The sequence below is a fragment of the Zootoca vivipara genome, chromosome 6 (genome assembly GCF_963506605.1).
Source record: "Zootoca vivipara chromosome 6, rZooViv1.1, whole genome shotgun sequence".
Lineage (NCBI taxonomy): Eukaryota > Metazoa > Chordata > Lepidosauria > Squamata > Lacertidae > Zootoca > Zootoca vivipara.
Window position 1 is genome coordinate 21,977,029 of NC_083281.1, and position 101,807 is coordinate 22,078,835.

General features: G+C 47.7%; 3 protein-coding genes across 3 annotated transcripts; 2 read left to right on the plus strand and 1 right to left on the minus strand.

Moving 5' to 3' along the window:
* Positions 1-18,155: 18,155 nt before the first annotated feature.
* LOC118086208 (cornifelin homolog) lies at positions 18,156-32,016 on the plus strand. The gene is made up of 4 exons (XM_035117593.2): positions 18,156-18,283; positions 28,048-28,179; positions 30,052-30,188; positions 31,602-32,016. The coding sequence occupies exons 2-4, from the start codon at positions 28,056-28,058 to the stop codon at positions 31,689-31,691; spliced, it is 351 nt and encodes a 116-aa protein (XP_034973484.1). The 5' UTR covers positions 18,156-18,283; positions 28,048-28,055; the 3' UTR covers positions 31,692-32,016.
* Positions 32,017-33,912: 1,896 nt separating this feature from the next.
* RABAC1 (Rab acceptor 1) lies at positions 33,913-44,380 on the plus strand. The gene is made up of 6 exons (XM_035117592.2): positions 33,913-33,996; positions 37,393-37,503; positions 38,220-38,432; positions 39,144-39,241; positions 40,722-40,823; positions 43,180-44,380. Exons 2-6 carry the CDS (start codon positions 37,424-37,426, stop codon positions 43,266-43,268), a joined length of 582 nt encoding a protein of 193 aa, XP_034973483.2. The 5' UTR covers positions 33,913-33,996; positions 37,393-37,423; the 3' UTR covers positions 43,269-44,380.
* Positions 44,381-48,256: 3,876 nt separating this feature from the next.
* On the minus strand, positions 48,257-82,438 carry ATP1A3 (ATPase Na+/K+ transporting subunit alpha 3). The gene is made up of 23 exons (XM_035117568.2): positions 82,232-82,438; positions 75,158-75,286; positions 74,840-74,899; positions 73,780-73,983; positions 73,520-73,633; positions 72,570-72,704; positions 71,539-71,656; positions 69,683-69,951; positions 69,193-69,391; positions 68,518-68,627; positions 67,393-67,527; positions 64,607-64,799; positions 63,911-64,086; positions 63,196-63,332; positions 61,983-62,133; positions 60,796-60,964; positions 59,535-59,689; positions 58,099-58,222; positions 55,385-55,530; positions 54,166-54,296; positions 52,380-52,481; positions 50,947-51,038; positions 48,257-49,912 (listed from the first exon to the last, which is right to left on the minus strand). The coding sequence occupies exons 1-23, from the start codon at positions 82,235-82,237 to the stop codon at positions 49,884-49,886; spliced, it is 3,084 nt and encodes a 1,027-aa protein (XP_034973459.1). The 5' UTR covers positions 82,238-82,438; the 3' UTR covers positions 48,257-49,883.
* Positions 82,439-101,807: the final 19,369 nt, after the last annotated feature.

Below are 101,807 nucleotides of genomic sequence, written 5' to 3' on the forward strand. Positions count from 1 at the left end.
ATGAAACAGAATGGGGATCCTGAGACAGTTGATTAGGCTGTCTGAACTGGGACTGCAGGGCTTCCTACAAGTTAAACAAAACTAACATTCCCACTAAGGCATGCACAAACCAGGCCCAGGCACGAAGTGCAGACTTCTGGTAGCCCTTGAAACACCACCACAGACTCTGTCCTGGTTTACACAACCTTCAAAATTGGGCAGGAATGAGCTAAAGGAGCTATGTGATGACAGAGTCGACTGTGCTGCTTTAGCCTACAAATGGGGGTTCACTTTTCTATTGCTCCCCGACATTTAAAAATTCAGCACAGCAGGGAGAGGCCTGGGCTAAAATCTTGCTCCTGAATGTGTGCCCCCTCCAAAAAAAATACTGTAGTAATAATCATCTGCAGAGAGGTTGTTGTTTTATGTGGGGGCAGCGTTCAGACATTGCCTCCTACTTGACTCCACCTCCCATCATCCCTGACCCTTGGCCATGCTGGTTGGGGCTGATGGGAGTTGGAGTCCAATGACATATGGAAAGTCACAGGCCCCCACCACCTCTGCTTTAGGTAAAGTCCTTTTCACAGCTAGGTGCTTGCAACTGCCTGACCTTGGGGCGGCCATATCCTACTTCACAGAGGGCAGTCCTCTGTTTGCAAATGGGCTGTTTGGTCCACAGATAAAGAGCGATGAGAACTGAGAGCAAGTGGCCCAACACCTGGCCTCCCCTGTTCACAGCCTTTCCCACTAGGCTTAGCTAGTTTCCAATTTAAATAATAGTAAATATTTCCAAATTTGCATATGGGCAAATAAATTACCATATGCACATTTTATGCAGTTCCAATACATATTTTTTGAGTGATGCATGTCCTCTTTTGGGCAATGCCTAAGTGGGCACCCAGCCCTGCTTTTACTACTGCACCAATCCACCACTGGGTTTTTTTCAAAACGAAGTGGGATAGGTCAAGAAATTGCTCACGTCTGAGGAGGAAGATGTGTCTAGCACTACAATACCCTGAAGAAACTCATTCGCCACTGTCTCAATCCCCAGCAAACTGCATCAACACCACACGTTTAAACCACATGGTTTCATCCAAAGAATTATGGGAACTGTAGTTCACTCTCCACAGAGCTACAATTCCCAGCACCCTCAACAAATTACAGCTGCCAGGATTATTTGGGGGAAGCCATGTATGGGGTATATACAAGCCCAGCCCTTCTGCCCTGGTCACTGTGAAGTATGTGGGGCGGGGGGGGGGGCTTTCTGACAACCACCATCTATTGAAGTTTGGTTGGTTGGAGTTCAGAGAGAAGTGCGGAATGAGCTCCCCACAGAGATCAGGTGAGCTCTGAGGGTGGGCTCCTTATGCATTGAGTTAAACCCCTTTTGATTCTCCCTGGATCGCTGGATCGTTCTTCCTCTCTTTTCCATTTCAGCCCCTGCAGTTGTTTGTTGATTTATAATATTTCTCGTCCGCCTTTCACCATGAACGCCCAGGGCCGGTTACAACAACATCATATAGGCCTACGATGATCAAAACGGATTTTAAAAAATTACAGTGACCGAACAACCAAGCCGTTCCAAAACGAACTACAATAAAGGTTCATAATTCTTGAAATTGTGGATGTGTTAACTGATTGACAATTTTTTTTTCTAATGGTTTGCTGTCTGTTGGGAGTCGCTCTGAGATTTGCGAATGTCTAAACGAAAAGCGGGATGTAAGTTTAAAATGAAAAAAAATTCTGGCTATCACTCCATCCTCCCCTCTCCTCCGGGGCCTGCTCTGTTCGGTCCTCCCCTTCCTCCTCTATTTTTAGCCAGCATCTCTTTATTTTTTATTTATTTCGGCTCCCCTCTCTCCTCTTCCTTTCTAAACACTTCCTCCCCTCCTTTCGGGGAGCGCTCCACTCCCCCGAGCGTTATGACTTCATCCCGGCGCGGGCTGCCGGCAAGGAGAAATAAATCTTCATAAAGGCTGGGTTGTGATTAATCCGTGGGCCAAGGCTCGAGAGCGGGACCTTTCCCATTAGTGGATAATGGGAAGATGGAAAGCTCCTGTCGCCAGCACTAGCTGCCCGTCATTTGTTCCACTTTGCAGTCCATTTGGCGGGGAGAGTACAAGGCACTCCATCAAAAATATTTTCAGAGTTAATTTCCGTCCCTTAATCTGCTTGATTCTTATTTTGTATCGAATGGCAGAATCGATTTTCGTGGCGACTAAATTAAATAAGGGCTCTTTTCATGCATGGGGGAGCCCGGGAGCTAAGGGGAGAAAGGGGGGGGTGAGTGAGGAAGAATTAGAAAAGAGGAGAAAGGGGAAAAGGGAGGGGTAGGGGAAAAAAAATAAAAGATGTGCAGGCACACGGAAGGATAAATAGATAGGACTTGGGGGAGAGTGGGGGGAGATTGGTTTTAAACCCACAACCCCACCTTCCCCCCGCCCCTGAAGCATCCACAAAGGTGGGCCCAGGCAATGCATTCACACAAACACCCTAGCTCTTGCCTGGTGTTGGTGCCAGGATCGACACCCTCCGTGCCCCCCTCCCCTACCTCCATCAGTCCCCAGTCTCCTCCTCACTGCAGTTCTTGCTAGTTGGGCCCCCTGTGGGAGAGGGGCAGCCCCTTGGCAGATTCCTGAGCATGGCGACCTCTGACCCCAGCTCTGCTCTCATCCGTAAGATTTCCGGAAGCTCACCGCTGCCTTCTCCTCCGGACTCCAATATTGATATTTTCCATTTAACTATGGGGGTGGTTGGCAGGGAGAGAGGGCTGCCTCACCTATTGCTCTGGAGGGAATTAAAGCACCCCCTATAAGCCACAAAGTCATTAAGGCGACACCCGGGGCCTCCAGAAGCTATAAGGCCACCTTCTTACCTTTACAGATCCTGATCCTTCACTTTCGAGAGCAGTCCGAATGACAGATCCAATATGCCTCAAGGAGCAACGGCAATCCAATAATGTCTACTTGGGAGTAAAGCACACAGAGTTCGCAAAAGGATGGAGGCCTCAGCCTAATGCACGCCACCGCCTTTTCTCCTTTGCACCAAACTAGTCTGCTATTGAAAGATGCTGAGCAGACTCAACAATCATAACAACAGTCATATTATGTAGCAATAATACTGACAGGCAGCCCTTCTCCTTAGTTAATAAACGGGGCTTCTGGTTGAGGAATTTATACAAGTTATACCATGGTGGGGAGAGTGGGCTAGACTTTGCTCCGTAATGCACTGAGCATGAGGGTTAAAAAGGGTCGTGATAATGTTTTTAGACCCACCTGTGATTTTTCTGTGATTTTAAGTTGCTTTCGACTGTCTTTGCGTTGTACAGTAATTGAAATCCGCCCTGACTACAACCTGAAGGTGAAGGGCTGGTAATCAACAACAAACAACAACAACAACAACAATTAATCCTTCCCTAAACTCTGAGGATAGATAACACCCTGGGATGTACATGGCGGCAAAGAGAGGCCTAGGCCACATTCAGAAGGAGGAGGAACGACAAGGGAGGGCGCAGGTGATCAGTTCATACACAAACACACAACGGCTCCCCTCCACGCAAGCATCAGGTTCAAGCGGTATTTGCTGGTCCCCCTCCGTCAGAGCCTTCCATGTTCATTTCATCCACCATTCTTCTTCTTCCCTTGTCAGATAGACTCAGACACCCCCCCTCCCAATTCTATGGACCCATGGGGAGAGTTGCCGGGGGCGGGGGCTGTTGCTCTCTTTCTCTCTGGATCACATATAACCCTTTTGCCCAGCAAGAGGAGGAGAGTTCATTTATTCATGCTGTAGCCCAGCCATTCATTTATCTCTTTTTGCATCTCTGACAGCTTGACATGCCTTTGGCTCCCACCAAGAGCCCCCCCCCCGCCCTATTTCCCCATCCATCCTGCAAGCCTCTTTATCTGCCGTCCCGTCCAACAAGCCAGGGCATCTAACAGGGTGTGTGTGTGTGTGTGTGTGTGTGTGTGTGTGTGTGTGTGTTTAGAGCGCCACAGCCTCCACCGTGGGTAGGAAAACTAAGGCCCCGGGTCCGGATCCGGATCCGGCCCAATGGCCTTCTAAATCCGGCCCGCGGACGGTCAGGAATCAGCATGTTTTTACATGAGTAGAATATGTCCTTTTATTTAAAATGCATCTCTGGGTTATTTGTGGGGCATAGGAATTTGTTCATTATTTTTTACTTCAAAATATAGTCTGCCCCCCCCCACAAGGTCTGAGGGACAGTGGACCGGCCCCCTGCTGAAAAAGTTTGCTGACCCCTGGTCTACACTCTTCCTCAGTGTCTTCTTTGGGAACTATTTCTTTCCCATTGGAAAGTTTGATAAGGTGCACAAACACCATCTCCCATTAGATTTCTACCAGGGTGGGCTGCCTAAGTCTGTTGTAGCAAAAGCGACATAAAATCCCAAGGCGCCTTAAAAGGCCAGCAAGCACATTGCGACAGAAGTTTTTGCAATGTATGCTATCACTGTCGGAAATGCATCTGTCTCTCTCTTTCACACACATGAGGAAAAAGAACGTTTTGATTCATTCCTTTCCTCTCTAGACCGCTTTACATTTTTAAGAAAAAAATGTCAGAGCGGTTGACAAGGCAGGCAATTGTCATAAAAAGCAATTCAGAAGAAAACACTATTGAAGAAAGACAAAACATGAAGTATACATTCAAAGCAACATAATTAATAATAATAAATAATAATAATAATAATAATAATAATAATAATAATAATAATTTATTTGTACCCCACCCATCTGGCTGGGTTTCCCTGGCACTCTGGGCGGCTTCCAACAGAAAAATAAAATAAAATAATCTATTAAGCATTAAAAGCCTCCCTAAATTAACAGGAAACTGAAATATATTAAAGATTTCAAAACAAGACATTGCCAAGGTCAACGATGGAATGCACGTTAAACGCAGCAAAGTTAACTACGGCAAAATCCCAAAACATTTCAAAATATAACGTTGCTGAAGGAAGTCACATATAAAATGCACATTTAAAACAGCGTCATTAACAACAGAATATAATATTATCGTAAGCACAGATCATACCTGCTGCTGTTGCTGCCTGTTTTGCCAATGGCGGCTCAGGCTCAATGGCCTAAGAGACAGTCAAGGTTGGTCTGTGGCCTCTTCAGCAGCCTCAGCTTTTGTAGCTGGAGTCAAGTCAGGGCCCAGTCCTCCCAATGCAGGGAGCCGGTCTTCCAGGACTCACAGCCAAGAGGGTCCCGCACAAACCAACACTTTAAATTCGTAGCCTACCCATGCTCTGAGTGAGAGACAGCCTTCTTCCTAACGCTCATTCTCTTTCTCTCCAGCAGGGGGCACTGGCAATAAGATGGATAACAAAAAAGAAAGGAAAGGAAGTGATGTATGTTGCATGACTTAACACAAGGAGAAATTGACCAGGGGGGGGGGGACTTCCACTTGTTGCCTTCCTTGTTCTGCTGCGGAAAATGCAAATCACAAACCCAGTTGTACTCTTTCAGAGGAAGGAGCAAGATTGCTTACTCCTACTGCCTCCCTCCCCAAATCAATGAACTTGCAAGGGGGGTGGAGGTGGCACTGGGTCTCAACCTTCATCTTGCAATTCAGGATATCCAACAATATATTCCAGTTTCCAGAGTAGGCCATGTACACATGAGATATGAAAAAAATTTACTGTATTATTATTATTATTAGGCTTATTAGCCCCCCCAAAAAAAGTAAACTGAAAGCGACTTACAATATAAATAGGGTTGCCATACACCCGAAATTTCCCAGACATAAGCTGGCAATCGGCCATCAGAAGCTGTGTCCGGGTGGAAATTGCTGGGAATTTTCCTCAATTTTTTCCCAAGGTTTTGAAAAAAAAAAAGACTAAAAAAATCTCAACAACTTTGCCAAAAAATGTTCAACAACAATGTTTCTGTCCTGATTTTCTCTTTTTGAAATATGGCAACCCTAATATAATAAAAAATGTTAAGATTTCAAACAAACAAACAAAAATACATATCCATATATGTAAAGGGTAGCTCAACCTGGCCCACCCACTAAAGGAAACCACAAGATCTAAAACTCTTCAAGGTGAAGGCCAAAAGCCTGGTTGAAAATAAATGTTAAAAGAAACAAATAATGTTATAAGTTTTCAAAACTACCAAGCTTAAGACTAGTTGCTTAGCTTTTAAACTGGCAGTCCACCTTAATGCCCACAAATATAAGTATTTGGAAGTATGTAAGATTACATTTTTTAAATGATGATTTGAAATTTGAAGTTCAGCATATTATGTTGGAACACTTATTAGGATTTTCTTTTCTTTAATTTGATTTATTTTGTTTTGTTTTCGTTCTTATCTTCTGAAAAGCAAGCTGTATAAAGTGAGATTGTATCAGGCTGAATTTATTTACAGCATTTGGAGTGTTTTGTATACATTATTTAGATTTTGCAGTGGGTGCAGCTGCTGCTGCTGCAGTCACTTCATTCCATTTTCATTCCATCCTCGGCCTTTCTGTTATCTCCCTCCCCACCCCCAGTTAATCAGTAACTTGTGGTCATTTTGGGTTTTTTAAAATTAAAACCAATAATAAATAATAAAAGATGATGATGATTATATTTCATTTTATAATGTACTAGCTGGCCCAGCCACGCGTTGCTGTGGCTCATCCCTGTGTTTCCCCCCCACACCCTGTCCCGATCCATGCCGTATCCCGTCTCCCCACCCCACCCCCGGCTCATCCCTGTGATTTACCCTACCCTGTCCTGACCCATGACCTATTCTGCCTCCTCCCCACCCCCCGGTTCATCCTTGTGATTCCCCCCACCCTGTCCCGACCCATGACCTATTCCGTCCCCTCCTCCCCCCAACACCCACCCATGCGAGTCCCCACCTCCATTCGGCCTAGTTCGGCCTAGTCTGTAAAGGCGAGCCAAGTTACTGTGGAGAGGGAAGGTTTTCTAGCTGCAGTACCAGTGTAGCCGCCGATAGAGGGCGAAGGTTTTCTAGCTGCAAAAGGATATGGCGTCTGTTCCCTTGTTGTCCAGTGGAGGGCGCTATGTTGTTGTTTTTTGAGAAAATTCCGTTTTTACCTGCCAAAGGTTTGGCATGTGTGGAATCTAAGGTTATGTTGGCACTCGCGTATTGGTACTGGATGCTGTGTCCAAATTTGAACACAAGCGGTCAAGCGGTTTCCAAGAAAAGTGGAAAGTCCCAAACATGGACCCTTTACATTTTTATATAGAGAGAGAGATAAAACAATTTATATGCATTATACAATTGTAACAATTGTAACACGAGACGAAAATTAAAAGATGAAAAACAAAACCATAAAATAGGCACAGAGAATGTGTAGTTTCACATGAGTTAAAATAACAGTGTTCAGTTTGAAATATATAGTGCCTATGTTTCTTGAGTCTTCTGGAAGCAATAACAGGCCTTTTCTTTCAAGTTTAATTTTGTTGGTCGTGGTGGATGCAGTATGTTTGGTGGGGGATGAAAGGGGGGAAAGTTTCAGTAAAGAAGTCAGCATTTTTACCCAAAGATTCTCTGAATAAGTTACGTTTTCACAAGTAACTCCAACAACACCATTTGGTCTCTTCACAGTCGGCTCCCATCATTGATCAAGAAAACAGAAGGTGCGCAAGTCATTTTTCAATTGAATGTACGTTCTGATACGGCTCTTTTATTCAATATACAAATCCAAAAGAAGCAAACACTCGCATCTTTCTTTTCTTTTCTTTTCTTTCTTTCTTTCTTTCCGTCATTTGGGTAAACACCCCATTCAGCCATCATAACATCTGAGGCGTTTGTAACACGAGGTACCACTGTATAAGAAGACCCCCAATTTTTGATATAATTTAAAAAAAAAAAAAAAACCCTCGTCTTATACACGGAAAAGTAGGGTATGTTATTTATTCATTTTCCGGACTATAGCCATGCTTTTTAGATTAGTCACTGAAACATAAACAAATGGTGAGGACTGATAACCTTCAATGCCTAGGCCTGGTCAGAAAGCCCCACCCCTACCTGCCCAGCCACACCTGAGGGCGAGGGTTCCCCATCCTTGCTCTACCAGCGTTTCTCAAACTTGGCTCACCAGCTGTTGTTGGGCAAAAGGTCCCTGCATTGCAGGGGCTTAGACGATATGACTCTCAGGGTCCCTTCCAACTCTGCAATTCTATGTTTCTATGACTACAACTCCTACCGTCCTTGACCACTGGTCTTGTTAGGTAGGGATGATGGAAGTTGTGGTCCAACAACAGCTGGGGACCCGAGTTTCAGAAACACTGGTGGTCTGAATTTCAGAGAGGAGTCTTTTCCACACTTCCTGGAGGGTTGTATTGGGCATCGTGGTCCAATGCTAAGCTAGGGTTGCCAGACATTCCTAGGGACAGTCCCCGGATTTGCAAATCTGTCCCTGGAAACGTTGCAGCAGCAGCCTCAGCAGCCCGAAGCCAGCCTGTTATCGCAGTTGGCTCTGGCTGGCTTCAAGAGCTGCTCGGTGCTGTGGCACCCACCATTTTTCCTGCGCCACAGCAGTGAGCAGTGAGCAGCTCCTGAGGCCAGCCAGAGCCAACTGCGATAACAGGCTGGCCCCTCCTGGGCAACGGCCGCCCACCCATGACTCCCGAGCCTCCCTTGATCTGTCAAAACAAAGGGGGAAGGGGAAGGAGATCGGGGAAGGCTCGGGAGTCATGAGTGGGCAGCACGCCATTGCCCAGTTTTTTTTTTAAAAAAAACACAACTCTGCACATTTATGTTTTACAGGGTGCTAAAGAAGGGCTTTGCACCTTTATACAATATGCCTGTGTGCTTGGGCCCAGGGTCTTTTGCCTCACCATCCCCACTACTGACTCCCTGTTGCTACTCAGCTTCACACACATAAAAAGGGCCCCCAGATTCATTGAAAAAAATCTGGTAACCATATAGCTACAGTTCCACCCCTGACATGCCACAATCCACAGTCTGATGCGAGAAGAGGTGCTTCCATCCTAAGAATAAGTTTTGCTCATTTTAAAACAGGATCTGAAACAAGTAGGTTTACGGAAATGACATGTGTCCCCCCCCCAAACATCTTTAAAGTTGTTAGAATGTTACAAATATGCCTGAATATATCCTTTTGACTTGACAGCTCAGGGAAGATACCTAGCTTTATAAATTCATAGAAAATCCATACTTTAACCGACTCTCCTCATTCCAACGCCATTTCAATCCTTAAAGAAAGGTGAATTTGGGCTCCACCTCCCTCCATGAACCAAGAAGCAGGAAGTCACGTAAGCAGCAGGAACAGGGCATCCCGCCATAATTCCCCCCAAGCATGAGAGCACATACATGGCCCCCCCCCACCCAGGGAGTGACCAAGGGGGCAACACTGGACATCCGCAGAGGCAATTTAGCAAGTCAGGTGTTCTGAAAGCCCATCTCCAGACAAGTCCTGAGGGCAAGGATATGTCAAGAGTTTTATTGTTCTTTTGGTGATGGGTACCTAAGAGGTGTTGGGAAAGGTGTCTGATAAAGTGACCTAATGTTGAACTTGTGTAACGCTTATATAGGTAAAGGTACAGGGACCGGCACTTATCTCACTTTAATAGCCGAGGAAGTCGGCATACAGCTTCCAGGTCATGTGGCCAGCATAACAAAGCCGCTTCTGGCAAACCAGAGCAGCACATGGAAACGATGTTTACCTTCCCTCCGGAGCAGTACTTATTTATCTACTTGCAGTTCAGGCTTTTGAACTGCTAGGTTGGCAGGAGCAGGGACCGAACAATGGGAGCTCACCCCGTCGCGGGGATTCGAACTGCCGACCTTCTGTGGGTTTAACCCACAGCGCCACCCACGTCCCCCAACCCTTGTATACCTGTGAGGGACAGGGAATACCGAGAAGTCCCTCCCATCTTAAGGTCCAGCCCATCCCCAAGCGCAGGGGAGAGCTCTGCCTCCAGCGGAGAATCAGGAAGCTGTGCCCGAGGCTCAGGCAAGGTTGCGGAGCCACTGACCCAGGTGGGACAGGAAAGGGGGGGGCAGGGGGAAGGCCAATTCCCCTGACGCCGGAATTGCGCAGAAAACATCGGGGGAAGAGGATGGGTCTCCCAAAGCTTTGCTGGAGAAAAACGCGCCAATCTCCATTCGGAGGTTCTGACGCCTGACCGTAAGCATGTATATAGATCGCTCCGAGCACTGTAAATAATCAGCACTTAATAAAAACCTAAAAGGAATATGCTGCGAGGAGTCGTTACTCTAGAGTAGCCACATCACCGCCTCTGACAGCAACCTCCGAATCTTTCTGGCTACTTTGGAGTTGCCGCGATGAGCGCGCAAGAGGCTGAGCGTTGGAGGCTGGAGGCCGAAGCAGTGAAACAGGAGCTACGGAACCTGACAGCGCAGGCACAGCAGCAATTGCATGTCGCTCAGGAGGAAGCGCGCGGAACGCGGGAGGAGCTGAACAAGCTGGTGGAGCAGGTGAGGACGAAAGATGAGACTGAGAAGCAGCTAAGGGTGATGGTGTTGGAGCTACAGAAAAAGCTGGATGAGGAAAGAGCCACAAAAGGCGGGGGGGGGCGCCCCAACAACAGCTAGTCCAAGTGAGAAGGGGACAGACCCTAGTCACCAAGTTTAGCGGCGATCCTAGAGAGTACCTGGGATTTGAGACGGAGATAAACTATGCGCTGGAATTGCATGAGGCGGAATTCCCAGATGATGCGCACAGAGTCTCCTTTATCATAGAACATTTGACTGGGGCCGCCCGCGAATGGGTCAGACCGCTAATTGCGCAAAAAAATGATTGCATGAAGAACGTAAAACTATTTCTAGAAGCTTTAAAAATAATGTACGCTAGTGACAGTGAAATGGAAGCCACAAAAGAAGAACTTCATAACGTAACACAAGGGAAATTGACAGTCAGAGAGTACTGGGCAAGATTCACCATGCTGGTGCACAAACTGGGGTGGGATCTGCACAGTGATCCAGTGAAATCAGCTTTCTATCTGGGTTTGCACCCAGACGTTAAGGATGAGCTGGCGAGAGGTCCGAAACCGCGGACTATGGATGAGTTGAGCAAAGCAGCGTTAGCGGTGGGGGTGAGACAGGAATCCAGATGGAATGACAAACAAGCAACGCGCGCAGTAAAACCTTGGTTCCCACGCTCCCAGGACAGACCACATCACCAGACCCCACCCCAGGGCCCACCCCAAGCCCCGCCCAGACCAAGCCCAGAGCCGGACCGATGGAGATCGGAGGAGCGCGCGCGCGGGGGCTTTTCAAACCCCGGCGCCACAGAAACGCAAGGAGGGGAGGGGAAGAAACTGCTTTTTGTGCCACTCCCCCAGTCACCTCGTCAAGAATTGTCCGCATCGCAGGGAATGGCAGGGAAGGGCGGGAACTGTTATGCCCGCCCCCACAGACTCAACGCAACAGCAGGGAAACGAGACAGCCTGGCTGCAGGAGACAGGGGGCAGCAGCCAGGCGCAATCGACGGAAGCTAGCCCCCTCCCACCCTCCCTTCCACGGAGGAGCAACGCCAGCCCACACACCCCAGAGCAGGAGTGGTTCTAGAAGTGACTCTAACACTCCCAAATGGATATCCCCTGACGGTTTTAGTGCTAATCGACTCGGGGGCGTCGGCCAATTTCTTCTCGAGAGACTTTGCAGAAGTGCACCAAATCCAACTTCTGCAGCTGGATTTTCCCCTGCACGTCTCCACCATTGATGGCAGGGAGTTGCTGGGAGGGGCCATCACCCATCAGACCCCCCCCATGAGAATGACGGTGGGACAGCACTCAGAGACACTGGCGTTCAACGTAACCACCATCTCAGACCCCCCCATCGTCTTGGGCATGAGCTGGCTGGCGCGCCATGACCCCTCCATCAGTTGGCACCAGAAGTGCATCACGTTTGGATTGGACTTTTGTCTGGAACATTGCATGCAGCGCCAACCAGGGGAGGGGCCACCGATAGCCACGGTGGCCACCATGCACGTTAAAGGGGGAGAGGCGATTCCCAAACAGTATTGGGACCTACAGGAGGTCTTCAGCGAAGCAGAGTCCGACCACCTGCCCCCGCACAGGTCCTTTGATTGTCAGATCAACCTGATACCGGGGGCAACGCTACCCCCAGCCAAGCTGTACTCTATGTCAGATCAGGAATTAGAGGATCTGAGGGCGTTCATCGACAAGAACCTCAAGAGGGGGTTCATCAGAGAAAGCAAGGCAGCAGGGGGCAGCCCGGTCTTCTGGGTGGACAAAAAAGACACGCAACAGCGCCGTCTGGTGGTGGATTTCAGACGGCTCAACAGCATGACGGAACCGGTGGCTTTCCCAATGCCCAGAGTGGACGATCTGCTGACAGCGGCACGCAGGGGCAAGATCTTCACCAAGCTCGACCTGAGGGGGGCGTCCAACTTGATCAGGATCCAGGAAGGCGATGAGTGGAAGACCACGATGTTCACACCGCTGGGCTCTTTCGAATATCTGGTGATGCCCTTCGGTTTGCAAGGGGGCTCCGCATGCTTCCAGGCCTTCATGCACCACGTCCTAGGCTCACTCCTCTTCAAAAACTGCTTGGTCTTCCTAGACGACATCCTTATATACTCCAAGGACCCAGAGCAGCATGTGAAGGATGTCAGGGAAGTGTTGCAGTGCCTGAAGCAACACCACCTGTATGTGAAGCTGGAGAAGTGCAAGTTTCACACCAAGGAGGTGGACTTCCTGGGATACAAGCTGTCAGACAAGGGGCTAGCGATGGACAAGGACAAGGTGCAGGCCATCCTGGACTGGCACAGCCCCAGGACGCGCAAAGATGCCCAACGCCTATTAGGCTTCGCCAACTTCTACAGGAAGTTCATCAAGAACTTCTCTCGCGTTACGGCTCCCATCACTGACTGCCTGAGAGGCAAGCAAAAGTTCAGGTGGACACCGGAGGCGCAAGCAGCGTTCAAAGGCCTCAAGAGGGTGTTCGCCTCAGACCAGAACTTGTTCCACGTGGTACAGCACGCGCCCCTACGCGTAGAGACAGACGCTTCAGACAGAGTTGTGGGCGTGATCCTGCTGCAACTGGACGCCAACAGGGAGTGGAGACCCTGTGCCTTTTTCTCCAGGAAGCTGACCCAGCCAGAGCGCAACTACACAGTGTTTGATAAGGAACTCTTAGCGATCCATGCTGCGTTTAAACACTGGAGACACTTCCTGGTGGGCGCCAAGCACCCCATTCAGGTGTGCACGGACCACAAGAACCTGGAGTTCTGGAGAACGGCCAGGGTGCTCAACCAGCGGCAGATATGGTGGGCAGAGTTCTTCTCGCACTTCAACTTCTCCATCCACTACATACCGGGGGAGCAGAATGTCAGGGCGGATGCCCTCTCCCGCAAGCCGGAGTACATGGAGGAGGAGTTGCCACCAGCACCCCGACACGTGTTTCCCCCGTCGGCATGGTCCTGCGGAGCAGCAGTGGTGAGCGAGGCAGAACTCACAGCACTGACGGCAGCAGATGAGTTCGCCACCCGCATCTTCAGAGATCTGCGAGGGGGGAGGGAGCAAGCAAAAGACTTTGCAGAACGCAGGGGGCTGCTTTTTTACAGGGGAGCACTGTACCTGCCCACCACCCAGCTCAGAGGTAAGGTCCTCAAGCAGATGCACGACAACCCAACGGCGGGTCATTTTGGAAGGGACAAGACCACTCACTTAGTCATGAGACACTTCTGGTGGCCAGGGGTGCGGGAGGATGTTCGGGACTATGTAAGGGGCTGCAACACCTGCCAGCGAGCAAAGGTGGTCAGAGCAGCACCAGCAGGATTGCTGGAGCCATTAGCCATACCGCACAGGCCGTGGGAAGTAGTGTCCATGGACTTCATCACAGACCTGCCTTCTTCCAGGGGCAAGACCGCAGTGTTGGTGGTGGTGGACCTCATGTCCAAAATGTGCCATTTTATACTGTGTGCCAGGGCGGTCTCGGCAGAAGAGACGGCCAAACTGTTCGTTGACCACGTATTCAGACTGCATGGATTACCCTTAAGGGTTATTTCGGATCGAGGCCGCCAATTTGTTTCCAGGTTCTGGAGGAGGCTCATGAACCTCCTGCAGGTGGAGGTCAGCTTGTCGACGGCTCGGCACCCACAGACCAACGGACAGGCGGAGAGGGTCAATGCCATTTTGCAGCAGTACCTGTGATGCTACGTCAGCCAGAGGCAAACGGACTGGGTGGATCGCCTGCCACTGGCAGAATTTGCCTACAACAATGCAGTGCACGTCTCCACAGGGGTGTCGCCCTTTAAGGCCAACTATGGGCGCGACCTCAGATCTTTCCCAGAGAGGGAGGGGGAGGAGGAGGAGGAGGGCCCACAGGCAGAGGATTGGGCGGAGGAACTGGAGACGGTGCACCAGCAGCTCAGGGAGCACTTGGAGAGGGCCAAGGAAGCATACAAGAAGGGGGCAGATCGCCACAGACGACCTGGGGAGGTCATCAGGGTGGGGGACAAGGTTTGGTTGTCCTCAGAGGGCCTTCCCACCAGAGGGAGGTGCAAAAAGTTAGCGCCCAGAAGGTTGGGTCCCTTCACAGTCACACAACAGGTCAACCCGGTAGCATTCAGGCTGGAACTGCCGGAAGACATGAGAGTGCACCCAGTATTTCATAGATCGCTGCTATCGCCATACAGGGAAAGCACCAGGTGCAGAGACAGCGATCAGCCCCCCCCCCGAGGGAGGGGGGAGAGGGTAGACACCCAGCAACTCAACGTGGCCACTGAGATTCTGGATTCAAGGAGAGGTGTGAGAGGGCTGGAGTATCTCATGGCGTGGGAAGACACTCCGCCATCCCACAATGAGTGGATACCAGCCACGGAAGTACCAGAGGAATTCTTAGTGGAAGAATTCCATGCCCTATTCCCCCACAGGCCAAAGCCCTGGCACATGGAAAGGGAGGGAGAGGGGGAGGGGCCGGAGGAAGGAGTCGCAGAAAGCAGCTCTCCATGGAGGTGGGAAGCGGAATTTGAGGATCCTGAAGAGGAGGTGTGGGTTTCTCCAAGGTCGTCCACGTCAGAGGAAGGAGAGGACTGGCAGCACATTTTTACTCCTACCAGCTCTGACGCCACGGACTTTTTGGGCTTCCCGTCTTCTCAGGGGGAAGGGGAACGGTCGCTAGATTGGGGGGAGATTTTTACGCCCACGGACTCGGACAGCACGGACTTTTTAGGTTTTCAGTCGTCCCCGGCACCTTTGGAACCCCTGGGGAGGGAAGGAAGGGGGCCTGGGAGGGGGGTGGATGTGAGGGACAGGGAATACCGAGAAGTCCCTCCCATCTTAAGGTCCAGCCCATCCCCAAGCGCAGGGGAGAGCTCTGCCTCCAGCAGAGAATCAGGAAGCTGTGCCCGAGGCTCAGGCAAGGTTGCGGAGCCACTGACCCAGGTGGGACAGGAAAGGGGGGGCAGGGGGGAAGGCCAATTCCCCCGACGCCGGAATTGCGCAGAAAACGTCGGGGGAAGAGGATGGGTCTCCCAAAGCTTCTTTGCTGGAGAAAAACGCGCCAATCTCCATTCGGAGGTTCTGACGCCTGACCGTAAGCATGTATATAGATCGCTCCGAGCACTGTAAATAATCAGCACTTAATAAAAACCTAAAAGGAATATGCTGCGAGGAGCCGCCTCTGACAATACCCCTCCCCATTTGTGACATGCTAGTGATGATGTATCACTGATGCTGCTCGAAGTGTATTCTGGGGGAAAGAGGGAAGTTTTATTTTATTTTTTTAAATGATATTTATTCATTTTACACATTAAAAGAAATAACACAAAATACAAATTCAGCATACAAAAAAAGAAAAAGAAAAAGATCCCCCTACCCCCCCAAATAAGAAAAAAAGAAAAATATAACAACAATAAAAAGAAAAGGAAAAAAAATCAATCTAATAATCTTATATCATTCTCATAACTTTGAGACTTCCCTGGTTCCCCCCTCTTTGATTCCCTAATTTACTTCCTCGTAGAGCAGTTTTCACCTTATACCAGATAATTTTTAATTACTTAACATTTCCTCATTCCTTATCACCATTAAATTACATCTATAAACTCAACATTTCCTTAACATTTCCTCATTCCTTATCACCATTAAATTATATCTATAAACTCAATTTTTAAATTGAGTTTATAGTTCATATTCTAATATATCTCCCCAACTTAGAGTTTTTACCAACAATGAAACTGCATTTTAATACTTCATTCTCCCCCCCCCCCTTCCCCTGGACCCAGATTCCCTAGATACCTCAGCAAATTCCATATTTCATACCAGTGTCAGACATTTCCAATCAGACCAGCCTAAATTTACATGATTAAACATTTTATCCCACTCCCACCCTTTCCAAAAACTTCCAGCAATATTTTTTAAAACCACTCTGCTGTCTCCACACTTTCCTTGCTGTTTCCCAACACCCCCCTTCTTCCTTCCCCTCAACCCAGAGCCTTCCCTGCACACCCTCTCTCACTGGGTGTGCAGAGACCCCCCCTGGTTCTCCGTTGGAGAGTTCTTTTTTTAGTCCAAAACTTGTCCCACATCTCCCACTTGTGGGGCTTTTTGACGGTCTTCTTCCCTCTCTTCTTTGCAATTTTGAAGTTCTTCTAAATTATCATTAATGTCTGTCATTTTTATTTCTTCCTCCGTGTTGTCTGCGCAGGTCAGTTCTCTTCCAGAATCCTTGTCCATATCTCCCTTCGTGTCCTCAAGTCTGTTGTTAATTTGTCGCACTTGTTCATTGTTCTTGACCAGCTGTCCCTTGATGTATAAAAGTTCCAAATAGATCTTTTGGTACTGTAAGTCCTGTACTGATGTTGAGACTGCCATCGTCCTTGCTCTCAAATCCCATGGGAAAGCAGCAGATAATAAAACCGGATGTGACAGGTGTCAAATTCCCAGATGGAGTCCATTTTAAGTCCAGTCCTGGCTATTTCGTAAATCCAAATATCAATAACATAGTCTTTTCTTAATAATAGCAAAATATCGATCCATTCACTGCTCTCTCCAGGGACCTAGTTCCAGTCTCCTGGAGGGTTTTAAGAGTCTGATTCTTGGTAAATTAATTACTTCCTCTCTCTTCCCCTGCTGGGGATCAGGTTACTGCTTCACATAACAATCAAAGTGGGAGACCGACTTCCGTTTTTATAGTCACCCACCGTGTCCAAAAATTTTTTTAAAAAATATTGCCAATCAAGCTTTTTTACTCACGCTGAGTTTTGTTTTTTCCTGATCGTTGCTTTTTACGGAAGGAATCCACCGCTCTCTGTGTGAAGACTCGGGACGTCGCTTCTGGAGGTAATGCTGGTGCCCAAAATGGCTCCCGCGACTGCGACTCCGCTGACTCTCGGGGACTCTGCTGAGCTCCCCGGGCAGCGGAGGAGTCGGGTCAGGAGCTCTGCAGGGCAAATTTAGCCCCCGGGAAGCTCAACCCAGGGTTCTATGGGGATCCGCGTGCCCCCGCGGTATTCCCCCCTTCCGCCAATGCCAGAAGCCCCGCAGCTCGGGGCTTCTGCGTCCTCACAACAGCGCGATAGACCGGAAGTCTCGGAAAGAGGGAAGTTTTAAAAGAGGATGTCACCCCATGCTCGGGGTTCTTACTCCTGTGGGGGCCTGTTGCGCAACAATAAAGATCATGGTCTACTGACCGCTGTTTTGCTCCAAATTACTTGGCTGGAACTTCCTTCTTTTACTGACCACATAGACCCGTGGGGGACTTGCACCCTGATTGCCTGGGCTGTTGAGTAGTCTCTCACCCCGGAATTTCCCCCCTTAACACTAGCTAGTTGACTCAACTCAGAAAGAAGGGGTGGGAATGGAAGAGATCAGGAACTCCCTGGTTATTTTAATTTTTTAAAATTGGGCTAGCAGGCCCAGTTTGATGAACTAAAGGTGGAAGGGCTTTAACATCCAGGATGGTTTGCAACCTGGTGCTTTTCAGGTTGGTCTCCTGTTACGCTACATTGAGGGGGGGGGAGAGAGATTCCAGCTTTCTCACTTTCTTCCTGTGATTGAAAATGATAGCCAAACCCTTTCCAGATTGAAGTATGTAACAGTTATTTCCCAAAGCACACCCACTTACTTTATCCGACCTCCCGGCTGTCCCAATTTCCAGGTTCCCTCCTCCACCTTAAATAACTTGCTCCAAGGCAGGCTGCTGTTTTCTCCCTTATCTGCTCCTTCCCCACAGCAAATTGCTACTCCCCCCTCCCCGCCCTTCCAACCTAGTACATAAGGTATATATATAAGAGGCGCCAACAGAACCCCACCCAACTTGTTTCTTTACCCAAAGTCATCTGGTCAGCACAGAACCTGAAGTTCCAGGTGGGGAAAACCAGGTGAGCAAGGAAAGTTTTCACAGAAATATTAGCAAACTTTCCATTCAGTGACAAGCTGGTGTTTGGGGGGGGCAGCGCGGGGGGGGGGGGGAATTGCAACCTAAATGACAAATGCATGGCTTTTTTTGGGGGGGGGGTCCTGCATTAAACTGTTCTGTGCTGCCCTTCAGACTTCTTATATGTGCTTCCAAGCACATGGGAAATGCATACATTCCCTTTCTACTTTAAGAGGAAACTGCTGGGATAGCTCAGTCGGTAGCGCATGGGACTCTTAATCTCAGGGTTGTGGGTTCGAGCCCCAAGTTGGGAAAAAATATTCCTGCATTGCAGGGGGCTGGGCTAGAGGACCCTTGTGGGTACCTTCCAAATGCTACAATTCTGTGATTCCACATTGACATGTCCTGTGTGGCTTGCCAGGTAACCCTTGTATGTTGCAGGGGTGGGTTTAGGGCACATACTTGGTGGATGCAGACTGCTGGCTAAGTGTGATAGTGCGCATCACTGCCACACTGCATGAAGGTCATAGACCCCTGGAACATATTGCAGGAGAAGAGTCCTAGCAGTGAGCAAGCTATCTCCTAAGGAAGCTGAGTTGCCATGGGAAAGTTCAGAAGAAGGCGATTCTGGAGATTGATTCTGGATGCAATTTAGGAACCACAACCCCATTTGCTTGCCTGTTGTCTGCTGTTGCTAGGCGATCACAACCCAACAGGTCTCTCCTGTTGTTTTCTGCAAAATGTCTGAGCCAAGCGAATATTGGGGAGATGTGTGCATTTCTATATGGGTGGAAGGACAATGTTCCTGTTTGGTCGAGCATTGCTCAGTTGTTTGGGGTGCCTGAGGAAGGGAATATAAAGAGACTATTGAGAGGTGCTTGGTGTAGTGTGAACATGTAGATCAGCCTTCAGCTGGGCCGCCTGGGAGTGATGGGAGCTGTAGTTCAAGATACTCGGAAAAACTGGGTGGGAACAGATTCAGGTATCATAAAGTGGATTAATAGTGGTGAGATCAGGACAGCCTGGTAAGAGGGCAGTGGGACTGCATTTAGAATAGCCATGCCTCTTACATGAAGGAGTCCTCTGTTTGAAGAACTGTCCAGCCCAAATCACATCTTAATTTTGTTGCTCATCAACAGCTGACACCCAGGCAAAGAACTGGCTAGTCTTCCCCATTATGGTGAGATCATAGAATTATAGTGTTGGGAGGGATCCTGAGGGTCATTTAGTCCATCTCCCTGCAGTGCAGGAATCTTTGTTCCTGGCTTGCTTGAAGAAACCACAGATATAAGAACAAACTTATTTCCTTGGAGGAAGCTGTTCTTGCAAGCCGCAAAAGATTGCTTGGGAAAGGGTTTAGAGAGAAAAAGAACAGAAACAAATAGCAGGCTGAGAGATAAGCAATAGTAGGAAAAATGCTCCTCTGACAAGGCAAATTCACACCTGCGTTGTTAATCCAAAGAGCAGCTCTAGTAAAGGTGGAAGACCTAGGAATATTTTGTGGGTTTCCTGGAGTCTCATGGCTATCTCAGGCTATTTAGGCAGAGATCAGTCACCTGCAGAAGTGACTTCAGGTTATCTTCTTCGTGGGAACATGTAATGTGGGTTGTCTGGGAAGCACCGTTAGACCTCCCATGATGACACCCTTTTGGGACACTTTGCGCCAGCACACGCTTCTTTTTGCCTAGTGAAGGCCACTTCGCAAATCAGTCTCCTTCCTGGCAGCATTTAGAACCCAGAGCTCTCTTAAAACATCTGTCAGGTACCTTGAATCCACCTCTGTAAAGAAGAAAGATGGCGGGGACGACGACAGAGATGCACTGTATTGCTTAAATTAGAGGAGCCATTTCTACAGCTACATTTATCCATATATATTAGGATGTGCAAAATTTAAGCAAATCTGCGGCCCGCTTTGTCCTTTGTTTAAAGCAGTGTTTCTCAACCATTTTCCGACTGTGGCCCCCTTTCGACCTTGTTTCCCCTCTGTGAACCTCCGTCCTACCAGTAGAAAGGTAGCCAGTTCAATGTTTTGTTCGTAAATAGAACGTGCTTTATTTATAATTTTTTATAATTTACACAAAATACAATTGCATAAAAATTGTGCTTGATGACCAGAAACAAGCTTTTTATATTATATATACTGTGCTTTTCTGTCTATAAGACACCCCCATGTATAAGACGTCCCCTATTTTGGGGGGCTCAAATTTAAGAAAATGGGGGGATATGGCACAAAGTGGTTGAGCTTTTTTGCGGAGGATTACCCAGGGTTATTGAGCTTTTTTTAAAGGGGGGATTGACGAAAATTGCTCAGCCGCACGTGTCGCTAAATCTTGCCTCCATTTGTCCCATCGCCAGCAGAAGCTGCCAATCACCTGCCCAACCGCTGGAGCATCAGCCAATCAACACCCCCCATTGATGCAACAACCAATAACACGCACAATAGCTGCTGACAGCCTCGGCAGCAACCAATGAAACGTCCACCCTATGCACTACCCATGTATAAGATGACCCCCACTGGTGATTTTTAAAGAGAAAAACATAGTCTTATACATGGAAAAGTACGGTATACCCGGTACTATTGCTGCGAGGCATAACTAAAGAGCACCTCTGTCCATGATGTTAAGGTGATCCCGTGTTAGACTGAGCAAATAATTCACACGACTGAAACTTGATTCTACTAAATACGAAGCAGGAAATGCCATGAAAAACAAATTTGCTTTTGCTGTGGAAACTTTTAAGATATTCTGTTTTCTTTTCGATTCTTGGTCACTTCTCTGTTTTCTTCACTTCTCACATCCCTCTGTTGCCCCCTAGTCTTGTGCTGTGGACCCTCCATTTACAAGATTTTCTCCTGTTTTCCCCTTGGAATATCCTGGGCGCCCCTGGGGGGGGCATATGACCCCTGGTTGAGAAACACTGGTTTTAAATGATGGATAAACAGCCACTCAGCTGCATTGGGTGCTGTGAGATAGAAAGGATTCTGGACAACATCCCAAGGTGGGTGCAGCGGCTGAACTCCTTGAAAACTGGGTTTGAATCCCAGCTGAGCCATTGAAAAGGTTTGCCACCTCTTTTTCCGGCCCTGGTTCTAAGCAGTTAATGGCTGCCTGGCACACAAACTAAGGAGGAGAAATATTCCAATGCGTACCAGGAAGGAAAAGGTCACTCATTTAATTTCTTTGTGAAGCTAGTAACCCACCCAATGAATCATTGGGTGTGCCTTGGACAACCCCTCAGTTTTCGGTATCTGCAAACGGGGGCGTGTAGCCTTCTTGACATAGTTGCAAACAGTGCCAGGTTTACGTATAAGCTAAACAAGCCCAATAGCTTAGGGCCCCACTCTCTTGGGGGCCCCCCAAAAAAATTAAAGGAAAAAAACCTGGATGTACATTCCCAAAATATAAGATAAAAACAAAAAACAAAAACCTACATATAGCAACAGTGTTTTGTTTTGTGTTGTGTCAGGCTCCTACTGTATGATGTAAGTCATGGGCCCCGCCTGCTAGCCTGCTCCCTAAAATATCACTGGTTTGCTCATTTCTATATACAGTGGTGCCTCGCTTAACGAATGCCCTGCTTAACGAAATTTCCGCTTAACGAAAGGATTTTTCGAGCGGAGATTACCTCGCTAGACGAATGTGTTTTACGAAAAATTCGTCTAGCAAATCGCGGTTTCCCATAGGAATGCATTGAAATTCAATTAATGCGTTCCTATGGGCAAAAAAAAATAAAAAAAATCAATGCATTCCTATGGGATTCGCTAGATGAATTTTTCGCTATAAGAAAAGACCCGTGGAACGAATTAATTTCGTCTAGCGAGGCACCACTGTATAGGGTGCCTACATTCTGCATAGACTGGTTGCATGGCAACATGTGCAAATGGCTTTAGATACCTATTAGGTCCATAAATTACCATATAGCATATATTCGGCACGAAAAATGGTGACAATTTGTTGTTGGCAAAGGACAGCTGGACATATAAAGGGCCCCATTACCTGATTCAGTAGCTTAAGGCCTCATCAAACCTAAATCCAGTCCTGGTTGCAAAGAATAATGGCGGGGTGTGTGTGTGTAAAGCACTATACATGCTAAAACTGTGCAGTAGAAGCTATTTTTTTAAAAAAAATAAAATTTATGTTGTGTAGACTAGCCCCTGAAAGAGAAATACCAGAAGCACGTACAATTCATGTCTGCCTGTACTATGCAGAAGTCAGGAACTGCACTACAGTCCCAAGAAATCTAAACTGCATTGAGAGCTGAAGCACAGATACTTTGAAGTAAGCTGCATTGAAATCAATGGGATTTACTTTCAAGTAAATGTTTTTAGGATTGGACTTTTAAGCTCATTGATTTCAGAGGCAGTTGAGCACAGTTAAGTGCTTAATTCTCATTGATTTCAACAGGACTTTCTCTCCCATAAAATCCGGTGGCACCTTGGAGGCTAACTAGTTTATTGTGGCCTGAGGTTTTTCCTCCTCTAAGGAGATACATCTTCATGAATCCACATCTCTTAAAACGAGGTTACCAGCAGAGCAATAACAATAATATATATAAAAAAAAGTCCAGCCAGAAACACCACTATCCTTTTAACAGAGGTTTGATATGTAGAGATCAGTAACTGTAGCTTTTAATAGCATGGAGTTAAATGTGATAAAACTTCTCTGTCAAAGCATGGCTGCATCCAGACCTAGCTCAAAATTTGGCAACCATGTTTAAAATACAAAAAACATCTGGCAAATATAAACAGATATGCTTTTTGGCAATTCTCGGAAGGAGTCAGTTGTGGGATGAAACTATTACAGGCTTTGTCCTTAACAGTAGACAAAAAAATGTACTCCAGGCATGAGTATATCATTTGTGTCAGGGCAAACTCTAGTGACAGTAAATAATTTAGAAACATTTCCTTGCTTGGGACACCAGCCAACACATTCTTTTAGAAAGGTAACTTGAAGAGATGCCCTAAGGGTTGCTGTATAAACTGCTGGCTTATGTACAGATTTAAAAATGGTGTTCCATGCCACTCCTGTTGGGTATATTACTATTATATCCACAACTCCCACATAATTTTCTTGTTCTGGGCCCAGTCCCAAATGAAGCCGATCCGGCTTTCATGAAAGGGAAGTTCCGTTCTTTTATCAAAACTGCGTGGACAGAAACTCCTGATAATGGTTGGATTGTACACACTATAGTTCCACCCTTAATTTTCCTCCAGCGCCGTTGGTCCCTTTTAATTTTAGATAACCGCATGTTATCTGACAGCGTAACATGTTCCCCAGGGCTAGAACTACCAAGGATATGCGCCGCCTATAGGCAAGATCATTGGAGACATGGGCCACATTCAAACTCCTGCACTGAAAGCACTATGATGCTTCTTTAAACAAACATGGCTTCCCCCCTCTCAAAGATTTCTGGGAGCTGCAATGCGTTAAAGGTGCTGAGAGTTTTGAGGAGACCCCTATTCCTCTCACAGAGCTGTTAGCATTTCACTCCCCCAACAACATCAAACATACCATCTCAGGACTATTTAATTGCTCATCTTCTAACATTGTGTATGCCATTAAATGCCAACAGTATCCTTCAGCTCTCTCTATTGGACAAACAGGCCAAACCCTACGCCAAAGGATAAATGGACATAAATCTGACATCAGGAATCACAAGACAGAGAAACCAGTAGGAGAACACTTCAATCTCCCAGGACATTCTATACAATATCTCAAAGTAGCTGTCTTATTACAAAAGAATTTCAGAAATAGACTGGAAAGAGAAGTTGCTGAACTGCAATTTATCACCAAACTTAAAACCACGGAGAAACCAGGTCTGAATAAAGACATTGGATTCTTATCTCATTATACATGATAAAGCTATCTTTAGCCATCTCACCCCTCACTTTTCCTGTGGGACAAATTGCAGGCGTAAACAGTCGTAAATTCTTCCTGTAAGACCAAATGCAGTCATAAACAGTCCGGTTTCCCACCACCCTTCTGAGTGGTGCCCCCCCACACCTCTCACTATATGTGGGGATCTGGTGACTTCTGTTTCAGTATATCTGAAGAAGTGTGCATGCACACGAAAGCTCATACCAATGACAAACTTAGTTGGTCTCTAAGGTGCTACTGGAAGGAATTTTTTTATTTTGTTTCAATCATATGTCAGTGTTTACTTTCTAGGCTTGGAAAGTCTGAGAACAGAACTCAGTCTTATCTCTTCCGCTGTACTGTACTTTTGTAGTGTTTCTCTCTCTCTCTCTCTCTCTCTCTCTCTCTCTCTCTCTCTCTCTCTCTCTCTCTCTCTCTCTCTCTCTCTCTGAATAACTGAGAGGTCACCATGATTGCTTTGTCCTGTATATATTGCTTAATAAATATTTAGAATGCACACACCAAAGCTCCACTTCACAACTACCCCACTAACCACTACACCAAAAACAACCCAAATTAAATTACAAAAGTGCATTATACTTCCCCATTTTACTTTAATTTTCCCTTGATTTCTATCAACCTCCACCAGCAATAAAAAAAACCCACCAAACAAAAACAGGGTGGGGGGGGGAAATCACACAGATGATCCACAGCAACGCGTGGCTGGGCCAGCTAGTTGCTTAATAAATATTTAGAATGCACACACCAAAGCTTCACTTCGTTTCTGCTATACTCTGCTGAGTGAGCACGCACATAGTCTTCTGATATGTGTTTCTGGTGTGTGCTGGGATTGACGATTTATGGACGTCCCAGGCAGGAAGACGCCCGGAGAGGTTTGTCTCATTCCAGGGGTTGCATGTGCCCCCCAGGTGTGTTCCGACAAGAGCAACAACTATCAGAGTTCCCTATGAGGAGGGATTAATTGTTAATCCAATCTGAAAATTGTAGCTCTGTGAGGGGAACGGGGCTCGCCCAATGGCACCCTTAGCAAACGACAGCTCCCAGAATCCTTTGGGTGAAGCCATGTCTGTTTAGAGTGGCATCATAGTGCTTTAAATGTATGGTTGAATGTGGCCATAGTCTTTTGGTTTATTTGCAAGCAGCCCATATTTATTATTATTTATTGTATTTGTTAGTCACTTTTCTTACAAAGTAACTCAGAGGGCCTATGCGCACCGTACATTTAAAACACTTTTGTATCCCTTTAATCAATCACGACTCCTGGGAGCTGTAGTTTGCTAAGAGTTGTTAGGAGACACACACACACCTTCCACTCACAGAGCTATAATAATTTTCAGAGTGGTCCAGAAGGATTCTTTGGGGGATTAAAAATGTGTTTAAAATATATGGTGTGTACACAGCAGTTCTATGTGAAAATCTGAAGGCATCCTCTGTTGACCCTGACCAATTTCCTCATCCTCAGCCTCTTCCTTTCACAGATTTCAGCAGACTTTTTATATATACTAGCTATACCCAGCCACGCGTTGCTGTGGCTCATCCCTGTGACTCCCCCCACCCCGTCCCGATCCATGACCCGTCCTGAACCCGTCCTGCCCCCATCCCCAACCCAGGTGAGACCCCACCTCCATTCAGCCCAGTCTGTTGTTTTGTTCTTCCCTGCAAACCCTAGTTGAGCTGTTTTGGAGAGGGAAGCTTTTCTAGCTGCAGTACCAGTGGAGTCAGTGCTAGAGGGCGATGCTTTGCAATCTCTCATGTTCCTGATTTTCCGCTTTTCCCCCAAAACCATGTTTTTACCTGTGATAGGTGTGACATCTGTATAATCTAAGTTTATACAAACACTTGCCTAGTCGCATGTGACATTGTGTCCAAATTTCAATGCAATTGGTCAAGCGGTTTCGGAGAAAAGTGGAATATAACAAACATGGAAGGCATATATATATATGTTCGCAGAGCAGATATATCAGATATATTTGCTATGAGGGTGTGAGCTTCTTGTCCTCTCAAGGCGTTTCCTGTATTGTTTGGAAATAGGAGTTCTTCCACTTTGTATTTGGGGCCTTGCCCAAAATGCTCACTCAGATTGTCTGGGAACAAGCTAGATTTCTGCCTAAAATGTTTCCATGCAACCCTCAAGGAGAGCCGAAAAGCTAAGACCATCGCAACGTGGCTTCAAACAAGAGCAAAAATTGGTATCCGGGGCCTGTTTGAGCAGATGCGGTTGTAGGAACACAGCCTGAGGAGGTCATACAAGGATCTCCGCAAGAGATCGGCTATCTGAGCACGAGTCTACCTTGTTGCCATGCCAACAGGTCTCCATCTTCCTCCACCCTAGCAAGATGCCATGAGGCAAAGGGAGTTGTTTTGAGGGCCATTAAAGATAGCAGCAGGATAGAACCGAGCCGCCACAATCTACAGGGGAAGGGTCCCTTTGACCCAAATCCTGCAAAAATGAGCAGGAGCTGTGCAGCAAGACAGGCTGCGTACACAATACCAGCTTAAAACACAGCTAGGTCGGACTTTTTCTCAATTTGGATAGGAGGTGGTTGGGGGGTGGGAATGCATCAAAAGGTAGCATTTCCTGAGGAACGGCATGATTTTACACCACTTCCCGAGTGGTGGGAGTGGGAGCCAACCGGATGCAGAGTAAACAGGAGTGTGTACGCAGCTGCATTGCCTGGTTTGCATGCCATTTGAAAGCCACGGTTAAGTTGAACTATCATTTAAAGGCTAGGAAAAAGAGCAGACATTGTGGCTGCTTCATTCTTCCCCCTCTGGGTACTAAGCGATGGTTTAGCTTAGTATTACATCAGAACCCCAGGTTTGGGATTTATGTCTCACTTTAAACAAAACACAAGTTGTAACCATGGTTTGTTCTTGGCCTACTGCTCATGGTTTGGGGGAAAACAAACCACGAGCCTGGGTTTGCATGTAATCCATACCAAAGCTTAGCTCCCTGCAGCGCAGTTGGTAGCAGGGAGGGAGTGAAACAGCCATTATCCCCCCCTGCCATGGACCAGCAAACTTTACATTCACACTTCAACCACAATTAAGCTTAACTATGGTTTATAATTAAATGCAGATAAAGGGAGGGGGCTGGCAAAGAGCCTCAAAATACAGGCCAGGATTGGTGAGTGCATACCCTCCAACATTTCTCTGAAGAAAATAGGGACGTCCTGTTCCATAATGATAATTTTATTAGTTATACCCTGTCCATCTGACTGGGTTGCCCCAGCCACTCTGGGCAGCTTCCAACAAACATAAAGGGACCCCTGACCATTAGGTCCAGTCGTGACCTGCTCTGGGGTTGCGGCGCTCATCTTCCAGGTCATGTGGCCAGCATGACAAAGCTACTTCTGGCGAACCAGAGCAGCACACAGAAACACCGTTTACCTTCCCGCTGGAGCGGTACCTATTTATCTACTTGCACTTTGATGTGCTTTTGAACTACTAGGTTGGCAGGAGCGGGGATTCAAACCGCCGACCTTCTGATCGGCAGGCCCTAGGCTCTGTGGTTTAACCCACAGTGCCACCCGCGTCCCTATCCAACAAACATAATAAAGCATTAAACATTTGAAAACTTGCCTATACCTTACAAGGCTGCCTTCACATGTCTTCTAAAGGTTGTATAGTTACTTATCTCCTTGGCTCGGGGTCACATAGCTCCATACCCTCTCTAATGAAAATAGGGATGTCCTAAAGAAAAGCGGGACATTTCAGGATCAAATCATAAACCGGGACTGTCCCTGGAAAATAGGGATACCTGGAGCGTCTGTGGGTGGGTTGGTTCCAAGGGCTCACTGTTACCCAAAGCACATTAAATCTCACAGCCGGGGCATGGGTCTGATGTTGGAGAATAACTGGAGCTCCCCTCTCTCTCCTCTCCACTTTCTAGGAGCTGACATGGCCTATCAGACGGAGTTCATCATTGATGCCCAGCCAAAAGCTGCTGACACCAGCTACACTTTGAGCAACCAGGGGGCCTGGAATACAGAATTGTGTGACTGCTGTTCCGATATGGGCATCTGTGAGTAATTGGGGGGGGGGGGTGTCAGCGGCTAGCAGTTCCTTTCTGCCACTCAAGTGGTAGGCTGTACATGAGAAGAGGGAAGGAAGGCTAATGATCTGTCTGTCAGGCAATCAGAAGAACCAGGAAACTCAAGATTTTGCCACCGACCCTCTTGATTCCTGCAGCATCGATCCACAGGGGTGCCCTTTCCCTGCCTGGTTTGCCTGGAAAGAGCAAGATTCTTGAAATCAAAAGTTAGCCAACCTAGAAGGGGCGAGGGATCGGTTGCTGCTAATACGTGTGGCTATTTTTATTGCCGGTACTTGCAGCAAACCGTTACTGTGTGGAGTTATCTTGTACAGGGTCCCAGCCAGGCATGCCCTTTCCCAAGATACTCCATTACCCATTTCTCCCAAGGTCCGTTCCACACCCACTAGTCAATAAGCATTCTGTTCACACTGAGCATGCTCAGTCAACACTGGGTTGTTGTTGTTGTTGTTGTTGTTTTGGTCCCCTCTCGCCCCCGAGGATTTTTCTATATCCGTGAAACTTGGTGTTCCTTCAAAACAGATGGCACCTCCCTCATGTGCAGTCGGTGCCTTTTTTATATTGTTACTTAAAACTGCTTGGTGCGATGCAGAAATTACGAATAGCACAGGCCCTGCCATCAGATTCAGCATCTAAAATGGAATGGCAAGCAGCATTGGAGAGAAAACGAAAATACAGGGGAAGAAGTAATTAGGAAGAATAAGGTGAAACATTAGGAAGACACAGGCCAATGGAAGGGATCTTCTGCCTTAGGCTTATGCAGGAAGCTTAGGCATTATGAGACAGTGATGTGTAGTGGTCAGAGTGACAGGCTGCAACTAGGGTGTGACAGCACAAGATGCAACTGCGACCTGTGCTGTGCGAAGAAAGGGAGACAAGCAAACCAGCCTAGCTAACCCCTCCTCCTCCTCCTTAACCTCACTGCTGCCACCAAGTGGATGTTTTTTGTTTTTATCTCGCTGCCTCCACTAAACAGGATTCAACTGGCCAAACCTACTCCCAATACTGGTTAGAGCGGTATGGCAATTAGACATGTTTTGAATAACAAGCCCCAAACCATTCCACCCGCCAAAAAAACCCAAAACATGCATTTACTGCATTTTTCCTTCCCCATGTATAAGACTCCCCCTATTTTTGAGCCCATAATTAATTAATAAATAATTGCAACATTCTGTGGATAAGACGACCCCCAATTTTAAACTTAAAAAAATGGGGGGGGGATGTAGTCTTATACACAGAAAAATACAGTACTTAAAGTAATGCATGATTCTATGAAAGCGGAGGTGGTCATGCAAATTGGTGGCCTTCACCAAGGGTGAAGGATGTCATATAGAGGAGGGAGAAAGGTTGTTTTCTGCTGCTCCAGAGAAGCGGACATGGAGCAATGGATTCAAACTACAAGAAAGAAGATTCCACCTAAACATTAGGAAGAACTTCCTGACAGTAAGAGCTGTTCGGCAGTGGAATTTGCTACCAAGGAGTGTGGTGGAGTCTCCTTCTTTGGAGGTCTTTAAGCAGAGGCTTGACAGGCATATGTCAAGAATGCTTTGATGGTGTTTCCTGCTCAGCAGGGGGTTGGACTGGATGGCCCTTGTGGTCTCTTCCAACTCTACGATTCTATGATTCTATGATTCTAACTCCTGCAGTTGCGAGTTCCATAGTTTTAAGTGCTCCACCTTTTGCATGACAGCCTCTTTGGACTATAATATCTCCCCTTAACCTTCCTTTCTCCCAGCTAAACATATCCATATCCCCTATAGGACTTGGTTTCCAGAGCCCTCACTGGAAGTCAGTTGCCTTCCTCTGGATACATGCCAAATGCTTCTGTCTCCCTTCCTCCAGGTCTCTGCGGTACCTTCGTTCCGTGCATCCTTGCCTGCCGTGTGTCAGAGCAGGCAGGTGAGTGCTGCTGCCTCCCATACCTGCCTGGCACTATTGTTGCTCTGCGGACCAGTGTGCGCGAGAGATTCCAAATCGGGGTGAGATGTGGAAAGTTAAATAAAGATGGGTGTGGGGAGAGGGGTTGGGGTGGTAGTTAAACTGATGGGCTGGCCAGGGTTGGGGTTGTGGTGGAATTGCTGTTCTGCTCCAAAAGAAAAGCCCGGTCTGTTTTAATGAATACCTTTCTATAGGTTCGAAATTAGGCAAGGGGGAGGAATCTGATTCAGCTCACATTTAAAAGCAAACCCTCCCAATTTGCATTTTCTGACACAATACACGAACCAAGACGCAGCCGTCCTTTGAAATTTGTACTTCTCTGAATGTTGCAATGCAGTTCAAGCAATGTGTACAAAAATGCAAATACTAGGGTAAGGTGTGCATTGAAATGCATATATTACTGCAAAGGCCATACAAAAATGCATTATGTTTGGGGACATTGCTATGCAAAAAATGTGTAAATTAGGCAAAACTGCATATAAACTATATTAAGAGAAATTTGCATCAAAATGCTAATGAGTTTCATAGCAACTTAAAAAAGCAAAAACACTGCAAACTGATGTGGAAATGTGGAGAACCTAAGACTGGGAAATTAAAAAAAAATAGATACACAAAATTTGACAGATTTGCCCATCCCTACTCAAAGTATGTTGGTAGGTAGCAAGCTAGTTATGCACCTTAAACCTACCAAGGAGGAAGACACAACAGGGGTGGGTGGGCTGGGTATAAGTAGTAAATCATCATCATCTACCCATTGCTGGTTTTCTTACCATGATTAGAGTTCATTAGGGCTGCTCAACTTTTCAGCTGACCATTGGAAGTCTGGCTTTTAGCAGCAGCTTGATGCGCAGGCACGACCAAGGGACAATGTATTTCTTTTTTCGTTAAAAGCTTTATTTGCTGACTTCTGCATATTACACTGCTACTATATGCATGAGGACACCCTGGGCCATTTTATTCTAGTCATTTGGCAGTATTTGATGGCAGGGATTAATAGGAAGCCAAGGCCTCTTCTGTGGTGGCCCCCTGCATTTGGAATACCCTCCCCAGAGAGGCCTGCCTGGCACCTAAGTTGTTTTCTCTTATGCCCCAAGTGAAGTGTCCTTTATCTTCCTGATGGATGGTGCTTTTGAATTTACTTTTATCATTGCTTTGGGACTCATTGGGAAAATGAACCTTGCTCATAAGAACTGGAAACACAATTGCATATTCAAAAGTAAAGTGCTCTTGCAATTTTTTCTAAAGTGCTATAATAATCAATGTGTGGGTGGTGTGCCTTTGCTGAACCAGCTCTAAGGCTGATTTGCCTGAGACTGGCCCAAATGAATCCCTAGATGGTTAGGAATTTCAGCCTCTGTCTCAGTTACAAGCCAGTTTTGTCTCTTGGGAGCTACACAACTTCACTTGCCCCCGACCTTCCATTTTAACACAGCCCCTTTGTTTCTGAAACCCAGGGCTCCATTTGTGAGGACTGGGTGGTCATGGCCTGCTGTCCACTCTGCGGCCTCTGTCAACTCGCCCGAGAGCTGAACAACAAGAACTGAAGCAGAAGGGAAGCTGGCAGACATTCTTCACTCCTGCAGGAAGAATAAAGTAGCTGGATCAATGGCAGTGAGGCACGGAGGCCAGCTTCTGCACCTAGAAGTGTATCAGCTGCAGAGCAAAAGACCGATTGTCCTTGCACAAGGAAAGAATAAAAGATATGGCTCTCCTCTGTTCAGCCCCTGTGGTCATATCACCTTGAAAATTGTGCCAAAATAAAATAATCATTGTCCCAAACTGCATGAGCTGGGCTGTATTTGTTTTTGGGAAGAACGGGTTAAGTGATAATCGGTGTGATCCCCTGGCCCAATAGAAGACTTAGGGGTGCCAAGTGGCCAGGGGGTTAAGAAAATACAACCTGGCCTGCTCCTGTCTGTCTAATAAAGGACTCATATACAGAAATCAGCCCATGAAGCTTTTTTATGACATGGGGGGGGGGACTTCCGGGAGAGGCAGAAGTTCCCAGGTTCAATCCTTGACAGCCTGGGTTGAAAGGGTTAGGGCTAAGGTGATGGGAAAGACTTCTCCAGGAGAGCTGCTGCCAGTCAGAGCAGACCTACTGAGCTAAACCAGAAGAACAGATAGTTTGGTCTGATAGAAAGAAGCATCCTTTGATCAGCTTTGAGGATTGAACTCAACCAAGTGCAAGCACTTGTGAAACACAGACAATTGCACATTTCATGCCTGCTTAGGCATGCAGCCACTTTCTTCCCTATCCTCTGTAGCTTCACCTCTGGTGATTGTACGCTCCTCAGGGCAAAGACTACCAACAAGGATGGAGCTAAATAAATAAATGATTATCTCAATTGAGTACAAAGGAACTTAATGCTATAAATTAACAGGCCCAACTGAACCATCCCATATTACCTTCTCAGACAGCGTAATCCTATGTTCGTATACTTGGAAGTAAGTCCATCAGTGTTCAGCTCGGCCGAGGTAATGTGCATAAGAGCAGAACCTCTTTGTTTATCGCCACTCTATTTTCATGTGTCTTACAGCCGCAATGTGGGGTCAGGGTGCCCTAAAAGGTGTTTAAAATATTCTATTAAAAAAACAGATAAACAGATAAGATTTGCAAAGCTGAGGGAAGATTAACTACCCCTCCAACAATTAATACAAATACATGTGTGTGACTACAGCTGCAAGAATGTTATTTGCCCCAAAGTGGAAGGATGAAAAGGTCATGAAGAAAGAAGATTGGATACAGAAACTAATGGGGTATTCAGAAATGGCGAAAATTACTGGAAGAGTAAGAAATCGAGATTTCTTTTTAGAAAGGAATGGAAGTGGTTTATTGAGTATTTACAAACAAACTGTAAACAGATCAAGACATTGGCAAGATTGTTGTAAAAAACCTGCCATTTAAAATTTTTATTATTATTATTATTATTATTATTATTATTGAATTTGTATACCACCCTTCATCCGAAGATAACAGGGTGGTTCAAAACATAAAAATATATGAGATATATTGATGCTCCGTTAACAATATATGAGAACAGATGATTAATTAAAAGAATAAGTTAAGGCAATCTGGAGTATGCAGGAAAGGACGAAAATAAATGTAAGGAACTGCAGAAAGATGGGGAAGCGAGTTGAAATTGAAAATGTTAAAACTTGGTTAAATAATTATTTATTTAATATATATAAATTTAAGCCCAATACAAATAAGGACAAAATGAAATAATTATGCTGCAGAAAGCATGGACATATCAGATATTACAGTATTCTTACAGTATAGATCTGGCTGATATGTGTGTGTGGCATAGCTGTCAAGTTTTCCCTTTTCTCGCGAGGAAGCCTATTCAGCATAAGGGAATTTCCCTTAAAAAAAGGGAGAACTTGACAGCTATGGTGTGTGGCCATATAGGAATCTATCAGAAGGCCTACAGGTTCCCTAGCAAATGAGAAAAAGGTGAGACGTGCGCCAGCCACAAAACAGGCACTAAGCGCGCACACTTAACAGATGCTCTATTGCCGTCTTTGCCACTCCGGTGTCCCACCTAGAGCTTTTGGACTACAACTCCCATCAGCCTCAGCATGCAGCTATGCTAGCTAGGGCTGATGGGAGTTGCAGTTCAAGAATCGGTGGTGGGCGGCAAAGGCAGCTTTGTTACGCCGATGCGGGGAAGGTGGCGCTTCCGCACTCTCCTTCGCCCTCACTCGCTACGGGAGCTGCAGCACGTGAAGACTACATTTCCCAGCATGCTCCCCGTCTCCTGCTAACGTAAACGCGCGTACCTCCCCCTGCCACGCAGCCACGCTCTGCTTCCGGCGAGGAGCTGGACCGGATTCCAAAGGAGGCAGGTGAGTGAACGGGGGGCTCCGCTGTTGCCAGGGGCAACCCTGGATGCAGGGGGAGTCTTGGTCGCAAAGCATCCTCTGGGCCGCTCTCAGGCGGAGGCGCCTGGAAGGGAGCTTTATTTTTTTATTTTTTTGCTAAGCCTGTAGCTCCCCTGTCCCACTTGCAAGTCAGCCAAAAGCTGCTAAAATGTGTGAGACACACCCTATCAGGGCTTTAGCGAGGCAAGGCGTCGTCATCAAGCTGTGCTCAGGGGATTAGTTCCCCACCCTGAGCCGGTAGTAAACCAAATTGGACACCGCTCCTCTCTTCTCTCCTTAAACCTTGCATCTTGGCTAATAAGGAGGCGGACTTCGGTAATATGGCGCCCTGAGCGAGGACAAAATTTGACGTTCCCCCTCCCCAATATTTCTTATTTACCCCTATGTTTACCCGTATAAATATAGGTATTGTTATTAGTAGGCTTCCTCTTGGCTCTGCACCCTGTGCAGCATAGCTGTCAAGTTCTCCCTTTTTTTAAAGGGAAATTCCCTTATGCTGAATAGGCTTCCTCGCGAGAAAAGGGAAAACTTGACAGCTATGCTGTGCAGGAGAACTGCCCAAACTGCCCTAAATCCAGTGCTGACTGCCTTATATTCAGCCAGACCATTGGAGTCCATCTAGCTTAGTATTATTGCCTGTATCGGTGCTGGCAGCTGCTTTCCAGGATTTTCAGGCAGCGGGGGTGGCGGGGGGGGGTCATTCCCAGCCCTGCATGAAGATGCTGGGGATTGAAGCTAGAATCAAATAATTTTAGAGTTGGAAGGAACCCTCATGGTCATATGGCAGAACAGCCTTTACTGTCAGAAAGCTCCTCCTGATGTTTTGTTGTAATCTCCCTTCTTGTAACTTGAATTGGTTCGGGTCCTACCCTCTGGAGCAGGAGAGAACAAGCTTGCTCCATCTTCCATGAGATATTCCATAAGCTAGGTGCTTATATATCAGGTGCCTTGGGCCATCTCTGCTGCTAGATTTTGAAAACAGGTTTCCCACCCCAATACTTTGCATCAGAAACCATTATATAATAATAATAATTATTATTTATATCCCACCCATCTGGCTGGATTTCCCCAGCCAATCTGGGTGGCTCCCAACAGAATATGAAAAACACGATGAAGCATCAAACGTTAAAAACTTCCCAAAACACATTAAACACAGTGTACGCGGGTGGTGCTGTGGTTTAAACCACTATGCCGCTTGGACTTGCCGATCAGAAGGTTGGTGGTTTGAGGTCCCGGAGCAGGGTGAGCTCCCGTTGTTAGGTTCCAGCTCCTGCCAACCTAGCCGTTCGAAAGCACGTCAAAGTGCAAGTAGATAAATAGGTACCACTCCGGAAGGTAAACGGCGTTTCCATGCACTGCTCTGGCTTGGCCAGAAGTGACTTAGTCATGCTGGCCACATAACCCGGAAAAACTGTTTGCAGAAGCAGACAAACGCTGGCTCCCTCAGCCTGTAAAGTGAGATGAGGGCCGCAACCCCAGAGTTGTTCATGACTGGACTTAACTGTCAGAGGTCCTTTACCTTTACCTTAAAAGCATAATTAACAAATTAGTTAATCAATTATGTTGTCAGTAATATATCACCCTCCTATTGTGACTCTCCTCTAATCCAACCAGTCTATTTGGTAATACATACCAGTAACTGTTCTGGATTTGCTTAGCACTTTTTTGTGCCAGCTGGCTCCTCTGTACAGGATATATTTGTTTACAGAGCTGTGGGTGGATTTTATAAGGCACTTGGTGGCTAAGTAAGAATTGCAAATTTGCCTCCCGAAAAGTAAAACTGGTCAGATTCTGCTGCTGTGTGGTTTTTGTTGGGTTACCAGCCGAAAACAAAATACACAAGGGGCAGCTATGATTTGTAAAAATTCTGGTGGCTAATGCTCCTTGTATTGGGGAGCAGGATTTAGAGGGGCTACATGCAAGTGAAATAACCCATTAGGAATGATGTATGCATCCCACAATTCCTCACTATTTCAGTACAGTATATCATCTTTCTCTGGGTTTGGTTCCCCCCCCCTTTATAAATGTTCTTTGTGCACTGTCTAATCAAATTACTGAAATCAGAGGGGCTACTGATTTTAAGATTTCTAGGAGTCACTAGGAAGAACTTCCACACTCTGCATAGATGCTCTTATGCCGCCGCCACCACCCCCCTTAGTGGCTAGTAGAAGCTGAATAAATTAAAGAAATTGAGAAGAAATCCTGCAATATTGTTAACTTCCATTATTTTATCCAGGACTCAGAATTCCTCTTTTCTTGTTTTAGAATTTGGGTTAGCTCTGTAGGAATGCTTGTGGGCGTTTGTTTTTTTGCTTTCGAATACAAGCAACCCTGCCATGTTCAGATGAATGTAGCAAAACAGCAGATGTATTGTTGTCCAGGATGCTGTGCCTCATTTCTATACTTTCGCTGGAGTATATTCCCCACAAAGAAGGCTCTCCAGAACCTTCCCCCCCTCACTTTCAGGAAAGTGCCCTGCTTCTGAGCAAGGCATTGCGGGTGAGATCGTCTCAAGAGGACATCTGCACTGTCAACTCTTTGCCACTCTGGCAGCAAATATTTGTTTAAAGCTAACTTCTGAAGGCTTAATGTTTTTGAGTAACAGTTGCCGGAAGCCACAGGAGCAGTGGGTTCTCAGGTCCTGCTTTTCAGGTTTCACACAGACATCTGGTTGGCCACTGTGAGAACAGGATGCTGGACTAGATGGGCCATTGGCCTGCTCCAGAAGGCTCTTCCTATGCTCATATGTGGTTCTTAAGCAAATCAGATGTGAAATTGCTGATCTTCTTAACAGACACATGTAACATGTCCCTAAGATCAGCCTCCACACTTGAGGACTGGAAAGCAGCCAAAGGAGCATCATAAAATTTTATTTTGCCTGGGTTTATAATGTGTGAAGGAAATCAGCCCTGAGTGCTCCCTGGAAGGACAGATCGTGAAGCTGAGGCTCCAATACTTTGGCCACCTCATGAGAAGAGAAGAATCCTTGGAAAAGACCCTGATGTTGGGAAAGATGGAGGGCACTAGGAGAAGGGGACGTCAGAGGACAAGATGGTTGGACAGTGTTCTCGAAGCTACGAACATGAGTTTGACCAAACTGCGGGAGGCAGTGCAAGACAGGAGTGCCTGGCGTGCTCTGGTCCATGGGGTCACGAAGAGTCGGACACGACTAAACGACTAAACAACAACAACAACAAATAATGTGTGAAGTGCCCTTTAGATTTTACATCCTAAACCAGCAATGGTCTTCTTTCCTAACTTTCTCTGGACAGCACTCTGATCTCAATACGTGTCTCAATACCGCCACCAGCTTCTGAGTGTTACACCTGACTCTCTCCCTCTTCTCCTATCTCTCTGTAGCGCTGCCTTCTCTGTAATTGACCGAAGCACAATGGCAAGCAAAACAGGACCTGAGCATCTCTTCAACCCTGCCACTGAAATGGAGACAGCAGGGACGGTGTTGGGCACCAAGTAAGGAGCTGGGAGGGGGCGGGGAGCCCCTTAAATGGGATTGAGCATTATCGTTTTAAGATTGGGGTGAGGAACTGTGGCCCACAGCCCAAATCATGCCTAGTCGTTTGGACAGGCCCTGCAGCCTTTCCTGGGCATTGCCACTCCTTGGGGGTGGTCCAAACAGGACCATGGCAGCAGCACCTTCTGAAATGGCTGCTTTTGGCACCAGCAGAAGCAGGAGGTAGGCCGAGCAGTGCAAGCATTGGAGAAGTGGTGGTTTCCCAATGAGCTTGTGACTGCTGCTCAGCTGAGCGGGGCGGAGAGATAAGTCTTCCTCATGTTCCCCATCTCCTACTGCCCACTGAATTGGAAACAGCTGAGCAGTGGTAAAGAGGAGCTGTGTTTGTGTCTTCTGCTGTGTGTAAGGGTCATGTGTACATGAGGGTGTGCAGTGGCCTTCCCATTAGGGCTGTTTCAATATCATTGAAACATTGCGAGCTCCAGCTACGCACCCTTTGGACACACCCACTGCCTGCGTCTGGCTCCTTGGAAGGTTGGCTCCAAAGGAATGCAGCCCTTGTCTTGAGAGCAGGTTCTCCCATCCCTGCTCCAGCAAAGAAGGCTGCTGGCTCAGTCCTGGGCCTCTTCTTTTGGAGTTGGGGGCGGGGTGTGTGGCTCTTGTGATTTGCCCCTCTTCTCACTCCCTGTTCTCCTGGCCTCCCCTCCCTCCCCAGGATCAACATCCCAGCTCTCCTGCCCCAAGGACCCGCCAAGGAGTGGTTGGATCAGCGCCGGGCCACCATCCGGCCCTGGGCCAACTTCATCGACCAGCGGCGCTTTGGGAAGCCTCGGAATTTCGGGGAGCTCTGCAAGCGGCTGGTGCGCAACGTGGAATATTTTCAGAGCAACTATGTCTTTGTCTTTCTGGGACTCATCGTCTATTGCCTGTGAGTGGGGTTTTGAGGGTGTAGGAAGGAACCCTGTTAACTTTGAGGACGTCACCGAGCATGCACAGAGCTGCATTTTGTCCCATAGCTGGGATAAGCCACAGAAGCTGGTCTCGGGAAGGCTGCAACCTTTAAACAGTTAGAACAGGGATGGAGACCCTGCGGCCCTCAAGATGTGGCAATATCCCTTCTGACAGAGCAATTTTTTGTTTGTTTGTGATGATACTGAGGTGTCATTGGAATAAAGAATGGAGAGAGCAGCGAAGAAGTTGCATGTTTGCCCTGAAGCAGTAGATTGTATGTTGATGACATACAAATAGAGATAGACAAATAGTCAAAGTTAGCATGTCAGAGAGGAGGATTCAGGTTAGCATTTTCCTTGATTTTTTTTGGGTGGGGAGAGGGGAGAGCATTCAGTCTAGAACGTTTATTTCACTTTTCAAAGGAGCATTTAGACATTCAGTTCTGCCACCTGCGATATGAAACAGTAGCTCTCAGAAGCAGACAAATAACAAGGAGGATCTGCAAGCAGGTTGGCTTTAGCTCTTATGCAGAATTCTGCTGCTTATGTGTCACTGAGGAATATTGTGTAATGTCCCAAAGCCAGGAACCCTTTTATGATTATTATTGTGATTTGGGGAGAAGGTTGGATGATCCATGATCTTTCTTGATGCTTCTAAACCCACTGGCCTTCTCTCTGTGCCCTGGTAGTATCACGTCTCCACTGCTCCTGATTGCGCTTGCTGTCTTCTTTGGAGCCTGTTACATCATCTACCTGAAGACCCAGCAGTCACAACTTGTTGTCTTTGGTACGTAGAGGGAGGCTGGCATTGACAAGCTGTGTGTGATAGGCAAAATTTATACCAGTGCAATAGATTGCATGCGGATTATGTGCCACCACGGTCACTGAAGCCATAACATTGCCCGTTTTTTTCTATGTTTCTCTACAGCCACCCACTAACCTTGTTTTCTGAGTGGCTTATGGCATAAAACAATGACATACAGTCAAAACAGTCCGCGGGCAGGTAGGGTTTCAGCCTGCGTACCAGATGGAGCTGGTAGACAGCTGCCCTTGTAATATAAAAACAAAAACCTGCAGCATAGAAAAGAATAAAAGCAGTGTTTCAGAATGCTAAAAACACAGGTTTCTAAAAAGCCTGGGAAATGAAAGTGTCTTCACCTGGTGCCAAAATAACCATAAGTAAGACATTCCCAATGGGACATGGGTGGCGCTGTGGTCTAAACCACAGAGCCTAGGGCTTTCCGATCTGAAGGTCGGTGGTTCGAATCCCCGCAACGGGGTGACCTCCCATTGCTCGGTCCCAGCTCCTGCCCACCTAGCATTTTGAAAGCATGTCAAACTGCAAGTAGATAAATAGGTACCACTACAGTGGGAAGGTAAACGGCGTTTCCGTGTGCTGCTCTGGTTCGCCAGAAGCGGCTTTGTCATGCTGCCCACATGACCTGGAAGCTGTACACTGGCCCCCTCGGCCAATAATGTGAGTTGAGCGCCGCAACCTCAGAGTCAGTCACGACTGGACCTAATGGTCAGGGGTCCCTTTACCTTTACCATTAAGACATTCCCACAGCTGGAGGGGCACCACTGCAAGGCCCTGTCTCTGGTAGCCACCTGTTTCACTTCATTTAGCGGGCGTACCTGGAGCAGGACCTCTGAAAATGTTACACTCATAGAATTGTAGAGTTGGAAGGGACCACAAGGGTCATCCAGTCCATCACCCACGACCCCGAGATTAAGTCTCTTCTGACTGAACTATCCCGGCATAGGACTCGGGTAGGTACATTGGGGAGAAGGCGATCTTCCAGGGATCTTTACCAGTTGCTGGGAATCTTAAGCGGGAGGAGTGCTGCTGTGCTCATGTCATGAATAGAGAAGAGGCAGTTCTTGGCCATGTGATTCGGACACCCCGGCCCCTTATGTGAACGACACTTCTTGAAGCTCTCTCATGCCTTGAAGCGTCCTTGAAGGTTGCAGCTCCCAGAGTAGCCACCAGGTGGCGGTGCATCAACAATACAGTAATGCAATTATTGGCGAATGCCCTTTCCTTGCTAGGCTCCAACCCTGTAGTTTGTAGCTAGACAGAGTAGACCATAGAATGATTGGCGTCTTGTATTCATTTGCAGTAATCAGGCAAAACTCTGTTGTCGGGCCGGTGGTCGGTGTACACAGGTAACCGGGGCTTCTAGCTTTGTCTCGAAAGGCCTCGGGAGTTAGAGCGTGAGCCCAGTATTCCTGCCCTCTGTATTCTCACCCAACCTCTTTTTCTTTAGGGCGGGAGCTCAGCACAGCCCACCAATACGGCCTGGCTGGGGGTGTCTCCTTTCCATTCTTCTGGCTGGCGGGAGCCGGCTCTGCTGTCTTCTGGGTGCTGGGTAAGTGAACAGCCACATTCCAGCTGTGAGACACAAACCACCTTCCATTTCTGGGTAATAAAATAGAAGGGGTGTGTGTCTTCTCTTGTTTCCTGGAAATCTGGGAGACAGTCCACAGCTTGCACAAACACCAAGTTGTAAAGTGTTCCTGTGGAGTTACTCGGGAGGAGAGCTTTCCCTCCTGCACCGCTCATAACTGCATGTGCCACAATGCATCCTGTGCTCTCTGAAAAATGAATCAGTTCTTCAGGAAGAAAAGCTAAATTCTGTGATGTACATAACTTAGGCAGATGTGGTTGCATTACATAATAGCCTCTTAGTTTGCATAATTTAGTCTGCTTTTGCTAGTCAGGAGTTGCTGTGCATAATAACAATAGTAATAATTTGTTATTTATACCCTGCCCATCTGGCTGGGTTTCCCCAAGCTGCTCTGGGTGGCTCCCAACAGAATTAAAAGCACAATAAAACCTTAAACATTTTAAAATTTCCCTAAACAGGGCTGCCTTCGATAATAATAATAATAATAATAATAATAATAATAATAATAATAATAATAATATATGTATGTATGTATGTATGTATGTATGTATGTATACCCCGCCCATCTGGCTGTGTTTCCCCCAGCACTCTGGGCGGCTCCCAACAAAAGATTAAAAATACATTAAAACAGATGTCCTCTAAAAGTCAGATAATTGTTTATTTCCTTGACATCTGAGGGGAGGGCATTCCACAGGGCGGGCACCACTACCAAGAAGTTCCTCTGCCTAATTCCCTGTAACCTCACGTCTCACAGTGAAGGAACTACCAGAAGGCCCTCAGAGCTGGACCTCAGTGTCTGGGCTGAACGATGGGGGTGGAGACACTCCTTCAGGTATACTGGACCGAGGCCGTTGAGGGCTTTAAAGGTCAGCACCAACACTTTGAATTGTGCTCAGAAACGTACTGGGAGCCAATGTAGGTCTTTCAGGATCGGTGTTATATGGTCTTGGTGGCCACTCCCTGTAATTAGTCTAGCTGCCGCAAGGCACTAATGCAGGACACTAATGCCTTGTTCTAGAAATCTGTTCAGCACTGTTTGACTTCTTAGATGTGATACTGGAAGCTTGTTTTTAAGAGGTGCAACCTGAGAATCTCAGGATGCCGGGTGTGTGCGTTACCTGCACCTACAAGTTGCAGAATACACGAAGCCTTGATTATTGGCTGTCTGCTTGTCAGGCTTCTCAGCTGACACTCATATTTTGCAAGGTCTGTGTTTTGATCATATTCATGGGCTTCTGTTTACTGTTGCCCCTCCCAACCCAGCTCAAATTTAGCCCACAGCCTTGTACAGTTTAGCCGCACTTGCTGCACCATTATTTGTGGCCTTACACGAGTTCAGGGGCCCTGCCATGTGACCCTGATCCCCCCCCTCCTTTTTTGGCATTGTGGAGCAGATCATGGGATGGGGTTGAAAAAGGAGCAGAGCTCTGTGGTTTTCTCTTGAAAGAGGTGTATACCTAATTAATAAGGTGTAAAACTAATTCACCTTATGTTCTCCAGGCAAGAGGACAGTAAAAAGAAACGAAACGGAAGGATCTGCCCCTGTTAACTTTCCCGGTCAGAAAGTGTAGTTCTGCGGGCTGTGGGCTGACCTAAACCATCAAAGCAAATAATAATAATAATAATAATAATAATAATAATAATAATAATAATAATAATAACAACAACAACAACAATAATAATATATGTAAGTTGGTGTACCACATTCTGCCTTAGTCAGTTCTTGCAAAAAACAAAACTATACAGTGGGAAGATAATTCCCATGTTGCAGAAAATCTGCTTCTGTGAACTATTTCCAATTTTCCGACAGCATCTCATGCCATTCCTGTGCCACCCCTTGCCATTTTCAGTGTCATTTGCACAGGAAAAAAGCTCATTTGAGTTAAGCCTACTATGTGAACAATATCTGAAAAGGAAACTGTATTGATGAGAATAGTGCTGGCATAATGGGTGGGTGGCAGCATTACATTGTTCTGTTGCATTTTTGCATTCTATTGGAAGCTGCCCAGAATGGCTGTGGCAACTCAGGCAGATGTGTGGGGTACAAACAAATAATAATAATAATAATAATAATAATAATAATAATAATAATAATACTTCCAGGTGGGGATTCCAGGTCTTCCATCCCACTCTCTTACCTACTTTGTAAGTGTGACTCTCTTACCTACTTTGGCTCCTTTCTCTCCCTCCCCACAAGCCCAAGGTGCCCTTAGCAGCTGCAGAGGAGACAGAGAGCGTGTCAGAGTCCCATCACTGTGGAAAGAGAACTAACCTGACCTTTTTGCTTCCTCCCTGTCTGGTCTGCCGCCCCCTGCAGGTGCCACCTTGGTAGTTATTGGTTCACATGCCGCCTTCCATGAATTGGAATCACCCGAGACCGATGAGCTGCAGATGGAGCCTGTGTGAATGGTCTGGGGGCAGCCACGTGTCCTTCGCCCCCTATATCGCTGTTACCCTGTCCTGTGTAAATACCGCTGCTACTTCATTCCATTGCCATGTGCCGTGTCCTTCCTTCCCCAAGAGACTGGCTTTGAGGCTCTCTCCAGATCTTAGAAACCCTTGATGGTCTCCCTACTTTTTTGGGGGGGGGGCTGTTTCCCACCCCTCACCTCCCTATTCCTCCCCCCCTGCCCTGAATTCCCAATGACCTCGCCCTTGGGTTTTCCCATCCCAGGCACGTGATAAGGCCGTGTCCAGGACTCTCAGCCTTCCTGAGATTATTTAACTCCTGTTACACTTCACCCAGTAGCCGGGCCTTGGAGGCCTTCCAGAGCAGCTTTTAGTTCAGCCTCCTTTTATCTTCTGGCGGTAACATTAAAGAAGCAGAAGTGTTAATTGGAATGTCCTCCAAGTACTTACTGTGCTCTGCCCAAGAGGTCACAGGAACACACAGTGTGTGTTGATACACGACAGCTCCTTCGTTTCACTGGCTTGCTTTGAGGCTGGCTGTCAGTGGCCGTCGGAAATGCGAGCAGAGAGGCCTCTTGTCATTGCTGCTCGGAGTTGACAGTGGATTAACCACCAAAATAAAAATTATAAAAATCAAAACTCCAAAGTCTACAGTCAGGGCAAAAAACAACAACCCCACAATCTAATTCCGTACATGTGGCACCATGAATCATCCAGATTCTCCACATTTTTGAGTGCTTTGGTCTGGCAGATGAGTCAGAATAATTCGTTTGGTTTGATTGTGGCCCTCCCATGGCCAAAGATAATTTAAAATGCATGTGAGCTGCCCTGCCCTTTTTTTGCTCCTTAGCGCTTGATAGCACAGTATGCAACATTATTGCCAAGTTTTACAAGTCTCTCTATGTATTTGTATTTACATCCTATTTTATCCCCCAATGACTAATGGAATAGCAACACCCTTTCTTAATGTTACAGGTTCTGTGCAATTTTAACTCCCACCCCCCAAGCAATTATTCATCCATTTGGAAATTGCAAGGGCTCTTAATACTATGCTGTTTACAAGTGATTCATATTCTGGGAGCACTTAATAAATTCCAGGTTAAGATTGACTGTTAATTCTGTTCATTTCAACCGGGCTTCTCCAGAATTTCACATTGGAGGTGGTCCAGGGGTGTGTGTGTCTCTCTAGGTCACAGAGACGAGGGAGCAAATTTGCTTTCTGTTGCTCCAGAGCAGCCTTGGGCAACCTGGTGTGCCCTCCAGATGTTGATGGACTACAGCTCCCAACTCAGGTGGGAGTTGTAGTCCAGCAACATCTGGAGGGCACCAGGTTACCCAAAGCTGCCCCAGAGCAACGAGTTTAAATTGCAAGGGGATTTCACCTGAGCAGTGGTACATGCTCTCCAGTTTCTATTTCAGTGAGAGACTGAATCTAGTCAGATCAGACTGAATTGGGAGGTGGTGGAGACTATTTCATTAGACATTTTCAAGGCAAGGCTATATGTTGTAGCAGGATATCTCCTTAGTGATATGTTGGACTTAGTGGGTTGGACTCAATGCCTTTTAAGGTCCTTTCTAATTATCTGATTCTCACATCACACTAGAACTTCAGGTCTCTTACTGGAGTCGAGTGGCAGTAAATTCAGGATGGACGAAAACACAATCTGCTTCACGCAGTGCATAGCTACGGAACTCACTACCACAAGATGTGGCGATGGCCATCACTTCCCATGACTTTTAAAGGGGAATAGAATAGTTAACAGAGGAGGGGGAGTCTGCATTCATACATGCTAATGGTAACATCAGTTTTCCAAGTGCCTTCTACACATCAGAAGGAAGCATCCACAGGCTTGCAAAAACCCTAGGTTTGCAGCAGAGTAAAAGCAAATACAGTCGTACCTCGGGTTACGAACACCTCGGGTTACGAACTCCACAAACCTGGAAGCATTTTCGCCGCGCGTGCATTCTGCACATGCTCAAAGCGTGAAAATCGCAGAAATTGCGCTTTGCACATGTGGAAAATGGCGCTTCGGGTTATGACCATTTTGGGTCACGAACTGCGACCCGGAACGGATCGTGTTCGTAACCTGAGGTACCACTGTATTGTATTTCGAGGAGAAATGAAACCCTAAACAGCTTGCGAAGCAAGCATGCTCAGTGCTGACGCTGGGAGGGTGAGATGAAATTGAGCATCCTGGCTGGAACAGAGTGACTTGCTGGCTGGAACCTTGAGCAGGAACACTCAGTGCTGCAACACTTTGTTGCAGGATTCCCTTGCCACCTGCCTGTTAGCCATTGTACTGAAATAGAAACTGACAAGAAGGCACTGAATCCCAGTTGCTACAGCCATGCAACTGGAAGGAAGGACTCTTGCTCTCACACCTTGCATTGTGGGATTCCTAGGATCATCTAGCTGGAAGCAGGAGGGTGAATTGAGTGGACCTTTGGGCTGATGCAGCAGGACGGTTCCTGTTCACTGCATCACACAACATTGCCATGTGTATGCTGTCAGAGGTTGTCACCTCGAAACACGTTGATTGCGAAGTCTTTATTTTGAGATATGGACTGCATGGATGAAAGTTGCTTCCCTGCCCTAAATGCAGGGCAGCCCAAGATACCCTGCTGTTTTTCAAGTCACGTTTGCTGAGATTAAAACTGGCTTTCTTGTTGAAGCCTCAAACAGACATCAGTCTTATAAAGGATTTTCAGAGGTAGCAGACTTAATAAATTAGGACAGCTCGCCTAGGTCTTAACGTAGCTTTCAGGTCACACCTGAAGATGCTAGAATGAAGAAACACGAATGACAGATTCCTCCCCCCCCTTAATATATGTATATCCAGCAGTTCCCTAGACCTCTATATGATGAGACTCCGCTGCATTTAATGACTGTCATTGCATGCCAAGATGATTAAGCAAAAGAGTGCTGCCTCTCACCGCCATGGCTTAGTTTCCCTGGCAGGGAATGCTTAAATCTCCATTATTTATTTATATTTTGTTGCTGTTAAAGACACAGGAGCAGTGGGCAGCTAAAAGATTTGGGAGGCATAAACCAGGGGGCAGTGGCAGGGTGGCATCTAAAAGCCCTCTCCAATGCTCTGCAGAATTTAAAAGAGAGGAAGAAATTATAGCTCAGTTGACAAGAGCACGAGATCCTTAATTTCCGGGTCGTGGGTTTCAACCCCATGTTTGGTGCAGTATTCCTGCACTGCAGGTTGTTGTCCTACATGACCCTCAAGGTCCCTTCTGGCTGTAAAATTCTATGAATTCTGTGAAAACGGGCCACCGCCCAGCCAAGCACCAGGATCTTGCCACCTTTCCTTCGTCAGCAACTTCAGCCCGCTTTGTCACCATGGCAATACCCTGCTCTCTCTCTCTCCATCCTTCTGTTGCCGTGGCGATGACCTCCTCCTCTCTCTCCCCACTCCCCACCCCATGGGAGCCAGATGGAAAAAGCAATCCGATTAAATTAGCTGCGTCAAGAGGCATCTTTCGAGTTAGAGGACAGTGCCAGACAGTGGGGAGGAGGTCAGGACAGAGCTGAAGCCTCAGAAGGGAACTTGGGAAAGAGAGGAAGAGCAGTGGAGGGCATCCCAGGTCAAGGCTCTCTCTTTTTATTATTATCCACCGAACCCCACCCCAACCCACCGCAGTGCCACCAGCAACCAGCCATCCTCGCTCAGCTGTTTGCTGCAGTGCTGGGAAGAGGCTGCTTGTCTCCCTCCTGTGGCCAAACACAGAACAACAAATCCACCCCTAGCTAGAGTCTAAATTCCGTCTCACACCTTTGCAGCTGCTTCTCAGAAGTCACGTAGGCCAGTGTTTCTCAACCAGTGTGCCTCCAGATGTTTTGGGACTACAACTCCCATCATTCCTGACCACTGGTCTTGCTAGCTAGGGATGATGGGAGTTGTAGTCCCAAAACATCTGGAGGCACACTGGTTGAGAAACACTGACGTAGGCAACATTTAATTCAAGCATGATGCCTGGCTGTGTGCCCCTCCCCACCCCACCCCACCCCAATTTGCTAAGCAAGAGTAGCTGTCTCCCCATCAGCAAAGCCACAGCGAATCAGATGCACTTAACAGTGGCACTTGGGTCATTTTGCTCCATATATCGTGCAAGATCTTTAATGCCTAATGTCTTAATAAGCAGCCCTATAAAAGCTTTGGCTGAGACCATCTATAAACCACATTTCCCTTTCCTTTTCTCTTGGGTTTTCTTCTCAGAGTGAATTGGCACATTATGAAGGATCAAGTGTAGAAGAATTCTGGGCTGCATCACTTCAGAGGGAAGGGGGGCAGTTCTTTATGCATGCAAAAAAAAAATGCTATATATAGCCAGCAGAGCGAGGATGGAGTTACTCTAAAACTTTCTCTACGGCAGCAGTTCTGCCACACTGGTTTTGTAGGAGAGGATGGCAAGGGTGGCAGGTAGACAATCAAACATCTAAACCAGGCATCCATCCCCAAACTTCGGCCCTCCAGATGTTTTGGACTACAATTCCCATCATCCCTGACCACTGGTCCTCTTAGCTAGGGATCATGGGAGTTGTAGGCCAAAACATCTGGAGGGCCGAAGTTTGGGGATGCCTGATCTAAACATTTCAGTGTAAGTGCAGTGTCGTATGGTATCAATTTTTTTTTTTGCATTATATGGATAGATACCTTTTTAAAATGAGAGCGGGAGCATCAAGCGATACTGAGGACAACCCTGGTTCTGATCCAGAGTCACCATTCATTGTGGCACAACAAATTTTTATTCTGAAAGTGTGGCCCAGAGGGGAAAAAGTTTGAGAGCCACTGCTCTCCAGTGTGTTCATGTACTTAGTAAGGGGCAATTATACACAACAACCTCCACTCTGAATTGATACAGCCCAGAATTTCAACACCTTGGTCTCACCACTTCATTCTGCGTAATGAGTATTCGGGCTATTTATTGCGCACCATTTCTCCTAACAGAAACACAGAGACACACACACACAGAGATATATGTAATGAGACTGCTATATCTCATATATTAAATATTCCACTTCTGGTTTTTATTTGTTAAATCGGTTTTTTTTCCTCCTTGTTTTTGTTGGTTCACATGACAACACAATCCCAAAATGGGAAGGGGAGATGGGACAGGACAGACTACATCTCCCCCCCCCACGGGTGCTTTGTGTCCCCACTCCCCTCCCCACCCGAAACACAAAGAAAATAAAGGTTTATTGAGGGGGGGCACACAGAGGTGAAGTTGCCTCACCCAGTCAGAAGCCAGAGGGTCCCTCTACTCCCACCTCAGGGTAGATGAGGAAGGGCACATTTTCTCCTGGGGAGGGGGCTATGGCTGAGGTCTCTGCTCTGTACTGGGTTGTGGGCCAAGGAAATGGGGAAAAGGTCCGCCCAAGGGGAGAGGGTGGTGTTCAGCACCAGTGGGAATGACTGCCAGGAGGGTCCCCGCTTCCTCTCGATGGGTTACCTTGGGACAGAAGGGTAACAACCTGGCCCCCGCATACACGCACACACACACGCACACACACACACACACACACACACACACACAGAGGAGGGGGGGGGGAGAGAAAGCTGCTGTCTTGGTCCTATGAGAGCAAATCTGTACATGCAGAGGAGAGGGACTCCGGACTCCTGGGTTTCATTTACACATCTAGCGGGAGTCCGAGTCGAGAGGGGAGGGGTGCGGGAGCCAGGAGAAAAGGGGACGAGAAATCCTGGCGCGTTTTGTTCTTGAAAGGTTTTTGTTGTTGTTCGCCTTTGTGCTGCAACACTCACCACCCGACACACACACCCCCAAAAAACTTGATAGGAGGAGGGAGGCCAAGGAAGCGTAGATGGGCAGTTGAGGGTCACCCATGGCTGACCTCTGTTCCCCTCTCGTGCGTACACACACACACACACGTACACACACACATGTACACACATATCCCCCACAGGAGCGGGGGGGGGGGGAGAAAATGGGAAATGACGAGGGTAGGGGGGCAAAAGGAGTTTCCCTCCCCAAACCTGGGGGGTCAAAAGCTTTACTACTGCTAACCAGATAACAGTAAACCCCTGCCCGCCCGCCCGAAACCCTGTCCCGTTTGGCTCACGTAATCCGAGGCATGTTGTTTTGGGGGTGCTGCTGGTCCCCGGGTTCAATCCCAGCTATGGAAGGGAAAATTTGATGTCGGGGCAATGGTTGGTGGGTGAAAATGGGTTTTGCCGAGGTAAATAAATATTGCCCCTCACACACACACACCCATGCCCCCCTCCCCCTCCCCCCCACCAGGCTGCTCCGAAAAACTAAAGGAAGAATATGGCAGAGAGCAGAGGTTGAGGTGTGTGTGGGGTGGCGGTTTTCCCCTCCTCACCGCACCCCTCCATCCTGGGACATGTGTGCAGGATGAGACAGGATGGCTTTCCCATCTCAGCCACTGGGGTCTGGGGAAATGAAGGCGGGGGACGTGGTTTTGTTGTTTCTGTGTCCGAACTTATGATCCTGGCATCAGGCTCTTTCTCTCTCTCTCTCAATCTCTCTCTCTCTCATAATTAGGCAGGGAGGATAGGCAGAATTTTGGAGGGGAGAGCACTCCCCCTTAAGGGGAGACAACCAGCCACGGACAAGGGAGGAGACTCAGTAGTAGGTTTCTTTCTCCACCCATCCTGCAAAACAAAATAAACAACCAACATGAGCAGGCAGCAGTGGCAGGCAAGGTTCTCCAGTCATCATCCCCCTACCCTGGCTCCACCCACACGTCTCCCACCCATCCGCTCTCCCTCTGTACCCCCACCCAGAAGATGATGATAATCCTTATTACTAGGATAATTAGCTGCATTCAATGGTGGTAAGCTTCTCTTCTCAAGCTCCAAGGCAAGGCACCCTATTTTTGCATATTCCCTGCCCCAAGCCACAGCAACTCCCTGCGCCCTCTGAAAGGCTCTTTCTAATAAAGTCAGGGGAATCTCCAGAACTGGCCAGGAGATGGATCAGTGGAAAATTAAGGCAGGAGATGGATCAGAGCAAAATTTAAGTGTACCCTGGGCCACATAAGAGGTGCAATCCCATCGTTGGTTACAACCTGTATCATTCATCGTTGTTGCTATTCTATCAATAGGTATGGTGTTTACTGAAGAAGACAAGTCCCTGCCCAAATAGTTTACAACAGACTTCCTCAACCTCGGCCCTCCAGATGTTTTAAGACTACAATTCCCATCATCCCTGACCACTGGTCCTGCTAGCTAGGGATCATGGGAGTTGGAGGCCAAAAACATCTGGAGGGCCGAGGTTGAGGAAGCCTGGTTTACAATCTAAAATGTCGACATTGGGGAGATATGGGAATTGGGGGGCATGAAAGAGGACAGCAAGGGAGAAAGTTCAGTTTAGTTTGTAAGCACCTTGAGGGGGGACCTTTATCTTGTTTATATGAAGTTGTGAAGTCTATAAATAAATATATTATTAAAATAAAAATAGGGTGCCTACAACCCTTATTTCAAACTCAACTCAGTTCTACACAAAAGCAGGCCCGTGGAAATGAATGGATCTAAGTTAGTAATGTCCATTCATTTCAGTGGGTCTATTCTGGGTGAGGCTAATAGTGGGCACAGCCCCAGGGATGGGGAGCTTCCTGCTTCAACACCATCTCCCCAATATTCCTCACGCTCCGCAGCAAACTCTCGACTCTCCTGGCCCCACTCACCTCCTGGGTTACGGCGCAGTATAAGTTTACGGATTTCATCGTACACAAAAATGAGGAAGCTGTAAGGGAATGCGCAGAACCACCAGCTGGGCCTGAGGAGAGAAGGAAAGATCAGCACAAGAGGCAAGGAGAGGGTGGTTGTGTGTGTGTGTGTGTGTGTGTGTGTGTGTCCACACAAGGATTCCCAAGACTGAAACAGACATCCTGGGTGTGATCAAGCCTCCTCCAAATGAAAAGTCCTTGTGCCAGAGATGGAAAGACTCCTCCGTCTTGTCTGAAAACCACGTCCGCACCATACATTTAAAGCACTATGATACTGCTTTAAATATGGCATCTCCCCAAAGGATTACAGGAGCTGAGGTTTGCTCCAAGGGTGCTCAGAGAGCTACAATTTCCAGAGTGGTTTAACAATCAATCCTCCTTCATGGGGAACTCTGTGGAATTGTAGCTCTGTGAGGGAAATAGGGGTCTCCTGGCAATCTCTCAGCACCCTTAACGAACTACAGCTCCCAGATTCTTTGGGGGGAAGCCGCGACTGTCTAACACAGTATCATAGTTCAAAAATGTATGGTGTGAACATGGCCTAAGGCAGGGATTGAACCTGGGACCAGGGCCGGCTCGCCCATTGGCTCTAGTGGCGCGGGGCGCCAGGGTGCTGAGGGGCGCCCCAGCAAGTGGAGGAGCTGCGCGGCGGCCTCCCTTTTCCCTCCTCTGAGTCTTGCATGCCTGTCAGCTGCTCCGCTCAGGGGAGAGCAGGGAACAGGGGCACTAGGACCCTGTTCCGCTCTGCAGCGCCAGGGTCATCCCTCACCCCGGCGCTGTGTTTCATTGGTAGAGGTGACGCCACATGGCAGCTCTACCAATGAAACGCAGCGCCCTGTTGGCGCAAGGAAACGGCCAGGAGGCCTCCTGGCACTGCCCAGACCCACCCTGGCCGGGGTCGCGGGAGATGGCCAGGAAGGCCTGCTGGGAGAAGGGAGGAAGGCCGCACGGAGCAGCGGTGCCCCCTCCCCCACTCAATCCGGCATCTCCGGCCCCACGGGAGACAGACAGGGCCATGAGAAGCCACCGGGCGGCCTCCGGCACAGCGCGGCCCCACTGTGAGGTGCGGGGGCCGCTGTGAGGCTCCCCCCGCCGCCCGGCACGCCAGGCCCTAACGCTGTGCCAGGGAGGCTCTCTCCACTGGCTCCATGGCACGCCCATCTGGCCTCCGCTGCCGGCGGGAGGGCTCCGGGATTCCCTGAGGACTTCCGGCACAAGCGCCTCCAGGGAAGGTAAGAGCTTTCCTTTTCCCCTTTTTTTAAAAAGGGGGGTGGGGGGGTGCCCGAGGGATCCTTGCACCAGGGCGCCCGATGAGCTTAAGACGGCCCTGCCTGGGACATTCTACATGCCAAGCAAGATGCTCTACCACTGAGCCACAGGTCTGTACTCACTTCAGGGGGTACATTCTCAGCGCCACATCCATGCCGGGGCAGTAGGACAGGAAGGCGGCCAAGGCAGTCTCCTCAAAGAGGCCAAAAATAAGGATCTTGTTTCTGAAGGGGGAAAGAGAGAGAAAGTGAAAGAGAGGCATACTCTTGTTATAAGTCACCTGTTGCCCCCTGAGATTCCATTGGAACCTCTGTTTTTCGAAAATAACCCATTTCTCTGCTGTGATTGGCAGGTGAGTGCCACCCCCTGGGGGCTGCCCAGTTGGCATTGGCCCACTTCAGGGCCTTTCCAGTGGCAGCCCCACTTTTGTGGAGAGCCTTCCCTCATGAGGCATCTCTTGCTTCTCTCATTATTGTCTTTCAGGAGAAATTTAAAAACAATCCTGCTTACCTAGATGACTAAAAAACACTGTTCCTGGCAACCCTGAGATCCATGTCTTTAGAATGTTTTAAAGTGTTTTTAGAAAGTTTATTTTTAAAAAACCAAAAAACAAAACCCTAGCTAGTAAGGGAGCCTAAGGGTCATCTAGCCAAAAAACCCTGCAATGATTATTGATATGTTTTCTCTCCTGGGCTCTTCCCGGAGGAATTTATTTAAATAAATGAATAAATAAATACAATATTTCAAAACCCAGACATGGCAAACACATCCAGTGTGAAGGGAAAACTTGTATCCTTAAACATGTAGGAGTCATGCACTAATAGCCAATCACAGAATTATAGTTGGAAGGGATCCCGAGGGTCATCTAGTCCAACCCCCTGCAATGCAGGAATCTGTTGTCCAACACAGGATTTGAACCCACAACCTGGGGATCAATAGTCTCACACTCTACCAACTCCATCTTCTCGTAGGGTCCTTTCACACCCTGTGGGCTCCCAGATGTTGTTGGGTCGCCACCAGCCCAGGGATTATGGGTGCAACATCCAGAGGGCCGTAAGATCCCAACTCATGCTGTGGTACCCTCCTGCTCCTACAACGGATGAAGTTGTATGGCCCACAACGGCAGAGGCAACCCTACAGAGGACAGTGCTCACTGTGTCCTGGAACAGATACCTTGGTGGTTGAACTTAATCCGTTCCGGGAGTCCATTCAACTCCCAGAACTGTTCGAAAACCAAGGTGCGGCTTCTGATTGGCTGCTGGAAACTTCCTGCAGCCAATTGGTAGCCACAGAAGCCACGCCATAAATTTGGCTTCCAAAAACACTTCTGGGTTTTTGATGTTCAGGAGCCAAAACGTTTGGCAACTAAGGTGTTCAACATCCAAGGTTTGACTGTAGTAGCTTGACAATGACCAGCACAGAGGTCCTTCAACATGATATTTTTTAAAAAAAATTTTTTTGAAAATATAATGAATATAATGAATAATATGAGATGAACTAATATGATAATTCTGTTTCGACACCAGGAAAAAAGCATTGTAGAAGAGAAACCGGTACACATTGAGTGCATGACAGAGGGAAGAGTCCCAAATCTGCAGCTGAAAAATGAAGGCTTTGCTTATTATGCATCCGTGATTCAAAGGCTGTGACCCCTGGGCAGGAACCCCTGGCATACAAGGATCGAGGAATCCCTAGAGATTCCAACCCCCTTTGGTGGCTATAGGATGCCCCACACATTACGTGGCAGCAAACTGGAACACGCCACAAAGAGTGACTTTGTTAGGAAGGTGCAGTCAAACTTGGCTCTGTGGTGATGACACTGCATGGCAAGTGTATTTTCTAATATGAGTTCATCTCATATTATTCATTACGGTTTCTTTGAGCAAATGGAAAATCAAGCAGCCTCACCTCATGCCCTGCTGGAAGACTGAATTCCTTCTGGTTTTGCAGATGATCAAGTCAGCCCACTGCACCACCACGATGCTGACGAAGAAGGCTGTGTGGCAGGTGAACTCTACCACTTTGCGCTGCTCGTAGGTCTAGGAGCAGAGGGGGTGGAATCAGTAGGGCACCGGGGGGGGGGGGAACCAGAAACCTGCAACCCTGACATTCTCACCCGCCACCCTCTCTGTCTCTCCAAACCAATCCCTGCTCAGCCTTGTTGAAATTTAGGATTAAATCATATATGATGCAGGTGTGCGACAGGTAAAAATGCACCTTGGCTGAAAGTGAGGGTTGCAGGCACTGTGGCAATGATTGCAAAGCCCACATGGGGCACCAGCATTATGCAAAGGCACCACTGCTGAGCTGATTGTCAGCAACTGCAAAGCCCTTTGCTCCTTTTCCTGCGTGGGTTAATTTCAAACCACACAGGCAAAGGAGAACAGTCACCTGACACCACTGTGCCATCGGGTGATTGACGGGTGGGGAGGGAACCTGTGGCCTGGCAGGTGCTGGTAGAGGGCCATGGATTCCCCAGGCCTGCTCTACAGCACTACCATAAATCCTGTTTGACAGAGCACAGTATTTGAAGGTTGCCCTGGCTGAGCCCAGTTTAAAGAATTGTTTAAAGGGCTTGGCATCATTTTCATCTTAAACTGCTCAAGAAACACTGCCGTGTAGGTCTCATTTTCTTCCCATTTCACAGAAATGGAACTGAGTTTGACAAAGAGGAAATGGCCTAGGGCATCCCAGCGGTACTGCACCGACAACAGGCTTTGTGGGGACCTCGGAACATGAAGGCCCTCAATGTGGGCCCCATTTTCAGTGTGTCTGCCCCCCACATTGCCTCGTCATTCCTGCCACCTGCTTGTTTGCCAGTCAGAGCCAAAAATCAGGCCCTGAGTGGCAGCTCCTCCTCCTCACAACCACAGCCACCGACCAGTTATGACTTACATTCTGAGTCACAAAACATATTTTCCTGCACCAGACCAAAGTTGATCATTTCCCCACCCCCACCCCCTGCTCCCTTATATGTATTTGACCCAATTCAACTTCACTTAACACATTGGCACTCTGTTTAATTTCTGGCATCTGCCCACTGCCAGAAACATTCATTTGCTGCAATTCCACAAAATGCCCAGCCTCACTCACAGCTGTGCAAGCAAAATGGGCTCCCTCTTCTTACCCATTGTTGCCCATACGAATCTTCCAGATCGTTGCATGTCCGGTCATCCCAGTTGAGGCGGATGCCAACGAGAACAGATGGAAGGAACCCGTTCTCGGCCAAGATCACAAAGTAGGAGAAGAAACCGCCCAACGCCTGAATCATTCCTGCAAAAAAATAAGTGGAGATTTGGTGACTAGAAGGGCAGAAAGCGGGGAGACCCACAGTGGGTGGAGCCAGAGCCCTGGATAGGCGGAGTCAAGAACCAATGACAGATGGAGCCCACTAATTATGGGGGCGGGCTTTCCCCCTACCCTCCTCCCTGCTGGGTTCTGCAAGAGGCAACACTGAGATTGAAGAGGAGCAAACTGTCAGACAATGCTACCCCTTGGAGTGGTAATAAGTAATAAGGCAGGCAGGTGGGGGCTTCGTGAGGGCAGGCTAAGCTGTTGAGAATTCAGTTCCATCTTAAGGGGACAGGCATGTAGCTGTTGCATGCCACATGCCTGTCTGCACTTCCGTTGTATATTGCTATTGCTTTTGCTGTGCTGTGCTGATGAAGAAGGAGAGGACATGTTTTTCTCTCTCCTGAGATATGCTTAATAAATGCCTGTAAATATGCCAACACGTCTCTCTCTCTCTCTGTGGCCGCTCAAGCTACGTGGATTCTGCAAACAGCGTGCCTAGGCTCTTGAGTCTAGGTCATTATCTCCTGGCTGCACTGGAGGGTCGATGGCTGGTAGGGCACGGGGCTCTGGCAACTACAAGGTGTTTGCCAACATAAGCTGGGGGTGGGGGGCAATGCCCCACTTGCTCTAATATACCAGCCTCTGCTGGTCCATGCCCTTCAAGCACATGGTTCCCATTTCAGCCACCTTAACGCTTCTAATCCTCCTTACTCGGGTCTAAGCCTACACGTTTGCCCTGTGGATAAAGCCACAGGTCATTAGCCCGCATGCGCAGCACAAATGCCTTCCCCCAAGACCCACAGCAGCTACAAAGCTTCCCTGTCTGCTTGGCCAGAGTTTGCTTCTCACTCACCACAGGAGGCCAGATGAGCAGCTATTCGCAGGCCTAACAATTTTGGCAACAGAAGCATGTAATCTGGAATCTGACCCCGAATTAAATATCCACCTTGAGTAGTTAACTGCTGACCAGAGGCATTTATGTAAGTGTGGTAGGGACCTGGGAGACCACTGGGTTCAGATTCCAACTCAGCCATGAAGTTCACTAGGTCCATAACTCCTTCTCACCTGTGCCTATCTCACAGGGTTGTTGCAGGGAGCAAAATGGGCCTATATGCTACCTTGAGCTCCTTGGAGGAAAGGTGAGGCGTACATGTAATAATAAAAGGAAGACGGATAAACCAGATTGACATGTCGCACGGTCCTCTAAATATCATAGGAACATAGGAAGCTACCTTATCTTCAAGTAGGGCTGGGAAAGAACCCTGTCTGAAATCTTGGAGAGCTGCTGCCAGACAGTGCAGACCAGGGGTTCCCAACAAAATTTTCTCGAGGACCCCTCATCGAGCCACTATTGTGACAAGGACCCCCATTAATTCCTAATCCTAAATCTAATTCCTAATTCCTAATCTAATTTTTCCAGTAAGCTTAACACTGATCTTGGAAGGGTTAGGTTCAAGGGACGCCGACGATTTAGGTTCAATGGACACTGACAAGATCAGTTTGAGAGTCACTGACTTACTTGCTTGAACATCAAATGCATTATCTTCCTCTTCATCTGTAGGCCTTTGTCGTTTTAACGAACCACTTTTTAACCAACAGTCCATTTTTAACTACGTGAACTGTAGCTTCCGCGAAAAACAACGCTTTGTTTACAAACACTACTGTTTTGCAAAGAGGCAGCACGCGCCAGGGAGGAGGGAGGGGAATGGAGAAGACAGGGTACCTGTGCAGTAGCGCACAAATGAAGCCGACACACGCAAAGCATCTTGGGGAAGTGAGCATTAGTAGAATGCGCGCGCTGCCTCTTTGCAAAACAGTAGTGTTTGTAAAGCGCCACCTAACGGCATACAGAAGAACTACTGCCTCTATCTAATTCTAGTTTTGCGCTAGACTCTGCTCATGCAGGAAGCGGCCAAAACAAAAAATCTGTTATCATACAAAATATATTTAATATATTTTTTATTCTAATAGCATCTTGCGGACCCCTGGGGGTCCCCGGACCACCTGTTGTGAACCACTGGTGTAGACAATGCTGGCCTAGATGAACCAGTGGCCTGATTCAAGAGAAGGCAGCTTTCTATATAAAGCTGCAACCCTGTGCACAGTTACTTGGGAGCAAGTCCTATTCTCACTACTCTGAGAAATATTTCTGTCTCTGCCACAGAGGACTTGCCTTGGGACGCATGCTTATTTGCAGTCCCTTTTTTTTAAAGTGCAAATATTTTTTTATTGGTTTTCATGTAAATACAATAACAACATATGACTCCCCCCACAACCCAAGAATCTCTGTGGAGAAGATGCTTGAACTGATAATGCATAAATAAACATATTGCTGTATACTGTGCGCTGCATATGGAACTTAATAAGAACGTACCACTGGACAAAGTTACTTGCATTCCTGGGTCCCATTTCTGCCACTGGGACCAGCAGCCAAGCACCAGCATGTTGGCCTCATTTTCCAGCACCTGCCTGATTCATCCCCACTCAACTCCCTTCTCCACCTGGGGATGCTCAGCCCTGCTCAATGGCTGTCCCCCATTTACTCACCAATCTGCCCGTAGGCCATGCTGATCAGCCTCTCATTCACCAGCTTGTCAGTCCTGGGGTTTCGTGGCTGTCGCTTCATGATGTCACTCTCAGCTGCTTCATAAGCCAAGGAGATGGCTGGCACCTGGAGGAAGAATTGAGAGGGTCGGCAGGATTGCAGGGCTGGGGGCTGAAGTTTTTGGGTGTAGGTGAGGGGGTGGGGAGCCTGTGCTAACGGATCACCTCCCATCAGCCCTGGCTAACATGGTCAATGGTTAGGGATGATGAGAACTGTTCGAGCACCTCTAAAACTGGGGATATAGCATTCAGTGACAGAACCGTGGGAAGTTCCAGGATGGTTTTTCTCTGTACTTTTGCTCAGAATGAGTCTGGTGTTCGGAGGCGGCCATTTTGTCAAATTGGGAACACGAAGATTTGAGCCTCTGCCTCCATGCTCAGATTGTAAAAAGTAATATGAGGACAAAGTGCTTTAAAGGAAGGCCTTCCCTAGATACATCAACCAGTTTCAGCATCATGGTTTCTTCACCTCAAATGAACTTGGGGACTGTAGTTCTGCAATGAAATGACAGAATTCTCTGCATAGCTGCCAAGTTTTCCCTTTTCTCGCGAGGAAGCCTATTCAGCATAAGGGAAAATCCCTTTAAAAAAGGGATAACTTGGCAGCTATGATTCTCTGCACTCTGGTAAGAACTACAGCTCCCAAGATTCACTGAAAGATAAAATATTTCCCAGGTTCAAAGATAGTTTCACTTAAGGGGGGAATCCCTGCATGCAGAAATCTAGTTATAAAGGAGACTCTTTCAAGACAAGTGTTTAGAATCTCAACTTCTCGCCATCTAGTTTTCCATGTGCAGGTATTGCTTTCAGGTAGGAGTACTCAGAGATACTACCTTTCCTCACACACAGTGGCACAGCTGAGTAACTTTTATTATGCAGTTCACACTTGGTTTGTGCCAGGCTTTAGTTGGGCTTTTGACACAGAAGTGAACCAGGGCTCCTCCACAGAGCCTGAGTCCAATCAGAAGATGAGTTGCGAAGAAGCAGCAGCAATGGGAATTTAGGAATATCTGAGTTCTAGATAAATGCCCTCCTGATGCTGCAGCACATCTGCAAAGCTAAGCAGGGTCTGGTATGGTTTCAAATTGGATGGGGAACCAGCGTGTTGAGATTCCTGCATTGCAAGGGGTAGTCAACCATTTTATACCTACTGCCCACTAATGCATCTTTCTTGAAGGTAAAAGTTCCTTACTGCCCACCAGTGCTCGATGGAAGGAGGATTCAGCTTGTGCCGTAGAAGCCCCTACTGCCCACCTAGAATCCTGAAACGCCCACTAGTGGATGGTAGGGACCAGGTTGACAACCCCTGGCCTAGAGGACCCTCGGGTTGGATTGAGTTGAAAGAAAAGCGTGTCTGTGTGTGAGGGGAGGAGACTCACCATGTCAGTGCCCAAGTCAATGCAGAGGATGGTGATGGTACCCAGAGGCAGAGGGATGTTGGCCATGATGAACAGCAGGAAGGGGGTGATCTCAGGGATGTTGCTGGTCAAGGTGTAGGCAATGGATTTCTTCAGGTTGTCAAAGATCAGGCGTCCTGGCCGGAGGGAGACACATGGGCGTAAGGGGGAGAGACAGGGGGCACAGCTGGGGGGGCAGGGGGAATGGGATTCCCAAATGTCAGAGCAAGCCAGATTTCCGCACTTCTCTTCCCCTCTCCCTGCTCTCGCCCACAACTCAATTGCTGCTGCTGCCTTCTTCCCTTTAGGAATAACGCTCCCCAAACTTTTCACGTTGCTGACACAGTTTTTAGACATGCGTCATTTCGTGAGATGGTAATTCAGTTTTATTAGCAAGCCGGAGGTTAAACTATGGTAAACCCTTTCCGGCCCCAGGAGGGGCATGGGGAGCGTTTGCGCAACACACCTACACATTGCAGCCGGCACACTGATGTGCTGTGACATGCAGTTAGGAAAGCTCTGCTTTAGAAGGATCTTGAAATGAAGAGGCGAAATAAGGAACAATTCCTCAGCCAATCCACTAAGAACGGTTTAAGAGGGGTTGCCTTTAGGTACCGAGAGGGAAGTAATGCGCACAAAATATTTATTGAATCAATTTAAATAAAAAATTTGCCCTAGTTGCCTCCTGGAGATTTTCAATGAAAAGTTGCACAGGCATTTATTGGGTAACAGATGCAGTCCCTTCTGGATGAGACCTGCAGGTACAGGGCAGTATATAAATGCCAACAACAACAACAACAACAACAACAACAACAACAACAACAACAGGTGTTGTTGGAATTACTGGCTGGCTGAAATTCCAGAGTGTTGCTGCCAATCAGTGTAGACAATACTGAGCTAGATGGACAATCTTCCTATATAGTCCAACACCCCCTGGGGTCCATCACTCCTGGCTGAGGTAATGAAAATCCTGTTTATAGGATCCTGCCAATGCTAGTTCTACTCAGAGAAGACCTGTTGAAATGAATGGGCATGAGTAGCTTACCTCCATGAATTCCAGCAGCTCTACTCTGAGTAAAGCTCGGCTGCTTACAGCCCTGCCATTTTAGAGTCTCCCCCACCCCACCCCAGAAGCAAGATTGAAACTGTGCCTATATAACCAGGTTCTGCTCACACCCTTAGCGCTCGCTGATTATGAATCCACTTCCCCTCTGCACTGCATCCAGCAATCCTCAGAGCTTACCCTCTTCGACTCCAGTGACAATAGAGGCAAAGTTGTCATCTAAGAGGATCATGTCGGCAGCCTGCTTGGAGACGTCGGAACCAGCAATCCCCATTGCCACCCCAATGTCGGCCTTCTTCAGGGCAGGAGAGTCATTCACACCATCGCCTGTTACAGCCACAATTGCACCCTATTGGTGAGGGGGGAGAGAGAAAAAATGCACACTCAGAGCCAGAGGAATGCCCAGAAGGCATCACCTGTGGGAGAGAGAGGTGGGCAATCACCCAGCCTCTCCATCCAGGGATGATTTCTATGGAAATAATGGCAGTGGGAAGTGTTACCTGTGAGCCTGCAGATTGCTGGCTTTTTAAAATTGGTCATATAAGCTTTACCTGCTGATTTTTGCAGAAGAGCAGGCTGGGTGATATTTTGGGGTGAAGGGTGTCATTGGCAACCTTAAGTTCACACAAACTTCCAGGCGTTCCCAAAATGGTACTAATGGGAGCCTGTGTGTGTGTGTGTGTGTGTGTGTGTCTTAAGGCACCTGCAAAATAGCAAATTTCCCTTCAAAAACCCACAGGGCATGAGAGACCATTCGCTCCTCCTGCTCAGTCCGTTTGTGCTAGCTCGGCCTCTCCTACATGCTGACTGTGGTGGCCATTTTGTGTTATGTCACACACACCCCAACGGCAGCCATTTTTTGACCGGCACCCATGGCACCTTCCTCAAAATTCCAAATGTGCCCAGTGGCTCAGAAAGGTTGGCAAGCCCTGTGCTAAAATGCCTTGGATTGTGCTGTTTTATAGAGGCAGGTGGGGAAATCATAGGGCTGAAAGCTTCCCCGTGAGGCAACTCCCTCCACATTACCAAGCCAGCCAAAGAAAAAAAACACTAGGCTAGAACTCTTCTCCCTGAGTTTTCTATGCCCAGGGAGATTAGGTAACGCATGGCTTCCTGCTAAGAATTCTGGGAGCTGTAGTTTACCCAAAACGCTGAGAGTTGTTAGGAGACCTCTAGTCCCCTCCAGAGTCACAATTCCCAGAGTTCCCTGTGAAGAGGGATTGTTAAACCACTCTGGGAACCGTAGCTCTGTGAGGGGGGTAGGGGTCTCCTAACAACTCTTAGCATCTTAACAAACAACACCTCCAAGCCGGATGAGTTGCTTGTGCTCTGTGGGGCCAGTTTGGGACTCCGCCGAATGTCCTTACCTGTCTTTGGCAACCTTCCACAATGATGAGCTTCTGCTGGGGGGACGTACGGGCAAAGACAATTTCCGTGTGGTTCTGCAGAATCTCGTCAATTTGCTCTGTGCCCATGTCTTTCAAGTCGGTGCCATGGATCACACAGGCTTTGGCATCTCTGGGTGGGCAAAAAGACGGCGTCATGGTGGTAAAAGATGCACCTTGTCATCCATACTCAGGTGCAGGGCTGGCCTTACCATGAGAGGAACCAAAGCGGCTGGACAGAAACTTTCTGTTACAGAAATGTGAATATCCTATAGAACCTCAATGAACCAGGCAGGATAGCAAAAGTAAGACGCGACTAGCCAGCCCGGGACCTGTACTATGACTCTCATCATACCCAATCATTTGCCATGCTGGCTTGGGCCAATGGGAGTTTTGGTCCAAAAGGGCTGGGGGAGGCTGGTCTATGATCTCTTGTGAGCTAGCAATTTAGCATTGTTTTGCTATGTTCTCATTCCAAGCAGTTCCAGTGAGATATCTCCACTGCGGGCTTAATCTGGCTGAACAGTCATTCCTTCTCTCCTAGGAACTGTAGTCCTCTGAGGCCCCCCGCCAAACTGCAAGTCCCAGAATCCTCGCACAGGGAGGGGGGCAGGGGGAGAGAGCTGTAACAATTTACTAAGGTACATTTTATTGTAGCTAGACAGAGGTGGATGCTCTAACACCATGTGGCTTCTCATTCTGGTACAGTGGTACCTCTACTTACGAATAACTCTACTTACGAATGTTTCTACTTACGAACAGAGCTCCATCCTCCATCTTGGATGTGGTTTAGATAGGATTTTTTCTACTTACGAATTTTTAGATAGGGTTGCTTCTACTTACGAATTTTTTCTCCCAATGCATTCCTATGGGATTCAACTTACAAATTTTTTCGACTTACAAATGTGCGTTCGGAACGCATTAAATTCATAAGTAGAGGTACCACTGTATCTGCCAAGCTGAGATCTGCTTAACTTCATGGAGCAAACCGTCTCACGATAGGCAGCAAAACTGCCAAAGGCAGGCCACCGCAGCTTTCTTTGTTCCTCCCTCACCCCAGCCAATGCTCTTCCAAGTCTTCCTCCTCCTCTCTGCCTTGGAAGAGTTATTTCTTTCTTGTGCCATCTTCCCAACTCCATTATGTTTGGCTCCAGCCTCTGCCTCCTACACACCCACACACCTTGACCCATCTCACCTGGGGTTGACCTGGCTGACGGGGATGTTCAGCCGGGCAGCAATGTCTTCCACAGTCTCGTTACCTTCAGAGATGATGCCCACACCTTTAGCAATGGCCTTGGCAGTGATGGGGTGGTCACCTGTTACCATGATCACCTGGTGGGGAAAGACTGGTGGTTACCAAAGGAGTCCCAGTGTAGGCAAAGGAGAAGGCTGGCTAGCTAACCAGCAAGACTCACCTGGTCCAATCTGTTCCATCCTAAGAGTTTCGGGGCAGAACAAGGGGCCCCTAGGGAGGCCTGGCTGGGTGGTTGCCAGCATGGTACCAGTTCCTTCCTCTCTCAGTATGTATCTCAATCCTGATGCAAACCCAAGTTGCCACAGCCTCTCTGGCTGCCATTTGGCTTAGCTGCTCTGATGTCACTGAAGGCCTGGCAAGCCTTGGGCTAATCAAGTGACTGCTCAGAAGCAAAGGAAGCCCTCTAATTCTGAAGCCTATGGGCAAATTTGAAATTTGGGGAATGAATGAGCTGCTTAATAGACACAATTGTCCCTCCCCAGAGACAAATGCACCCAAGCAAAGGATCTCAAAAGAGCTGCAGCACTCCAGAGACACACTCCGCAGTGGGCCAAGCATGCCTTCCTGAGGCAGCCAGTCAGTTTACTCAAGGGGCAACTGAATTTTAGCACCTGGCACCTACAACTCATTTTCAAGGCAAGCAACACCACATTACCTTGATGCCAGCGCTTCGGCATTTGCCCACAGCATCGGGCACAGCAGCGCGGGGAGGATCAATCATGGACATGAGCCCAACAAAGCAGAGGTTCTCGGTGGTAAAGTTGACATCATCGCAATCAAAGGCGAATCCTTTGGGGTACTGTTCCTCGGGCATGTAGAAGTGGCAGAAACCTGGAGGGTGAGAAGGAGGCAAAACCCCTTGGAATATGCCCTTTGGATGACCTGTCGCCAGGTGCTAACTTGAGAAATGAAGGTGTTTTGCATGCAGAAAGTTGCTTCTGCAGGTAGGGCTAGCAACCCCCAACTCCCTTCTGAAATCCTGGAGAGCTGCTGCCAATCGGAGTTTGCAATGCTGAGCTGGATAGACCAATAGTCTGACTCGGTATATGACAACTTCCTATGTTCTTATGGTCTGCGATGTTTCTTTTTTAAGGAGCTTGAAACTTCCAAATCCATGGGCACAATTCTTTATGCACTTGAAAGTTACTGGTGCCCAGAAAACCAGGGTTTGGAAGCTCTGGGTTACTGCTGAGCTCAGCAGGCTTCTTTCTGGCGTTGTAGTGGCTTCTTAGTCTTGAATGAAATTTGGCACGCAGCCCACCCTGTCCACCTGCATCTCACGTTCTCCAGCCCGCTTCCCATCTCCCCCCAGGGGGTCCATTCCCTGCACTCTCTCCACAGCCATGCATACCTAGCACCCTCTCGCCAAGACCTCCCAGCTCCAGGTAGGCATTCTGGAAAGCTTCTTTCAACTCCTCGTCCAGGGGCTGTTCTTTGCCTTGGAGGAGGATGGTGGAGCATCGGTCAAGGATGCGCTCAGGTGCGCCCTTCATAACCAGCAGGTAGCGGTTATCGTTGGGGTCTTCTGTCTCGTGAATCGAGAGCTGTGGGACAGAGGAAAACAGAGCAGTAGCATTCCCAGATCCTACCTAAGGTGCTATTTGAAAACAGGGCACCACGTAGAACCAATCCGTATCTTGAACACAAAGTAAGGTACAAAATTCTTGACTGCACCACTTCAAACGTTTTTAAATTGTCTTCCATGTAAAGAAGTTCCCTGCATGTAGTAAGCTAGTTCACCAGCGATAAGGGCTATGGAGAAACTGGATAAGAGGAGACTGAGAGGAGGTACGATAGACATCTTCAATTATCTAAAGGGCTGCCACGTGGGAAATAGAGCAAGCTTGTTTTCTTTTGCTCTGGAGGGTAGGACCCAAACGAATGGCTTCAAGTTACAAGAAAGGAAATTCCGACTAAACATCAGGAAGAACTTTCTCATGGTATAAGCTGTTTTACTGTGGAACGGTCTCCTTCCTTCCTTCCTTCCTTCCTTCCTTCCTTCCTTCCTTCCTTCCTTCCTTCCTTCCTTCCTTCCTTCCTTCCTTCCTTCCTTCCTTCCTGGCTTTTAAGCAGAGGTTGGATGGTCATCTGTCCTGGATGTTTTAGTTAAGATTCTTGCATTGAAGGAAGTTGGACCAGATGATTCTCAGTGTCCCTTCCAACTCTACGATTCTATAATTATGTACTCTATTTCTATGAGTAATGGAGTGATAAGGTTTTGTAATTAAAATAAAAATAAATAATGGGAGAACATTGAATCCTACGTCCGCAGTCCAAAGTGGTTTAGCAATCAATTCCCCCCTCCCAGGGAACTCTAGTAATTGTAGCTCTTTGAGGGGAATAGGAGTCTCCAAGCAACTCTCAGCACCCTTCACAAACTGCAGCTCCCAGGATTCTTCAGGGAAAGTAATGGCTGTTCAAAGTGTTATAACAGAGCTTTAAATATATGGTGCAGCTGTGGCTCTTTTTAATAAATTGTTCAGGCCACCCATACAATGCTCCCGGGGCCCAATGTTGCCCACACGCCTCCAGCTGACCTTTCTTATTTCGGAATATTCTGGTTGTGTAACAATACATCAACCGGTGGCTGGGTGTTTTTTTTTTTAACCCTGTCTGTGCAGCTAGAATCCATTATGAATTTCTGCAGGAGGACTAGGTCAGTGTGAAGCGAGAGAGCTTCCACGTTTGATGATCCCTGGGATAGCTCTGCTGGTAGTGCTGGTTGTGGGTTCGAGCCTCACGTTGGGCAAAAGATTCCTGCATTGCAGGGGGTTGGGCTAGATGACCCTTGGGGTCCCTTCCAACTCTGTGATTCCTTGATGTAAATTTGGGGGAACGGACATTCAACTGCCTGTCTTTTCCGCTGCTCTTTGGCACCCGAGGCACTTGGTGATGAAAGTGCTTTGATTTCCACCATTCGTTTATATTTGGATACCATGACAGTCAATGGCCAAACTCAACTGATCTGGGTAAGCGAGGCTTACATGAAGCCCTGCTGGCATGGCAGCCGACATGACATGGGACATCAGATTATGGTGATGGGCTGTAAGATGCATCACAGGGCGTAGCTAGTTACACTTTTGGCATGGGCAGAGGCAGGCCTCAATTTACCACGGTGCACAACCCCTCCTGGCTCCAGAGGGACTTGTTCACTGAGGCCAATCATTCCGGACTGCTGGCCAGAGGGAATCCTGACTAATCCTCTCCAGCTGTCGTTTAAAGAGGCAGGATTAAGACTGATGGGCCTGAGAATCCTGGAATGGGGAACTGTTTTGGGACCACTGACTCAGTCCTCTCCATGGGAACTGTGGAACACAATTTGGCGGCTAGAACCAGACCCAGGGTGGGATCCCCACTCCCCGTTGCAGAGGAGTGTCAGGTTTCTAGGAGAGTCACCACAGCCTTTTAATATCTTGGAGGGTTGGGGTGGGATGAGGTGAGGTGACGCAGTTCCTGCTCTGCTGAACTGGAAGATACATATGTCAACCAGGGCTAAGTGATCACTCTTGGGAGGCAGGAGAAGAGACATCCTCCCTTCGGCCGAGGAGGAGCCAGAGTTATAATCTCTGGCAAAGTCCCATGCGTTTATGCAGCCCCCTTTTCACAAACTAAGATCTGATCGCTGTTCTCACTGATAGAGCCTGTGTTCGCCGGCTTCAATGTCACATGGCCCCGGCCTTGCCACAAACGAGAATGTTCTAGAATGTTACTGTATTTGACTTAATAGTTTTGGGGTTGTTATGAAAAGCGGAGGCCTGCTTTGCAATGTCATGAGATAATTTTGAGTATGAGCAAAGACAAAAGAAAATGAGCCTGAGCCTGAGGTATAACGAAGGAAAATTCTAGAAGACAGGACTGAGGGAAGATGAAGCTCCAGGGTGTGGATGACTTGCATTTACAGATGAATAGGAAAAGAATATTGGGGAGAAGCTTCTAGCAAATGCCATCAAATCTTGAAGAGGAGCTGTGGAGTTTTATTAATGCTGCAGCTCCCCACTCAAGGAATACCATTGGCTTTTTCAAGCACCCTGGTATAGGGAGATATTCTGTTAATGCGGAATTTCACCTTGCCCTGGACCTCTTAGCGTAGCTGACACAATTTTGAGGGTTGGCAGGGCCACCCTGAGACATCTATACCTGGTATTTGTTGGTGGAGTTGAAAGGGATCTCAGCCACTTTTTTGTTTTTCTCCCTCATCAGCTTGACGGATCCAGACGAGAGCTCAATGCACTTTAGCAGGGCGGACTCAGAAGCATCTCCTGCCACGTCACGCTGTGAAGAAATGGAAGCTCTTTTAAACCAGGGAGGCAGCCATTTCCATCTCTCACAGTGCCCCCCCCCATCTACCACATTCCTTTGCTTGGCAGAAGTCACAGCAATCTTTTGTAAGCTCTTTCCCTCACAGCCACGTTCCATATCTCACAGACTTCAGACTGTCAGCCACGAACGATACTGTTTTCCAGAACAACCAAAGACATTACTGTTCTGAAAAGCTTTCGTAATTGGATGATCTCTGCCATGGGTGTCTGCTTTGTAATGTCTTTAAATTTATCTATCTGCTGTTATTTTCTGTGTTGTTGTCAAATCTCGTACATCACCTTAAGACGTGTGTGGAAGCTGATTCATAATAGTAGAATTATTATTATTATTATTATTATTATTATTATTATTATTACTACTACTATTATTATTATTATTAAAGGTAAAGGTACCCCTGACCATTAGGTCCAGTCGCGGATGACTCTGGGGTTGTGGCGTTCATCTCGCTTTATTGGCCAAGGGAGCCGATGTACAGCTTCCAGGTCATGTGGGCAGCATGACAAAGCCGCTTCTGGCGAACCAGAGCAGCACATGGAAACGGCGTTTACCTTCCTGCTGGAGCTGTACCTATTTATCTACTTGCACTTGATGTGCTTTCGAACCGCTAGGTGGGCAGGAGCTGGGACCAAGCAATGGGAGCTCACCCCGTCGTGGGGATTTGAACCGCCGACCTTCTGATCGGCAAGCCCTAGGCTCTGTGGTTTAGACCACAGTGCCACCCGCATCAATAATATTATTATTATTACTTTACTATTATTATCACTCAGAAAGGAGATGAGAGAAATGAAGACACCCACCGTTAAACCTAACTACGCCAAGGGCATCTTGATCTGAAATGATATTCAGCATAGGCCCCAGTGCCACCCCAATACCTGACTTTTCACCTCCCATCTGAGACCCAACTATGGTGTCCTTCACATTCTCTCACGGTCTTGCTCTCACCTTGAGGATGGGCACATTTTCCTGACCTCCCTTGAAGACAGCTCGGTTGCAAAGCCCTGCAATGTGGGACAAAGCCACCCAGGTAGCAGAACTCTTGTCGAAGGCCGTGCCTACAAAGAAGGGAAAGTCAGATGAAAGGACCGAACAGCGACGTTCTAAGCTGAAGGAGGAAATGGAACTGGACTGTAGAACCAAGGCCGCATCCACTCCATTAAAATACTACAATGCTACTTCAACAGTCATGATTTACCCCAAAGAATTCTGGGAACTGCAGTTTGCTAAGGGTGCTGAGAGTTGCTAGGACCCCCCTAATTCCCCTCACAGAGCTACAGAGTTCTCTGAGAGACTTAACAGTCAATCCCTCTTCATAGGAAACTCTGGGAACTGTAGCTCTGTGAGGCTCTCCTAACAACTCTCAGCACCCAGAACAAAACACAGTTCCCATAATTCTTTGGGGGACTGTTAAAGCAGCGTTCATAGCGCTTTAAACTGATGGTGCAGATGTGCCCTGAGAGGAAATGGAGAATGGGGTGAGGAGAAAAATCTAGAGAGACAGGAGCTCCCTCATTTCACAGTGCCTCACACAAGAAGATGCATCGCACCAACTTCTAATCGCACACCTCACCCCAAGACTAACAAGGGGTACCCTCCCTGCCCTCCTCCCATGGCCCTCACCAGACTGGTCCTCAGTAGTATCAGCCTCGTGGATCTGGTTGTCGAACCACATGTGGGCAACGGTCATACGGTTCTGAGTCAGGGTCCCTGTTTTGTCCGAGCAGATGGTGGAGGTGGAGCCCAGGGTCTCGACGGCCTCCAAGTTCTTCACCAAGCAATTCTTGCGGGCCATGCGTTTGGCTGTCAAGGTCAGACACACCTTAAGGGGAGAAACACGAATCAGAGGTGATTAAACAACTTCGATTTAAACATACTAAGGCAACCTGGTGTGCTATGGTCCATGGGGTCACGAAGAGTCGGACACGACTAAACGACTAAACAACAAGGCAAGCTGAAGGTAGGGACTTTGCCGTTTTGCGAGGACTTAAAATGCCACCCCAGGAAACCCCTTGCCAGATCTCTCTCCCCACAAGATTTCCAGCTGTAGGCCTAGATTGCCTTCTCCATACTGCTTCCTCGAGAACATTTACAGGTACCCCGGGGTACTTACGGTGACCGTAGCCAGAAGCCCCTCAGGGACGTTGGCCACAATGATGCCAATGAGGAAGATGACGGCTTCAAGCCAGCTGTAGCCCAGAATCAGAGATAAGACGAAGAAGGAAACCCCCAAAAAGACAGCCACGCCGGTGATCAGCTGGATGAAGTGCTCGATCTCCCTTGCAATGGGGGTCTTGCCAACCTCCAAGCCCGAGGCGAGTGTGGCAATTCGGCCCATCACGGTGCGATCCCCTGTGGCGATGACGACCCCGCGTGCCGTGCCTGGTGTGATGAGAGACAACTCAATGGACACCAGGGATTCCTACCAGGTTTCTGCCAGTTTAATGGTTGTTACCACCACCACCCATTAGTGATGTATGGAAGTGAGAGCTGGTCCATAAAGAAGGCTGATCACTGAAGAATTGATGCTTTTGAATTATAGTGCTGGAGGAGACTCTTGAGAGTCCCATGGACTGCAAGAAGATCAAACCTATCCATTCTTAAGGAAATCAGCCCTGAGTGCTCATTGGAAGGACAGATCGTGAAGCTGAGGCTCCAGTACTTTGGCCACCTCATGAGAAGAGAAGATTCCCTGGAAAAGACCCTGATGTTGGGAAAGATTGAGGGCACAAGGAGAAGAGGACGACAGAGGACGAGATGGTTGGACAGTGTTCTCAAAGCTACCAATATGAGTTTGACCAAGCTGTGGGAGGCAGTGGAAGACAGGAGTGCTAGCATGCTCTGGTCCATGGGGTCACGAAGAGTCGGACATGACTAAACAACTAAACACCACCACCACCACCACCCCCCAAAAAAGAATCTTGAGAACTGTAGTTATGCAGGAGAGAGAGTTAATTGATTAGAACATAAAAATTATACCCTGCTTGATTGTTAAAAAAACAAACAACCCCACCTCAAAGCAGTTTCCAGAAAGTTGAAACAAGAAAAAATTGCAGCTCTACTTTAAACTGTAAAGGTAAAGGGATCAGGTCCAGTTGTGACCGACTCTGGGGTTGTGGTGCTCATCTCACTTTACTGGCCGAGGGAGCTGGCGTACAGCTTCCAGGTCATGTGGCCAGCATGACTAAGCCGCTTCTGGCGAACCAGAGCAGCGCACGGAAACGCTGTTAACCTTCCCGCTGTAGCGGTACCTATTTATCCACTTGCACTTTGACGTACTTTTGAACTGCTAGGTTGGCAGGAGCAGGGATCGAGGAACGGGAGCTCACGCCGTCACGGAGATTCAAACCGCTGACCTTCTGATCGGCAAGCCCTAGGCTCTGTGGTTTAACTCACAGCGCCACCCACGTCCCAAGCATCTGGGTAGCCTTGTCTAAACAAGCCTGTTTTTAGCAGGCACCAAAAAGAGTACAGTGAAGACGCCTGCTTGATCTCAATGGGCAAGGAGTTGCCAAGGTTAGGTGCTGCCAAGCTAAGCGATCAAATGCAGAAAGGGTCAAATGTGGCACCTATCATAGTGCCCATTTCGTCGATCGAAGCAGCTGATTTGGGTTCATGTGGTGCAAGGAGATCTCGTAGGTAAACTGGTCCCAAGTTGTTAAGGGCTTTATATACTAACACCCTGAACTTGGCCCAGTAGCAGATGGGCAACCAGTTTTCAGATCTCAGAGCACAGGTGTTCTATGCTGACAAGGTCTCATTCCCGCCAGCAACCGTACTGTTAAAAATCCCTATTTCCCCTTGCAGAACTACAGTTCCCAAGGTTCTAGTAAGGGGCCATTTAGCTAACTGAGGTCTATCGATGTGGACAGGCCCTCCATCATAGCAATGCTATGAGGGTTTCTCCCAGGCTCTTCTCCAACTGCTTCCTATATACACTCACACCTGCAGATCAAACTCTGGCTGTACCTTCTACACAGTTGGTAGAGAAGAAAGTGATGTTTCTTGTCTCCAGAGGGTTGTCATGGGTGCAATCAGGAGATCGTGTCTGTGGCTCTGATTCACCAGTCAATGAAGAGTTGTCCACCTGGAGAAAAAACACTGCACATTTAGTTCTTCCCCCCCCCCTAAGAAAGTTCTAAAAATTCAGTTCTAACTTCGATGCGGAAATTCGCATGTTAGATTTTCAAATTCTCAAACGTGGTATGTAATAAATTCAGGGCTCTCAAAGTCTGAACTTTAAGATTAAGTTTAAGTTTTGGCTCTGAAGCACAGCTGCTTCATATACAGTATTATGAAATTCTGGCAAAGGTGAGGCGCAATGCATTGTGAAGTTCTCATGTAAAAAAAAAACAAAAAACCCCAAACAAACCAAAAACCTTCCTTCATGGTTTTAGGGTTGCAATGTGGATTAAGCAATTTAAAAATATTGGCTCAAAAAATGTGCCACTGACTAAAGCAGGTTGCAGGTTTTTTAAATAAATAAAAAATGTTTACAACAAATACATATGCAAACTAAGATGAGCCACAGTTGCTTTAGATCAGGCACCCCCAAACTCGGCCTTCCAGATGTTTTGGGACTACAGTTCCCATCATCCCTGACCACTGGTCCTGTTAGCTAGGGATGATGGGAGTTGCAGTCCCAAAACATCTGGAGGGCCAAGTTTGGGGGTGCCTGCTTTTGATATTCCCCTTAGGGAGGGAGAAAATGGGATGCTTCTTGAAGAGGATGCCTCATACATTATCTAAAATAAAGCATCTTTCTTCAGAACCATTTGGGTTTTCTTTTTCTTCTATGCTCATTGAATTAATTCATTGACTAGGCTGTTAAATGGGCAAGCACAGCTCTCACTGGAAGTGCAAGAACAGGGCAACGTTTGGTTCAGAATGGGAGAAAACCAATGGCAAAAGACACTGTGACGATGGTACCGGATGCCTGTTGAGAAGAAGAGGGCTGGAGACACAGGTGTGGAAGGCATAGGGAGGGGGGCAGATCTCACCTTACAGCCATGAGCCGAGATGATCCTGAGATCCGCCGGGACCCTGTCTCCCCCTTTCACCTCTACCAGATCGCCAACCACCACGTCTTCGGCATTGAGTTGCATCTTCTCGCCTTCCCGGATGACCAGGGCTTGCTACGGGGTGAGAGAGGCAGGCTCAGGTAGGCAGACATTCTGGGTTCTTGGCTACTGGCACACAGATTCCCTAAAACACATCACCTTAGAGCATCGTCTCCAAGAGAGATGGAAGTAATAGGGTTATCACTCATGTTGTTAAGACTCATCACACACGTAGCAGCACTTCCAACCTGTGAAGGACCCCACCTATAACAAACAGTACCAGTCTGCAGTGGGTCATTAATGTGTCATTTTATTCATCCTTGCAGTAACACACTGGGGCAGGGTTTTGTTTTGTTTTAACTTCTCTTCCCATTTTGCAGGCAGGAGAGCTGATGTCCAAAAGGCAGGTGTATCTTGTAGTTCATTGTGAGATATTGCTGTCACTACTTGACATAGACAAAGTGGAATCTGGTGAGCCATGGCTAAGCCTGATGGGATGGGGGGGCGAGCCAGGATGGAACCCTGGAGTGCAGGGCCGTCTCAAGCCGGTCGGGTGCCCTGGCGCCATGGCACGGAGATCGCTCCAGCACCCTCGCCCTGGTGGGTGGGTGCAGCGTGCAGCGCCCTCCTGCCAGCCCGGCACCCTGGCTCCCCGCGCCACCGAGACTACCCCTAGAGCTGGGCCTGCTGGAGTGTAAAGGCTGGAGCCATCATTGCAGCTGGAAGTTCATGCATCAATCCTGGCAAAAAATCTTATGGGCCATGGGCAAAGTTTGGAGTTAAGTTGGAGAGGGGGATTCGCACCCTGCTATTGATTACCTGCTCTTAGCACTCAGTTTTATGGGATGGGCCCATGCAATTCACCCAACTCTTTGTTCCTCCTCTCATACCTGGGGCACCATGTTCTTGAAGGACTCCATGATCTTAGAACTTTTGGCTTCTTGGTAGTAGGAGAAGCAGCCAGTGATGATGACAACAGCAGCCAAGACGATACCCAGGTACAGCTGTACAAAGGGCAGGAGCAGAAACAGGATGTTGGCGTGTCAGAAGCTGCATGGGGTCCCGTCCCCTCTGCCTTGCCTCCATGCTCTTTCCTCCATGCCCCCACTCAGAGAGATGGTCCCCCAGGTGCCATTCCCCCAGAACTTACATTGTCTCCTGCTGGGTCGTCCTCAGTTCCTGCCTGGATGCCGTAGGCCAAGAAGCAGAGGATAGCACCGATCCACAAGAGGATGGAGAAACCCCCAAACAGCTGGCGGCAAAACTTCACCCATTCGGGAGTGGTGGGTGGCGGGGTGAGTGCATTGGGGCCATCTCGGGCCAAGAACTCTTGGGCTTTGCTGTGGGTCAGACCCTGGGAGGGGGAGACAGACAAAATAAACACACTCATGCCCTACTAAGCCATCCCCACTTCCCTTGAGGACATGAGAAAAGTGCTGATGGGTCAGGTGTCTCTGACCTGCCACCTGCTGCATACGCACCATAAATTTAAAGCACATGACTTCCCTCCAGAGAATCCTGGTAACTGTAGTTTGTTAAGAGTACTGGGAATTATAGCTCTGTGGGGTGTAAACTACAGTTACAAGGATTCTTTGGGAGAAGCCATGGGCCTTAAAGGCATCCTTTTTCTTGTCTTTATTCTGCATAGGGCAGGCATAGGCAAACTCAGCCCTCCAGATGTTTTTGGAACTACAATTCCCATCATCCCTAGCTAACAGGACCAGTGGTCAGGGATGATGGGAACTGTAGTCTCAAAACATCTGGAGGGCCGAGTTTACTTATGCCTGGCATAGGGCTTCCCATACTTGTGTGTCAGGTTCTGCTTTAGAGGCTGCAGCACCTCTGAAATTATTAGCTATTGAATAATAGGCAATTGTGATTGGCTATTGTCTGCTGGCGATTGATTGATTGATTGATTGATTGATTGACTGGATGATTGATAAAGCACCCAATACTGCTCTGTTCATCCCGCCCCCTCAATTCTATCTAGAAAATAAAGATCAGCTATCACAATCTTGCAGGGTCGTTCTGTTCCACATAGCTAGCTACTGCCCAGGTCCCTTGCTGGCCACGTCTGCCAGCCAGCTGTTTCCCCCACATAAATACCCCACTAGCCAGGAAGGCCAGGCAGTACTCGCCAACCCAACCCTTTAGGAAGCAATTTTAAGCATCACGCCTTGGGTGAAATCACTCTGCCTGGCTTCATTCACCTGCACACAGTCTGTGTTGTATTTCCGGCACACTTCTTCAATGGACATTTTATGCTCAGTCTGAAAAATGCCAAAGAGACAGAGAGAGAGAGAGAGAGAGAATTAGGTGGTGTCTCCACTGGCTGCCCCAGATCTCCTGCCCCACAAAAGTCCTCCCAGCATCTACTGCTGCGATGTTAGATGCCCCAGCCTCCACCGCAGCACCATCTACTGGTCAAGAGCAGGCAGCACATGTTCTTCATCCGCGCTGCCTCCCCAGCCCCCCCCCCCCCAACGCTGTGCCATTCTGCATACGGCAGGCAAAGGCATAAAACTTACCATCGCCACCTCCTTCTTAAGATCATCCAGATCTCGGACCTTCTGCTGAGCTTTGGTCTTCTTTGGCGAAGGGTTCTCATCGTGCTTGTCTTGCGTGGTTGCCACGCGGTAGCTATCTGAGCGGCCGTACTATTTGAGGGAAGAGAGGAAACAGAGTGAGACGAGGGGTGAAATGCCACGCGCTAGAATATCAGCCCCTAAACCAACACCGTTGTCGGTGCAATTGTTTCACGTAGACCACAGTGCAGAGGCATCTCCCTGCCCCCCAGCTATTTGTGTACGGAAGCAGCTCCCATTAGCACCCAAAGGTTCAAGAGTCCTTATCATCCAAAGAAACGTCTCCTGTGCTCCATCACAACCACTGAGACCAGCCAATAAATTTCTCATGGCTATATGTCAGGATGGGGGACCTGTGACTTTCCAGTTGTTGTTTTGGCTACAATTCCCATCTTCCCTGACCACTGACCATGCCATAGGCTCCCTGCTATCTATGAAGGGTCCATAGAAAGACAAGGTATTCCGCAAGACCTAATTCACACAGAGCATAATTGGTTTATGGAATACAGTAATCTCCACTAGCTTGAACAGAAGGATTAGAGAAATTCACAGAGAACTATCGGGGCCTATTAGCACTGCCAGATAAATGGAACTTCGGTGTTCAGGAGCAGTATAGCTCTGATTCTCAAATACCAGAGCTAAACAACAGGGATAAGCTATCACCTTCATGCTTTGCTCCTGAGCTTTAAGGAACATTTGTTGGATCAAAATGCTGGATTAGCTGGCTCCCACGGTCAGCTGCAGCAACGCAATTCTTCATGGGCTTAAGGAGACACTGGCCTAAAACAATTAATACTATATTTTTATCTTTGTCCTTTGTTTAATCCACTTACTGGTTTTTATTGGGTTGTGGTTTTAGTGTTGTTGTCCCTCTAGAAATTCAACTAACTCGATGAAGCCATTCCTTCTTCATTTAATTTGTGGCTTTCTTTCCCCACCCCCCACACTCAGAAATGACAATGCATTTTGATTGCCATAGCTTTGCCACCAAGAAAAGATGGAAGAAGGGCTCCGGTAAGGGAAGTAGAAGACCAGAAGAGGTGGCATCTTGCTAAGGAGCTGGCTAAGGCCAAAGCTCAGTGGCAGAGCATGTGCTTGGCATGCAGAAGGTCCCATGCTTAGTTCCTGGCACCTCCAGTTAAAGGTTATCTCAGGACGAAGAGCTGGGGAAGCCCTCTGCTTGAGACAATACTAGGCTGGATGAACTGACCCAGAATCATGCTGCTTTGCCTGCTGATAAACTGCAACTGCATCTACAACAGCATTTGATGAACATTGAGCCCTTTGGCCTTCCAGCATCCACACATGCACTGCCGCACATGCCGATCTGCGCAATCAAGAGCTATGCATGCATTCCTGCTCAGGGGTTAGTCTATGTTTCGGAGGGCAAACTGTTGAGTCCTCCACACATGGTCTCAAAGACGGCGTCAGAAATCACACCTGGGTTAGGTGCCTTGGTAACAGCACACAATGTAACCTGCTGCATGCCAGGTTTCAAACCCAGTGTATCAGAGGAGCCTGTTTCCATGCATGCATTTCTGGGGGTGCACATGATCAGAGCATCACGTGCTTGTCTGATGCTGTTGTCATGCAAGGACTACGGCAAGGAGCTGTGAGATGGAAAGATCTCAGCTACTGAACTCACTGGGTAATCTTGGGCAAGACACAGCCTCACAGATCTTCGACTAGCCTACCTTGCAGGATACGGAGGAGCTTAACTGAAATATTATATGCAGAGTGCTTTGAACACTCGAGAAAGATGCACTTTTTCAAAGGTTTAATTCATGGTAAGCCTTAACCACAGAACCTGTGCACCCTGTCATACATGCACCGCAGTGAAAAGAGGTGCAGAAACTCCCACTCTTTTTTTGATGGACAACCCAGTTGTCAAGTTTTTTTTAGGGGGGAGCTTCACCTGATCGCACCACCACTGGCATTGCTGCAGCCACATTACAACAGCGCCTCTGACACACAGCTCTGGCCACTGTGCCAATATACAGCTTCTGGTACGCTACAAAGAGGTGGCAGAACTCAGTTTCGGTGAGTTCTGGCTTAATATAAGCCCTGGTGCACCTCTGGAAAAGGTGCAGTACTGGATGCTTCTGAACATGCACAAAGTGCCTTCTTCACTGGGGAATAAAAACTAATGCACATGGATTTTTGGAGCAACAAGAAGAGCTTGAGGCCTAAGGTCTCTTGCTACAGAAATATCCTATCCTTTCAATATCTTCAGAGAACAGAATTGGTAATTGCCAGGGAGTTCCCCACATGAAGCCACTGCTCTAGGACAGGTACCCCCAAATTGTGTCCCTCCAGACGTTTTGGCCTACAACTTCCATCATCCCTAACTAACAGGACCAGTGTTCAGGGATGATGGGAATTATAGTCCCAAAACATCTGGAGGACCGAGTTTGGGGATATCTGCTCTAGGAGGTTGAGATTTGTGAGATCTCCCATTCTGCCCTTTGCTTCTTGTCAATGCCCTTGATCCATCTGAGATAGAACTCCCCCTGGCCAAGGGAAGGAAAGCGACCTGCAGTTGTGTGCAGACTGTTCCCCCCCCCATACACTCTTTTGACCAAAGTTCTTCCGCCCACTGCCCACCTCCATTTCAACAAACCTGCCAAATCTATTTGACACTGCACCATGGCAGGACAGGATGGTGATGGAGTCTACCCACCACAAGCAACAGTGGGGGTCCTATCATTCCACTTTATATGTCTCTACTATCCGAACACACCTCCACACTGTCTTCCTTCTCCAGGCCCCATCCTAGAAGAAGATTCACTAAGAACTGAACAGGGTGAGTGAAAGGGTGTGTGCTTTCTAAAACAAAGGGAGGGGGATCTATTGGCTTGTGATGCAGTTTCATCTCTAAAGTCTGGCCTGGCTATTATCCACATAAGAGGAGGATGGAGGAAATAAATGTGCATCTAAGGCCCAAGGAGGTAATTCCATGACCTTGACTGACTTTGAGATGCCCTTTGCCGGCAGTGCTGATGAGCAAAAATCTTGGGCCTTGATTTGTGACTGAGAGTGGGATTGGCCTCCTGCGGGTCATCAGATGACCGTTCGGGGTGAGGGAACCTCTACAGACGTCCTCATTCACCCATGTCCCTATCAGAACACCCATTGCAATTAAAGGCATTGGCAGAAAGCCGAGATGTTTGGATGGAGCAGTATACAACCTGAGAGCAGAGTATATGAAACATGCACGTCCTTAGACATGCTAATCAGTATACATGCACATGTAGAATCCCCACCCCCAAAATGGTGATGCTCACATTTGCGGATATTCACACATACTGAGGCCCCAAGCCACCAAGGGCCAAGACAGGCATGCGGTACACTTAGAAGCCCACACAAGTCACTCTCTTGCACGCGCAACCGTGAACAAAATATGCACAGAATCACAGAGAAAGAAAAAGGAAAAGAATGCACTCTGCATGCTATCTGAACCACCAACACCTCCATGCTTTCCCAATGTGCTTTCCTTCCCAGTATGCAGTTGCATATACATGTCCATTTCTGGACTAGTCGTGTGCATGAGAGTGGCACACGCCAATGTCTACCAAATTTCCTACAGTGGAGAATACTGCAGTCTCACACAAGGTTTTTTCTTCCTCTAAGAGACCTGGAAAGCAGTTGGTGGGGTGTGCGGTTAGAATGCAATAATGTATTCCCCAAACAAAGTGCCCTAACTCCTTGATAAGCTCAATGGTTGAGAAAGGAGAGTTTATAAGCTCACACAGTTGCCCCTTGGTTTTTTTTTTTAAAGGGGGTAGGGGGGATGTGGCATACTGCAGTACAGAGAAGAGGAACCCACCCTTCCTCCTATAACGCTAGTTATAAAGAGAGGATGTCCCTGTGGACCAAACCTGCTGATGTATTTCTGGGAGATGACTAAAGGCAATTGGTTACTCTGAGCTGGAGATATGGGGCTGCTGTGGAGGGGGGGGGTATCTCTGAGTACCCGGCACCCGACAAGGTGCCTGCCAGCCTCCCCAGCTCCATCAGGCCTGACCGCCACCCCCATATTCTGCGGCGCTGCGACGGAAGGAAGGGAGAAATCCCTGGCGTGGTGCCAGCGCTGCAGCAAGGCTCACCAGCCGCAGAGCCCTGTGCCAAATGAGGAGGAGGAGGAAGAGGCAGATGAAGAAGGCCAGCAAATGCAAATCCTCTGCCAAAGGGACAAGCCACCTTCCGCACCCTCTGGCTGTCTTTGCACGGCTCAGAAATGAATTCCTGGGGAGGAAACAACTGGGTCAGGGTGACCCAGGCAAGAGGAGGCAGAGGGGGGGAGAGGCTGGCCTGGGGAGGAAGGGGAGAGGAAGAGGGTGTCTTTCCCCCATAAAAATAAGAGGAAATACATTGGTCTTGCTTGGGAATCCCTTTCTCTCTAGGCCCTGAAACTCCCACAGGGAAGAAATGAGGAGTGGGGAAGCAGATTTAGGGAGCCAGCTGCGTTTTCCTTTTCCTTTTCCGAGGCCCATAATATATTAAACAAGGCCCAGAATAAACCCCCTCTCTCTGTCCAGCTTCTCTTTCTCCCAGTATTTCCTACCCACCACCCACCCCCACAAAAAAACCCATCCCTTCCTCTCTTTGCTGCAGAGACGCTGGCAACAAGAGCTTGCCTCTCCTTCTCTGCAGACACCAAATATATAGGAGCCTGTAAAGGGGACTGGAGGGAGCGAGGTGGGGGGGGGACCTAATGTAGGAGGGAGAAGCAATGGAAGCAGAAGGGGAGGCTGAGAAGCCATCAATCCCTCCCCCTCGCTTTCTCTTCAGGAAAAAAAAGCTTAATAATGGTGCGTCCCCAGCTAAAGAACCTAGTTCCCACTCGATGGTCCTATGCATTTCCCCCTCCCCCTCCTGTCTCTCCCCTTCCTGCTCTTTGCAAGGTTACAGCTGCTGCAATGGTGGTGCCCTCTCTCTCCCCGTCTCTTTGATGTGCCCCCTCCCTCTTGCCAGAAAGGAAGGCGGATTAGCTGCTCTCTGCCCATATGCTTTCCCTCCTCCCTCCCCCCCCCCTGCAGCCACACACACATACACAAACAAGAGTGCTTGTCTTTTGGAAATCCGCGCCACCATCATTCCTCTCTGACCCCAGTCTGTATCTTTCTCCTCTTGCATTCTATCCCCACCCCCACCCCACCCCAGCTGAGATAGAGACGTTTAATACTAGATTCCCCCACCCTCCTCCCGCTGGGAACCGTCAGGAATTTATTTGCGGGTAGAGGGGGATTCCTATCCCAATGCCTCCCGTTTATGTCTCCCATTCCTGGTGGTGGTCGAGGCGCAAGGGGTCTAGAAGGCACCCCAGCCCCGTTCCTCCGGCCTCCTCCATTTCCAAGGAAAGGTGGCGTTGCGGGGGGGGGCGGCGGCAGGCGGTGAATATTAACAGGAAAGGTGACCTTCCTAAATTAATTTTTCTGTCACTGGAGCCCTTCCTTCCACGCTCCTAGTGTATTGCTAAAGGACACCAAATGGGCAAAGTATATTTCTAGGTGCGTGAGAAGTTTAAATAATAATAATAACAACGACAGCATATGTTAATGATAGAAGTTCAGAAATAGGGGGACGGGTGGGGGTGAGTTTCTTGTTTGCCCCCCCCTCTGGCGCCACCTACACAAAAGAGGGGGGCTGCTGCTGCTGCCCTCTGATGCCGCAGCCCCCACTAGCACCTCCCCCCCCGTCCAGAGGAGAGAACAGCTCCTGAATATCAATGAGGGGGGGATAACAGCGCCCTCCTCTCCCGAGCATCGCCTTTGGGTGCCTGGCTATCATTTCCTGTGCTCTCCCTTTCTTCGCTCCATCTTTTTCCATTCCTCTAAACCTGCCTCTCCTTTTGCTCATCATCTTTCATCCTCCATTCCTCTCTCTCTCTTTCTCTCCCCCCCCCCCCCACCTCCAGCCCAATGACTCATCCTTTCTCCTTCATCTCTCCATCCGGCGCTGACATCTTGTCACCCATGGGGAGGGAGAGATCTGCCTGCCATTTCCCTGCCAACCCCTTTCCCTCCCTCTGCAAGGTTTTAACAGCCCCTTCCGCCGCCCCCCAAAAGAAACCCAAGTAAAAAAAAACCCAAATTCCAGACACCCCTCTCTAAAAAAAATACACCCAGGAAGGAGAGTCTCGGTTCCTAAGGCTTGAATCTCACATCATCATCACCAAAACATGAATCTCGTTGCGCTGCGCGGACACCACTTTCCAATGGATGATGAGCTTTTTGTTTATCACAGCACAGCTAAAAATATGCCCTGAACTGTCAGGACGAGATCCACACATCCAAGCGGATGCGGAGAAAGAAAGAGGGAGGGACACAGGGGGGAAAAAAGGTCTCGCGGTCCTCGCTCTCTCCAAGGACAAGGACAGAGATGTGCTGCGTGTGTGCATGGAGCCGGCAGAGGGGAAAAGAAGGTGACCGGCAGGGTGGGGGCGGAGGGTGCTTCATACGGGTACCAATTCCTCCGTTGCAGAGGGACACATGCGCTCCCCCCATGCGCAGACACATACAAATACATGCCGGGGCACACCGCACAAACGTATGAGCCACAGCGATCCACGGGATTAAGGAGTCACACGGCACCGTACACGGGGGCTCACAGACATATCTGCGCGGATTTTGCCGCCGGAGCACAGACCTTTCCCTGCTGTGTATGTAAAGCACAAGCGAGCAGGTGGGTGAGAGGTAAATAAGCGAGCGGCAGATACAGGGATGGAGAGAGAGAGAGAGAGAGAGAGAGAGAGAGAGAGAGAGAGAGAGAGAGAGAGAGAGAGAGAGAGAGAGATGTGGATGTACAGCGTCGTGCGCACGCGGTCACACGCGTGCATGCAATGCGGGCACGGAGGCGTCTTTAGAAGCGCAAGTACGCAACACAAGGACACAGCAAGGCTGCCCATCTGTATATACAGGTGCAATGATGCACAGAAACCCAAGAGTGTGCTGATCAGGGGGTATTGTTTCGCTACACACAGAGAGAGATACAAAAAGGGAGGAATGCGCTACTTACCCCCATGTTGGCGGCTTGGGCGTCTCAGTCTGGATGACCCAGACTCTCCTGGGGGTGTCTAGCAGGCAGGCAGGCAGGCGGATGGATGGATGGAATGGGAAAGAGAGAGCGAAAGAGAAAGAGAAAGGGAGAGAGAAAGAGTGAGACAGACAGAGGGAAGAGGAGGGAGCTGCCTGCGCCCCAGCCAGGGATGCTGTGCCCACGGCTGTCAGGCGCGGAAGGACAGAACTCGACGCACTCCTGCCGCTGCTGTCTGAGCAGGGGCAGCACAACAGCCAATCAGCAGCTCCTCTCCCCCTCATGCAACCACCCCGACCCACCAGCAAGCCCCGCCCCTTTTACTGCAGAATTCACCTTGCCCAAGGTGGGGAGAGAAGGGGCAGGGGATCCCCCAAGCCTGGCCTGCCCAATCTGCCCCAAAGCAAACCGGTTGATGGGGACCCTCAAAATCAAAGCACACACACACACACACAAATTATTGGGAACATGCCAAACTCTGTTGGATCGCAGTTTCCGGAGAATCCCACAGCCTCTCACAACCTCTCAGTTCACCACAGGCCTCCATTCCATATGCACACACTTCAAACCCAACCCTGTTGCCCCAAAAGGCAAAGTGTCACCCCACCCTCCAGGACACACCAAAACCACAATGCACTTTCTCAACTGCACAGAAAACGGAGACCCACAAATGTGTCAATGTGCCAGTCCCTCAGAGGCAGCCGGAATCCCCAAACCCTTCTCAAAGCAGGTTGACAAACAAGCACCAGAGGCCTTTCATATCTGAGGGCTACTGTCAACCTAAAATGAGGACACCCCCCCCATGACCGATGCCGCCTTGCTCCACATCACCCCTCAGAAGCACAATTCGCCTCCCCAATCTGTACACGCACCACACCACATCAAAACAATGCACAATGTGCCCCAAAATCCTAAGAACACACAATCGTGACCCCCAACACACTGTCTCTCTCTCTCTCTCCCCCAAACAAACCCTATGGGAACCAGTGCCATTCAAATATACTTTCCGGGGAATAAACTTGAGGAGGAGGGAGGGAGGGCGGTCATAGCTCAGTGGTTGAGCACATGCATTGCCTGCCTGAAGGTCTCAGGTTCAATCCCTGGCCTCTCCAGTTAAAAGGATCAGGGAGCACGTGGGAGGAAAGCGCCTTCTCTTCTCCAGGAATCCTGGAGAGCCACTGCAGGTCAGATTAGGCAGCACACTGGGTTGGAGAGGCTATCCCTCTTATTTAGTATAGGGCAGGTATACAAATAAAACCAGTAACCCCTTCAAATATGGAGATCACATCCAGACCAGCCATTTAAAGCACATTGCTCCTCCCTCCAAAGAATCCTGGGAGTTGTAGTTCCCCCCCCCCCTGCAGAACAACAATTCCCAGCACCCTTAAGAAACCACAGTTCCCGGGATTCTTTGCAGGGAAGCCATGTGCAGTGTGAATGTAATCTGTGATTGGGGAGCCAAATCTGGCCAAACTCACAGAGCGAGGATTCTGCAAACTGACCCTCTGGAGGGAAATAGCTGCTAACTGGGAGATTTAAAGCCTCTTAACCTCCAAGAACATACACAGTAATATAGAGATTGTTAACAAAGAGAGTTTTCCAGACATAACCATTGGAGAATGATTGGCACCTTGACCAAACGGCAATTCCCAGGACTCCTTGGGGATAAAAACCATGATATTTGAATTGGTATGAAACCACTGCTAATGTGGTTTTGTTTTTCCTGAAAGATTTGCGCATTTGCTCTGATTTGTGCATTCTCTCTATCTATCTATCTATCTATCTATCTCTCTCTCTCTCTCTCTCTCTCTCTCTCTCTCTCTCTCTCTCTCTCTCTCTCTCTCCACCCCACTTTCCCAATTGTACATAAAATATGTGGCCTCACAGTCCTCACCCCATTTCACCCCATCAGTCACACAGAACCTGCATTGCACTAAGGCTTCCCTTTATTCCCTTAAGCTAATACTGTAATAATACAACAGAGGACGAGATGGTTGGACAGTGTTCTTGAAGCTACAAACGTGAGTCTGGCCAAACTGCGGGAGGCAGTGGAAGACAGGAGTGCTTGGCGTGCTATGGTCCATGGGGTCACGAAGAGTCGGACACGACTAAACAACTAAACAACAACAATACTGTAATGTTTGTTTGTTTGTTTGAAAATATCAGTATAGAACGGTGGAATTCTTGGCTTGGCAGCTGTTTGTGTGAAAAGGATCTCAGGACTGCAGTGAACATGAGTCAGCACTGTTGTGTACCTACAAAGAAAACCAATGCAATTTTAGGCTGCATTCATAAAACCACACCTTGCAAGTGTGGTTAACTAGCTGCACTTTACTCTGCACCAGTTCGACCTCACATTGTTTCTGCTCTTTAAGGAGGATGCCCCAGCCTTTGCAAACCTGGTGGGCTGCAATTCCCATCTGTCCCTGTCAACATGGCCGGTGGTCAGGGATGATGGAAGCTGAAGTCCAAAACTACTGTACCTCGTGAACTAGTCTGGCATTATAGTCCCATGGAGACAGGACCTGGAATATAGTATGACAAGTTCACAGGGACCTGAATGCCTCTGGCGTGACCAGACACCTGTACAGTGCCACAACACAGCCATCACAGTACACAGATGTGAATACCCCACCACTTGCAAGAAGCTCCCAGAAGAGAACACAGCTTAAAAATATTTCCCTGCCCCTGCAATAAAAAACTAAGCAAGCAAACAACCAGAGCTTCTATCTTGACCTTCCTTGGAAAAGCCAAGTTTGGTTCAAGTGGGGCTGTCAGTGAGTTCTTGGGGCCATGAAATAAAGATCAAGCTTTACTGTGATGAAATCAAACTCTGGTGAGTCAGATTACAATTCCCCACCACCACCACCACCACCCCATCAGTGAGATCCAAGGTAAACATCTCCTGTAAAAAGAAGATTTATGCATGATCAAGCTTTCTTTAGCACCTCAGCCCTTGCTTCCCCCCCCCCCCCCCCGCAGGACCTATTGCAGTCATCAGCAGTCGTTAACAGCCATCTACAGGTTTACCACTCCCATCAGCCCATCACCCATTCCCACCACCCCCCACACTCTGTATATACATAAGGGTCTGACTTCTGTTTCAAGTGTATCTGAAGAAGTGTGCATGCACATGAAAGCTCATACCAAAATAAAAACTTAGTTGGTCTTTAAGGTGCTCCTGAAGGATTTTTTTTATTTTGTAAAAAGAAAGGAAGTGAAGCAATGGTATTATCTGACTGGTAACTGTTTACTGGTTCTTTTCAGAGCAAGGAGGGCCTACTCCATAGGGATTAGTGCCAACTCCACCCTGATAGTCTCCCTGGATCTAAACTGGAGTCAGGGATTAAGAGCATCTAGGCCCCAGCATCATTTCTCAGCCTCCACCATCCCTCATTTGATCTCCATGGCAACTGGGCAAGGGGGGAAGTCCATGTGACCCAGAGTCACTGTGGCAACAGAAGGAAGGGGTTTCCACGGCAGCAAGACAAATAGGATCACTGCCCAATGGGAGGAGAGGCTTGCCACAGGTTCAGAAGGCCTTATATGGGGGAGGATAAACTTTAGGCACCCCTCATTTGTGAAAAGCTTGAGGAGGCTAGAGAGAGGTGTGGATTTCTTAATCTTCCCTTGTCTTCTAACATATCCAGTCTTTCTCCCTATCCAAAGCATCAGTAGGATGAATTAGCTGGCATTCAGTTTTGGGGTAGGAATCAAGAAGTGTCTGGGAAGGGACATTCAGCCATTGCCCCGTCCCTTGGCTAGTGTGTAAACTGTATTTGATTATATTTACTTCTTACCCATAATCCCTACCTTCCCCTATTCCTCTGCTCATTCTTTATTGCCATTCTTTAGCATGTAAATTCCTAGGGGACAGTGATCAATCTTATTTTGCCTTTGCTTTTTTGCTGATTCAGCACCATACCAGACACATTAATAGTGCTGTAAGATAATAATAATAATAATAATAATAATAATAATAATAATAATAATAATAATAATAATGTACTCTTTGTAGAAATAAATAGCTGTATTAATCAATGAAGTGATTTGGTGGTCAGTGGGGTGGAAAGGAAGATAATATTCTCTTAGAATCATAGATCTGTAGAGTTGGAAGGCGTCATGAGGGTAATCTAGTCCAACCCCCTGCAATGCAGGAATCTCAGCTTAAGCATCCGTGACAGACAGAGAGACAGACAACTCTGCTTATAAACCTCAAAGGAAGGAGAGGCCACCATTTTCTGAAGGAGTCCTTTCCACTGTCGAAGAGCTCTTAATGTCAGAAAGTTCTTCCTGATGTTTAGTCAGAATCTCATTTCTTGTATCTTGAAGCCATTGATTCGGGTCCTACCCTCCAGAGCAGGAGAAAACAAGCTTGCTCCCTCTTCCATGTGGCAGCCATTGAGATATTTGAAGATGGCTATGATGCCTCCTCTCATTCAGGCTAAAAGGACCCAAGTCCCTCAACTGCCTCAAACTGCTGGGTTTCCAGAACCTTGACCATCTTGGTCTCACTCCTCTGCACGTGTTCCAGCTTGTCAATATCCTTCTAAAATTGTGGCACCTGAAACTCGACACAGTGTTACACTTACTTCTGCTGATGCCGCCTAGAATAGCATTCACTTTTTTTGCTGCTGCATCGCACTGCTGACTTATGTTAAGCTTGTGGGCTACTAAGACCCCCTTCTCACATGTACTACTGGTAAGCCAGGTGTCCCCCATCTTACATCCTGCTGAAGTTTAGAACCTTGCACTTGTCCCTGCTGAGATTCATTTTGTTACTTTTGGCCCAATTCTCCAATCTGTCAAGGTTGTGTTGAATTCTGAATCTATCTTCTAAGCCTAAGGTATTAACTGCCCCTCCCAGTTTGGTATCATCTGCAGATTTGACGAGGCTGTCCTCAATTCCTTTGCCCAAGTTGTTTATAAAGACCTTGAACAACAAACAAATCCAGGGCAGAACACCGTGGCACTCCCCTTGTCACTTTTTTCCAGGATGACAAGGAACCATTAGTGAGCATTCTTTGGGTTCGGTTAGTCAACCAGTTACAAATCCACCCAAAAGTTACATCATCCAGCCCAAACTGCTATCTTTCAGCCTCAGATCCCCACCATCAGATATGGTGCCAGAATCTGGGGGACCAACAGAGCTGGGCACTGCCATAGTTCAATGGAAGAGGGAGCATTGCATTTTTGGTTACATTAAATTTCCAAGCAGCCACAGCATGCCTAGAAACCGACTTCAGCTTCTGGTCCAAAGTGGTACCGCCACTTGCCCACCACTGAAATATCTGTTGGGGGCTAGACCAAGAGGGTGGTAAGTGGCAGGACCACAAAGTTGGTACATTGAGGGGTCCTTCTGAGCTTCTGAGGCCCATGGCCAATGCCTAACCTAACTGACCACTGGCTCCAGGCCTGCAATATAATCCTAAGGAAACTGACCTCCATTATAGGTCCTTATAGGTCCTTATAGGACACGGGTGGTACTGTGGTCTAAACCACAGAGCCTAGGGCTTGCAGATCAGAAGGGCGGCGGTAGCTCCCGTTGTTCGGTCCCAGCTCCTGCCCACCTAGTAGTTTGAAAGTACGTCAAGTACAAGTAGATAAATAGGTACCACTCCAGCGGGAAGGGAAACGGCATTTCTGTGCACTGCTCTGGTTTGCCATGCTGGCCACATGACCTGGAAGCTGTCTGCAGACAAACACCAGCTCCCTCGGCACTGCAACCCCAGAGTCGTCCGCAACTGGACCTAATGATCAGGGGTATCTTTACTTTTTAGGATTACTAGTACATAAGTGCAGTGCTTTGGGCACTCAAAAAGTGCCACGGGCAATGGTACAGGTAAGTAGTTTTAGCCCCTAGACTTAGTGGCTTTAATTGCCCCCCTTTAATTGCCCCACATGTACAACTTCAGTTGTGAAACACAACCTTGACATTTCTCTTCTCCCTCAACCGGCCATTCCACACTTTTCACAACTGCCACAACATTCCTGATGTGTTAGCAAACAAAACAAAAAGTTTTCCAATGCTGTTTAAAAGAAAGGAAAATGCTCTGAGCATGTGCAGTTTTACATTTCACAGTCACTTACTGTTAATCCTAGCACCATCATGACCACAGAAATGAAATGACGTTTCCTCCTGCTGTTCTAATGTTCTAAGGATGTCTGCAGGAACCAACATCATCCTCCGTGGGTCCTGGCATGCTAATCACCAGCCCAACTTCTGATGCTGGGCCTGTCTGCTCCTACCCCAAATGCTGCTGCTCTCTGGGTTGTCAGTTGGGGGGCCCTGGACTTTGGCTCACAAAATCAACTCTTGTTTTTTACCACTGGCTGTGGACATTATCTAGCCAAAGTTAAGCTCTTTGGAATCCCATTAGTTTCAATGGGAAAAATGTAAGCATGTCAGTAAAATCCTCAGGGTTTAAAATCATATTATTATTATTATTATTATTATTATTATTATTATTAATTGTTGACAGGATCTTTTGGGTGCAGTGACCTCTGTTTCCATTTGCTCCCTTGCAGATTCCAGAAGAAATCCATCATGTCCGCAGACTCTTGGCAACACTCATATGCCTTTGTCACGCCAATACAATATCTTTCCAGTTCAATTTCATTGACATTTGCTGCTTGCTTTCTCATGCCTTCCCTTGCTCCGGGCTCCTCTGCTCCGACCACAGGTCCCAAACCATTTCGTCCTTGCCCATTCTTATTATTTATTACTTATTGTATACATTTCCAAACTGTCCTTCAATGGAAATTTTCTGGGCAGTTTCCCATCGTTCCTCTTCTCCTCCCTTCCCCCCGCCCGCCGCCCCGTTCCCTTTCAATTCTCAAAGGAAAAGTTTGCCAAGAACTTCCCATCACAACCGCCTCTTCTGGAACCTGATTGGCTGTGAGCTCTAAATGTCTAGCATTCCATCTGTGGCCAAGCCCTACTACGCAGTCCTTGTTGATGGTGCTGAAATGGACAGCTCCATTCCTGCTTGAAGCAAGCAGACTGTTCCTCTTTCAGAGCGCACGCACGCACACAACCACTTCCCAGAATCCTGGGAACTGTAGTTCGTTAGAGGTGCCGAAAGCTGTTGGGAGACGCTTAACACACACACACACAGGCAAACCAGAGTTTCTAGGATTTGTGGGGAGGGGAGCCATGTCTGTTTAAAGCGGCACAAGAGTTCTTTAAATGTACCTTGTGCTACGTTCCAGCCAGGTAAAAGGCAGAGGTTACTGCCCTTACACTCAGCTCTCCATCCTCCAAGCCAGAAGCAAGTTCAAGGGCACATTCCTGCACTTGGGAAGGGCATGTCTGGTGAGGGGCGTGGCTTGGGAAGGGGCGGGGCCTGAAGATAATATTGAAAGTCAGATAAAGGAGCTTGGTGCTGGCTGCTCAGGCCTGTGATTCCTGTGGGATGGAACACTGGGGCAGACAAGTCACAACAGTTCCTAGAGTGTCCACTAACAGGAACTCACCTGGAGGGACACCTGACTACAGGTCAGTTCCTGTTCCCTCAGACATGCAAATGAGTTGGATTAGACAAAAGCCCTAGCCTGCAATCACTCTCTCTCTTAGCTACTTCCTCCCTCGATGAGGACACATCTTCAGAGAATCTCTAGTTAGCATGGTTCTCACTCTAGGCCTGCAGCCAAGAGTGAGACCAAATGGAGTCTTACTTTACTAAGTAGTCTCTAGATGTATATATACTTGTAACTTTTCTAAGCAAGCCTGCCTTTCTGAGATTATGCTGTAACTCAGGATGAAACTGTAAGTAAACTCTATCTTATTTTATAAACACTGTGTTGTGTATTTCTTTTAAGAGGGACAAAGGGGACCTTTGCCAGGAAGTGTAATATTGAACTATAAAGTGTAATATTGTTATAGAGATTCTAGCGAATCTAACGCACATGCTTTGCTGCGCACAAAAGGGGAATGTCACTCTGCTGATATTGGAAGCTTGCTAACACAAGCTTGGATAGGATCTATCTAATAATATATCCTAATCCACATCCCTAACATTCCCATAAAGGGTTATTACGGCCCAGGACTGCGTATTTTTGTGTATTTTTGAAGGATTGCTTTGGATTGTGATTTTGAACTGAGTAGGATTTTTTCACTTAGAACTTCCTGGTAAGCACATGGTCTATTGTTCTCCAGTGTGCCTAGGGGATTAGCTACCCCTCCCCTCCCTCAGAGTTTACAGCACTGAGAACTCAGAGGCAGTGAAGATTATTTTGCATTTTGAGATATTTTTAGAGATTTTGATTTTGGAATTTTTGGCAAATTTTTGAATTTTGAGAAATTTTTAGAATTTTGAGATTCCAAGATGGCTTTTGCAGATTTTGATAGTGGAGTTAAGCCAGGATTCATGGCTCTAGATGATGACAATTATGTATTTTGGAAACAACGCCTGATAGCATTTTTAGATGCAAGGAATGTTTTGGATGCCATTGAAAAACCTATGCCTACTGGCACAACAGCAGAGGATTTAGCCAAGATAGCAAATTGGAAACGCATGAACAGCGAGGCCAGATACATAATTTTGAGTGGACTTCGCAACAGGCATCTAACATCAGTTAATAGCAAAGATGATGCAGCTAAAATCTTAAAAGATATTGAGCGCAGGTATGGAGCATCTACTAAGAACTCCTACAGGAATTTGATGAGCAAATTAACTGCGCTGAGGATGAATTCAAGAGAAGAATTCACTGACCATATCAGCAAATTTAGTGAAATTGTTCAGAGGATTGATCTTACTACTAAAGCCCTTGATGAAGAAACAAAGGTTTCATTCTTGATAGCATCTCTAGGACCAAGCTTCAGTTCATTCAAGAGTTGCATGGATCACAAAAAGGACCTGACTTTTGAAGAACTGATTGATCATTTGAGAGAGGAATGCAGAGATTACCTTGATTCTTCAGAAAGGAATACAGGGAGAAAGGACACTAATTATGCTTCCAAGCATTTTCAAAGGTCCAGACAAACGCCAAAGGAAATAATTTGCTTTAACTGCAATTTAAAAGGGCACATGGCAAAGGAATGCCGGGCACCTAGGAATAAATCCCGCCCCTTTCCACCAAAAGGCGAAAAGAAGGGGGGTCGTGGGCGTGCAATGATATTGCAAGAAAGAAATGTAGCTTTCCAGAGCTGTGAAGGAAAGCGCAATAAGTGGCTTCTGGACAGTGCAGCAAGCAGCCACTTCTGTTATAAAAGGGAATATTTCAATGAAATAGACAATAATAAACAGTCTGAGATGGAAATTGCTGATGGAAATGTTATAAAGTCAATAGGTGCAGGATCTTTGAACTTGAATTTCAAAGTGAACAATGAGTCTTTTGATACTACAGTGAGTAATGTTAAGTATGCACCAAAGCTGAACTGTAATCTAATAAGTGTGTCTAGCTTGGACAAGAAAGGTTTTGAAATTATATTTAAAAATGGACAATGCAATGTGATAAAAGATGGTGAAGTGTTTATTCAAGCCAAACTAATCAATGATGTGTATGAGATTGATATTTCAGAGAATGAGTCTGCAAGGGTTGCACAACCCAGCAGAAAGGATCAACCAGATCTGGAACTCTGGCACAAAAGGCTTGGACACAGGGATACCAACCTTATCCTGAAAATGCAGAAGGAAAATCTGGTAAAAGGTCTACAGGTAAAGAATTGCAGTACACCAATGCCAAACTGTACAACTTGCATAACTGAAAAGGCAGTCAAGCCTTCCTTCCCACGTTGTACAGAGAAGAGAAGCACAAAAGTCATGGACACTGTTCATACTGACCTATGTGGTCCGCTGAATGTACCTTCCCTAGGAAACAATAAGTACATTCTGATATTTATAGATGACTTCTCAAGATATTGTGTTGGATATTTTCTAGAGGAAAAGAGTCAGACACCGGAATTGTTCAAACTGTACTTAAACATGGTGAAGAACAAATTCCAGAGAGCTCCTTCCACCTTAATTTCGGATAATGGTGGAGAGTTTTGCTCACGGCAGATGAAGGCCATCATGGCACAAGAAGGCATAGCACATGTAACTACAGTTGCTTACACGCCTCAACAGAACTCCATTGCTGAGAGAAAGTTTAGGTCTATTATGGAGATGACAAGGTGCATGTTAAAAGAGGCCAACTTGTCACAGAAGCTATGGGGTGAAGCGGCGAATACGGCGATTTATTTGCAAAACAGATTGCCTACAAAGGGTGCAGAACGCACACCATTTGAACTTTGGCACGGGAGAGTCCCAAGTCTGCAGCACATACGTGTGTTTGGAAGTGTCTGTTATTACCACGTGCCCAAAGAGCGCAGACACAAGCTTGACTCCAGAGCAAAAGCAGGTATCCTGGTTGGATATGCTCCTGGAGGAAAGGGATATAGAGTTCTAGATCCAAAGAGTGGCAGAGTAGACCCACACCATGTGGTTCATTTTGATGAACTAGGAAAGTTTGATACAAAGAACACTGTTATTGACTGTTCTAGAGAGTCACCAGATGAAGAGTTTATAAGTTTTCCTTTAGCACAAGGAACTAATATACCTTCTAGTGTCACAACACCCCCTACAGGCGACACCCCAGAAGACGCAGAGGTCCAGACCCCTGGCGGCACCAGAGACGAAGAGGAGGAGCTGTACGTGGACATGCCAGCGTTGGAGGAGGATGAGGATGCTGATGCGGTTGCACAACCAGAGGTCAGATGCTCATCCAGAACCAACAAGGGCGTTCCGCCACTACGACTGTCCTACTTTGCAGGGTCGGCGTCTCCACCAGAACCTTCCACTTGGGAAGAGGTAGAGCAGATGCCAGCCACCGAAGCCAGTCTCTGGAGGAAAGCCGCGCAGGAGGAGATAGACGCACTGCACAAGAACAAGACCTGGACACTCACAGAATTACCTGCTGGTAAGAAAGCAATTGGGAGCAAATGGGTGTTCAAGGTTAAAAGGGGTTCAGAAGGGGAGGTGCAACGTTACAAAGCAAGACTAGTGGCACAAGGTTTTTCACAGCAATATGGCCACGACTATGACCAAGTCTTTGCACCGACAGTAAGATACAGTAGCGTAAGATTACTTTTAAGCATCGCAGCATCTAAAGGGATGGAGGTGAAACACATCGATATAGCTACTGCGTTTTTGCATGGGGAAATTTCTGAAGAAATTTACATGAAGCAGCCTAAAGGTTTTATAAAGCCAAATGAGGCACATTTGGTTTGCAAGCTTCAAAAGGGACTGTATGGTTTAAAACAAGCAGCCAGAGCCTGGAACTTGAAATTGCATGGAATGCTGGTGAAACTTGGGTACAAGCAAGGTGAAGCTGACAAGTGTTTGTACACTAAGCAGAGTAATGGACAATTTTCTTATATTCTTGCCTTCGTTGACGACCTTTTAATCGCAACGTCAAATGACAGGGATTATAAAAATGTAGTCCAGCACCTCAACAAGGAAGTGCAAGTGAAGGAATTAGGACCAGTTGAGTATTACCTCGGGATTCAAGTGGAAAGAGAACAGGATGGTTCATTTCTACTTAATCAGAAGCAAAAGATAATTGAACTGTTGGAGAGTATGCAATTGCAGGATGCAAAACCCGTCGACACCCCGATGGCTACAGACTTCTTAAAGAACCAAGAGGATTCGAAGCTGCTGCCAAACAACACCGAGTATCGTTCAGCGATTGGTAAACTTTTGTATTTAGTTACCACGTGCAGACCTGATTTAGCCAATGCAGTAGGGATTCTCAGCAGGAAAGTGAGTAGTCCCACTGAGCATGATTGGGTTGGTGTGAAGAGGGTGGTTCGATATCTTAAGGGTACAATGGATTGTAAATTAAAGTTACCAGCTGTCAGTGACCCTAAGCTCATTGGGTACACTGATGCTGACTGGGCGGGTGATAATTCTGATTATAAATCCACAAGCGGGCATGTCTTTATGTATGGGGGCGGAGCTATCACATGGGGCAGTTATAAACAGAAATGTATAGCTTTATCGTCTACAGAATCGGAATATGTTGCGGCTACAGAAGCGTGCAGAGAGATTTCCTGGCTGGACCAACTCCTAACAGACTTTGGCGTGGAGAGAAAGGAACCTATAAGCCTGCTGGAGGACAACCAAAGCTGTCTAAAGCTGGCGCAGAATGAGAAGTTCCTAGCACGCTCAAAACACATTGGGGTCAGGTACCACTACGTTCGCCAGATGATACAAGATGGACTTGTCGAACTGTCGTACTGCTGCACATCGGAGATGACAGCAGACATCCTGACGAAACCCCTGCCAAGACAGAGTTTCCAGAACCTGCGTGTCAAGCTGGGACTCTTGGGTGGTTGAATAAAGTTGCTTATGTTTTGTTTTGTATGTAATGAATGTTGTGAATTGCCTGAGAAGGGGTTTGTGGGATGGAACACTGGGGCAGACAAGTCACAACAGTTCCTAGAGTGTCCACTAACAGGAACTCACCTGGAGGGACACCTGACTACAGGTCAGTTCCTGTTCCCTCAGACATGCAAATGAGTTGGATTAGACAAAAGCCCTAGCCTGCAATCACTCTCTCTCTTAGCTACTTCCTCCCTCGATGAGGACACATCTTCAGAGAATCTCTAGTTAGCATGGTTCTCACTCTAGGCCTGCAGCCAAGAGTGAGACCAAATGGAGTCTTACTTTACTAAGTAGTCTCTAGATGTATATATACTTGTAACTTTTCTAAGCAAGCCTGCCTTTCTGAGATTATGCTGTAACTCAGGATGAAACTGTAAGTAAACTCTATCTTATTTTATAAACACTGTGTTGTGTATTTCTTTTAAGAGGGACAAAGGGGACCTTTGCCAGGAAGTGTAATATTGAACTATAAAGTGTAATATTGTTATAGAGATTCTAGCGAATCTAACGCACATGCTTTGCTGCGCACAAAAGGGGAATGTCACTCTGCTGATATTGGAAGCTTGCTAACACAAGCTTGGATAGGATCTATCTAATAATATATCCTAATCCACATCCCTAACATTCCCATAATTCCCAACCCTCCGCTGTAGGGAAATTGGAGCCCTTATAGTACCAGAAATAGTATTATGGGTGATTTCACACAAGATGAAATTTCCTGCAGGAAAGATGTGTGAGGACTGACAGGATGCTAGACAGTATGGTGCAGTGGTTAGAGAGATGGATTGAGACTTGGCACACCAGGGTTCCAATCCTCGCTGGGCCATGAAGGGCTGCTGGGACAGCTCTGCTTGTAAGAGACTCTTAATCTCAGGTTTGTGGTTTTGGGCCTCACGTTGCACTGCAGGGGGTCGGACTAGATGACCCTCACAGTCCCTTCCAGTTTTATGATCTATGATTCTATGCTCTTGGGTACATCACCCATTCTCAGCCTAGCCTGCCTCACAGGGTTGTTGTGAGGATAATATGGAGGGGGGAGCCAAGTACATCACCTTGGACTCGTTAGACGAAAGGTGAGGCAGGAATGCAATAATAACTAAGCAGTTTGCTTTGTGGGAAGAAGGCACTCTTTGTCTGTTTCCTTGACATGGGCAGGGTGGGCCACAGCTGGTGGCATCTTTCCACTCCATTTCCCAAACAGGTAAAAACACATGAGCAGCCATCCAAAAGGCAGCCCAGACTTGCATGTTCACCAAGAAGTCAATACCGGTATGTATGCATAGAACAGCTGGTAACACATCAAACTTTCAAAATCTTTGTTGCTGGTATCTCTCTGTCTCGGGAGACAACGGAGGAGTGTGCCCCATAATCTTTACTTCCCGATAAATTGCAATTCAAGTGTTCAAAAATGGACACCTCGGTGATGTAAAGCACTATGTACTTGTCAGCCCAGGTGTGAGGAATTACATGTGCAATTTGCACAACTTCTCCACAGGGGAATGCCTTCTGAGTAGGAAATCTGTCTCCTGTGATTCATACTCTGAAGGTCAGGAAAAGCAGTTGCTCTCATGACATTTGTAAATGCCTGTGGAAGCAGGGGAAGGGAGAGCTGGTGTCTCATTATAAGAAAGCACCTGTCTTCAATTTCTGGAAGGCAAGAAGGCAAAAGAGGAGCCCTGCTACCTCTGTCCAACTAGCTGAGCACCCTGCCTCCAACAGTGGACAGCACATTCAAGAAGTCTCCCAGCAGACCATGAAAGTGATAGCTCCCTCCCACTATTTCCCTATTTCCCCCAGCAAGTGGCATTCAGGGGGTCCCACTGAGACATTGAGGTTAGTGCTGCCATTGATAGAAGAATGCTCACAGCATCTCTATCTCTTCTTCCTGCTGTAGGACACAGCACATGATCTGCAAGCCGAAGGTCACAGGTTATATAACAGCAATACTACTACTACTACTACTACTACTACTACTACTACTACTACTTTATTATTTATACCCCACCCATCTGGTTGGGTCTACCCCGCCACTCTGGGTGGCTTCCAACACACATCAAAATACATTATAATATCACAGACTAAAAACTTCCCTAACAGGGCTGCCTTTAGGTATTTTCTAAATGTCAGATAGTTGTTTATCTCTCAGACCTCTGATGGGAGAGTGTTCCACAGGGTGGGTGCCACTACCGAGAAGGCCCTCTGCCTGGTTCCCTGTAGCTTTGCTTCTCGCAGTGAGGGAACCGCCAGAAGGCCCTCGGCACTGGGCCTCAGTGTCTGGGCTGAACGATGGGGGTAGAGACGCTTCTTCAGGTATACAGGACCGAGGCCATTTAGGGCTTTAAAGGTCAGCACCAACACTTTGAATTGTGCTCAGAAACGTACTGGGAGCCAATGTAGATCTCTCAGGACTGGTGTTACGTGGTCCCAGTGGCCGCTCCCAGTCACCAATCTGGCTGCCGCAATCTGGATTAGTTGCAGTTTCCGGGTCACCTTCAAAGGTAGCCCCACATAGAGTGCATTGCAGTGGTCCATGTGGGAGATAACCAGAGCATGCACTACTCTGGTGAGACAGTCTGCGGGCAGGTAGGGTCTCAGCCTGCATACCAGATGGAGCTGGTAGACAGGCGCCCTGGACACAGAATTAACCTGCGCCTCCATGGACAGCTGTGAGTCTAGAATGACTCCCAGGCTGCGCACCTGGCCCTTCAGGGGCACAGTTACCCCATTCAGGACCAGGGAGTCCTCCACACCCACCCGCCCCCTGTCCCCCCAAAACAGTACTTCAGTCTTGTCAGGATTCAACCTTAATCGTCTCCTGGTAAGGCTTGAGAAAAGACCCCCGTCTGTGACACTCTGGAGAGCTGGTATGAGTCAGTGGCGCACACTTTGCAGGTTCTGAGAGCCTTTGGCAGTGCTGATACTGCAGCTGCAGGATTTTGCAATTATGAAAGCAGGTGGTTTCAGAGGGCACAGGGTTGGAGGTGGGCATTTAGCCTATCAATCCCAAGGAGAAGGAGGGGGGGGTTAATTCCTCATCAAGGGATGGAGAAGATTCACCGATGATGAAGAGGAATAATAGGAATTTTGAAAGAACAGGCCCTGACAGAAAACCTCTGTGTATGTCTAGAAGTGTGATTACTATCCATGGGGAGTCCTGTGCCGTTCCCACCTATCTCCTCCCCCTGTCCATGCTGCTCTTGCCATGTGCACCCAGATCTGTGGATCTGGCTAGGTGTTCTGCATCCTGTCTCCCAGTCTGGGTGTTCCTCTTCCTTCACCTTGATTTGTCCTTCCTCCCTCCCTGCTGCGGTTGCAAAGCAGAAACCAGGTGGCCACGCGGAATCCCAGCCCCTCCTGCCTGGAGAGAGTCAGAAGGGGAAGGAAAGCCAAAAATCTCTCAAAGGCACTGATTCCCTCCCCCTGAACCTCCCCAGCACCAATCCAACAGCCACCCGGAGTTGCACATTTGCAAATTGCCAGCCAAACCACATTCCCCCTGGGGGTTTGTTTTTCAGCTCTGGAAGCAGAATGGATGGAGATGCTGGTGGGAGGCAGCAGGAGGGGGGGGAATCTTACTGTGCAGAGCCTGTGATCCTGGGTTCTGGCTGCATCTCTGGGAAGGCAGCAAAATTAATGGCAGGCCATGTTCCTCAGCAGCGTTAAACACTGGCAATTGGGCTGGAAATGGGGCAGGGGTGGGGCAGGGCTGAGAGCCTGGACTCCTGGGTCTGATCACCCTTTCTGCATTGAAATTAGGGGATTTGTCAAATTAGAGGAGATCTGGACCAGAACCTCTAGGTTCTAAGCAAAGGTAGATCTCTCTCTCCTCTCTCTCTCTCTCTCTCGTTCTCTCTCTCTCTCTCTCTCTCTCTCTCTCTCTCTCTCTCTCTCTCTCTCTCTCTCTCTCTCTGTGTGTGTGTGTGTGTGGTGTGTGTGTGTGTGTGTGTGAGAGAGAGAGAGAGAGAGAGAGAGAGAGAGAGAGAGAGAGAGCGCAGCCTAAACTACTTTGCAGGGGTGTTGTGAACTGGGCTGCCATTGGGGTGGGCCTCTGGGGCACAGAACTGGGGTCCTGTTCAACAAAACAAGCAGGTGGGCCTGCCAAATGCAGAAAGGGTGGCTTATTACATGCAGAACCATCAAATGGTAGAGCTGGAAGGGACCCTAAGGATCATCTAGGGTTCTAGTCCAACCCCATGCAGTGCAGTTGTCCCATGTGGGGACTGAACCTGCGACCTTGGCATTATCAGCACCATGCTTTAACCAACTGAGCTATAAATGAAGTAATTGACATTACTATTGGAAGGAGGAGGTCATAAAGCCTTTAAGTCCAGCATCTAAAATCAATTGCTTTAAGAGTTGTTTGGTTGGTTGGTTGTGTTTTGTTTTACAATCAAGTGGCATATAAATTTTACCAAATAAATAATGAATAAAATTACCCAACTCCACAACTGGGTCTGAATATAACAGGGGTGGGGACAATGACAACCTTGGGTTGTATTCAGCTACGTTCTACTCAGAGTGGGTGCATTACAATTAATAGACCCAACTTAGTCATGCTCATTTGTTTTGATGGGTCTACTCTGAGTAAGACTAGCAGCCCTGTGTGCCTTGGAGTATGGACGGTGTTCCATTTTCAAGCCTATATATAAGTCAACCTCCCATCCCAATTTTCTCCAGTTATTCACCTTTCACTACTGCGCCCATTATTTTATTTCTCTGTCCTCCAGGAAACTCACAAGGAACACATTTGACTCTTTCCTCCCTGCCTATTTATCCCCTACAATGTAGGGACTGAGAGACAGTGGACATTTCAAAGGCTTCACGGTTGAGAGGGGAATCTGGAACTGACCTTCCTGGGTTCTCATCTGACACCCTAACCCTGGGATGCGGGAACATGTGGCCTGCAGATGTTTGGCCCATCGAGTCCACCATCCGGTTCTCACCTTGGCCAACCAGCAAGCATGATCTGCACTCTCCTGTGGCTTCCAGCAACTGGTATTCAGAAGCATTGCTGACTCATGACAGTGAAGGCAGAGCCCAGACATCGCAGCTAGAAGTCACTGAGAGCCTTATCCCTCAACAGCAACAGGTTAACTTCTCTGATGGCCAGTTGTGTCTCTTAGGTCTCCAGCAGAGATCCTTCACATTCTACCTGCACTGCTACCTGAGCCTTAAAAAAGCCCAAACCCAATGGAAATAGCAGGGATTGAACCTGGGATCTGCTGGAACCAGTGTGCTCTACCACTGAGCACTGGAGGGGGGAAGAATTTCTATCTGGTGGGGAGAGACTTTCTGCAATAACTTCCCCTTGCCAAGAAGATGATTACACAGGGCTCAGCCAAGGAAGCCTTTCTTTGTATTTGCTAATACCCCAGGGGAATCAGCAAGGAGAATTATAAATAGGTTCCAGAAGCGCAGCCATAATTTTGTCTGTTGCAGCAAAAAACAACAACACAGAATCTTGGGGCACCTTAACTGGACTAACGCATTTTATTATGGCACAAACTTATTTGTGCACCTGATGATGAAGTGGATTCTAGTCCACGGAAGCTTATGCCATAATAAATTTGCTAAGTCCTTAAGGCGCCGCAGAACTCTTTGTTGTTATAAATAGTTTTGTGATCCTATTTCTTAGCAGCTGGGAGAGGTAGCATGGGACTGGGCCTAATGCAGCTGCGTTATGGCAGCAACTCACTCCTGACGTGAGAGGTTTGGGGGCTCGATCCCAATGGGCCAGGGAGGCCTGCCTGCTACCTTAGATGTATTAGATCTGCTTAGGGCTGCAAGGAAAGCACTTTGCACATGCTCAAGGGCATTCCTATTGCTACTTTCAATTCGAAGTGGTTCTCAGGCTGAGCCGTGGGTTGCTAAAGCCCCTGCCTCGGGTTCAGTCCTGGCTAGGAGGTTTTGGGGAGAAGAGGGTTGAAACAAGCCCCCCCCCCGATCAGAAGTGCGTGGAAGGGATTGTTGCAAGTTCAAAGAAACTAGAGGCTGAACTCTAAAATCTACAGTCAAGAAATACTTTTATTAGAAGCAACCAAAATGTCACAAAATAGCGAGCCAGTTTTGCATTTTCTAGAACTATTCATTCTAAGAATGTAAGACTAGCCTGGTGGATGAAGACAATGGCCCAAATAGTCTGGCACCCTATTCTCACCGGGGCCAAACTGATGGCTGTGCGTAACCCACAGGCAGGACTTGAGTGCTATAGTGCTCTTCTCACTTGTGAATGATCCCAGCAACTGGTTTTCAGGCGCATGCTGTTTCCTACAATGGAGGTGAAACTTCAGCCTGCACCTTAAGCAAAGCAAGGAGCGGGGAGGGTGGGGGAATGAAAAATTGGCTTGGCGCTGTGCGGCCAAAAGATATGCATCCAGACTCACTCTCAAGATGGAGACTGCAGGCTTGATTGAACGAGTATCTGCTTAGTGCTGCTGCAGATCTCAGGTTACTCCTAGAACTATTGCATTCTGGGAGAAAAGAAAAAAGAAAAATGCAGGGACCGGCTCTCATTTTTCAAAATATATAATCCAGCAGTTGCCCACATCTGTCTCTACACAAGGTGTAGATCCTTTGAGTGGAGGGGGAAGATACTAGGTGATCCACCTCACAGGCTCCTGTGGCCTCTCAGCCACCTTCCCTGGGGAACGTAGGATTGCTCCCTAAATAAATAGAATAACTATGGTGGCCTACCTTGCAGGCCTGTTGTGCTTGAGAGAAGCATGTCTGTGAACACCTTAAGGGTGTTGCCTGCTTTTTTTAAGACTGGATTTAAAGAGAGAATAAGAGATGGGTCATTTTGTGGAGATAACCAATTTGAAGAGCATGGCAGGAAATTTTGAACCCCCAAAACTTAGTGATGTGTCATAATCATCACCAATATATCTCAAGCATAGTTGAAAATATGAAGAGGGTTCTTCTGTAGGTTGTGAGTCCTGATTAGGAAGGAAAGAGAAACAGGGCAGTTTTCATATTAGAAAAGTTGGAGAATAATTTTAGGCAGGGGTGGGGAACCCTCCAGTTGTGGTGGGATTCCAAGGGCTCAGCCATAATGTCATTTAATGTGGACAGCAAGCTTCCTGGAGCTGCATCAATTCTCCACTGTCCCTATGATGTTCTCCCGCAAATCACTGCCTTTTCACCTACCTCGATCCAGATTTTCTTATATATCACACCTTTAAAGCACATGACTT

Excerpts from the sequence above, each read along its gene's own strand:
- ATP1A3 (XM_035117568.2), bottom strand. Across the intron at positions 74,900-75,157 it reads TTAAGAAGGAGGTGGCGATG|ACTGAGCATAAAATGTCCAT; the intron begins GTAAGTTTTATG and ends GGCATTTTTCAG. Across the intron at positions 71,657-72,569 it reads TCTCGGCTCATGGCTGTAAG|GTGGACAACTCTTCATTGAC; the intron begins GTGAGATCTGCC and ends TTTTTTCTCCAG.
- LOC118086208 (XM_035117593.2), top strand. The coding sequence starts at position 28,056 with ATGGCCTATCAGACGGAGTTCATCATTGATGCCCAGCCAAAAGCTGCT. Across the intron at positions 28,180-30,051 it reads CTGTTCCGATATGGGCATCT|GTCTCTGCGGTACCTTCGTT; the intron begins GTGAGTAATTGG and ends CCCTTCCTCCAG. Across the intron at positions 30,189-31,601 it reads GCGAGAGATTCCAAATCGGG|GGCTCCATTTGTGAGGACTG; the intron begins GTGAGATGTGGA and ends TCTGAAACCCAG.
- RABAC1 (XM_035117592.2), top strand. The coding sequence starts at position 37,424 with ATGGCAAGCAAAACAGGACCTGAGCATCTCTTCAACCCTGCCACTGAA. Across the intron at positions 38,433-39,143 it reads GGACTCATCGTCTATTGCCT|TATCACGTCTCCACTGCTCC; the intron begins GTGAGTGGGGTT and ends GTGCCCTGGTAG. Across the intron at positions 40,824-43,179 it reads TGCTGTCTTCTGGGTGCTGG|GTGCCACCTTGGTAGTTATT; the intron begins GTAAGTGAACAG and ends CGCCCCCTGCAG.